General features: G+C 44.9%; 2 protein-coding genes across 3 annotated transcripts; one reads left to right on the plus strand and one right to left on the minus strand.

The window, feature by feature from the left end:
* Nucleotides 1-37522: 37522 nt before the first annotated feature.
* Nucleotides 37523-51582, plus strand: Degs2 (delta 4-desaturase, sphingolipid 2). The gene is made up of 3 exons (XM_038337654.1): nucleotides 37523-37655; nucleotides 49217-49959; nucleotides 51322-51582. The coding sequence occupies exons 1-3, from the start codon at nucleotides 37574-37576 to the stop codon at nucleotides 51466-51468; spliced, it is 972 nt and encodes a 323-aa protein (XP_038193582.1). The 5' UTR covers nucleotides 37523-37573; the 3' UTR covers nucleotides 51469-51582.
* Nucleotides 51583-53484: 1902 nt separating this feature from the next.
* Evl (Enah/Vasp-like) lies at nucleotides 53485-119337 on the minus strand. Of its 2 annotated transcripts, XM_038336699.1 has the most exons (14): nucleotides 119203-119337; nucleotides 104190-104358; nucleotides 89811-89988; nucleotides 65137-65200; nucleotides 64519-64580; nucleotides 62868-63097; nucleotides 62195-62316; nucleotides 60466-60526; nucleotides 59237-59300; nucleotides 57547-57613; nucleotides 57396-57458; nucleotides 55658-55724; nucleotides 55358-55415; nucleotides 53485-53970 (listed from the first exon to the last, which is right to left on the minus strand). In XM_038336699.1, exons 1-14 carry the CDS (start codon nucleotides 119211-119213, stop codon nucleotides 53933-53935), a joined length of 1254 nt encoding a protein of 417 aa, XP_038192627.1. In that variant the 5' UTR covers nucleotides 119214-119337; the 3' UTR covers nucleotides 53485-53932. The 2 variants fall into 2 exon arrangements, with proteins under 2 accessions (XP_038192627.1, XP_038192628.1); XM_038336700.1 differs by lacking the exon at nucleotides 57396-57458.
* Nucleotides 119338-143782: the final 24445 nt, after the last annotated feature.

The following is a 143782-nucleotide window of genomic DNA, read 5'->3' on the forward strand; positions in this document are numbered from 1 at the left end:
ACCCTCTCCACTATTGCTCAATTAGTTGGGGTCATCATTGTGGATTCCTGGGAATTTTCCTAGCACCAGATTTCTCCATAACCGTATAATGGCTCCCTCTATCAAGATAATTCTTTTATTGCTCTCCCACTGTACCCCTCCCACAACTCAACCATCCCATTCCCTCATTTTTTCATCCCCATCCCCTTTCCTTAACTGCCCCTCCCCCAGTTTACCCAGGAAATATCATTTATTTCCCCTTCCCAGGATAATCCATGTGTCCCTTTTAGGGTCCTGCTTGTTACCTACCTTCTTTGGAGCTTTGGATTGTAGTCTGGTTATTCTTTGCTTTAAATCTAGTATCCACTTATGAGCACATCCTTTGAGTTTATGCCCAGGAGTGGTAATGCTGTGTCTCAAGGTAGATTGATTACCAATTTTCTGAGAAACTGCCATACTCATTTCCAAAGTAACTGTGCGAGTTTGCACTCCCATAAGCAGTGTAGGAGTGTTCCCCTTACTCTATTTCCTCTCCAACATAAGCTGTCCTCAGTGTTTTTGATCTTAGCCATTCTGAGAGGTGCAAGAGGTATCTCAGAGTCATTTTGATTTGCATTTCCCTGGTGACTAAGGATGTTGAGCAATTCCTTAAATGTCTTTTTGCCATTTAAGATTCCTCTATTGAGAATTTTCTGTTTACATCTGCACCCTTTTTAATTGGATTATTTGGTTGGAAATAATTTATAATCAGCTTCCTCAATCTATAATTTACAATATATGAATGATATGTTACTAGCTTATTCAGATGCAGATATCTTAGAGAAAACGTTTAAAGAAGTAGTTTGTCTTATTGAACATTACAAATTGCTCCTGAAAAAAATACAAAGAGAAGATTCTATTAATTATCTTGGATATAAGATAGGTTTACAAAAAACTTTAGCCACAAACTACAAATCAGGAGAGATCAATTATGAGCTCTTAATGGTTTTCAAAAATTACAGGGAGATATTAACTGGCTACAACCCACAACTGGATTGCCAACTCACAAAATTAGTAATTTATCTCAAAACTTACAAGGTGACAATGGCTTAAAGAGTCCAAGAAGATTATCATTTGAGGCTGTGAGAAAATTGAGTTTGGTAGAAAAAGAAATCTCAGAATTCACACATGGATCATTTGGATCCAGATCTTGTTTATATTGTGGTTATTTTAACTTTTACATATTCTCCTAAAGGAATTCTTATGCAGAGAGAAGATAATATCTTAGAATAAATATTTTTACCACATAGGGTTAAAAAAATTTAAGACCCATGTAGAAGAGTTTTTTTGAATTGATTCTGAAAATTAAAAAGTTCATCAATTAGCAGGAATAGATTAAGGAGAAAATGTGGTACCATTTAATAATGTTGCAATTACCTCATTATGACCAGAAAATGAAAATTGGGAAAGAGCTTACAGTAATTTTTGTGGAAGAGACTAGCAACAATTATCCCCAAAGCAAGAGACTTCAGTTTGTAAAGAGAACTAATTGTATTTTTATTCACATTGTATGGGGAACACCAATTTCTGAAGTTCCTACATTCTATACTGATGCAAACAAATCAGGAAAGACTGGTTATAAGTCAGGAAAAATTTTTAAAGTATTTCAAAGTACTTATGATTCTGTTTAAAAGTCAGAATTATATGCTATTTTCATGATATTAGATTTTCCAGAATCACTTAATTTAGTGACTGACTCTCAATATGTAGAAAGAGTTGTTTTAAGTATTAAAACTTCTGAACTTGCTCCAGATGATTCACAATTAAGTATGTTATTCATTCAATCACAAGAAATAATCAGAAATAGAAATCATCCCTTGTACAAAACACATACAAGATCTGTTTTGGGTCTATTAAGCACTCTAGCACAAAGTAATGATGAAACTGATCTCCTATTGGTAGAAAATGTGGTAGAAGCCTCAGAATTTCATAAGAAACACCATGATAATAGCAAGGGTTTTTTTTTACTACTTGGCAACAAGCAAAAGAAATTATAAGAAAAGGTCCTCCTTATTCCCTGTATAACCAAACTGTATTAATTGCAGGAAGTAACCCAAAGGGTAATAAAGTAATGGAATTTGGCAGATGGATTTGTTTCATTTTGCACAGTTTAAAAAATTAAAATATGTACATCATGCCATAGATACATTGATGGAGGAGATTGTTTGTGATTTACACCATCACACCACTATAGACTGATTTCTATGGCAAACTACTGTGGTTTCTGAGACTAAAGGTGTATGTCACCACTGCCTGGTCTGTAAGGCTGACCAATGGGGCTGTTTTACTCTCTGATCTTCAGGCAAGCTTTTATTAAAATACAAATGAAATATCATTATAAGCAGCCTTTCAGAACTCAAAGCAGTTTCCCATTGACATCCTGAATATGTATTGTTGCGGGAGCTCCTTCTGCTCCTTTAGCCAATAGCCACTGAGATACCAGCCCATTGGGGCGTGGTCTCTCTTTTTAAAAATGCGACCACTTCCCTCCGCTGGCTCTCTGGCTTCCGGCTCCGCTTCTGACGACTAGGCTCCCTTCCTGATTGCGCAGAGGGCTGTTGTCTGGGACGGTGATCTGTAAGTTTTTTCCCCTTTAAATAAATAACCATTCTATTAATCATAATTCCAAACTGGTGTGGGATTGTTTGTGATTTACACCATCATTTGGCGCTCCAACGTGATGACTAAATCCACTTAAAAACCTTGCCCGCTTGGGATCGGAAAGAAAGTACTCTGAGACCATGCCAATGGCTCACTGCTCCCTTCCTGCACCTGGGCAGATGGCGGAATCAGGCTTAGGCGAGCGGGACAGCATTTGCGGATTCCTGCCGCCATAGAGAGAGAGGTGTTTTCAGACTTCGCGGTGCTCTGCGTGTCAGATTTGGCTGTAACTTGGATGAAAAGAGTTTCTGTGCTGCACGCTCAGTCTCAGAATTAAACTGCTGAGTGTGGCTCCAATGTCGACTGCTGTGTGCCTGGAACTGTGTGCGGCTCAGGGGCACCAAATGACTGAGGCAGGAGCGGCTTTGGCTCTGCTCCACCATGCTGAATTGTGCTGACCTCAGGCAGGAACTATCATAATTACCACAATAACTGCGCAGTTAAGGTTTAGACTTGTCCGGAAACAGGCGGTACCGTATTATTTTAAGAAGTGGTTAACCTTTTAAGAAATGCTCCTGGATAGTAAAAAATTACAGATTCACAATAGAAAAGATTCAGACATAGAAGGCCTTTAAATGGCTCACGTAGGCTTAAAAGAGAGAAAAAGAAAATATAAAAAATAAAGTTAATGCATTTAAAAAAGGGTAAAGTCTTTAAAGAGACAGAATAAAGTAAACTGATAGAGTGAAAATAAGCCATGTAAAAATGGAAAATTCACAGAGAGTCTGGATTGTGTATTTTATTGTGTTTTCTTTGAAATTTTTGACTGTAAAGGAGCTAAATACAGAGAGACATTTCATTATATGGGCTGCCAGGCTAGACCAGAATGGACATCTTAACGGTATGACTTCAGGATTTGGATCTAAGAACATGATGCTTTGGAAAAGAGTTTCTTCTTTTGTTTTCACAGAGGAAGAGACTCTGTGGATTGCTTCTATCCCAATATGGTATGATAGACCACGCCCTCCTGAAAGGTTGCTGTGAACATCTTCAAAAAATTACTTCACTCAACTGCCAACTGAGAGGAACCTAGCACACAGGTTATACCATGAAAGACCTAAATAACAGCGCCCCCACTCAGCAGGAAGCAGTTTGGAGAGAAATAACTGCGCCCACATTCCCAAATATTGTTTATAAATGTTCTTTTACATTTAAAGGGGGATATGATATAGAGATGAATAATTTGCAATGGTATGGATTTTAAGATCAATTTGTTATATGTATATGTATTTCTGATCTTGATTAAGCTATTTTGATTGTGTAGTTCATTTTAAAAACTGTAATGTATAATTAGGAAATATAGGTTGTTAATGGATAATCATTGATAATAGTCAAGCTTGTAGTCATGTTAGTTAGATTTTCTAGATATATAGAGATATACTTTAGTTAAATAGGCATTCTTCATATCTTTCAATAGTCAAACTTGTAGTCATGTTAGTTAGATTTTCTAGATGTGCATAGATATATTTCAGATAGGCATTCTTCATATCTTTCAAAGACTACAGAACATGGCATTTAATGTTTTAATAACTTAGGGTTTTTCATGACAATGAGACACGTCTGCTCCTGGCAGCACCAATCTACTTCGAGAGGAAGATGGGCATCGAAGAGGCTACTTATGGAGTTTGTTAGCCATTTGGGCAAGAAACTGCTCTTGCCTGGACTGTTGCATAAACTGGACACAAGGAACCCACAGAAAGAGGACTGCTAAACTTGCCTAAAGGTGAGATGGTCTCTCAGGGTTCCTGATTCGTGAAAGAGTCTGCGAGACGTTCTGCAGGACACAGCAGAAAGTGACTGAACTGTCTTTGGAATTTTTCTGCTTCATGGAGGTGTCTGCTGGATACTGTGGGCCTGAAGCCCGAAGATGGATGCCCCAACGGTACAGAGGAACTTTGGGTGACTGTCCAGGCAGCGAGTTGTCTCTGTCATTTCTAGAGTTTTATAAGTTACTTATTTCTTGTTTACTTAGGTAGCATTATATCCTTCTGGAGTCTTTGATGGAGTTGAAGAATAAATAGATAGTTATAGCTTTCCTTAGTTATGATAAAAGATAAAATAGATTTAAATATTGTAACTGTAATACTTGCTTGATAACTGTTTTGTTATATGTAATTTTGCTATGTTAAAGTTGAAGCCTTTCTTTTTTGTTTAAACAGAAAAAGGGGAAATGATGGAGGAGAGTTATCTGTCTATGTTTCTTTCATTGGTTAATTAATAAAGAAAACTGCCTTGGCCCTTTAAGAACAGAAAATTAGGTAGGTGGAGTAGACAGAACAGAATTGTGGGAACAAGGAAGTAGAGTTGGAGAGACGCTTCAGGCAGTCGCCATAGTGAGTCTCCATGCTTCTCCTCTCCGAGATGGACGCGGGTTAAGATCTCTCCTGGTAAGCCACACCTCGTGGTGCTACCCAGATTACTAAATATGGGTTAAAGCAAGATATGAGAATTAGCCAATAAGAGGCTGAAACTATGGGCCAGGCAGTGTTTTAAAAGAATACAGTTTCCGTGTAATTATTTCGGGTGTAAAGCTAGCCGGCGACTGGGCGGCGGGAACGCAGCCCGCGGCTTCACACTACAGTGGTGTATGCCTTTAACCCCAAGCTTAGAGAGGAATATAAGATGGGAGGAGACAGATCTCAGATGCAGTTTCATTCTGAGATTACTGGAGGCAGGATCACCATTTCAGACTGAGGCTGGATGTTTTGCTTTTCTGACCTTCAGGTTGAACCCCAATATCTGTCTCTGGGTTTTTATTAATCATGCCACATTTGATGTCCAATGTTTGGGGTTCAAATTCACCAAAAAAGCTATTTGCCTTTTAGCCACAGGCCCAGGCCAGAGCTAGACCCAAACCTAGCCACCTGGGATTGGGAAAAAAAATTAGTGCCACCACAGCTTAGCTTCCTCTCCTTGTCTGCCTATCCACCTGTGGCTTCTTATGACACCCACAACTTGTTGCCACCCACAGAGCACCCACACAACTTCCTGCAGATCCCCCACAGCTTCCTGTGGGTCTCCTTCATCCCCACAACATGACAGCAACCCAAGTATGGCTCCCCCATAGCTACCTTGACTCCCCATGCCCTCCACAGCTGGTTGTACACCTGCTGCACGGCTGTCCTGACTGGTGTCTCTTTAACAAAAATCCATTCAGTTTTGCTTTGAGTTCTGCTTAGAAAATCAACAGGTTAGCAACATTGGACCAAGTAAAACCAGAACTTCATTGTCTCCAGACTGATTTAGTGGTCTAACTGTGATGCCTGCTGACCCACATCATTATTACACCTTAAAATTTTCATCTGAACCAGGATTTTAACAGAGGTAAGTTATCTGATAATTGCAGACAATATCACCATCCAGGAATTTAAAAACCCTTTAGTTTTTACTATGGAGGAAATTCTTGAAGAGGTATATGACCTACCTGGGACATATACATTCTTAGCCATAGATGCTATTAATTTGATACTTAATATTATATTTATTTATTTATTATGTATACAATATTCTGTCTGTGTATATGCCTGCAGGACAGAAGAGGGCACCAGACCCCATTACAGATGGTAGTGAACCACCATGTGGTTGCTGGGAATTGAACTCAGGACCTTTGGAAGAATAGGCAATGCTCTTAACCTCTGAGCCATCTCTCCAGCCCCTTAATATTATATTCTTGAAGAAACAGTTTGATAACAGAGTCAAGAATGAAAAACTTTTAGAAATGATACAGACTTTACAGACTAGTGATGAGAAGTTGGATGAAAGGTTACCATTGAAAATGATAACCATAATTTGACAGGCAAAATTTAGTTCATGACAACAGGTTATGAAACCTTACAAAATGGTACTGAGAGATTATCTGAAAGGATTCATACTGTTGAAATTGACAATGAAAGTCTGTTTAAAAGTTATGACAAGCGAGCAGATAGAACATCCCTCCTGGAAGGCAATCAACATGCCATTCAAATAATCTCTAAGGATGAGAATATATCATTAATGGAAAAACTTAAAGACTTGGAATTACATGTACATTATGAGAACTAGAAATTGATTTGATGAAATTGTTAGAAATATTGACAGGCCAAGAAATTCAGACTCTACAAAAGACAATGTCACATAGATTTGAGACCATTGAAGAGCTTGTCAGAACTGATAAGCAAGGAGATGAGGAGATGAGGTACAGACAAAAAAGACAATAATAAAGATTTAACATTGACAGTACTTCTTAGAGTCAGAGGTGACTTATCAAGAGTTTTAGCTACTTATCCTGTTACTATTTCTGAAAATCTAGCAAAAAATAAATACCCAAAAGGACATACAGAATGTAAATAGGAACCTATATGTATGAAAGATCTAGAAGATATTAAACAAGTAGTAGTATCTTAAGACATGCATTCACTAAATGAGAGACATTTGGTAAAGATATGGGCTACAAGAAATAAGGTTACTTCACATGATTGCCTTCAGTTAGTCTCAGATGTATTAGATCATGGCCCATAGCTATAATGGAAAAGTTATTAGAAAGAGTAAGCTAAGGCCCCTGAACATCAATGTAGAGTCAGAGTTTTTGAGGCTTCCCAAGATCAAATTCTTGGTGTGGGCTATTATGCTGATCCAGATAGTCAAGCTATATACAGTGAACACATCTTGTCCCTATGCTGTACAGCAGACTTGAATGCTTGGGGCAATATTTAAGAACTGGGAAAAAGTATTGTATACTAAGGTTATCCAAGGCCCAAAAGAACCATTTAGCAACTTTTTGCAAAGATTAAGTAAACCTGTACAAACAGGGGTAGCATATAAAGAAGCTAGATGAGTGCTCATTGAATTTCTAGCTTTTGAAAATGCCAATTCAGAATGCAAAAAGATACATGGGTCCTTAAAAGTTAGTTCAACTCCTATGGATACATGGATCCTACACATAGCTAATACTGAGGGTTTTTTTTACTATAATTCTGAGACTTGGGTAAGAGAAACTATTTCCAAATGTATGAAGAGACATCAAAATACCAAATGCTTTAATTGTGGTAGAATAGGCCATCTGAGAAGGTATTGTAGACAGAGCATTCCTAGAAATTCTTCTGGGAATGAACCAAATAGTAGGCTCCAATATTCTGGAGTATGCAGAAGATGCAGCAAAGATGGACATTGAACCAATGATTGTAGATCAAAAAGAGATAAACATGGCAACCCATTACCAATGGGAAAGTTCTTGGGGAACCTCTCACAGGCCCCCAGGTCAAAAGTGGTCCAGTCATTCCTAGTCATTGTGGATGACATGCCTCCCCAGGAAAATTAGAAAATCCAATACCTGTTATAAAAAAACATCATACTGTTCTGAATGATAAAACAACCATGGAGGATGAATCAAAAATTTTAATAGAAAATGTACATTTTGGCAGACTTTTATAAATTATCAAAGACAAAAGTTGAGAGTACAAATAAACAACATTATATTTAAAAGATTATTAGGAACAGGAGCAGAAGTATTATTACACCAAAATCTTAGCATCCCAATTAGACTCTTCAGGAGGTTGAAGATAGAAATTGGAACTCTATCTTTGTTAAAACTAAGCAAGAGATAGGTTGAATGCATAGAGCCAGAAGGACAGAGAAAAGGGCTGAAGCCATATGTGGTTAATATAGCAGTGAATCTATGGGGTTGTGATCTGTTACAACAATGAAATACCCAGGTTAACATTCCTGCAGTTTCAGAAATGGTTCCTAAACTAACACATTTTTTTTCTAGGAAGGATATTATAATATAAGGTACTGCAAAAAAAACCAGTCACCAACCATTCAGGCTGTACAAAAACAAGAACACCAATTGGCAAACTCTCTGAGTACAAGTGGCCCTAAATTTAAAATGGTTAACTAATAAACCTGTAAGGAAAAAACAATAGCTTTTAACAAAAGAGAAACATTAGAACAGCTGGTACAGGACCATCTAGATTCTCAGCATATTAAAACGTCAACCAGCCTTTGGAATAGATCTAAGAGTTGTTAATAAGGTGATTTAGTCAATGGGTGCTCTACAATCTGGAATTTCTTTCCCTTACCTATAGGATGTCATCTTATAGTTATTGATTTAAAAGATTGTTTCTTTACTATACATTTACAAGAAAAAGACAGAGAAAAATTTGTCTACACAGTGCTCACTTACAATAATTTTCAGTCTGCTAAAAGACATCAATGGAAGGTTCTGCCAAAGCAAATATTAAATAGCCCCAAAATGTGCCAATATTTTGTAAGCCATTGGAAATGATACATGGGCAATTTCCTGAATCTATAGTTTACCTTTACATGGATAACATTTTACAATCATATTCAAATATATATATATTTGAAAAATGTTTGAAGAAGTAAAGAAAATTTTCCTTGTTGGGGATTACAAATTGCTCATGAAAAAATTAAACAAACAGGAATTTCTATTAATTATTTAGGCTACAAAATAAGTTTACAAAGAATTAGACATCAAAAGGTTCAAATTAGAAGAGATTTGTAAGTCTTAATGACTTACAAAGATTGCTAGGTGATATTTCCCATCTATGGCACACTACTGGGATAGGTCCTGATGACCTGATTTAAGTTGAACAAAATCTAGTTTTTGTTTAAAAATGGTAACAAGGATTTAAATAGTCCCAGGGAATTATCAGTTGAAGCTGAAAGGGAATTGACTTTGCTTGAAGAGAAATTACATGAAGGTACAAGTAGATCATGTGAATCTGAATTTTAACTGTATTCTTATCATATTACCCTGCAAACATTCCCCTACAGGAATTTTAATGTAGAGAAAAGATATTATCTTATGATGGATCTTTTTATCACATAAACCAAGTAAAACTTAAAAACTTAAGTGGGAAAGGTCTCTGAGTTAAAAAGAAAATTGAGACTTCATCAATTAAGTGGAGTAGACCTAGCAGAAATTGTAATATGACTCACTAATAAAATTAATAAATTACAGGAAGACAGTGAACCTTGACAAATAGCTTGTAGTAATTTTGGGGGGAAAGATTAACAACAACTATCTCAAAAGTGAGAGAATTTGACTTATAAAGAGAACTAATTTGATCTTTCCTCACATTGCACAGGACATACCAACAACTAGAGCCCTTACATTCTGTATTAATGTAAATAAATAAAAAAATCAGGCTACAAATAAAAAATTTCAAGTAAAGCAGAACAAATTCCTTATGATTCTGTCTAAAAGTCAGAATTATATGCTATTCTCATGGTACTAAGGGACTTCAAAGAACCCTCAACATAATTACTGATTTGCAATATGCAAAAGAGTTGTTTTGTGATGGAGGACTCTCATTGGTTAATAAACTGCCTTGGCTTTTTGATAGAGCAGGATTTGGATAGGTGGAGTAGACAGAACAGAATGCTGGGAAGAAGGGAAATTAGGCAATCGCCATGCCTCTCCTCTCTGGGAGAGACGTGATGGAGCCATCCGCCAGGTCAGACATGCTGAATCTTTCCCGGTAAGACACCACTCGTGGTGTTACACAGATTATTAGATATGGGTTAGTCAAGATGTGAGTAAGAGGCTGAAACTAATGGGCCAGGCAGTGTTTAAAAGAATACAGTTTCCATGTAATTCTTTTCGGGTATAAAGCTAGCCATGTGGAGCCGGGTGGTGGGACGCAGCCCTGCCATTCCTTCTACAGATTGGTGCCCAATGGGATGGACTAAATCCACTTAGAAACCTGAGAAAGCTTAAGAGAGAGAGAAAGACAGACAGACAGAGAGAGAGAGAGAGAGAGAGAGAGAGAGAGAGAGAGAGAGAGAGAGTTTAACACAGCTTTTTGCTGTTTGCTAGAGTGTGCTGCAGAGAAATTTTTTCTGAGGATGTGCCATAGAGAGATTTCCTGTTTCAGCAATAGCGGCAGAAAAAAAAGCTGCTCATTTTAAAATGTGGCTTCCTGGGGCTGTGCCGCCAGTGCAAACTCTGGCTTTAAAGCATTTCAATGGCTTTTATGGGACTGGATGTTTGTGTTCCCACTTGGGATCTGAAGGAGAATGCTCTGAGACCCGGCCAATGGCTCAGAGCTCCCCGCCTGCACCTGGGCAGATGGCAGAATCAGGCTTAGGCAGGCGGAAGAGCATGGCGGATTCCTGCCGCCATACAGAGAGATGTTTTCAGACTGTGCAGTGCTCTGCGTGTCAAAATTGGTTGTAACTTGGATGAAAAGAGTTTTTGTGCTGCACGCTCAGTCTCAGAGTTAAAGTGCTGAGTGCGGCTCCTACCTGGCAGCCCCAGAGCTAGCACAAAATGGTAAATCCTCCATTTTGAAATTGGAGAGGGGTGGAGCCAACATCCAGAACAGCTCTCTGCTCTGCAGCCCAGAGCAGCAACTGATTCAGTCACAAGCGGCTCCACCATGTTGGACTGGGCGTGGCAAGCACACAGTACCTGTTTTTTACCTAGGAATGTCACAGCTTAGAGTCTTAAATGCTTAGCGATGTAAAGGCACAAATCAAACATGTTTCTCAACAGTAAAAAAATTATAGATTCACAATAGGACAGATTCAGATATAAAAAACCTTTAAATGGGTCACAATGTTGGATGAATGTATGTAGGCTTGAGAGAGAATAAAGTTAATGCCTTTAAAAAAAGGGTAAAGTCTTTAAAGAGACATAATAAAGTAAAGTGATAGAGTAAAAATAAGCTACGTAAAAATGGAAAATTCACAGAGAGTCTGGATTCTTTGTATTATTGTGTTTTCTTTAAAATTTCTGACTGTAAAGGAGCTAAATACAGAGAGACATTTCATTGTATGGGCTGTCATGCTAGACAAGAATGGACATCTTAATGGTATGACTTCAGAATTTGGATCTAAGAACATGATGCTTTGGAAAAGAGGGTCTTCTTTTGTTTTCACAGAGGATGAGACCCTGTGGATTGTTTCTATACCAATATGGTATGATAGACCATGCCCTCCTGAAAGGTTGCTATGAACATCTTCAAAAAATTACTTCACTCACCTGCCAACTGAGATGAACCTAGCAGACAGGTTATACCATGAAAGACCTAAATAACAGCATCCCCATTCAGCGGGAAGCAGTTTGGAGAGAAAAAACTGTGCCCATATTCCCAAATATTGCTTATAAATGTTATTTTACATTTAAAGGGGGATATGATATAGAAATGAATAATTTGCATTGGTATGGATTTTAAGGTCAATTTTGTTATATGTATATGTATTTCTGATATTGATTAAGGTATTGTGATTGTGTAGTTCATTTAAGAATGTAATGTATAATTAGGAAATATAGGTTGTTAATAGATAATCATCAATAATAGTCAAGCTTGTAGTCATGTTAGATTTTCTAGATGTGCATAGATATATTTCAGATAGGCATTCTTCATATCTTTCAAAGACTGCAGAATATGGCATTTAATGTTTTAATAACTTAGGGTTTTTCATGACAATGAGACACGTCTGCTCCTGGCAGCATCAATCTACTTCAAGAGGAAGATGGGCATCGAAGAGGCTACTTATGGAGTTTGATAGCCATTTGGGCAAGAAACTGCTCTTGCCTGGACTGTTGCATAAACTGGACACAAAGAACCCACAGAGAGAGGACTGCTGAACTTGCCTAAAGGTGAGATGGTCTTTCAGAGTTCCTGACTCATGAAAGAGTCTGCGAGACATTCTGCAGGACACAGCAGAAAGTGACTAAACTGTCTTTGAAATTTCCTGCTTCATGGAAATATCTGCTGGATACTATAGGCCTAAAGGCTGAAGATGGATGCCCCAATGGTAAAGAGGAACTTTGGGTGACTGTCCAGGCATTGAGATGTCTCTGTGATTTCTAGAATTTTGAAAGTTGCTTATGTCTTGTTTACTTAGGTAATATTATATCCTTCTAGAGTCTTTGATGGAGTTGAAGAATAGATAATTATAGTTTTCCTTAGTTATAATAAAATAGATATAATTATTGTAACTGTAATTCTTGCTTGATAACTGTTTTGTTATATGTAATTTTACTATGTTAAAGTTAAAGCCTTCCTTTTTGTTTAAACAGAAAAAGGGGAAATGATGGAGGACTCTCATTGATTAATAAAGAAACTGCCTTGGCTTTTTTTTTCCAGTTTATTTATTTTTTATTAAAAATTGCCATCTCCTCCCCTCCTCCTTCCCCTTCCCTCTCCTCCCCTCCACCCATACCCCCACTCCCTCCCTCTCCAGGCCAAAGAGCCATCAGGGTTCTCTACACTATGTTGAGTCCAAGGTCCTCCCAACTCCCTCCAGGTCCAGGAAGGTGAGCAACCAAACTGACAAGGCTCACACAGAGCCTGTCCCTGTCGTAGAGACCAAGCCCATCACCAAAGTGGTTGCTCAACCTCCTTAGCTATCAGGGAAATGCAAATCAAAACAACTTTAAGATACCATCTTACACCTGTCAGACTGGCTAAAATCAAAAACACCAATGATAACCTTTGCTAGAGAGGTTGTGGGGTCAGGGGTACACTCATCCATTGCTGGTGGGAATGCACACTTGTGCAACCACTTTGGAAAACAGTGTGGCAATTTCTCAGGAAATTCGGGATCAACCTACCCCAGGACCCAGCAATTCCACTCTTGGGAATTTACCCAAGAGATGCCCAATCATACTGCCTTGGCTTTTTGATAGGGCAGGATTTAGATAGGTGGAGTAGACAGAACAGAATGCTGGGAAGAAGGGAAGTTAGGCAATCACCATGCCTCTCCTCTCTGGGAGAGACGCGATGGAGTCAGCCGCCAGGTTAGACATGCTGAATCTTTCCTGGTAAGACACCACTCGTGGTGTTACACAGATTATTAGATATGTGTTAGTCAAGATGTGAGTAAGAGGTTGAAACTAATGGGCCAGGCAGTATTTAAAAGAATACAGTTTCCGTGTAATTATTTCGGATGTAAAGCTAGCCGTGTGGAGCCGGGTGGCGGGACGCAGCTCTGCCATTCCTTCTACAGTTTTGCACATTGAAACCACTAAATTTATACCAGATGATACAGAATTTGCTTTATTATTTCTTCAGATACAATACATAATCAGGAATAGGCATCATCTCATATACATAACACACATCTAATTCCATGCTTGTCTGGCAGGTTCTCTAGCACAAAGTAATGCAGAAATATAACAATTATTGATTGGAACTGTGGTGAAGGCCTTATTATTTCATAAGAAAACATCATTTCAATTGCAAATGTTTAAAAAAGAACTCTTCCATCACATGGCAACAAGCCAAAGAAAGAATAAGGAGATATCCTACTTGTTCTTTATATAACCAAACACAACTACCTTTAGGAAGTAACCCAAAGTGTACTCAAAGGAATGAAATCTGGTAGAAGGATGTGGAACATTTTGTGGTATTTGTGAAATTAAAATATGTACACCACACCATTCACACCTATTCAGATTTTCAATGGGCAACTTCTTTGAATTCAGAAAAGGCTGACTCAGTAATCACACATTTATTAGAAGTTATAGCCATCATGCGTACACCTGCACAAATAAAGACATACAGTATTCCAGCATATGTATCTAAGAAAATGAAACATTTTTTTCTTATTATAGTATAACATATATTATAGGTATAACATTCCAAGCAATCCTATAGATCAGGCAGTTATGGAAAGATCAAAATGAACTATAAAAGATATGTTAAATAAACAGAAAGAGATAATATATATCCCCCAAAATAGATTGCAGAATGCTTTATTAACCTTGAATTTTCTTAAGACTAACAAGAAAGGAACAACAGCTGCAGATGGATATTGAACAATTGTAACCCCGCCGGCAGGGTCAGCTATTCATGGTCCTCTGAAGGGGCGCTACCTGAAAGACATGGGCTGAAAAGAGGAAGGAAACCAATCAAGATTCTATTGTCAAGGTCTCCGTTTATTGGGGTGAAGGTTACAGCTTATATAGCCTTGAATGGGGTGGAGATAGGGGCAGGCAGGAACTTTGCTGGGGTAATGGAAGGTCATCAGTCAGCACCTGGTGTAAGTCGAAATATGTGATCCATTAACATTGGAATAAGGCGCGGTTCCGTTAACAGATAGTTCTCAAGATAGTTGGGATGTGGGGCGGGTTCTCCGTAAACATCCTTAGGACAATGACCTCTGCTATCCTTTAGGACAATGGTCCCTGACAAACAATAGCAAAACTTCTGAATTAAATCATCTGGTGTACTTCAAGGATGTGTTGTGCTCACAATGAAAACCAGGAGATGTGCTATGTTGTAGAAGAGGTTTTGCTCTTATTTCTGCAGGAAAAAAAAAAGCTATGGATGCCATCAAAATTAATCAAGATTCAGTTTGAAAAGGAGAAACTTGATAAAGAGAAATGACAGCTTATCCACAAAGTTGACAATCCTACAAGTTGTAAGGAAACCTCAGAAGGGTTGGGTCAGGGTTCTGTTCTTGTTTTTGCAAAAAATATTACCCATCTTTGAGAAATCACAAGACCTTGGTCATCTATATGCCCAAATAAGAAAAGTTAGCTATCCATAAAAAAATCACCAAGCAATGAAAAATCTAACTTATTATACCAATATCCTCTACAGGATAAAATTTCACTACTTAAACATACATATCTCCTTTCTCAATATCATGGTAGTCCCAAATCACTTAAAAATCAAAGTTGATGTTCAGATTGGACTATGACTCTCTTTCTCTAAATCCAAACATGTTGTTAAAAGAAAAATTTGGAGTTTCTGCCTCATAACAGGAGAGTCACCTGGTGTACTGATGTGGGAGTCCCCTCTGTGTGCTGTGATTTCCATTAACGAATAAAGAGACTGTCTTGGCCTGTTGCTAGGAGACAGAACTTAGGCAGGCAAGGAAGATGGAATTGAATTCTGGGAGGAAGAAGGCAGGGTCAGAGAGATGCCATGGAGCCGCCAGAGATAGACATGGTGAAACTTTGCTGGTAGACCACGACCTCATTAATCCACAGATTAGTGGAGATGGGTTAAATTAAGATGTAAGAGTTAGCCAATAAGAAGCTAGAGGTAATGGGACAAGCACTGATTTAATTACTACAGTTTCTATGTGGGTATTTCAGGCCTAAGCTAGTTGGGCAGCTGAGCTGAACAAGTGGCCCCTCCTCCTACAATGTAGGACAGAAGGAAAATAAAAATCTAGGACCTAAAATTATTGAAAAATTCTACTCCTCCCCATATCTATTTTTGTCTCTATGTCACTTCTTCTGAATATGTGTCTATTGAAATTCAAACTTTCTGTTTTGATATAAATGTTTAATTTTTCCACAGTAAGCAATTCATTTTCCTACAGTACTCTTAAAGTTTCCAGGAAGAAGATGGGGCCCCACAATAATGATTCCACCTGGTTCATATGATGTTATTCAGCTGATAGCACCACGGACTAACTGCTCGGAACAATTTTGAGATGGCTAGCTGAGATGATCCACCCTAACAGACTCCTCAAGCCAGGACTTGAGACAAACTCTGCACTTTCCCATTATTCAGAGACTGGACAACAAATGACAAATCTACCTCTCTCAGGACTAGACAATTAACCCAACTTTTTCTTTTTAGGGTCCCTTAAAGGTGCCATCATCCCCAGACAGCAGCAAGTAAATTTAAGAACATGATACCCACATTCCCAACAGTTGAGGTGGCTGGTTTTTGGTCTTTCATTGGGTTATGGATATTTGTCATTGTTTAGGGAGATTGGTTATAAGTTGCTATTGCTAATGGTCAGGAAGTAAGTTAAACAAAGGAAATTAGATTCAGGGTTCTTGTTTTGAAAAGAAAAAAGAGGGATATAGATATGATGGGATAAAAAGGTAGATTATTGAATCTACTCTGTAAAGAAAAAAAGGAGGATATATATATATACATATATATATATATGCGTGTGTATATATATATATATATGATAAAAGGTAGATTATTGAACCTACTTTTAAGAACTATTAGTTTTAAATGTTTTACATTGGATTAGAATTTTCTATATTGTATACAAATTTTATATATTGATACAAATTTGAGATTAATTTTGTTAAAGCATACTGTATATACGTTTCTAATCTTGTTCAAGGTATTGTACCTATATAGCTTATTTAACAATGTAATGCAAATTTCTAGTCTTTGAAATTTATTATTACCAACTGCTTGGGATAATAAGGAAATGCGGGTTAGTAATTAGTCACCTATTACAATAAAACTTGTGGTCACATTAGGTGTCTTTTCAAGGTCAAACAAAGATATATTTTATATAGACAGGGCATCTTCAAACACTTCCAAGATCTACAGAATATGGCATTTAAGATGTGGTAATAACATAGGCTCTTTTTTTATGACAATGAGACATGTCTGCTCCTGGAAGTACCACTCTACTTCAGAAAAGATAATGGACATTGAGGAAACTTCACATGGAGTTTACTTTCTTTGTGGCAAAAGTAAACCACTGGGCAAGAAAATGTCTTTGCCTCGACAGCTAACAATATGCTGTCCTAATTGGACAAATAGGACTCAAATGTAAGTAAATGCCAAACATTTTCAAGACAAAGAGAGACAGCCCTTCAGAATACCCTGCTTCACAGAAAAGTCTATTTATGGTAGGCCTGTAGGCTGAGGATAGATGCCCTAACATTGCAGAGGAACTTTGTGTGACTATTCAGGCAGTCAGCTGTTTCTGTCATTTCTCACATTTTTTTGGAAGTCACTTGCTCACACTTCCTGCTTATTCAGTTAATGTTATTTCCTTCTTAAGTCTCTGAGGTAGTTGAAGACTATATATAGTTATAGTTTTCCTTGTTTACCTGATGCAGAAAGCAAATTATGGCAGAAAGTGAATTAGGTATAAGACTTTGGACTTACCAAGATAGGATAGATAAAAAATATTTTCTCTGAATTTATCAAATACTAATGGGCTAAACATTGTTGATATATTTATTGCCTGTACATATTGTATATAATCATTATACTTATTGTATACAGTTTTGCTTAAATTAGTTATAGTCTTCTTTTCTATTTTAGACAAAAAGGGAAATGTAGTGATATTTCATCTGTATTTTAATAAAAAAGCTTGCCTGAAGATCAGAGAGTAAAACAGCCCCACTAGTCACCCTTACAGACTAGGCAGTGGTGACACTCACCTTTAATCCCAGTAGCCACACTAGTTTATCATAGAAACCAGGTGGTACTGATGCATATCTTCAATCCCAGCCATAGAGAGGACTATAAGACAGGAGGGGACAGCTCTCAGACATAGTCTCATTCTTAGATTACTGGAGGCAGGATTGCCTGTCAGACTGAAACAGAGATAAGAGCCAGTGGATGGCTGTTTTGCTTTTCTGACCTTCAAGTTGAACCTCAATATCTGTCTCTGGGTTTTTAGTAATTATGCTAAAGTTGATTCTGTAATCATGCCCTTATTAGAAGTTATGGCTATCATGGGGAAACCTGTACAAATTAAGACTGACAATAATTCTGTATATGTCTCTAGTAAAATTAAACGGATTGTTTTTGCATATTACAACATAAAGCATATTACAAGTATACCACCAATCCTACAGGGCAAGCACTTATAGGAAGATCTAATCTTACCTTACAAGATATGCTTAATAAACAATAAGGGGTGATAAAAAAAAAACCAGAGATCAATTATATAATGCTTTGTTAACTTTTATATTTTTAAATGTTAAGTAAAAAGAAAGGTATGACAGCTGTGGAGAAACATTGGATAATAGAAAAAACTGCTGAATTAAATAATCCTGTATACTTTAAAGATTTGTGACCTCAGAATGGGAACCAGGACATGTTTTACATTGGGAAAGGTTTTACTTTTGTTTCCACAGGAGAAGAATAACTATGAATACCATCAAAATTAATAAAGATTATTTTGAACAGGAAAGACCTCTTGATTAAAAGAGGTGATAGTTCATCATACAACATGGCCATTCAATCTGAACTAATTTATAAGACTAACAAAAGCTTTTCATTTGATCAGCTATAACTGGACAAAATAAAATCCCCCAAAGTTATGGTTGGGGCAAGATTTTATTCTTGTCTTTCCAGGAGTTAGAAGTCTGCAACTATGGTCTCTAAAGACCACTGGACAAATGAGACATCTGAAGAAGAGAGAATCATCCAAAAAAAAGTCCAAAGAAAACGAGTAAATTAGCCCAATGGTATATCACATTTTCAATGGGATAAAATCTCATAAATATCTCCAGATGCTTGTTTCTGCAGTTCTCTACAGACATATAAAGCAAATGGTCTATTTGTAGTTCTGGTTTAATTAAAATTCAAAGTTGACTTTGGGTTGGAATGTGGCTCTCTCCTTCTCTAAACCCATGTGTGCCTGTTAAAGGAAAATCCAAAGCCTCTGTCTCCTGTCAGAAGAGCCATCTGGTATGGAACAAAGAAAAACCAAAACTGGGACTATTATATTGCCACTAATCTCATAATCCTTTGGTTTTATTTTGACTCTTTAAAACTTTTCTTAATGTATTAATATTATCTCCCAATTTATAAGATATATGCATATAAGATATATATACATATACATATATATATATATATATAAACTGTTTTTTTCTGATTTTAATGATAATATAGAGTACTAATTCTAGAAAAAGGTTTAATCTGGCTTTTTGTACATGATTTTGGGTTTGAGTTTCTATCACATAAGTAGGAATTAAGTTTGTGTTCCATTTACACTTAACAAATTGTGGTCCTTTAACCTCTCCACAATCTGCTGCATATTTGGTGTGGGAAGTCCTTCTGTCTATGTGTTGCTTTTATTGGTTAATGAATAAAGAAGTGGATTTCAGCCAGTGGCTTAACAGAACATAGCCAGGCTGGAAGAGATATAGAGAGAGAGTAGTTGAAGTCAGGAAGATACCATGGAGCCGTCAGAGGGGAAAGATACAAGCTACCAGCTGGAACCTTGCCGGTAAGCCACAGCCACATGGTTATACACAGATTAATAGAAATGTGTTAAATTAAGATGTAAGAGCTAGCCAATAAGAAGTTAGAACTAATAGGCCAAACAGTGATTTAATTAATACAGTTTCTGTGTAGTTATTTCAGGTATGAGCAGCCAGGACAAACAAGCATCCTCCTCCAACAGCATATGATATTTAGGATGTTTAAGTTTTCTGCAGTAAACCATGACCATTCCTAATGGCAATCTTTGACGTCTCTAAAAGGATGATGGGGCCCCACAACAATTATTCCACCTGGATTGTGGTAATGCCACTAAGCTGACAAACACCATCCAAAGATCATCTTTGGACTACAAAGTACTCAGCGAAATTTCAAGGCAGCTACTAAGAGTGTTTGGGCTCATGTACTACTCCAAGCCCTACACTTTTCCATTACACAGACTGGCAACAAATGATACAGCTAGCTCTCCCAGGACTTGACTATTATCTCAATTTTCTCAGGGTTCCACCCCCAGACAACAGGAAGTTATCTAGAGAACACAACATCCACATTCCCAAGAGGTGAGATGGGTAAGTTTTGGTCATTCTATGTGTTATGGATATTTGTCATCATTTGGAGGGGGTCAGTTACAAATTATTATTGATGTGTTCAAGAAAAAAAGCTGAACAAAGGAGATTAGATTCAGGGATCTCATTCTGAAAAGAAAAAGGGGAATACAGAAATTATGGGATAAATTACTGAATCTATTTTTAAGCTAAAAAGGAACTACTAGTCTCAAATACTTTATGTTGCTGAATTTTTGCATATAGATACAAATTTAAAGTTATTTTTAATATTTTTAATATATATATATATCTACTCTTGTTTAAGGCATTTTTACATATTGATACAAATTTAAGATTACTTTTGTTAAAACATACTGTGCATATGTTTCTACTCTTGTTTAAGGTAGTTTATTTAACAATGTAATGTAAAATTTCTAGTCTTTGAAACTTATTATTACATACTATTTAGAATAATAAGGAAATACAGGTTAGTAGTTAGCCACATATAACAATCAAACTGTTAGTCATGTTAGTAATGGGTATGTTTTCAAGGTCAAACAGATGTATTTTAGATAGAAAGGTAGTCTTCAATCACTTCAGAGATGTACAAAATATGGCATTTAAAAATGTTTTAGTAGCATAAGGCTTTTCATGACAATGAGACACATCTCCTGGCTGCACCAATCTACTTCAGATGAGATGACGGACATCAAAGAACCTCTATATGTAGTTTTCTTTTTTTTTTTTTTTTTGATTTTTCGAGACAGGGTTTCTCTGTGGCTTTGGAGCCTGTCCTGGAACTAGCTCTTGTAGACCAGGCTGGCCTCGAACTCACAGAGATCTGCCTGCCTCTGCCTCCCGAGTGCTGGGATTAAAGGCGTGCGCCACCACCGCCCGGCTTGTAGTTTGCTTTTTTTGTGGCAAAAGTTGGCCCTTGCCTTGACTGCTGACAGTATGCTGTCCAAATTGGACAAGCAGAACACAAAAGAAAACAACTGCTGAACTTTGCCAAGACAAGGTAGGACAGTCCTTCAAAGTTCCTGCAACAGCCTTGTATGAAACTTTTAAAAATTACTTTTTAAGACAAACATTACATGTACTCACTCATAAGTAGCTTTTAGACATAAAGCAAAGAAAAACCAGCCTACAATTCACAATCCCAGAGAACATAGACAACAATGAGGACCCTAAGAGAGTCATACATGGATCTAATCTACATGGGAAGTAGAAAAAGACAAGATCTCCTGAGTAAAGTGGAAGCATGGGGACCATGGGAGAGGGTTGAATGGGAGAGAAGGGGGAGGGAGGGGAGTGAAGAAAAAATATATAGCTCAATTTAAAACAATAAAAAATTAAAAATAAAGAGAAACAATGTATTGAAAAAAACCCTCACTTTCCTTCAGTCTGCCCCCAACACAGTAACTACAGTGATGTTTTCAAACAGGTGTATTGGATCATCAGTTCATTTATTTGTCAAAATTTCCACAAAGGTCTTCCATATTTAAGAATTATTATGATAGTTCAGTATACCACAACTAAGCTGTCCCTATGAACACAGTTAAAACCATATATATTACTTCCTCTCTAATACCACTATAGCCACACAACTTCTTTCCTCCTCCTTGAACACAGCAAGAGACAAGCCCTCGGTGGACGGGCTAGTCTGTGCCTAGAAAGCTCTGGACACAGCCAGCCTATGACTTGCTCCCTCAGCTGTTGGAGTTTGTTGAAATATGTTGCTTTCTCTTGAAGACTTCTTGTATAAGACAATTTTAAGTTGCTAAACACACAAATCTTATTATACTTTTCATAGTATGTATAACGGTACAACCTTATATTTTCTTATTGTAAATGCATACCGCTACAAAGTGTAACCAAGAAACCAAGGGTTTCTGCTTTATTCTAATGACAAGGACAGTATTTGTCAGGTAGTAAGCAATGGATATGTGTTAAGTACGTGTATAAGCAGGAATCAAGCGCTCCATGTGACCTAGAAACGTTTTATGTAATTGATAAATTATATAATCCCATCTTTCTGGAATTCTAATAAAAATCTGGAATAAAAATTATTTTTTAAAAAGATTATATATACATACATATATACATATGTATATATAGTGCTTTGTATGCATGTTTGCCTATACACTAGAAGAGGGCATCAGATCTTTCTCTCTCTCTCTCTCATCTATCTATGGACGCGCTGTCAATGCTCTTAACCTCTGAGCTATCTTTCCAGTCCTAAAACTACTTTATTTAATTGTGTATGTGTGTATGCGTTATGTGTGCAGGTGTTCATGGAATTTGGAGGGTTGGAATTACAGGTGATTGTGAGATGCCCCACAGGGGTGCTAGGAACCAAAGGTACTCCACAAAAGCGGTCTCACATACTCTTAACTGGAGCCATCTCTCCAGTCCCTCTGATAAGAAATGTTTTAAGTCTTAACTAGATAATATGAACCACAGAGAAAATATCTTCAGAAATTGGATTTTTTGCAAAAAAAAAAAGAAACAAGACAAAACAACCAACTTTTGCTTTTCTTTTACTAAAATGTCTCACATGGTTGCAAACTGTCATTTCTAGTCACCAGAGGCATTTCTTTTAAGAAACATGAGAAGAAAAAAGAAGGTGCTTCTTGTCGCCCTTAAAAAACAATTAAACTGCAGTTTAAAAAATCAAAATAGAGAGCCGGGCGGTGGTGGCGCACGCCTTTAATCCCAGCACTCGGGAGGCAGAGGCAGGTGGATCTCTGTGAGTTCGAGGCCAGCCTGGTCTACAAGAGCTAGTTCCAGGACAGGCTCTAAAAAAGCTGCAGAGAAACCCTGTCTCGAAAAACCAAAAAAAAAAAAAAAAAAAAAAATCAAAATAGAGAACCCAAGTCTATCATTTACTTTCCTATTACTGATAAAACCCCTGACAAGAGCAGGTTGAAAAAGAAGTTGTTTGCCGGCGGTGGTGGCACAGGCCTCTAATCCCAGCATTCGGGAGGGGGGCAGAGGCAGGAGCTCCCACAGAGGAGAAGCAGAGGGGTGAAGGACTGCTTGCAGTTCCTTTCCCATACTCACAGGTCCCAGGATCACAGTCAGGGAAGGGCAGGACACACTGTGGGGGTGTCTTCCCACCACAGTTAACAGGAGATAATTATACCCACAGGCATCCCTTGAGGGTGGGCTCCCAGGTGATACTTGACCCTGTCAGGTGACCACACAGCAGGAGCAGGTGTGGTTTCAAACACGTAAAACAACAGAGGCTAGAACAGAGTAGGCTGTGCACACTGAGAAAGGTAACCCCTTTGAACAGAGGGGAGAATGGATCAGCTCTGCCATCCAAAGAAGAAAAGAAATGTAACTAGAAGCTTTGGGCACAAACTTTATGGGGGAAGTTGGGAGAATCCTCTTCGGGTTCTTTGTTTCATTAATGGAAGAATTTGAAAATAGACAAGTAGGAAGCTTGAGGGCATGTTATTAGGGTTTGAGAGAGAGGGGTGTGGAGGGCATGTTGGCATTCAGGCATTTACACTGACCCGCCCTCGGGGACCTAGCAGGACAGGTCAGGAGCAGCAGCCAAAATGTGACACTGACTATTGCAGCCGCAGAGTAGAACACTCTCCCGATGCACATGCGCTATTTTCCCTTATAAAGAGCAAACCCTTCTCACTCCTCGCTCCTTCTTCCATTGCTGCTCAGAGGCCACCTCTGTACCCCACTCCCAATAAACCTCCCCCCACCCCGTGAGTTTTGTTGCATGGTGTGGCTTTGTGTTGCCTTGGCTCCACCCCCAACGTTACCTTCTGATGTCAAACTATAACGGGGAAGAGAGGAAGTGAAGCCCTTTGAGTTAGGCGGGCATGTTCAGCAATGAGGTCAACAAGCAGCCACGTGGCAAAAGGGGAGGGTGGCTTTAGAGAGTGAGTGAGAAAGTTCAAAACCTTTCTCAGAACGGACGGTATCAAAGTCGATGGAAAGGAGAAGGAAGCGAGCTGACTTAAAGGAGCCGGCGACAGAAATGATGAAGCTAAAGCCGTCCTGTCCTGACTCCACTTTGTGTTTGCTCAGACAGTTCTCTGCCCTCTACCCCCTTCTCCCAACTGTCATGACTGCTCAGCAACACATGTGAGATTTCCATGGCCTTGACCATGGTCCAGATGTATTAACCAGAATAACTGGCTTGTTATGTCTAAAATCATTACTGTGCTCTGCCAAAAGTTTCAAGGTTACTCTGACCCTCCTCTAACTTGGTTTTTGTCTTGAAAAACTCTATATCACCGAGTCTGGGCACCAAGATACTTTTAGAGGCACAAGTGTCTTTAGGTCTGGCCATCAATTAAAAAGAACTTAAAATTTTAATTATCTTAATTACCAAGGTTGTCATAACTATCTCACGTGGATCATTGCATGGTAGTGGCTGGGTAAGTGACTACACCAAGAACAGAGCTTTCATTAGCGGGATAATTATTCCTCCCACATACTTAGGCTTTAAGTTTTAATTACTGGGCTTGAGAGACCTATAAAACAAAAATACCTCTAACCTGTGAGCCCCACTTGCCCAAGGACAGATAACCCCTCTGGAATACTGGGAGCTGTTCATGTAAAATAACATGCCACCTGTTTTCCTTTCAGAAAAACAAGTTGGTTGTCCTACCTGCGCAAGAGGTGCCTGGTCACATAAAGGCGGGAGGTGTAGGCAGAAAGGTGTATGCTTGTCCCTGATGGAACCTTTGGGTGCTGCCTAACTAAGGTAATTCCTGCCCACTCTCTGGGGGCTCTGGATTTGGTAGAGGTCTTATTCTTGCCCAGTGGGATTAACACAAGCTTTCGACCACAGTCTCACATGCCACATGGGGAAAAGAGGAAAAGGGACCAGGAGCCGTAACTGTTTTCTGAGCTGCTGCTTGGGGGCCCTGTTATATTTAATCAGTCCCCATTCCCTGTTCTCAGTGTCTCTAGCACGCAGGTTCTGGGGATTGAACTCAGGGTTGGCAGTAAGTGTCCTTACCCACTGAGCCGTGTCGGAAGCCCCTTGCTTTCTTTTCTGAACTCTTTTACCCCTTTCCACTTCTACCTTTTCTTCAGATATTGACCCAGATCCCTGAGCCTGCCTGCTTTCTCCACTTCTGATTTCGAATGCCTTTCTCTTTCCATCTCCCTTCACAGCTGTCAAGATTTACAGTCTGCCTCTCTTCTAGTCCTTCAGCCTCCAATAAGTGATCTTTGAGCCTCTTCAGTCTGTCTTCAAGTTACTAAGAACATGTACAAGGGAAGCCTGATTCCCCAACAACATATACCATCCAGACACCTAATTCTACAGCACTGCTTACAACCAAACATATTAACGCTTAGCAATTTATTGTAAAACCAAAATCAGCCCATCTTAGCACTGATAAAAAAATAGTTGTTGTAATGATCTGTCCTGTCTCTTTAAGAGACAAGCCTTGCCCACTCCCTCCCCCATCCACTGCCAGGGCAGGAGCATCTTCCCTCTGCTTCCAGTCTGAGTCCCTTCCTTTCTGTCTCTCTCTCCTAAAGAGATAGCTGCTGCCGTGGATCCTCCATGCCCCTCTGGTTCTTTCTCTCTCTCTGGTGCTTGTGACTTGGCCAGGTTCTCCACGTTCCCTCCTGCCCATGGGCTGGCTGAGGACACGTGGAACCCTGGGCTCAGCCACCAGGTTTCTTTACAACAGCTCTGTGTTGTATCTGCCTGAACACTGACCTCTACGCACACCAGCAGCTTTGGTGGTGAGTTTTCCCGTTCCAGCTCCCAACCACAGCCTCCAGGGCTATGGTTGGGCCCTTTGCTAACATTCATCTCTGGTTGCTTCCCATAGCTAAAAAGGACAACCCAGGGTTGGTCCTCCCTTGCTAGCACTGCACACACTGTGTGGGGCATTCAATTTGGGGTCCCAGAGGGTCTCTCAAATTTTTCTTTCTCCTTTATCTTTTTTTCCTCTTCTTTTCGACCACTAGTAAGTGGCCCCCGCCATAAGAGACCACTTGGAGCAGCCTCTAGCCTGTCTGGCTTCCAAGTCACCTGGACAGGAGCCAGACAAGCTTTAACACCCTGCATGTAGAGAAAGGATGCTCTTCTGCAGGCCCTGTGGTATTTCATGGGTTTTCACATTTTCAGCTATGGTGTAAACCCTCAAACTATCAGTCACCCACCTGTAAATGCTCCGCTGGTGTACCGCCAGCTCTGCTTTTCCTCAAACTGTCCCTGCCAATGCTACCACTACTACAAGATTGGTCGGATCCACGAGGCAGCTGTTTCCAATTCCAGCCTTTGCTTCCTGCCGCAGCTTGTGGCATGGCAGCTTGGCAACAGGGTGGATCACGCCTCTAGGTCTCTCTTGTTAAAACTCCCCTGGCTAAAAACATGTGACTTTCCCATACAACATGTGAGTGCCACCATTTTGACTGAGGCCATGTGACCTTACCGTCGTCTTAACTGAGGTCAGGTGACTTCACCACCATCTTAACTCAGAGCTTTTGTACCCCACTGGTGCCTTCTAAACCATAGCAGGCTAGAATCTACAGCCAAGAGAACTGAACATGGATATCCATGGATAGACAAAAGCAACAGGAGGCAGAGCAGGTTGGGCTGAAGGAGCTAAAGCCTGAAGACATATAACTAACTGGCTTTGACAGAAGAGATGTTCGAAAGAGACACTTGGCTATCCAACCATTAAGACAGTGCTCCCCAGTAAAACAGTGAGCTCAAAAGAAATTGGAGTTGTCCTGGGAATCTCACCCTGAAGACAAACAGAGATGGAACCTGCTTGTCTCTGGGAGAGACTGAGAGTTTGCAGTCAGCCTGTGGGACTGGAGCTCAGGCCGTAGCAGACAGGCAACAGAGGATCTGCTGAGGTTTGTGCATCTCTTGTCTTCCAGTTACACCTTCCCTCACATGACTCCCAAGATGAAGTAGGGCAGTCACCGGATCCCTTTGCCCCTCTTTCCAGTGTGTCTTCATCAAATGAACCTCTTTTCTCTGTTTTTCACTATCAATTTGACTCTTTATCTGGTGTATTGAAGGACGAATGGTGAGCCCAGCGTTTGTTTTAGGGCTGCCAGGGCACGGGCTATGACCCTAACTCCTATAACAGTTTTGGCGAGTCACCCAGGAGCTGGTGAAGAGGGTGTCTGTCACTCACAGCGAGTTAAATTTGGAAGGAAAGATGAGATTGTCACAGCAGTTGCTGGGGTCATCTTATTTCAGAACATTTCCCTACCCCGCCCCACTTCAGCCAGCATTTTCTCCTCTGTTTGGTGAAAGAGAACAGGAGTATTTGGACTCTGAATTTTGGAGAACGTTTAATCGTTGGTATGTCTCTCCCCATCAGGGCACTTCCAGATTCACCTTCTGGTTTTATTTTTTGGGGGGGGGGCGGGGTGTGTGGGGCAGAGAGGTTCTTCTTAGCTGTCAGGGTTCTTTTTGAACCATTGTTGGCCACTACTGTTTGGTGACTGGCTTTGTTTTTGCAGGGGGGGGGTGGGATTCTGTTGAACTGTGTGGCTGTCTCTTCCTCTGCAGACAGGCCTTGTCAGTCTGGAAGTTCCTTTGAGCTCATCTGTAGCTCCTTTTAGCTCTCTTGGGCTCTGTTCAGCTATTAGATTCTGGACAACTATTTGAGGTTTAGAAACAAGATTACGGAGGTGTTACCTGCACCCAGTGGAAAAAATGTGAAGTCTTTCCTGTCTCAGAGCCATGGACTCTCGAGGGATGTGTGCAGCTGCACTGCACTGAAGAGGTGCCAAAGCGGGCCAAGTGAGTTATCCACGCTGCCGGCCACACCCGTGTCAGTCTAAGGACGCCCATCTCCCTCCACCTTAGTCATTTAACTCAAGCCACCTGCTCTTTTCTTAGTGAGCCATTATGACATATGAAAGAGCATCTCCCTAGCCAGGGCTTGTTTTATGGGGGAAAACCAGGGATGTTTCCTAGAGAGTAAGACACTAACCACACACCACGTAATGCCACGCTAGTCAAAGAAACACCACATCTATGACAGGAATCCTATCCAATTACAATGGTTGAGAAAGCTCTGAGTGACTCATCTGTCAGGTGCAGCAGGGGTTTGGGTGTGTGATGCGGGCAAACCTACCGCATGGCCTGTGGTAGTCAGTGTTCTGTTGCTGCAAAGAGACACCATTGTAACAGGAGGAGTGGGCTGCTTGTCGTCCTGGATAGCTTACACCCAAAGTAATCGCACAGAAATTGTATTAATTAAATCACTGCCTGGCCCATTATCTCTAGCCTCTTATTGGCTAACTCGCACATCTTGATTTAACCCATTTCTAATAATCTGTATGTCACCACAAGGTCGTGGCTTACCAGGAAATATTCAGCATGTCTGACCTGGCAGCTCCATAGTAGGAAAAGAGTATAGAGAGTCATAAAATAAAGTTAATGCTTTAAAAAATAAAGGGTAAGAGTCTTTAAAGAGACATATGGTACAAGGAGAGATGGCTCAGCGGTTAAGAGCGTTGACTGGCTTTCCAGAGGTTCTGAGTTCAATACCCAGCAACCACATGGTGGCTCTCCATCTGCCCTTCTTCCCAGCATTCAGTTCTGTCTACTCTGCCTACCTAAGTGCTGCCCTATCAAAAGGCCAAGGCAGTTTCTTTATTCAACCAATGAAAGCAACACATAGACGGAAGAACCTCCTACAACACACTATGACCACAAAACTCTTATTAAGGAAAGCATTTGATTGGGGCTTGCTTACAGTTTTAGAGGCTTAGTCCATTATCATTGTGGTGGGACATGGCTGCAGGCAGGCAGACTGCTGGAGAGGGAGCTGGAAGTTTTACACCTTGATCCATAGGCAGCAAAAGCAAACTGTGTTGCAGGATGTAGCTTGAGCATAGGAGAAGTCACAAAGCCCACCCTCACAGTGACACATATCCTCCAACAAGGCCACACCTACTTCAACAAGGCCACACCCACCCCAACAAGGCCACACCCACTCCAAAAGTCCACACCCACTCCAACAAGGCCACACCTTCTTCAACAAGGCCACACCCACCTCAGCAAGGCCACACCCACTCCAACAAGACCACACCCACCCCAATAAACCTACACCACTCCAAAAGGCCACATCCACTCCAACAAGGCCACACCTACTTCAACAAGGCCACACCCACTTCAACAAGGCCACACCCACCCCAGCAAGGCCACACCCACTCCAATAAGGCCACACCCACTCCAACAAGACCACAGCTCCTCATAGTGCCATTCTCTATGGGGCTATTTTTCTTTTAAACCACCACATAGCCCTGTGAATCTATCTACATGGTTAGTCCTACATTTAAGCAAAGGGTGAGAACACCGTTTAATATGTATCTCATGGTTCATTGTGTAAGACTAGACAAGGGTCTTTAGTGACTATTACCATTGTTCACTGTGTCCTCCAACTTAGTGAGGTTTTGTTAATCCCATCAATCGAGAATAAGATCACTAACACAGTATAAAACCAAATTTTAAGCAAGCTTTAACTGAACACCAGCCAGGTGAATGGGTTCTGGCCAGGTCCATACCCAGGTTCCAGGGAAATGGGCCAGAATCACAATGTGCAGTGGCTTAAGAAGGGTTAGGATTAGGGTTACAAACATCTTAATTCATTGCATTTCCCATCAGGTCCAATCAGGGGCAAGCATACATCCTGACGTACCTTAGCCTGTAAACCTCCCACCCACATGTGATCAAGCACAGCAGTTGTTGAGGGGAATGAAACACAGGTGACTCGTTATCTTCCATAAACAACAGCCTCCAGCCTTTCAGGATCTGTCTGTCCTCGGGCAAGGGACTTGCAGATCAGAGGCGTTTTTTTGATCATGGATCTCTTAGGCAACGTCTTTAAAACTTAAAGTACAACTTTGGCTCTCACACTTTCCTGTGAACAGTGGGCAGCAGCACTCCTCCCATGTGTCATGTCTAGGCTTCCCTTGCTTCTTCAACATGCCACAGGCAGTTTCCAAGTATGGAAAACTTCCCATAGTTTTCCAGCTTGCACGAGGACATTGCAGCAGGTCACCAGGAGCAAAGTGGCTATCAGTGAATCGCAGCTATGGCCCTGGTAGTGTATAATATAACATACTGCGGGACTAATGCAGACAAGGACTGTCATGATTATATAGAATTGCTTATAATTGAATGTCACTGAAATGGCTTCTTTGGAGAAAGCACTAAGGGTCCGTGTCTCTGCTCCAAGAGATCTGGTGAGAGCATGCTGGAGTTCACAGATTGCCTGAGGTCTCTCTCCTCTTCTATACTTTTTGCGGGGAGGTGTCAAGACTGGGTGTCACTGTGTAGTTTTGGCTGCCCTAGAACTCACTCTGTAGACCAGGCTGGCATTGAACTCAGGGAATCGCCTGCCTCTTTCTCATGAGTACTGGGATTAAAGGAGTGTGCCACTAGCACACAGCAGATTTACTTATATTTTACTTGGGGTTGAGAGGGTTGAGGTCAGGCTCACGTACACTGCTAAGAAAGAATTATTCCATTGATCTGACTAAAAGGTTTTTGCACCCTGATAAACCTAAACTTCTCAACCACATAAAGATATTACTAAGAAAGAGAATTACAGACCAATCTCACTTATGAACATCGATGCAAAAATACTCAATAAAATGCTGGCAAATAGAATCCATGAACACATCAGAAAAATTATCCACCATGATCAAGTCAGCTTCATCCCAGAGATGCAGGGATGGTTCAACATACAAAAACCTGTCAATGTAATTCACCATATAAACAAACTGAGAAAAATAAACTACATTATCATCTCATTAGATGCTTAAAAAGTTGTTGACAAAAGACAACACCCCTTCATGATAAAGGTCTTAGAGAGAGCAGGGATTCAAGGAACATGCCACAAATAGCATAAAATATCTCAAAGTAACTCTGACCAAACAAATGGAAGACCTGTATGACAAGAACTTTAAATCTTTGAAGAAAGAAATTGAAAATGACACCAGAAAAAGGAAAGATCTCCCATGCTCTTGGGTAGGTAGAATTAATGTAGTAAAAATGGCAATCTTACCAAAAGCAATCTACAGATTCAATGCAATGCCCATCAAAATCCTAGCAAAATTCTTCACAGACCTCAAAAGAATAATACTCAATTTCATATGGAAAAGCAAAAATCCCAGTGTAGCCAAAACAATCCTGTATAATAAAGGAACATCTGGCAGCATCACAATCCCTGACTTCAAACACTACTACAGAGCTACAGTACTGAAAACAGCCTGATACTGGCATAAGAACAGACAGGAGGACCAATGGAACCAAATCAAAGACCTAGATATCAATCCACACACCTACAAACACCTGATTTTTGACAAAGAAGAAAAGTTTTTAAAATGGAAAAAAAAAAAGCATATTCAACAAACGGTGCTGCCATAACTGGATATCAACATATAGAAGAAAGAAAATAGATCCATATCTATCGCCATGCACAAAACTCAAGTCCAAATGGATCAAAGACCTCAACATAAAGCTAGCCACACTGAACCTGATAGAAGAGAGGTGGGAAGTACACTTGAACACATTGGCACAGGATATCACTTCCTAAATATAACCCCAGCAGCACAGACACTGAAACAATTAATAAACGGGACCTCCTGAAACTGAGAAGCTTCTGTAAAGCAAAGGACATAGTCAACAAGACAAAACGACAGCCTACAGAATGGGAAAAGATCTTCACTAACCCCACATCAGACAGAGGTCTGATCTCCAAAATATACAAAGAACTCAAGAAAAAGGTCATCAAAAGAACAATTAATCCAATAAAAAAAATGGAGTAGAAACCTACACAGAGAACTCTCAACAGAGGAATTCAAAATGTCTGAAAGACACTTAAGGAAATGCTCAACATCCTTAGCCATCAGAGAAATGCAAATCAAAAACAACTCTGAGATTCCATCTTACACCTGTAAGAATGGCCAAGGTCAAAAACACTGATAACAACTTATGCTGGAGAGGATGTGGGGTAAAGGGGACACTCCTCCATTGCTCACCAGTACAAACTGGTACAGCCACTTTGGATATCAGTATGGTGATTTCCCAGAAAATTAAGAAACAACCTACCTCAAGACCCAGTAATACCACTTTTGGGTGTATACCCAAATGATGCTGAATTGTAACATAAGGACATGTGCTCAACTATGTTCATAGCAGCATTGTTTATCATAGCCAGAACCTGGAAACAACCTAAATGCCCCTCCACCAAAGAATGGATAAGGAAAATGTGATACATTTACACAATGGAGTACTACACAGCAGAAAAAAATAATGACATCTTGAAATTTTCAGGCAAATGGATGGATCTAGAAAACATCATATTGAATGAGGTAACCCAGACCCAGAAAGACAAATATCATATGTACTCACTCATAAGTGACTTTTAGACATAAAACAAAGAAAAACCAGCCTACAATTCACAATCCCAGAGAACCTAGACAACAATAAGGACCCTAAGAGAGACATACATGGATCTAATCTCCATGGGAAGTAGAAGTAGACAAGATCTCGTGAGTAAATTGGGAGCATGGATACCATGGGAAAGGGTAGAAGAGGAGGGGAGAAGAAAGGAGGGGAACGGAGAAAAATATATAGCTTAATAAAAGCAATTAAACATTAAAAAAAGAAAGGGTACAGGTTTAATGGATACAAATACTCCAGGATTGGCTTTCCAGCACCCCAAAGAGGAGCTGGGGATGGAGGACTGGAAAACCACATGTTTGTTCTCTGTCCTATAATTTAAACACCCCGTGGGAGTGCTCTGGAATGTTCAGTTGGAGGTGTCACTCCAGTCCCTGGCATACATATAACCAACTAGTATGGAATGTTTGGGTTAAGGCCACACTACAGCCCCTGGCATCCATATATCCAACGAGTCTGGAATATTCAGGTGAAGTTCCATCCCAATCACCCTCCCCTGGGAGTTGTCTCAGTCCAGACTCCACCAAGGAGAAAGCCCACCAAACGATGCTCCCTCCCCAGAGATGTTCAAGACCACTCCCACATGGTATTTAAATTGTACCCCAGAGAACAAATACGTGGTTTTCTGGTCTGGTCTTCCTTCCTCAGCTCCTCTCTAGGAACTCGAGAGCCACCGGGAGTGTTGGTATCCATCAAACCTGTGCTTTTTCTAATTCAGTTTGATTTGGTCTGATTCGGATTACTGTGTAGGGAGAGAGGCTTGTTCAGACACTGAAACTTTTTACTGACCTCTAGCCCTAAAGGGTTCCTTTCCAAAAATCTTCACACGTACACTTTAAAGACAGTCTAATAGTATCAGTATTTGGAAGGTGGAAGGAGGATCAGGAGTTCAAAGCCTCCCTTGGCTACACAGAGAGACTGAGGCTAGCCTGCATTACCAAAAACCCTGTATTAGCAACCAAAGCAAATAGCAGAAGGTGTGGAGAGGGCTCAGTGCTTAAAGCCCTTGCCACACAAGCCTGAGGTCTAAGTTCCATCTCTAGAACCCGTGAAGAAGAGGGAGAAGAGAACCTGCTCGCCCTAGTTACTTTCTGTGCTGTGAGAAACACCACGACCAAGGAAATGCTTGGAAGGAAGGGTTTATTTAGACCATGTGTCAGAAGAGCAATGGTCCAGCCTGGCAGGGAGGCCAGCAGCAAGAGGAAGGCAGGGCTGCAGCAGCAGGAAGCCCCAAGCAGAGAGCAAACAAAAGCGGGGAGATGCTGTGAACTCTCAAAGCCCACCCCTCTCCAAGTCACATCTTCCAAACCTCTCCAGACAGCACCACTGACTGGGACCAAATACTGGCGTCTAGGGGGAACATTTCTCATTCAGAGCACCACACCATATTACATATTACAGTTTTCCTTTATCCCCTGCATGCCTATGGGGCATGCGCCCCCCACCTCCATCACGTACACACTAGTAATCGTAGTAGTAGTAGTAGTAGTAGTAGTAGTAGTAGTAGTAATAGATTTTGGGTTCTAGCTTGGCATGGTGGTCCCCCTGCAGTGCCAGCACTTGGGGCGAGGAGACAGAAGCTCCCCAGATTAAGCTGCCAGCTTGGACTGCCAAGTCAGCAAGCTGGAGGGTCGGCAAGACAGCCTGTCTCAAAGAGCAAAGGAGCAATGACCTTCCTCTGAGCACATACATAGTGCCCATCATTATCTAGATATAAAACTTCTTTAGCTCAAATTCCATTGATCACCTCACTCACCCAGCCAATAATTATTTTTCAATACTGTCGGGCTAAGTGCACCCGAGTTAATAAGTAGCTGAGGAGCCTTCCTGGGAGACACTGCCTGGTTGTTTTTCACAGAGTCCTGACCAAATACCTGAAAGCCACTATAGGAGGAAGGATCTGTTTTGATTCATTTTGGGGGTGCTGTCCGTCATGATGGGACACGGGTGCTGGCGTTCAGGGTGTAGGACCCTCTTGCAGGGCTCCACCCATCTGGATGACCAAGAATCAGAGAGCAGGGAATGCTGGCTTGCCAGAGTGATGTTCTAAAATCATGTTTAGCTGATGTATATTATTAATTGATTGCTTGATTTTTAGTATTTATTTTGTACGGAGATGGAACTAGGCCTTGTCACCGAGACGCACTCCCAACCTTGGTTTTTGTTTTCAAACACGACACACCTTGGGAAGTGTTATCAATTTTTTTTGAGACTTACTACATAGCTGCTCTTGAATTTGTCTCCTGGCTCTAACTCCTGAGTCCTGAGATTCCAGCACTGTGTCACGCCAGGCTCTCGGAAGGCTGTGTTGTTCCCTACCCTCCATACAATTCTACTGTTTCTCTTCCCCCCTCAAACCCATTCCACCCCTTTCTGGAGGGCTGCCTTTATTTGTTTCAGCGGCTTCCCTTGGAGGCCACCGACTCTGGGTCCTGGCCGTGAGCCAGGTTATTGGCACTGAGGGCAGGGGGGTTGATAACAATGCATTCTGGCCTGGCTTTTGTCACCAAAGGACAGTCCCTGAGTCCTCAGACAGCTTCTGATACCAGAACCAGATATAAAAGACCATAACCAGGTCCCAAGAGGAAACCAGCAGGCAGCAACCACAGGCTGCTCCCAAGCCTAGGGACGTGATGGATGTCAAGGGCTCTCTGAAGTAACTGACATTCAAGCTTCCTCCTACTGCCAGGCCATGAGAGTCTCTGCTTACCAACTTGCCAGGGACTCAATAGCTTGTCTAATATAGAGATACACATAATTGCATGATCATATATATGATTATGCATATAGTATATGTTATGACTATGAATATTATGCATATATATATATATATATATACATATATATATATATATATATATATATATATATATATATATATATATATATATATAGTGTGTGTGTGTGTGTGTGTGTCTTGACAGTGAGGAAATGTTTCATAATACGCGTGGTTAGGGAATTTGGCCATTGCGCTAACAGGATAATGTAATAACATATTTACACAACCCTATGGCTCCTGGCCTCTAACCTCTATAAATTGTTGCCTGTTGCTTCTGATGCCACCATGCATAGAACACAATTAAACGGTGCACTAGAGACAATGCAGTGAGATACAGGGCACAGCAGACGTACACTACCTTACCGTGTTTACAGTGGGGTGAATGGAACTGGCACCTCGTGATGCTAGGTGACAGTTCTAGCCCGAGGCACGCTGACGGCCTTGGTGATCTGTTGTTTAAGAAGCTCAGGAAACACCCCGGGAAATGACGCCGTGAAGCACAGTGAATGCACAGCCTGGTATTGCTACTGTGGAGTGTGACTCACGGCACATGAATGTGTGCTGTGGAGTTACATGTCTGCTCACACCAGCATCCCTTCAGACTCCGCGAGTGTGCACGTGCTACTGTGGGGTTTGGCCATAGCAATGCTTCGACTCCGTTGCAATCCTACAGAACTCCTGCTCTGTGTGTGACAAGAGTTGCTCACGGAGACATCAGAGATACCACATCCTTGCAAGTCTCCTGCCTCAGCCTCCTGAGGGCAGGGGTTGCAGGTGTGTCCGGCTATGCCTGGATATCCCAGTCCTCTTTGAACTCAGTTGTCTCCTCTGTGAACCGAGGACTCCTGCTTACTTTTCCCTGGGCAGGTGGTGTCTCGAGCGAAGAGTATGTTTTCTAACCCCTAGCCTGGGCCTGAGGAAGTCGGCAGGAGGTGACCAGAAGGGCAGGAACCCAGGTGCAAGCGTCAAGATGGAAGATTAGTGACCAACACGGAGGTCAACACGTGACAAGTGCTTTGACTTTGGTGGCTTTCCAGGCCAGACCAGAGGTTGGGGGTTGGGTCTGTATTCCTGCCCCCCTGAGGTAAGGCCTTCCCACCTGCCTGGTTCTGGCAGCTGGTGGGACAGCAGCTGACGGTTCTTCTTGATGTGGCTGCGATCACTCTGGCTCTGTGGCACAGGTCCCGACCGACACAGCAGTGGGGACAGCGTCTGAGTGTCTTTCCTACTGGACTGTGGAACCGTCCTTGGTGCCCTTCTCCACCCAGATATCGCCAAAGTCCTCCTTAACTGCAGCCAGAGCTGAGAGTGGTCCATGCGCCTGGTCCTCAGGAAGGAGAGGACACTCTCCATCCACCCCATGCCTGCCTGTGGTGGCCTTGGCTGCTGTGCCAGACAGGGCCACAGGGAGGCCAGGTTCTGAAGCCCTGGAACAGCAGAAGCAGGTGGAGAGCAGATGAGACCTCTGTCACCCCACAGACCCAAGTCTGAGTCTGCTCATTTCTTCTCAGACTTTGCAGCTGCTGTTCCCTTAACCGTCAATGCTGTTCCCTTTTCTCTTGCTGTCGTCGCACAAGGTCCAGTGCAAAACTGCTCCAAAGCCAACCTGTGCCATGGCACAGCTCACCCGGAATCATCTCTGTACCTGTATTCCTCATGTTTGACTCACCGCCATACTTTTGTTGTGTCTTTCATGTCCCTCTGCCGTGAGTGCGTGCGTGCCTGCATGAAAGGAACAAGCAGGGGAAGACATTGCTGGGGCCTGCCTGTCCCAAGGTCCTTGCTTTGGGGTACCTCTTACCAGTTCCATGTCCCCCAACATTCGTTCCCACTTACTCCTCCGTGATGCCGGGATCAGAAGACCCAAACGCCCTAGAGTCTAGAACACAGAGTGTACTGCGCTCCGGGGTGAGACCAGCCAGGCGTGGGGACAGGTGCGCACTGGAGCACACAGCCTGAAAGTGGCAGTGGCCGTCGCCAAGCGGTCAGGGATTCAAGGACTCCAGGCGTCCTGCGTGACTCCTGCATCTCCCAACCCAGACCTCTTGGGTTTCGGGGAACCACCGCGACCGGCCTAGGTCCGCCCACGAGGCGCCTAAGTCTCGGCCCCGCCCCCCACCCCGCCTCCTCCCGGGTACTTAGGTCCCCGCCCGGAGCAGGCACCCTGCGACAGGTGAGCAGAACTCAGCGGAGCGGAGCGCGCTCGGGCCCCAGTGTCGCCACCATGGGCAACAGCGCGGGCCGCAGCGACTTCGAGTGGGTCTACAGCGACCAGCCGCATACGCAGCGGCGCAAGGAGATGCTCGGTGAGCGCGTGCGACCATAACTGGGAACTTCTGCGGGATGGGCGGACAGTGGGAGAGCTGCTTAGTACGCGCTGCACCTTGGGTTCTTCAGCAGCAACCAGTAGGCACCTTGCGTAGCAGCCAAGCCCACCCACCGGGAATGTGCGGAATACGCGAGCTCCAAGGACATCCTCTCAGGAAGCGGAGGATGGCGGCTCTCCCGCAGCAGACATCTGCGAGGTCATTTCCCGGGGTGGGCCCCGTCTTGCGGATTCCACGAGAAGGGCAGGAGTCTCGGGCTCCACAGGTGGAGGGTGCATGACAAGAGCTCCTTCCTCCGATGTCCCAAACCTCCTAGTGCCCAGAACGCTCCTTGCAGCGCTCACTTTTCCCCTACCTCACTTTGGCGCCCTAGCATCTGTTAACCCTTCTGCCTCATCGGATTGGCTGTGGGTTTAACTCGCGGTTACTCAACGGTCGGCTTCCGTTTTCCTTGCCGGTGGTATCCGGGCAGGGGTCCAGGTCTTTAGGTTGTCTTCAGCCAGATCTCGATCTGATGGGTCTTTTTCTTAGAGTTTTTGTTTTTGGCATCTTCCTGATCTGCCCCTAATTGTGGAAGCTTCTGTCTTACTTTTACATCTTTCAGACTCAGGGTGCACTTGACCGGCTGTCGCAGCAGTTAGGGGCTCAGGGCCTGGAAACTGTCCTGTGTGTTTGTGTCTTGTGGTTGTCTCCTATGTCTGGGTAAGCTATGCTCTCTACTTGTGTGAACTTAGCAGGCACTCCCGCCACCAGAGGAGGGCAGGTGCGTTGGCCTAGGTGTTCCATTGTGCTGAGGCAGGGGAGGAGGGGGGGCAGTATGGGCCTCCTCAGCCCTTCCCCTGGCCCCCCAGCTTCTCTTCCTGAATTCTCTGGGCACCTGGCCTTAGGTAGAGAAGACCTTGAGCAGAGACACATATAGGGTGTGTCTCTGTGTGTCCCTGCCCACAGGTGCTCATCGAGTCCAGGCAGACTGCACCTGTAACAACCTACCCCCACGTCCCTGCCCCCAGGGGTTGCTCTCCCTGGTAGAGTGGTGGAGGATGAGGCAGGCTTCCTGAGGGACCAGCGCCAATAAGGTACATGACAAGGACCTCCCTCCCTCCCATATGCACGAGTGGGCTTCAAATTTGTGCTCCTCTGTTCTCAGCCTTCTTAGGGCTGGGATTAAAGATGTGTCCCACTGAAACCAGCACACTCTCATTTTTTTTTTAGCTCCATTTGCCTCAACTTGCCCTAGATGAAAGGTCATCTCTGGATCCTCTGCCTTCCTAGGACTGGGGTTAGAGGAACTCATCACCACACCCAGCATTTATGGGGTGCTGGGGAATCAACCGAGGGCTTTGCACACACTAAACAACAAACACCACCAGCCAAGCCGCAGCCCAGCCCTAAATGTCTCTAACCAGAGAAACCATGGGCCCTAGGACACATCCAGATTTCCTAGAAAGATTGGTGGAGAAATGAGGACAGCGCAGGAGCTGTGGGGAGTGGATGGGGACACTCTGGTCCAGGCATAGCAAGAGAACTGTCATCTTCAGGGAGCTGCATTCATGCCCCTGCTGTAGGGACTATGACTTCCTGTTCCCTGCCCAGTTTTTGCCGGTGACTTGGGATGTGTGTTCTTCAATCTGCTTGGGCTCTGGATTTCCTGCATTGATCAGTATGGTTCAGTGTTTCCCTCATCAAGGAAGTTCCCCACCCCACCCCACCCTACCCCACCAGCTGCTCTGATGGTCCTGGCCAATCAGGTGAAGGCTCTCTCTAGGCTCTGCCTCCCCAGCTCCATTGCCCAAGCTCTGGGCTCTGTAGCAGCAATTTAGTGACTGGTAGAAAGGCTGATCCCATGGCCAGGATTCCAAGAGTCACTTGTGACTTAGGGTGAGTCAGTATTCAGACGAGGAAGCTGCAGCTTAGCCGAGGGGGAAGGCTGAAGGGAAAGCCTTTCTTACTAAGTTGCTGTTCAGACTTGGGAGGTGATGTGTGAAGGATTCATGAAGGCCAGGATCCCCAAAGACATCCGTGGCAACCTCCTCCAGAAAGGGCTGGGGACTCACTGAGGACCTAGTACAAGAAGCCCCACCCATTTCTCCTTCCCTCCCGGCCTCTGGGTGGATCCTGAACACAACTCTTTTCCCAGTGCCAGTTAGAGAGGAGGAGCAATTTGCCCTGTGCCAAACAGTGCAGAGGCTGCCGAGGCCTGGGTTGCTCATGTCCAGTTGTAATTCACATGACTGCCTGGTGGCTACGTCAAGCGCGGAGCCTGTAGGTGTTGGCTAAGATCGGAATCTCCCAGTCAGGTCTCAGGAAGTCATTGCTAAAGGTTGGCTTTGGGTGTTCTGCGATAAGACCAAAGTCCAACTCTTGCTCCTGCCCAGGATGAGAACATGCCTTCCTGGCACGGAGTCCTAAGAAAATAGGATTCATGGCAGCATCCAAGAACGTGCCTCTCAGGCCAGGGCAGGCAGGAAGCTAACCCATTACACACTGAGCTATGGCCACACAAAGGGTTTGGTTTTTTTTTGAAGATAAATAGCTTTGTAATTTTGTTTGCTTTTTTTAAAAAAAAATATGAAAGCAAGGTACACACACACATACACACGAGGGAAACCAGGAAATAAAAGTCAGTTGTTGGATTGTTTGCTTAGGAAAGGCTTGGCTGAAACTTCTCTCACTGGCGATGGCCTTTGGGAAGATCAGAAGACTTAAATGCCGCCCGAGAGTCTAGGGCACAGAGCGAGCTGCTAGGGGAAGATGAGGCCCTGGTCACCCAGCCAGGGACATGCAGACTCCAGGGTGGCTGGTTGGAAGCCTGCCTCTTGCTAGGCTCTTCAGGGATCTGGTTGAGTCTGTAACTTTCTCTGCCAGACAGGGTCTGAAATTATAGGAGAGGGGTCTGGTTGCCTTCCTGCCCGGCTCTGTGGCTGCCTTTAGTGCCAGGGTCTCCTTGGGGGCTTGGTTTTTATTTACCCCCAGTTATAGGACCATGGTTTTGTGGTCAGGGGCAGTGTGCTGCAGGGCAGGCATTTATAATGTTGCACCAAGCAGAAATGGGAAAATGGGATGTGGGGAGCCGGTCCCCAGCAGTGCAGGAGTTAGCGGTCGTGTTGTTCCCTGTTACACCTTCTGCTGCTAAACTCTGGCCTAGCAGGGATACCCAGACACTGACCCTGCTACTTGTCTCTGTATTTTGCCTCCTCCCCAATCTGGGAGGTTCAGGCAACTTCCCGGCCTCTGTAAGGATTGTTCTGTGCTGGTTCTGGTTGTTTATTTTTGTGGCGCTAAGGGTGGAGCTCAGGACCTGGCACATGCTGGGCTGACACCAGGACCCTCCTGCCGTCCCCTCTAGACATCTAGATGATGATTTCTTCTTCTTCTTCTTCTTCTTCTTCTTCTTCTTCTTCTTCTTCTTCTTCTTCTTCTTCTTCTTCTTCTTCTTCTTCTTCTTCCTCCTCCTCCTCCTCCTCCTCCTCCTCCTCCTCCTCCTCCTCCTCCTCCTCCTTCTGCTCCTCCTTCCTTTCCTTCTCCTCCTTCTTTTTTGGCTTTTCAAGACAGGGTTCCTCTGTGTAGTCCCAGCTTTTCTGGAACCCTGTAGACCAGGCTGGCATCAAACTCAGAGATCTGCTGAGTACCAGATAGACTTCTTTTTCTTCCCTTTTCACCAACTGACTTCATGTGCTTTCTTCGTGTCTTAGCTTCAAGTATTCTAAAGAAATAACCTGGCAGCACATGCCCGGGTGTGTACACGAATGCACAGTCATACACATGCACATGTGCACGCAGCGTATGCTAAATGTGAAGCCACTGGCTCTCTGGAAGGAACTAAAAGCCCCGAGCTGAGGCATTTACCAATTTCTGTAATGATTTTCACTGTGGCTGGCACCCACTTTCCTGGGTGCATCCCTGAGGTAGAGCTGGGGAAAAGATTTCCACTCTGCTTCCTGTGCCCGTGAACCCTGAGTCGGCCCACATGCTCCTCCCCTGCCAACTTCCTTTCCTTGCTGTCGTCTGGGATGCCACACCCTCTACCTTTGTCCCCAGGTGTAACTCTGCACCAGACTTTCCCACTAAGTGCTCTGTGTCTGGTGCCCAGTGGCTCTAGGGAGTTAGGGAAAGCAGAAGCAGTCAACCCTCTACACCATAGCCACCCCGAGCCAAAGGCCACCAGGATCAGCCTGGATGTCAATGATGGTGAAGGTCGGTTCCTTGTACTTATGTCCTCGTGCAGCTGAGAGGCAAGGGAGCACTCTGGTCTACTGTCCCATTATAAGGGACCCATCTTGTGATTTAATCACCCCCAAGGCCTCCCTTCCTAACCAGTCATTTGGGGATCTGAGTTTGGGCTGCCTGGGTTCTGCTCAGAGAGAGCACTGTCTCTATGTCCCCAACACAACTTGCCAGCCTGGCTCACATGTTCTGGGACGCTGCACTTAGTCTGTCCTCATGCCGTGTTCCTGCTTTAGTTTTTAGCAACCTTATAGAGGTATATTAGCATGTCATGCAAGGGCTTCATTTTAAGGCCACACTGCAGGTGTCTTTAGTTTGCAACGTGACCCAATCTGACACCTACTTCTATCACCTCAAGCACTTCTTAGGGTCTGAGGCCATTCCCACCAGCATCTTCAGTAGGTAAATTTCAGTTCAAGTGTCCATCCCACCGTTTGGCCTGTCACAGCACCGTAGCCAGGGCACACTATGTGCCCTGTATGAGCTCACATGCCTGTCCCTAATTCAAAGTCCCTAATTCATCAGCTGGGGATCCCTGCAGACCCAGGTCTAACAAGTGGGTGAGTGAGGGAGCAGATGTGAGACTCAGGAAAGTACTCCGGACCATTGTTAATACTGTCCAGTTCTCCCAGGGGACTCCAACATGCTAGGGCAGGGCCCGGCTTGCCCGTGACTCAGAACTGGGCTAGGACAGATCAAAGTAGTGGGGAGACATCCTTGCAGTCTGAGGTGGAGCTGGGAGGAAGTTCTAGAAAGCTTTGGGTGCTTGGAAGAGAGGCTGGTCAGCTATGGAGAGATGGTGGTACTGCTCATTTGAGCACGTATGCCTATGGTCACTAGGGGGCATCATCATCACTAAGTGGTTTGGTGGCAGGAGGAAAGAGGCTGAACAACTGAAGGACCCCATGACCCAGGAGACAAGATCGCTCCCCTGTAGCCAGACTAGTAGTCTTGTGCCTTCATTAGCCTCCCTGGAAAGGGGTGGGGGAATCCTTTCCTGGGTGGGAGGGACATGATGGTTACAGAACAGAAGTGATGATAGGTCTTACTGGTGGGACCCCATTGCAGATCAAAGAGAGCGGGGAGTCGCCACCTCCATGGGTCAATAGGGAGGGGGTGCTGGAGTGGCCTACAGCCAACAGGCCCTCTCTGCTGCTCTCCTGCCCAGCTCTTGACTCTGTCCCTGATGACACAGTTGACTAACAAGGAGAGTTTCCAGAAAAACCAAGGCTTCCTCAGAGGTACAGGTTAAGAGTGTCTTGTGGCCAGGCAGTGGTGGCACTCACCTTTAATCCTAGAGGCAGAGGCAGGCGGATCTCTGTGAGTTCAAGGCCAGCCTGCACTACAGAGCAATTTCCAGGACAGCCAAGGCTACACAAAGAAATCCTGTTTCTAAAAACAAGAGAGAGAAAGAGAGAGGGAGAGAGAGAGAGAGAGGGAGAGAGAGAGAGAGAGAGAGAGAGCGAGAGAGAGAGAGAGAGAGAGAGAAAAAGAGGAGTCTTATCCATCTTCGTATGCTCTTCCTCACCTCTTCCTCCTCTGCATCTCTTTCCCTTCTTCCTCTCCGTCTTCTCTTCTCTTCTTCTTCCCCTTCCGCCTGCTTCTCTTCCCCTTCCTCGTCTTGCGTCTCCTCTTCTTCGTCCTCTTCTCCTCCTCCTCCTCCTCCTCCTCCTCCTCCTCCCCTCCTCCTCCTCCTCCTCTCCTCGCCTCCTCCCCTCCTCCTCCCTCCTCCCCCCTCCTCCCCTCTCCTCCCCTTTCTTTCTTGTGGTTGGGTTGTTACCATAGGCTCTAGGTCCTTAAGAACAAGTGACTAACACATCTGGGGCATTTAGGTCAGGCCTCCTTAGACCCAGTGACCATGTGTCCCTAGGGCAAATGCCACCTCCATGTGCTCCTAGTTTAGTAGGCTGTCATGGAAAGCATACCAGAAGTGGAGTGGAGAAGGCAGCCCAAGGGGGGGGGCACTTGAGTCCCCCCTGGCTTGACTCTTAGGATGCTTGACTGTGGAGTTCTAGCTGGCTTCCAGGGTTGGGCTCCAGGCCATGTGGCAGGCAGAGTTGAGAACTCTTGAGACATGCATAGGGCATCTAGGCTAGAGGCTCAGTGGGCTAGAGACTGGATACCACCCATGTCCACCAAGAGAGGACTTACATGGCATGCCCATTGGACGGAGGGGCTCAGCAGCAGTGTGGGCCGCTCGGGGTCTGTCAAGAGGCAGCTTAGGGAGTTCAGGATGGGGTGGGGAGGGGGCGCACTGTCCCTCCATGTGTTATGTTTCTCCTTTATGGGAGGCCAGTGGAGGACCTGAGGCAGAGGGACAGCTAGGACTCCAGGGTGCAGCTGAGTTATTCATTGGGAGCTGTTGGCGGTGGGGGTAAGGGCACAGAGTTTCTTGCAGAGGGAAGGGGTCATTGAGCAAGCACCCCTGTCTTAGGGTTTCCATTGCTGCGATGAACACCATGACCAAAGAGCAAGTTAGGGAGGACAGGGTTTATTAGGCTTAATTCCATGTCACTGTCCATCACTGAAGGGAGTTAGGACAGGAGCTCACACAGGGCAGGAGCCTGGAGGCAGGAGCTGATGCAGAGGCCATGAAGGGGTGCTGCTTACTGGCTTGCTTCCCCTGGCTTGCTCAGCCTGATTTCTTACAGAACTCAGGACCACCAGCCCAGGGAAAGCACCACCCACCATGGGCTGCCCCCCTCATTGATCATTAAGTGAGAAAACACCTTACACCTGGATCTCATGGAAGCATTCCTCAACCGAGACTCCTTTCTCTGGTGACTCTAACTTGTATCAAGTTGACACGCGAAACCAGCCAGTCCAGCGGGCCCCTTCTCAACCTGACACACAGACATGCCTACTAGTAAGCCGCATCTCTTCCTTTCTTACTCATCCCCAAGATCTCACACTAAAATCATAAATAATTTTGGAAGTCCCACAGTCTTTACAATTTTAGCCTTTAAAATTTCAGTTCAGTTTCTTTGAAAAGTTCAAGTCTTTCATCTGGGGGCTCCCTTAAAAATCAAAATTAAGTACCATCTTCAAGAGGGATGGACCAATGATCTGGGACCCACTCACTATCTTCTGGACTCCCACAGACGGCTTGGGTCGCTTCTCCAGCTCCGCACTACAGAGCGCACACAGCTTGGCATCCAGGCTCCCGCTGGTCCCACTCCACTGCTGCTGCTCTACTTGGTGGTCATCCTACGGTGCTGGCATCTCCAAAACGCTGGGGTCTTAGGCTGCAACTGGGATGTACTTTCCCCAATTGCCTCCCACAGGCTCTCAGATGCCAAGCCTCAGCTTCTCTGCATGACCCCTTCCATCCTGGGCCTTCCATTGCCACTGAGGCTGCACCTTCACCAACGGCCTCTCCTGACCTCTCACAGTGCCGAGCCTCAGCTGCTCTCCATGACCCCTTCATGCCTTCAAAACCAATATCACCTGGGTGGCTCTTACACATGACCAAGTCTGGCGGCCAGCATGAGGCACAACATTGGCCACCTGTGAAACTTCACTGTGATCTCAGGAAACACTTCCCAGAAGATTTCACCGCAGTGATGCTGGTCTCTTTGTTTGTTTGTTTGTTTTTATTTATTTATTTATTTATTTTTGGTCTCTTCTTTACCACTGCGAATTTCCTAGTTCCAGCCGATGAGCATCGAGTATCCCAGCAAAGTTCTGCTTCAGCAGTTCTGGTATCTTGTTGAACGGAGCTGATTCTTCAGCCCCGGCTAACAGAGCCACAGCATCTTAATTCAGAATAGCAAATGGCCCTGATAGAGTCTTTAATCTCCCCTTTGATTTCTCAAGCCAGGCCTCCGTCCTCTGCACCTGTTCTCAATGTTCTCATCTTCCAAGTTCCACAGAACTCCCCAGAGAGCTCTTAACTCCCAATGGCTCTTCTAGACCTGAATTCCAGTCTTTCTACAATCCTCCCCCAAAACACGGTCAGGACTGTCATAGCAATACCCCACTTCCGGTACCAATTTGTCTTAGTTAGGGTTTCTATTGATGCAATGAAACATTGTGACCAAAAGGCAAGCTGGGAGGAAGGGGTTTATTAGGTCTATACTTCAGCATTGCTGTTCATCACCGAAGGATTCAGGGCAGGATTCTGGAGGCAGAAGCTGATGGGGAGGCCATGGAGGGGTGCTCTTTACAGGCTTGCTTCCCCTGCCTTGCTCAGTCCACCTTCTTCTAGAAGCCAGGACCATGGGCTGGGCCCTTCCCCATTGATCGTGAAATGAGAAAATGCCTTATACCTGGATCTCAGGGAGCCATTTCCTTAACGGAGGCTCCTTCTTCAGATGACTCTAGCTTGTTTCAAGTTGACACACAGAACCAGCCAGTGCAGGCCCACAGTCACCTCTGCTAGGCTGTGTGCTCAGGTGTGTCCTGCATGTGCAGGCTTCTATCTAAGCTAGGGCCTGGGCCCTGCTGCCTTGGCGTTCACCTGGCTGGGGCTCACCTGACACAGGTGTGGCTGGACCCACCCTCTTGCGCTGATGCTTGGCTTTCTTCCAAGGGGAAGCAAGGGCAGCTGCCTTTCGGAAATCCTAAGCTTGAGCTAGTGGGTTGCTGAGCAGGAGAGAGGGAGGCTGGCTGCTGCCTGAGGGAGGCCGAGTGGGTGAGGCAGGTACACAGAAGCCACTCGCGGGGGACTGGGAGGCTGGTGGCATGCTTAGATGCAGACACTTTGCATGTGATTTTCCTGGTGTCATCTTGCAGATGTCCCTATTCTGTCATCAAGACATGTTGCCTTTCCGCATGGTCTTAGGGTCCTCACTGTTTTTCTGCAGCACTGAGGCCCTCCCTGGTGGTGTCCTTCGGACCCTGGCTCTGCATCTGTCCCCCCAACCCTCCAACTCCCCAGGTAGCAGCAGGCACATCAGTCCCTCCACGGGGAGGCCAGAGTATGGCTCACATACTGTGTGCCCAGAGCCACACCCCTGCTGAGTCCAGAGGGATGAGCCATCCTGCCAGGACTGGTGAGGAGCAGGGCCCTCAGAGGCCAGGCCACACTTGGCTGGCCTCTGTCCCAAGGCTGGGAGGAGGAGGCCCTGAATGGAGTCACCTGTGTTGGGTATGTGCCACTTCACAGTATCCTTTGCTCTGGACATTAGCATTCTGGCCTAGTTTTACTGGGCAGAAACCCACATCCGCAGAGTTGTATTCCTCCTGGAAGTTCCATGGGGGAGCAGGTTCCATGGTCTTTCCTGGCTTCTGGAGTCACCCACCTTCCTCACCGGGCCTCCTGTGTTCCAAGACAGGCAGCCTCTCCTCGTGCTTCATTTAGCCCTTGACTCCCAGCTTGGCTCTTGCATTACCTGGGGAGCCTTGCCATGGCTTTAATCATATGTGCGTCACTTCTTGACCTTTTACCCAAGGTGGTCACAGGTTGTGGTGTTAGCATGTGGGCATTTTGGGGGGTGTATTGTTCTGCTTACCACTGGTACTAAATGGCCTCCCCCGTAACTGTGGGCAGGGTTGAAATGGAAACATTTAACGCCCTGATGGGACATGCTCACGTCATCACACCACATGCCACCATGAATCTTGACAAGTGGCCTCTCTCAGCCTGCCTTAGCTTGCCCTGAAATCCTTCAGGGAGCTAGTAAGGCCTTATCTCAGGGCCATGCCAGATTGCTCAGGTGAGGTATTTGGGAGCTGGAATTCTTAAACAGTGGGATTTCAGTTCTGCTTTGTCTAATGATCTGGAACTCCTGAGTTCCAGCCACCCTTCTTCCTCAGCCCCTGTGTGCCTGGGACCATAGGTGTGATTCTGTGTGTCTCCCAGCATAATGTTCTTTCTCCCTTTCTTTTCTTTTTTTGGGGGGTTTTTTAAAACAGGGTTTCTCTGTTTCCCTGGCTATCCTAAAACATGCTCTGTAGACCAGTCTCAGAAATCTTTCCTGTCTCTGCCTCCTGAGTGCTGACATAAAAGGCGTGAGCCAACACTGTCCAGCCGAACATTCTTTTCTTGTGGTAAAACATATATACAATTTGCCTATTTGTTTATTTATACATGGTCTCATGCAGTCCAGGCTACCTTAAACTCATGTAGCTGAGGGAAACCTTGAACTCTGATCCTCCTGCCTCCAACCCCATGTGTTAGGATTATAGGTGTGTGTAACTCTGATCCTCCTGCCTCCACCCCCACGTGGTAGGATTATAGCTGTGTATGTTGGTACACTTTGCTCATGCAGTGCTGGGAATGAACCCAAGGCCTGGCAACTGAACTGCTCCCCCGATCCTGCCCCTTTGGGTGTGCAAGCTGGAGGCATTATATAGCATCACTGCTGTTGACATGGTCTTGCCCATTCCAGTCAAGGCTGCAGCCCCTACTATGACCCTACAGGCCAGCCCTAGGCAAGGCAAGCTGAGGCCACTGTCTTCTCAGAGTGGTGCTGATGCTGAGGACCGGTGCTGTTTAACTGAGGTGCCCTAGAATAAGATCCTGCCTGGCTGGTGGAGTTTCCCCATCTGTAGGACAGTGCTGGCCCCATCTCTGGGATGTCTGCCCTTGTCCAGGAAGCCAAGGGACAGAGCAGACCTGGGGGTATCTGTCACCCTGAGCTTTTGATGACCCTCTGTTCCTGGATGCAGTGCTTGATGTTTGACCAGATCCTGCTGTCTCCTTCTGGTCTTGCCCAACCCTTAGTCTCTAGGTGCCAGCACCTAAATGTGTCACCACTCTGCCTGCCCTTCCCTCCTGGCCCTTCCTGACCTGGGTAACTTCCACATGTACCATTTGCCCCTTTTCTAGAAAACAAAACACAAAAAAGCACAACCTATGCAAGGATGGACGCTTGCTGTCCCGAAGAGACAGGTGGCATTTTGTTAGCTTCTCTACGGTGCTTGTTTATTTTAGGGACTGCCTCCAAGCCACGCCTCGCAACATCATCCCTCTTTGACCATGCCCAAGTACCAAGTCATACATGACACGGACACGTGTTTACTGCAACACAGGGGGCCAGGAGGCTTGTGGTTCTGATGCTACTTTGGTTTATGTGACCTGTTGTGACACCTGCACTTTATTTAGGCTGGTGACAAATTCCTGCACCCTGAGAAGTCTGCCAGCCTCCTCCCAAAGGTGGTCAGAGGTAGGAGATCCTTTGTATCCCACAGTCTAGGCTGCAACTCTTCCAAGACACCAAGTATAGGGATGGCATGTCTCTCTAAGACCCTTGAGGGTATGGGGAATCTTGAATGCTTTCAGGCACTGCCAGGGGCTGAGATGGGAGATGGACAGGAAGAGGATGAGGGTTCAGCGAATGCCAAGTCACTCATCACTCTTGTCTTCCCTGTAGCCAAGTACCCAGCCATCAAGGCCCTGATGCGGCCAGACCCCCACCTCAAATGGACGGTGCTGGGCCTGGTGCTTGTGCAGTTCCTGGCCTGCTGGCTGGTGAAGGGGCTCTCCTGGCGATGGCTGCTCTTCTGGGCTTACGCCTTCGGTGGCTGCATCAACCACTCACTGACACTAGCCATCCATGACATCTCGCACAATACTGCCTTTGGCACGAACTTTGCCTCCCGCAACCGCTGGTTCGCCATCTTCGCTAATCTACCCATTGGCGTACCCTATGCCACATCCTTCAAAAAGTACCATGTGGACCACCATCGTTACCTGGGCGGCGACGGGCTGGACGTGGACATTCCCACGAACTTTGAAGGCTGGTTCTTCTCTACGCCGGCCCGCAAGCTGCTCTGGCTGGCCCTACAGCCCTTCTTCTACGCGCTGCGGCCGCTCTATGTGAACCCCAAGGCGGTGACTCGTATGGAGATACTCAATACCCTGGTGCAGCTGGCTGTTGACATGACCATTTTTGCCCTCTGGGGGATCAAACCCATCATCTACCTTCTGGCTGGCTCCTTCCTGGGCCTGGGCCTACACCCCATCTCTGGCCACTTTGTGGCTGAGCACTATATGTTCATGAAGGGCCATGAGACTTACTCCTACTACGGGCCCCTCAACTGGATCACCTTCAATGTGGGCTACCATATGGAGCACCATGACTTTCCCAGCATCCCCGGCTGCTACCTGCCACTGGTAAGTGCTCAGCCTGGGCTGAGCAGGAACAGGGTGCAGGGGGAGAGTGAGAATAAGGGGAAGGGCTCTGCCATTCCCAGATTGATTTCTCCTCTGTGTGTTGGTAAGGGGATGGCCATTCATTTCTGGGGTGCTGAACTGGAGATGGAAGAGGCAGATCCAGATAAGACAGAGTTTCTCAAGGCAGGTGCAGGCTGGCAGCGTAGGCTAATGCACAGCGGCTGGAACCCTGCTCATGGGACCTGCTGATGGTGTGTCCCTGCTCAAGTACTAGCCCCGTTTCAGCTTCCTTTTCTGTATCGGTGGACACCACGTGAAGCACTCCGCTTTGTCTCCCGCCTGTGGCTGCTCATTTCCTGTCAGTCTTGTGAGAGCTTGGGCGTACTTCTCCAGCCTGGAGCTGGCCAGGGAGCACAGCTGTGGTTTTGTCCTCATAACCAATGGAGACCAGTTACAGCTACAGGAAGGGGAGGCTGAGGTGCAGGGGGTGAAGGTTGAGACGGACAGGAAGCCTTGAATGCCAGCGGCTGTTAGACAGGTGTGGCAAGGAGCAGCAGTGGGGGAGGGTTCTCAGGAAATTCCCGAGTATGTTTGTGTATATTCTTCTTGGGTGCCCAGGTGTGTGTGTGTGTGTGTGTGTGTGTGTGTTTGTCTGTTGTGCTCACACGGTGGGCTGGGTGACTTTGGATGGTCCCAGTGCTGTACTCATGCAGCCTATGAAGCCGCACCTGCCACGACTGTCACACTCAAAAGGACATCTGAGAAGGAGGCAGAGGTTAAAAGGGATAGCTCATCTCAGAAGTCATGCTTGCGTCTCTCAGGAAGCTGCCTCTGACAGGAACAGTTTTCACAGCGCACCTGCAGTGGGCTGCAGAGAAGGCTGCCTGGTGGGCCCACCTCAGGTGTGGAGCACTGCCTTCCCTGGAATCTCCACAGCACCGTGGTGGCTTGGTTGCAGGTGCTGTGGCTGGAACACTCCCAGGGGGAGGCAGACATGGCATATCAGGTCAGGGTAAAGGCAGGGAGTGGAGTCATGTGTTTGGTGAGGAAGCAGTGAAAGCTGAGCCTGCCAGAGCATAGGATGCTGGGGTGAGGAATGAGGGTGTTATTCAAGACCTCAGGGTACAGGCCTCAGTACTCTGCAGGACCATAATGGACCCACCTTGACTTTTGGGATCAGAAAGTTGGTGGGTGTTGAGGTGGGGCACTCGGGCTGTGGTGCCCTCCCTGCTGGGGCCTCCTTCACCTGCAGCTGGTGTGTGTGTGTGTGTGTGTGTGTGTGTGTGTGTGTGTGTGCTCTCATTGCATGTGTGGTAGAGTACCAGCCAAGGTGCAGCCTTGAACCCCCACCCCTTTCTACAGGTGCGGAAGATTGCACCCGAATACTACGACCACCTGCCGCAGCACCACTCCTGGGTGAAGGTGCTCTGGGACTTTGTATTTGAGGACTCTATGGGACCCTACGCCAGGGTTAAGCGCACGTGTAAGCTGGCAGAGGACCGCCTGTGAACCCTGCCAGCCAGCGGTCCTGAGGGGTGCAGCCCCGTGCCTCTTGCCTCCACTTCTGTGGGCCAGGGCCACAGAACTGGTCTAGCTAAATCAGCTCCTGCAGTCTAGGCTGCTTCTGGCCCTGCTGGACCCAGCAACAGGAGATGCAGCTGTGGTTGGGGCAACCAAGCTTACCTAATCTCTCTGGCCTTCCCCCTGACTGACCAGGATACTCTGTGCCTGTGGTCCCATGGAGTTGCCTTCTCTGTTCTTATGCCCTAGATTAAACCTAATATTTGTCTTTATAGTCAATGTGTTGTCCTTCTTTTGGGCAGGATGGAGTGTTGGCCTGAACCTGGGCCCCCAGAGTATGTGCCTGAATCCAGGTGGGTGAAGGCCGGCTCCATGCCTGTCTCTCATTCCCTCAGGTTCTAGAAGCGTGTGTCCTTGAGGCCTCCGCCACTGTGGACAAGCTTCGAGGTATAGGCTTCAGAAGGTCCCTCCAAGCCATGGAACAGTTCCACTTTAGGCCCTCTGACCTGTGAAACCATCCCGAGCTTGGATAGGGCTGGGCAGGCAGCACAGGATCCACAGCCATGGACAGGGTCAGGTCGGGCAGGCAGCACAGGGTGCACAGCCCTGGACAGGGTTCCCAAGTCAGATGGCTGGCTGGGCAGTTTCTGTGTGTGTGTGTGTGTGTAATAGTTGGGGGTGGGGCATAAATACTGATGTGATGGCATAGCTGTGACTAGAGAGGAAGCCTTGGTTAGTGACCTGGTCCTAAGGGGCCGGACCATGGTGGGTCCTGGTGTCCACAGCAGGTATCAGCAGTGTGTTGGGAGAGGATCCCTTGGCAGAGAGGGACGAGAATGGGCCCAGCCTTATAGCTCCCACTACAGCCTGGGGTTTGAGGAGCTAGGCTTGGCCAAGGACATTACCACAGAGGCAGCCAGGGAAAGAGGACGTGCTATAGCCCATGCCCCACGCCTGGGAGTGGCCCTGCGGCTCTAGGAACAGGTATCTCTGAAGAGTGTGACAGTTGAGATGACGTCTGGTCTAAGACCTTCTGAGACAGGAGGACTTTGAGCCAGGGCAGGTGGCTTCTTCCTGTGTGCACACAGTTACTCCAGGGGTTGAGGGAAATCCCAGTGTGGGCAGCTGCCACTCACTGCCCTGACTGAGCCTAGACCTCACCTCCTGTCAGAGGCTGGTCCGAGGCTAAGGGAACATCTGAAGGTGTTGTGGCTAGGCTGTGCTGAGGACATTTGGGAGAGGCGGGAGGCCTGGGTAGGGAGGGCTGAAAGCACCTCTCAAGGACGTGGAGTGTGCGGCCGTGGCCAGGCCTCTAAGGTTGTTCAGTTTCTGATTTCCTCATAGGCCCCAAAATCATTCCTGGCTTTTAGGATCACTGGAACCCAATGAGATGCAATGCGCCAAGGATCTTCCTACCCAGATCTTCCTACCTCACCCTCAGCACTGAGCACACCAGTAGGCATTCTGCTCTACGGTCCTGGGAGCCATGGGAGCTCACATGGGGATGGTCGCAAGGCTCTCATTGCTATCTACTGGCAGTATGGGTCAGAGATCTCCGTAGCCACAGTGAAGATTAAGAGCTGGGATTTCCCTAGGCTGCTATGGATTGTTCCCAGTAATGCCACAGGGAGCAGGAAGTCTCTGGGGGCAAAGCTTCCTCTCACCTCTCTGAGCCCCAGGCCCACTTCCAGCACCGGAAAGGCAGATTGCACATGGAATCCTTGAGTTCAGGGAGTGTGCTGCACTCTGAACAACCCACCTTGTGACCCTAGGGCTGTGTGGCTCCCCACAGGCATGGCCTGAGCTCAGCTCCACACGTAGGAGGTACCTGGTGGCCTGGCCACGTTCTTGGGTCCCAGGAACATTTTGACAGAGCCCAGCTCCTCTCTGAGGTCCCTCTTGATCTCTTTAGTCCTGCATGCTCTGGCCTGGGCACTCCCTGTAAAGAGGCACCCCCCACCCAGGGCAGCCAAGAGCCAGCGCAAGAGAGAGCGAGCCAGAGCCTGAGTGTGGACAGTGAACGGTTTATTATCGAGTGGACATAACACGCACTGCGTGGACAGACTGGAAACACCATGGCTGCTGGGGCTGAGCTGCATCCTGACAGCTCTGTGGCGTGGAAAGGCCACACTACCCAGCTGCTCACTGCTGGCCGTGGAGCTAACAGTGTCACCTAGGAGAAAACTTGGAAGCCATCTAATAAAGCAGGTGATTTTGGGGTGTTCTCTCTATAAACCAAAGAAATGTACACTTAAATAAGCAAATATAAAATACAAAAAAGAATAGACCCGGTGTTCTGTGTCAGATACGCTAAAAATCCAGGAGTTGAAGTTTGTTTCCTCATTTTAATATTGTATCACAGGTTGAGACTTAAGTACATCCACGCTTCTGCAGGCTCGCTGTGTGCTGGGGCCAGCACGGCTCCTCGCGATCCTCCAAGGCTGGCGCCATCTTACGTGGTGCTGATCCCACTTAGCTCCTGCCTGATAGCTAAGGGCAGGACAGGAGAGGGAAGCTCAGTGTAGCACGAAAGCACCCTGCTCAGGCTGCCGGAGACCACACACGGGCTAAATGTCCACCAGCATGGCAGCTTTGACAGACCTCATGGGCTTCAACCCCTAATGATACGGACTTGAAAAAGACAAAGACTATGCCTTGCTTCCTCAGGCTGCTGTGGAGGGGGGGACCCAGGTCTTCCTAGAGTCTGGCAGGTGGGTACCCACATTGCTCGGAGGCCCTTGAGTCCCTCCCGACACAGGATGGAGCCATGGTTTGTGCTGGTGCCACGGCCTGGCCTTTGTCCTCCAGAGCTGACTCTGTTCTGTCTGCTTGAGACCCCATTAAGCCTTCCCGAATTTCTCTTCCTTCTTCTGCCCGCCTCACCCGTTTCTTCCCCAGATCTGGACTCCCTTCTCTTAGCTCCCCACACTTTCCCTCTTCCTTCACAGGCATCTGGCACCCTCACAGTGGACAGACCTGTCCGTAGTCAACAGCAAGAGAGGGGCAACCATTAAGTAATAGGATCTTTGCCAGGACGCTCACTTCTTTCCTGAGCGTTCTGAGCATGGGCCTACGTGACGATGGCAGGCAGTGACTGAGCTAGGCTCTCACCACGGTCTGCCTCTTCCCAGGCAACTTCTAGAAGACAGCTGGACTATGCTTGGGGTTTCTAACCCAGCTATTTCCAAGTGCCAGAAAGGGAGCCCCCAAGACTGGAACTGTGGGGCAGCAGTAAGGCAGTGAACTGCTCCACAGCTGTGGTGTCTCCTTCCCTGCATTCATGAACATTCTCCCACACCTGTCCTCTGGTGGGATGGGATAGACAGAATCGTGGTCTCTGTGGCCAAGGAGTGTAGCTATTATAGCTAGTGGCTGCCAGGTCTCAGCATATCTTCCCTTGGGAGCCTGCTATTAGCTGTCCCTCTGACTTCATAGGTCTCTCTAGCTCAGGTCACTGCTGGGCACCAGCGATAGTTAGGGAAACAGGTGGGGGATGGGTGCAGGCTGTGCTTTGCTGCTCTGTTCCAGCCTGGGCCAGCTCCTTACAGGCCCTGGTGGGGACATCACAGTCCTACTTTCTGGAGCCAGGGGCTCCCTAGGCAGAGTCATGCAGGCTGTGCGGGAGTTTGGGCATTCTAGAAGCAGCAGTGACAGGAAGACTGGACAGGAAAGGACAGAAACTTGGAGGGCATCTCCAGGCCCATCCTTTCCTCCACAGGGTGACTTTCAGACACAGAAGCCACACCCCAGGGAGATGTGCATTACAGTAATCCACTTCACTTTTCTGGGCCTCAGTTTCCACAGCTACACATGGGGGTGAGTGTAGGATGCTGGGAGGACAATGAGCTCATCTCTGGCTGGAGCGGCCCCCACTCACCATCAATGATCTCCTCCTTTACCTTGTGGAGCTCTCGAACCACCTCCTCCAGGATTTCCTGCTGGGCAGAATCTCAGAGTGAAGGGACAGGCGCTGACTCTAAGGGATGCAGGGGCCTCTCCCTCAGCCAGGCCCCGGGCAAGCCCTGCTCGCAAACCCCTCAAACCATAATGGTGGAAGCCCAGGGTGCCCAGGGACTCCCTTTTTCTCCATTGGTCAGCTTCTTGCCTTTGTTGCAGTCAAGCGGAGGACCCACTGGCTAGAGACAGTCCCAGCCTGCTGACTGCTACTTGCTCTCACCTGTTTCATCCGGTCCAAATCTAAGGCATCCAGGCCTACATCATTTACACTCCCGGCAGGCTTCACCCTGGAAGAAGAATGGCAGGTGTGGGAGGGTGGGTGCCAGGGTCTATAGGGACTCGTGCTGGGGAAGCCTGAGGCATCGGAGGCCTCTGCTCAGGGTCCGAATGCCACCTGCTCCCCAGCCCTTCTGCTGCAGGGCTGCTGGGAAAAGACATGAATGTCCTGCCCCTTAAAGGTCTCCTCAGTCCCTTAACCACATTTCCCAGTCTGAGTCAGGACATGGGGCCACACAGGAGCAGTCTTCTGGCTTCAAAGGCCTTAGGCAAACTGTGTTAGTGCTTCCTGTCTCCAGAGAGAAAGTACTGATGACGTCTTCCTCCATGTGGAGCTTGTGTTCCAGCTGAACTCTGGTTGGTAGCAGTGGAGTCAGTTAGCTCCATGCTGGGATACCACCTCCTTCATGCTAGACTCTCTAGGTGGAAGGGTGCTCTATTGCTTTCTCCTCTCAGAAACATCCTAGGCCGCCTCCCAAATGTCTATGCAGCAGATTCTCTCTCACGGAGGCTTGGCCGGGCCTTCTCTAAAGCTCTACCCCTGCCCTCAGCCTTCTCCAGAGCCTCTCCAGGAGCCTAAGTTCTCTCTGGCGCACAGCCTGGCTGCCCAGGAGCATGTCTGTCAGGGCTGCTGGAGCTCTGCTCTCCTCACGACCTTGTCACACTCTGCAGCCGGGCTTCTGGTGTCACCTGCTTTGTGACAAGACACGCTTGCTTCCATTTGGGGTGGCCGTGAGGATATTTCCTGGTGTGGGTTTAGGGGCCTTCAAATACAGTTTTTTTGGGGACCAACATAGCTCTTAAGAGTCTACCCTGTGCTCACACTGCACAACTCTCAAGATTCTACCCTGCGGTCACACTGCATGGTTCAAGAGTCTACCCTGCGGTCACACTGCATGGTTCAAGAGTCTACCCAGCGGTCACACTGCATGGTTCAAGAGTCTACCCTGCGGTCACACTGCATGGTTCAAGAGTCTACCCAGCGGTCACACTGCATGGTTCAAGAGTCTACCCAGCGGTCACACTGCATGGTTCAAGATTCTACCCTGTGGTCACACTGCATGGCTCTCAAGAGTCTACCCTGCGGTCACACTGCATGGCTCTCAAGAGTCTACCCTGCGGTCACACTGCATGGCTCTCAAGAGTCTACCCTGTGGTCACACTGCATGGCTCTCAAGAGTCTACCCTGTGGTCACACTGCATGGTTCAAGATTCTACCCTGTGGTCACACTGCATGGCTCTCAAGAGTCTACTCTGTGGTCACATGGCATTTGGTTGGGGAAACATGGTCAGTTGATTTGTGAGGAGACTGGCTACCTTTTTTGAATGCAAAGGAAGGAAACCAAGAATGATCTGAAGGGGCAGGGTGCTAGGCTGGGGTGCAGCAGTCCCCACAGTTGTCCTGGGTGGCAGGGATTGATGGCTCTCTGCTTGCTTCCCTTTCCATCTGGAAGGTATACCTCTCCAGGGCTTTGGTTCTCAGGAGAGGACGGAGCCAGCCTACACCACTGTAAGGGTCTCTAGCTTTTCCTCTCCCCAGGTATGAAAGAGGGGACCACCCTTCCCAGAGCAAGTTGTTAATACCAAGACACGAGACAGGGCTGAGAGGTGTTAGTTATGGGCAAGGGGGAAGAGAGGCCCCCGAGCCCAGGTAACACATGGGCAGGAGGGGTTGTCGGTACCTAGAGTGAGGCTGCGACTGAAGGGGACTCTTAGCTTCGGGGCTCTTAGCCACAGACGGGGTTCTACGGCAATGGAATGAAACAGACATGTAAACTAGCACCAAAGCTCACCCATGAGATTTGTCTGTTGGCCCTTCCCAGAACAGCTCACCTGGACAGCAATGAGGACACAGGTTTCTCCACTGAATTGCTCCGTTCCCAGGGTTTTCGACCAGCCTCTGCCAATTCAGTTCATGAAGGGTCAGAATCGAGAGGGCTTAGTGGCACCCCTCTCCTGAACATCCCTTTAGAAGCCTGCCCAGGCGGTGGTGCAGAGCGACCGTGGGAAGGCTGGCTCCTGATCTCAGGCCCACTTTTAGCCAGGGTACCCCTGGAACTGCAGGCAGCCCTACTGTCACCCCGTTTCCCAACTCCAGGGTTCCTGTTCCCTTCAAACTTGAGTCTTCTCCATGGAGGTTGGCCCAGCTGACAGGGAAAGAGACCCCAGCTACAGGAAGGACGGGACCCTCCCAACGCTCTCATCTGTCTTGTCCCCTCCATGCTCCTCTGGCCAGGCTCCCTGCGATCTGACCGCACCTCAGCTCACTAGTCTCCTCACACTGAGTCTGGCCTGCTCCCTTCTTCAGCATGGAAACCACTTTCCCTTTTCTGAGTTTAGTGCAACAGGCTGAGGGCGTCTCATCTAAGATACTGGGACCAGACATGTGCAGATTCAGAGTTCACCTGAAGCTTGCTGGAAAAGCTTCAGAATTCGGAGCATTTTGGGTTTTTGGACTGGGAATGCCCAAGCTTTGTTGTACTAGATTACAACTCATGCCCCATTCACAGGAAATACACTGCATTGAGCAGAACACACTGCCCAGAGGTTGAGCAAAGGGGCGGTGAGGCTGTCCTGCCCTAACCTGAGCCTTGTCTGCAGACCTCAGGTCTGAGGCAGGTTACCTCACAGAGCCACCTGGCAGGTCACTGGGCTTATAGGAACAATACCTGGGACAGGGTGTGTGGCCTCAAGCAGAACTTTACCACAGGGAGCCAAAAACTGCTAAACATGGGAAACCCTTCCTACTGCCATCTGTACAGCATGAAAATAAGGACAGTAACACTGACTAAAGAATCTGCAACACAGAGAGCTCAGGAAGTCCCAGAAGGATGGTAGACATCAGCCCTGATATAGACATAAGCTCGGAAAAACATCTACCCGTCAGGTGGGACAAACAGACTCTTCTGCTTCTCCTCACCATGTGTGTGAGCTTAGTGTAAGGCCGACACTGAGTGTGCTGTGAGTGGAAGCCTGAAGGACCAGAGGTAAGCCTCACGACACTCTCCTACTCACGTTCCCTCAGCCATAGCTGACAGTGGTGACCGGGTAGAAGGAGGCTGTGTCTCTGATAGAGCGGGGTCACTGCAGTGACCTAACTGTAGCACCACTCTAGCTGGCATTACACAGAAGACACAAAAAATGACATTTAATAGTTCCCTGGCCAGGGGTGTGGCTAAGTGGTAACTTGTAGAAGCTCTGAACTGTAAAAAAAAAAAAAAAAAAAAAAAACCAAACCTTACTGCCACAAATCTCCTGGCAGCCTAGCCCCTATCCAGGTCCTACATGACATCTCCACTGTGGATGGCACTCTTAGTGCCTTCATTTAGTTGGACCAGGGTCAAGGTCCCCTTGTCACACCGACCCAGCCGACTGCTTGGTCTCCTTGGGAAGCTCTGAGGATCTGGAATGTCTGGAATGCAGTAGACTTGACCCTCTCTGCTTGCCCACAGAGGGAAGTGGCCAGATTAGCTGACCACTTGCTCTAAGACCTCAAGATTTGTTGGGCTAGGTACCCTCTTACCTGAGGAATTAGGTGGCTGGCTGGTGGCTCGGGTCCCTGGGGATGGGGAGGTGCTAGGATCTTCCTAAAATGGAAGAGAAGGCCCTTTCGTTAGTCTGTTTGGAAAGCTGCTTAGGGACAAGGCAGGACACCTCTGCACCAGCTTGCTTTCCAAATGGACTCCGGAATATGATTAGTAAATGTCTACCTTTAGAGAACAAACCCCTCACTTCACCGCAGGGTCAGACTGTGGACAGTGAGGAGGAAGGAGCCTCAGGACGACAGCTTCCTGGCCCCTAGCATCCTACCCAAACTTGATTTACACAGGAAGATTTGCCTTTACCAAAAAATGTGGAAAAAAAGAGGCATGAGAAGGGCTTCAACAGTGCCTCAATAGTGGAATCCACGCCTCAAGGTTCTGTGGCCCGAGGGTACTAATTAGCTGGGCTGAGGAGTACTAGCTACCACCTAAGAAAAACAGTGTTGGCTCAAGCAAATGTGGCCACTAGGTCCTAACACACCTAGTGTGTAAATATCCTGTCTGTGGTTCCTAGCCACACAGGCCTTTGTATTTCCATCATGTGTGGTCCTGAGAAGAGCAGACTGGAGTCCAGGGGCACCAGGCCCACCTCACTGGCTGAGTTGGAATATACACTGGTCCTAGATAGCTATATTCTCTCTAGTTCTGCTAGTGAGGTGCAGCCTTTATGCTGTTTGTATTTGAGGTAGACTCAGTAGTCCCAGTAGAATTCTGTTTATTTGTTTTAAGAAAGCTTATCACATACATAAGACCACAAACAGAAGTTGAGGCTGGGAGCTCTGGGCTGCCAGATCAGGCTCCAAATGCCTGCCAAGGACAGAGCCCAGGTTTCTAGGATCCTCTGCCAGGGTTGGAGACCTCAGCTCCCATTGGGCTTAACAGACTCAAGTATTTAGAATTTTAAGTAATTTGAAATAAAACTGCTCTGACTTCCATAAGACTTCAGCAGATGTATCCAAACCCCTTGATGCAGCCCTGATATGTTGGAGTATAGTGGCCCTATGGCTCCCTGGGGTTCTCGACCTGAGTGATGGCTCGAAGGGTCTGGTCAGGAGAATGCTCTGGAGATGCAAGCCTGGCTGGATCCCTGTCCCTCCCTCATAGCTACCTCCAAACCAGGCCCCCCAGTTCCCAGCAATCTTTCTGGGAGATTTGCTTAAACTGGAGGCAAGCCTGAGGGTGTGGGCGGGCTGGGTAGAACGCTGCCTACCGTTTGGCTCTCATCTTCCTTTCTGTCAGCGGGCTTGTCTGTCTGGGAGGCTGCTTTTCTCCTAGATGTTGGAGAGAAAAAAAAATACAAATCAGCTTCCCAAGGTTTCACAGTGACCTAGAACCAGATCTGGGCTGCCTCCATGCCCACAACTGGCTCCCCAGTGGGCTGTGTGTAGATTAGGAGGATGTATGCTTATGTGAACGGGCCACTTGGTCAGGCACCCTTCTTCACATGAGCCAAGGCCAGGGGGATAAGACTTTCTGTGCTCACCCATGAGCTAGACTCAAAACTATTACAGGAAGGAAGTCCTTGGGGTGTTTCTTTGTTCAGCTCAGCTGGTGGTGGCCATAGCTTCTGAGGGAGAAAGAAGCTGGCTGTACCCTGACTAGGTCCCCAGGCACAGGGTTTAGCTGAGAGGCTATACTCCCAGGGCACTCAGGGCCCGTGTATAGACTGGTACCCTGGCCCTGTCTGTCTCTTTGGGTCAGAGCTGAGAGAATTGCAGCTGACTGGCTGGGGAACCTCAACTTCAGCATCAAGTCACAGGGAAGAAGATTTCCTCTTGCTGCTCTTCTGTCTGTGACCTCAGCTAACCTAGTCACACCCTTCCCAGTTCAGGACAACACCAAGGAGCTAAAGGTGCTCCAAGAGTGCAAAACACATGCATTTTCCTCACATGCATGAAAACCTCTTTTGCGGGACTCTAATTCACAGTGTTTCTGGTCTCAATGGTTACCTGCACCTGGGCTCCCTCCCAGGCCGATGTAGGCCTCCCATACTTCCCAACAATGTGCTTTGGTTGATTTTCAACCCTGTCAGGCCCTCAAAGGATTAGCCTCTTATAACCTGAGGCAATTGGCCCACCAGGAGTGAAATGGGCCTGGTGTGTGGTGAGGAGCTGCCTCTGGCTTCAGTGGCAGGGCTCACACAGCTGTCTCATCTCAGGACAGGTCTACAAACCAGGAATAGTAAGTTTCGTCAATTCTGTCTCTAGATCTCTTCCCACTCTGACCTGTCCTCACTGCCAACCACTTTATGTCAGTCACCATCACCTCTCCCTGGACTACGATGGTTTCCTCGCTGGTCTACCCAGCCACTTTACCCCATTTCAACCATTGATGCCCACAAGTCCATGTTTTATCTCTTAAAAACAGGGTAGCCTGGCCCAGAGTGCCTCAGTGGTTGTGCACGTGCGGCCATGAGTTCCATCCCAACACTGTAAAAACTGTCAGACAGACCACTGGAGACCAAGTCACTCTGCTCTACACTGGTGAGATTTAGAGGGAAGTGCGGGTGACAGGGCTGACCACACAGCAGCCCAGGCGCTCACATCCCATTCTCCAGTGCCCGTTTGCTTCTGTAGGACCTGGAGCTGCCTCCATCCACACCTGCCGTCTCCATGGCTGCTGGCGACCCTGGCCTTTTCCTGTTTTTAGACAGTGGGAGTACTCCCTCTCAGTTTGGACGATACGCACTGGGAAGGTGTAAACATTCTTTTCTACTCTGACCTGAAGCCTTTTTCACTTCTGAGTGCTCTGAAACACAATCCACTTGGGTACATTCTCTAGAGTGCTCTCTAAAACTCTTGGGAGTGTGCTTTATGTTTGTTGGGCTTGCAAGTGAAGGGGGTGCTCTTCTTACCCCCGAATGTGTCTTCGCAATGACCATCAGCTGAGGATGGTAGCTTCCCAGGAGGCACACAAACTCTGGAAGACATTAGACTTACCTCTTGGCCAGCAGTTTGTTCATCTCTTCCATGAGGCCTCCTCCACCTCCCCCGCTGCTTGCCCGGTTGGCATCGGACTTTGAAGTCCCACTAGGACTGGAGCCTCCAGATGCATCTTCTGGCTGAGGGTAAGGAAGCGTATGTGTATCATACTCTGATACAGTGAGGGGAAGAGTAGCCCCAGTGGATGCTAGATGTAGAAAAACCTTAGGAGTGAGGCTGCTAGTCCAACACTCCCAACTCCACAGGTCAGAAAATGAGAATCTAGAGAGGGCCAGGCGTTGGCAAGGTAGGCTCACAGGCTTGAGTCCTTGCCAAAGTCAGAAGGTCACAAGAGACAGGGAAGCAAATTTCTAGCCAGAGATATGCATCAGAGCCACTCTTTTATGACCACATACATGCTACTCATTCCAGAGTACACGCCCCAGGGGTGGGGAGCAAATTGAATGAGCTAGAAGTGAGTTCCATGGGAAAAGCAAAGGCAGATATGTACTTATTAACTAAGACAGCTTGTAGCTGACAAAGCGCTGTCCCTGTTTACTTATTTAATACCTGGCAGAGGGCTGGCTGGGCCTGGGGATAGCCCTTTGCCCGGTGTTTCACTGATGACAGGTGAGGGCAGGGTGAGTTGCTCTGCTCATGTGTGAGGGTGATGCCATGCCCACCCTCTTACCCGCTGCACTCTCCTCAGCTTGGCTCCTGCCAGAGCAGCAGCTAGTCCTGATGCAGAGCTCTCATCATGGTTGGCCCCCTGGGCTCCTCCAGCTGGCAGAGGAGGTGGGGGCGGGGGTGTAGCCCCTGTGGGTGGAGGTGGAACTGGGGGCGGAGGTGGGGGTGGAGGTCCACTACAGGAGAGGGTGGCGCTGGCTGCCGATGAAGGATGCCCAGGTGGGAGGATGGGCCCTGAAATGCAATGGAGAGGAGTCAGTTTCCAGCACCTAGCTGGTGTCCAGTCTACTGTTTTATTTCAGGTTCCTGGAGAAGAATGAAGAGCAGTTTGCTCATCAGAGAGATGAGGAACCGAAGACTTTACATCTCAGGAAGGCCCTGCAGAACCTGGCTCTGTTACAGTCATTCTCTATTTCAGTTTCTTCAGCACCTGGGGCCTGGTTAGCCTGGCATACGGGGGTTTAACACCACTTAAGTGCAGCAAACTTCTTGCTTCACTAATGCTTTTCTAGTGGGAGAGGAGCTCTCGGCAGTGCCTTTTTCCATTCTAAGTACTTGGCTCTATCTTAGGCATTGATTGAAGTTACATCCAAGATGTAACTGGTACTAACCCTAGGTCCCTGGGGATTGTAAGCGATAACAGTGGGTCCTGAAGCTGACCGGGGCTTTGGACATGGAACCATTAATGCTGAGTGTTGCTGGCATTCCCTGTGCATCTATCCAGGCACCCTCTACCGAATACTGCCTGAGCTTCCACTGGGTGTCCGGTGCTGTGTCGTGTGTGGAGGAAAACAGCTCAGGGTGCTAGTGAAGAGAGAACAAACCACAGAGGCGAACACAGGCAAGTGCTGCAAGGCAAGCTCTACCAAGAGTAGATATAGGAGAGGAAGTGTCCGGCTAAGTGAAGGGAAGCAGGGGTAAACAAAGAAAATGGGATGCCTGGAAGGAAAAGAAAGGAGAAGCTAGTGCTGGAGCAACGTGGTAAAAGGAGTGCAGGGTAGGCTGCACTTCAGTGTGTGCCAGGGTGATGGGAGGGGCTGACATGATGCCAGAACTAGACTTGCTCAAGGACTGTGCACAGGGGCACGGGGAACACAGAGCAGGTGAGAGGGCAGTATCACCCAAGTGCAGGGTGCTTGGAAAGCAGCTGGGGCTGTTTTCCCATGAGCAAGATAGAACTTGAGAATGCATTGAGCAGGTTAGGTAAGATGAGGCTACAAAAGCACAAGGCAAATGAAAAAGTCCTGTCCCATCAATGCACCTGACACCCCCTCCTGTGGTGCGCTAAGTCCCACTTGGCTCCCGAGAACCTGCTCTGGCACTCCTCTCGAGCCTTGGCCCTGTCTCTTGAGTGTCTCTAGCACCCATGGCACAAGGACAAGCATGACTTCCTGGGGGCAGAAACTGTTGTCTGCCTTGCTGATAGCATGTCCCTGCTCTCAGTTTCCTGACACAGGGGTGCCCCTACATGTCTACTGGAGGAACTGAACAATGGGAGGGCCAGGGGGCTTCCTAATCCTATGCTCAGCCCTACTTCATTTGAAGTGACGACCACACTTTGAGCCTAGGCAGTCAGAAGTAGGGAAAGGTCTATCTGAGTTGGGGTCACTTGGGGCAGTGTGGGTGGCAGCTGGAGGAAGGAGACTCTCACTCACCTGTGGCAGAGATTCTTCTCTCCAGAGACTCCTGGCGGTGCTGCTGCTGCTCCATCACTTGTCTGAAAAGCAACCATAGCAGAAGCCTTGACTTCTCTGTGTCTGAGAGTCCAGGTGAGCCACAACACTAGGGTGTGTGTGTGTGTGTGTGTGTGTGTGTGTGTGTATGTGTGTGTCTCAAAGAGGGGGTGAGGGATGTGTTAGGTTCAGGTACCTAGATGGAAGAGGACTGGCAAGTTGGGACACACTGAGCAGGAAGCATCTCGAAGAAGCCTGTGTGACCCTCTGGCTGATCTGATTGCCTCACTAGAGTAGGCTTTGGGGGCCTATGGCTTCTATAGATGTGGCCTCAGGAGAAATGGTCAGAAGACCACATGCCTCTTTCTAGTCCCCCATCAGAGGGGCACCTGGCACTACAGGGTTACTAGGCACACTTCAGAAGGGGTTTAGGGAAGTATGGGTCTACATGCTAGCGACATGTAGCCTTAATCTCTGACATTAAGTAGGTGTTCCCTTTGCCCCAAGTGCTGGCCTGAGCTGTATGTCTCAGCTAGCTAAAGGGTGCTCCTGCCACTCCTGGGAAGCTTTCAGACAGAAAGCTGTGGAACACTGGGTTACCTTCTCTGGATGTCCATCTCCTCAGGAGAGGGGCCATTCTGCACCTGACGCTGTGTGGAGGGGCCTGTGGGGAAGAGATGCAGAGTGGAGTGGTCAGTAGAGGGAAGAAAGGCCCGACAGATAACTGTAATAGCACGCTCTCCACCCCTCCTGGCCTTCCTTTAAAAGAGAGCCCTACCACCTGTGCAGCACCTGCATACCTTCATCTCCCACTTACCCTTCCTCTTTGTGCCCTGTGGCTCCTCCCTCTGAAGCACAGGTGGGACCCCCAAGTCATAACTGTTGACATCCACCCACTTTTTAAAAAAGATATTTATTTATTTATTTATTATGTATACAGTGTTCTGTCTGCATGTATCCCTGCAGGCTAGAAGAGGGCATCGGATCTCATTACAGATGATTGTGAACCACTATTTGTGGCTGCTGGGAATTGAACTCAGGACCTCTGGAACAGCAGGCAGTGCTCTTAACCGCTGAGCCATCTCTCCGGCCCCCATCCACTTTTCAACACTTGCTGTGTCTGCTTCCTCACTTGCCACTGTCTCCTAAGCCCCATCACAGTGGCAGGGCCAGACTGAACCCAGGAGTGTCCCCTCCTGTACCTACTGCTCACACTGGGAGTCTGAAGCTGTGAGTAGCACAATGAGGCCCTGCCACTGCTCCCTTTGTTCTGTGCCACCTGAAACACTGGCCATATCCACTTTAGACCCAAAAGGATAGGACCCCAATGCTGAGCCTTATGTTCACAGGAGGGCTGGTGCCTCAGCAAGCTTTGTGCCACATTTAAAGAGAAATCCAAGCTGGGCAGTGGTAGCACACACCTTTAATCCCAGCACTCAGGAGGCAGAGGCAGGAGGATCTCTGTGAGTTCAAGGCCAGACTGGTCTACAAGAGCTGGTTCCAGGACAGGCTCCAAAGCTACAGAGAAACCCTCTCTCAAAAAAACCAAGAGAGGGAGAGAGGGGGGGGAAGGAGAGAGAGAGAGAGAGATGGAGAGAGACAGAGAGAGGGAGAGAAACAGAGAGACAGAGACAGAGACAGAGAGAAATTCAGGCTGCAGCTCCAACTTAAGAAAGAGCTGATTGTTTCCTGAGGGTCAGGTGTCCCTTGCAAAGTGCACAATCAGTGGCTGGTGGAAGGGATGTGCAAGCAGCTTTGATCCTACCTCTGGGTGAAGTGAGCGCAATTTTACAACCTCAGACAGCTGAGAGACTCTTTAGCCTCCTACTCCCTGAAGCCCAGTCTTTGCTCTAATAACTTCATGAGCAGAAAATGCTATCGTACTAAGGAAACCTGATCAGAGCAAGGCACTGACGCTTTCTTTACTTAATCTATATTTCAATTGTAATTCCCACACAGCTAGGGGTGTCCATGAGGACTTGGGACCACTAAGGAAACTAGGCCCAGGAAGGTTAGATGACTTGTTCAAAGGTTGTGCAAGACACAGAGCAAGACAAAATACTTGCCAAATGTCACATTCTTTCTCAAGTTCAGTCTCACCATCTCAGACTGAAACTGGCTTGAAGAATGGGGTAGACTCACATGACACTCGGAGAACCACGAGCTGCCCTGCCCCTAGACACTGCTCTCAGGTTTCACCTGTGTGTGCACAGCGGGGAGGGGCTCCTTGGCCCCTGCCTCACTCATTCTGGCGAAGACAGGTTTCACCGCACCTCAGCTCTACATTCTGGGACTCCACTGTTAGCCTGGCCAAGGCTGTGATGGTTTAAATGAAAACCATCCTCCACAGCCTTGGCTATGTGAACCCCTGGTCACCAGCTAGTGATGCTGTTGGGGGACGGCTGTCACAGCTTTGTGCTACTTTCAGCTTGTGCTCTGTTTCCTGCTCCTGCGATCACTCCTCCTCACCATAATGGACTGGGAAGCAGAGGCAGGCAGATCTCTGAGTTTGAGGTCAGCCTGGTCTACAAAGCTCTAGGACAGCCAGGATCATACAGAGAAACCCTATTTAGTAAAAACAAAAACAAACAACAAGAAAAATACTGAATAATCTTTTTCTTGAAACCGAGGCAAAACTGAAAAAAAATGTAACTTGTCATGTTTTCAGCTGACTTAAAAAAAAATCACTACTTTGGGAGGAAATGCACCTGTGCAATATATTATTAGTCTTCTACTACTTTTGCTGATGTGTGGGTCATAATGGTCATCTGGATTTTTTTCCAAGTATTTGAAACCTACTTTTTTTTGTTTTTGAAATTACTGACCCTTTGGTGATCCTGTAACAACAGAAGGCCCCAAATTCCACTTTGAGATCATGGTAATGTCCTCATACTTCCACCTATCCCATTTTTTTAGGAAGGATGACCTTGAACTCCTAATCTTCCTGCCTCTATCTCCTAAGTTGGGGTTACAGGCATGTATACATACCTTTTCCCTTTCCTTTCATTCTTTGTCTTTTTAAGCAACTTAGGCTGGCTTCCTGAATTTGGGGAATCTCAGGCCATTGCCACCACTCCTATGTGTGCTATGATTTCTTAAATGACTCTATGATGGTTTGTGAAGATAAGTATGCACATGCAAATCATGGGTTAGTCTACTCCCACCACCTTTCCACACCTCCAAACACCCTGTCCAGCTCATGAATATACATCCTCACCCCCTGTCCCTGGGGAGGCCATCTCTACACCTGATCACCTTGGGAATAAACTTGCTTTTGAAAAAACTTCTTTTGGTTTCAGTGGCTGGCATACTATAAGGAACAAAACAGTTCTGCTTTAGGAACAAAACAGTTCTGCTTTAGGAACATACTCCTTAAACTGCAGTGCTCCCTCATGTGTATGTACACACACATGCATTTGTTCATGTGTTCAAGTGCACATGTATCTGGGGGTATGTGTGTACATGTGTACGGGTGCACGTGTAGGTCAGAGGACAATCGCAGGGTATCATTTCTCAGGTGCCGTTCAACTTTGGGGGGGTTCTCACCAGCTAAGCTGGCTGGCCAGTGAACCCCAGGGATCTGCCTGTCTCTGCCTTCTCAGCCCAGGATTATAAGTACACATCATCACTCCTTTTATATGTGGGTTCTGGGGTTCACACTCAGGTCCTCAAGCACTTTATTGACTGAGCTATCCCTCTAGGCAGTGTTATGTTCCTTTACAGACGACTCCCATAATACCTGTCTTTGATTTAGGATTTGCTAAGGATTCCATCATCTTCAGGAATGCAGCCCTTGTGCAGGGGGAGGGATGAGGAGAGAGCAGAGGAAAGAAGAATCAGGGTTCAGATTCGGAGAGAATGAACCCGATGTAGACAGCTCCCATCTCCTGCCATTACCTTCACACCTGGCCAGGATGCTGAGACATGGACGAGCCAGGTCATGAGTGCCTAGGTGCAAAAAGTGCTCTGTGCCTGGCCTCTCACGGTGAGTGAGCTTTTGTGATCACTAGGGCACATTATGCATGTTTGTCAGGCTCAGGAGACAGGAAGAACACAGGCACAGAACAGTCTAACCATGGCTCCACTGTTGACACCTCCAGATTTCCAACACTCACATAATTCTTGGCACCCAGTCGACATGCAGTGAATACTTGGTAATTAAGATGGCTGACAAACTCTCTGACGATTCTTCAAGCAATGGCTGAGAGCATTGGTGACAAAATATTCTTAGAAAACAGCAAAGGTCTATGGTTCAAAGACTCTAAAAAAGTGGCTAAGCCAGAGCCCATACCCAATAAACTTTAAGACAATAGAGCAGGTGAGGTATTCTGGGTCACCCAAAGTGGCTGGGGTAAAGAGGACTAGAATTTACTGGGTATCAAGTGAGCTATGCACTGGGTCCTGTGCAGAATCCTCTTCACATGTGGAAACTGGCCAGAGCAGTCCCCAGAAGTCTGATGGGACTAGAAGGGATCCTTCTGGTCTTCTGAGGAGAACCAGGCTCTGCTCTCCTTCAGTCCTCCCATTAGGCCTCAGTCTCACCTTTCAGCTGCTTCCCATTCCTGGCTGCGCTCTTCTAGCAGGCTTACATGCTAAGTAAGGACAGGTAAGTAAGTGGCTACAAGTCCTCTAGTCCCTCACCTGGGTGTCTTGTCTAACTTTACATTGAGGCAGGCAGATGAGGTGAAGCTGCCAGTTGTTCCTAATGGAGGTCTCTTACTCCCTCCCTATCACCCATGAGACTCAGCACAGCAGCCTCAGCTCCTCTGGGACAGAGCGCAGGCTAAGTTTCCAGCTATCCTCTATAGGAAAGGCATCTCCTGCCTTTTGAAAAGATGGAACCTGAGATCCCGGGACTGCCAGAGACAAAGGACCTACACCTCTCAGTAACACCTGATGTAATTTCTGGCCAGCAGACGACAACCACCTGGTCTGAGTTGGGCAGTGTCCCAAGCCCTCTTGAGTCACTCTCTGCTTCCCTTGCTACCATCTCTCTAGCTGCCTATTTTTCCTTTCCCTTTTGGCTAGAGACTAGGCCCTTCCTTCTGTATGGGTATCATTCTTGCTGCTATGCAGGCAAGTGTCCATGTAAGAGTTGAATCTGTGATCCAGGATCTGGCCACTATAGCATTACTAGGTCTAAGCTACACACGGATGGGTAGGAAGACTGGAGCAAACTCCCAGGACAAATGTCCCCATATTATGTTGAATCTTGGCCATACAAACACCTCCACATCCGTACTCATAAGGCAAAGGCAGCTCCTGTGTCAAGTTCACCAGTGGACAAATGCTTGACTGCCACTACCTTCCACCTTTTTGTTTTTTGAGACAGCATCTCACTGCCTTGAAACTGCTATGTAGACCAGGCTGGTCTGGAACTCACAAAGATTCACCTGCCTCTGCCTCCTGAATGTTGGGATTAAAGACATGTGCTACCATGCCTGGCCACCTCCACATTTTAATGCTGGTTTAGCGGCTTGCTTAAAGGAATGCTACATGAATTTTCCAGTCTTTTCTGCCTGATCTCTGGCACAGCAATTTAGGCTTAGCTGCTGTGCTCAGATCTTATATGTCGGCTGATCTGCCACTCCTGATAACTCCAGCAACAGTCCCTCACCCCTGAGTGCTGGCCCTGGGCTAGACAGTTATAACTCAACTCCTTGTAACCAGCAGACACTGCCTGGCCCAAGAGTTCAGGATGTGAAAGCCCTGCTAAAGCCCTGCTAAACACAAGGACCTCTCTTACAGACAGGGAGACTGCTTCCAAGATGGGAGAAGCCCAGGTCATACAGGGAAAAGAACTGACCAACCCTAGACATTGATCTTCAGAAATAACATGGCAGAGGAGAGGACCTCTTCTAATTTTGACAGATGACAGCTAGAGATTTGTTGCCAGTGAATACCCCCTTCTTTTGTCTCCCCCACTGTCTCCTTTCATGGAAGGGTCTTGAGGTCCAGGGATAGGGCGTTGGCTTGTCCAAGGTCATGTCCACATCAGAGACAACACACGGCCAGAACCCAGACTCCAGTTCCCAAGTCGAGCACCCCATCTGCAGGCTTGGCCTGCTCAGGTAGTCTGCTTAGGCAAGCAGTTTTCCTAGTAACATTTTTTCTCCTCCTTCCTAAAAATTTATTAAAGGAAAGAAAATTGATCTTAAAACGAACCTCAAACAGAGTAAATTACAGTAACCATCTCATACCTTTATGGTTTACAAAGCATTTTCACATCACTTTGGGGGATTAAATTGCCTAATTCTCCAGTAGGATATATTAGTTTTCCTTTATAGGTATGGAAACTAAGTCTCAACTTGAGAAAGGTAGACATCTTGCATGGGGTGAACATCTTGTAGACCTCTACTGGGCACTACAGCTGGAACAGGAGCCCAGGCCTCCCAATGCCAGTTTATCCTGCCACTTCTGCAAGGACGCTGGATGCAGTAAGAGATGCTCTCCCCAAGATGCAGCACTCAGCCCCCCTACCCCAGTTCCAGCAGTTGGGAATAGAGAAGAATCCCAGGAGGAGCAGGAAGGAGAGGGAGGGGCTCCATCACCTACAGGTCACTCTGCAAAGCACGGTGCAGTCACAGTGGCAGAAGCAGAAGCAGTGAAAGGTCCACTCCCTGCTGACCATTACGGGCAGGGTTCGTCGGCACAGTCTGCTAGGTGCCTTTCGCATCCTGGCCACTTACCTCCTCTTCCTCAGCCGTCTGGCTGGTGCAGTGGTAACCGATATGCTGTCCTGTGGGCAAGTGGGCTTCACTTTGTCAATCTTTAATGAAGCTTCCCAGGTAACCTATCAGAACCCTCCTGGCTACCTGATTCCAGTATGCTTATGGGCCCTGAGGGACTGCAGACCCCTTGTAGCAGCTCTGCTCATAGGCCTCAAGGATACCAGGTGTCTGACTGAAGGAACCTCCCATCCCAGCTCTCCTCTTTCCCTGATGGAAGTGGGGTATGTATGCAGGGAGGGAGGGCCGGTGAGCAGACAGAAGAATTCCTGGGTGCCGTGTAGCTTTGTCACTGGATCTTGCCTAGTCCTCCTTAGGCCTCTTGGTTCTTTGTCACCTTTTTGTCACCAATATATCTGCCTTTCCCCCTAAGATGCTCCTGTCATTCCTGAGTTTTTTCTAGCATTCCCAGTTCCAAGGTGTGTGTAGGAATGACTAAACCTGGTAGCAAACATTCACCTCCCACACTATACTGCCACTCTTGCTGTCTCTGGGCAGTGCCATGCCTCAGTGCTGCCATGCCTGTTCCTTGTTCCTGCTGCACCCTGCTGGGTTCACAAAAGCTGGCTGTGCAGCTGCTGTAGTTGTTTCTTCAGGTGTGACATGAATTTCCTTCCAGAGCGGAGCTGCTATGATGGCTAAGAACACCTGCTGGCAGCTCTGGCACAAGACAGGTAAACCAGTGACAGCGAGGTCCCTGGGAATCGTAATGGGAAGTATATACCAGGCCCTGAGGTGCCACACATCATTGTTCCTTCCTACCCTCTAGCTGCTCCTGCTCCCTAGGGGTTGTGTGGGGTAGTTTTAACCGTCAACTTGACAGCCTAGAATCACCTGGAAAAACAGTCTGGTGGGGTCCAGAAAGTTAGTAAGAGCAAGCAAGGATGCATTTATTTGCTCTTCATTCTCGAATGTGGCTGTGACTAGCTGCTTAGGTTCCTGCTTTGATGTCCCTGAAGGGATGGTATGTGACTTTGTAAGCCAAACAAAACCCTTTCTCCCCCAGGTTGTTTCTGGCCAGGATGTTTTATATTAGCAAAAATGAAACTAGAGCAAGGGTGTCAAAGCATATAAAGAGGTAGAAGGCTGGCTGGGTGGATTGCACTTTTTGGAGATGGCAGCTGTAAACATACTGGTCTATGCTAGACCTGGCTGGAGCCAGTTGGTACCCTCTATCTGCTTGTTTTATGACTCCTGGGGAGAAGTAACACAATAGCAGCTCTCTACACTTATTGCCTTCCCTTACTACTCAGGTGGCTGAGGCAGTTGCTTCCTTCTCTGTCCTCCTTCACGTGGGCTTCTCTGAGTGGCCTAAGTCAGTACTTGCTACCAGTAGTGCAGAATGTGGTCAACCAATCTTCCCTGTACCCCAGCACCCCAGGGTAGGGCCTGGCATAACAGACAGGGTACCACACTTTATATGGGATACTGAAGTTAGCACTGTTTACAAGAGATGTCTCTTTCCCCAAATCAACTGTGGTTTCTCCTGCTTTTTTTTTTTTTCTCTGTCATTTCTCCTGAAAACTGTTAGGTGCACGTTCTCTGGTTTGTCTCATCTAAGCCTTTTGTGCTATCACTTGGGGGACTTCCCATCGCCTCCCACTGGCCTCTTCTCAGGTTTGCCTCCTTAAGCCTGTGTCCACAGGTTGAAGATCAGAGGTATAGTCCTTCCTCAGCATTCCTTGGGCGGGGAACTGTAGATTCCACAGTGCTTCCCATGGGAAACACCCGTTCTAGGATCTGAGGCCTCTTAAACTTCTGACCTAGCTTCTCCCTACCTCTTCTCACCAGTGACCCTACTTAGATCAGTCAGCTAAGCCCATGACCTCCTCCCTTCTCTAATGTATGAATTCCCTGGAGCTGCTCCTCATTGTGATACCTGTTCCCTTTGTGCTTTTCTGGAGCAGCATGCAGACATGCCAAGTACACATATATTACTTCTAAAGACTAGGTATTGCATTGTAGCTGGGGCTGGTCTTGAATTCATGATCTCCTTGCTTTGGCCTCATGAGTCCTGAGCTCCTGAGTCAAGTGGTAGGATTGCAGGTGTGTACTACCACATTCAGCAAACATATATATGGCTTTTTTTCAAAGTTTTATTTTTATTTTATGTATATGAATGTTTTCCTGCATTTATGTCTGTGTACCAAGTATCAGGAAGGCCTCGGGACTAGAGTTACAGATGGGTTTGAGTCCCCATGTGGGTGCTGGAAATCAAACCTGGGTCCTCTGGAAGAGCAGCCAGTGATTCTTAACCACTGATCCATCTCTCCAGTCCCCTTGGACAACTTTTCAACTGTCAATCTTCTATCAAGCCACAGCAGGAATGATGTTATGGTATAGGTATGAAGTTCATGTGTTGAAGGTATGGCAGTGCTATTTGAGGCGTAGTAGGTTAAGGAAAGTGCAAAACTCATTAACAGGTAAATCAATTGACAAGGTCAGAGCAATGGGCTATTAGGATGTGTGTCAGTGGTGTGGCTCTGCAGGGTTCATCTTGTCTCTGGAACTCTGTCCTACCTCTTCCTGCTTCCTGGCCTCCAAAAGGTGAGTACCTCTTCTCTATGCCATCCTACCATAATTTGCTCTATTACAGAACTGAGACTTCTGAAACCAACCTGAGTCCAACATTCATTCCTCTTTAAGCTCCTTGAAGACTTTATCACTGTAACAGAAAAACTTACACCTGCCTGCCTGACCAAGGAGCCTGCTCCATCTCCTTTGCCTGCATCCCAGCCCTTTGCTCTAGAATCCCATAAACCCCTAGTTTCCTTCCATCATGGCACATGACATACATCCACGAGTCTCCCTTCTTTGCCTGGCTGTAAGCCTGGTGAGTGCGGGACCATGTCTAATCCATCTTGTTGTGGAAAGCTACAAATCCCAGAATAGAAGTTCAGTAATTCACAGACTACTCATTCATTCAAACAAATGACAGTTGTTAGATGCTAGCAAACCAGGCATAGACACAAACTGCTGCACAAACTTTTGCCTAGCTTATAATCAAGAGACGAGGCAGGCAATAAGACATATGAAGAAAAATATAGCAGAATGAGAGAACCGTGGTAACGTGTTATAATAGGCTAACATCTGGCTGGGCAATGTTTAGGTAGAGTCTCCAGTGAAGTGAGGGAGCAACTGTGACCTTAATGATGCACTCAGTGTGTAGTCCTGAATGGAGCCCTTGCATTTCGGGGGAATGGTAGAAGACCATTTACATAAACACAATGTAGAGTAAGGAGAGAGAATTCAGAGAGGCAGTCAAGACCAGAACATGCAAACCCTGTAAAGTCTTGGACTTCTGAGTTAGGACTGATGGCCCTGAGAGCTCTGAATGAAAAAGAAGTGACCAGGTTATACCTAGAACTGAGGAGATCTGCTTGCTGTGTGGAAAAGATACTCAAGTGGGCTACATGCAGAAGTAGTCAAATTGACTGGGTGGGTGTTAAAAAAAAACATTTGTTTTGAATGAATGGGTAGATGAATGAAAGCAGGCAGCAGACAAGCAGGTGGGCACAGGGCCTCATAATCACATACCTTACCTACTCTAGAAAGCAAAGGTTGCATCTCAACTTCAGGACCTGACTTTCCAAGCCCTAAGGATGTCTATTTACTACAGTGTTTGTGTTGGCTCTTTTCATACAAGAATTGAAGCGGCAAAAAGCTACTTGTGAAATTATTATTGTTGTGTTTTTTGTTTGAGACAAGGATTCATTATGTAGTCCAAGCTGGTGTTAAATTTGAGGCAGTCTGCCTGCTCGGCCTCCCAGGTGCTAGGATTACAGGTGTGTATTACCACACCAGGTTTGGAGTTGTTCTGCAGGAAAGAGATTATACATGCTATGAGAGAAAAAGAAAGCAGATATAAATGAATTCTCCGCTTACTCTAGAATCTCTGCCTACAAAATGGGCCAAGGAAAGTGTTCACAATTAGCCCCCAATGAGGGTGTGTTATCATAGACAGTGTGCTAGCTACCAGGTAAGCAGAGTCTCTTTGGGAGGCAGTCTGATGGCAGAAACCTCTACTGAAAACTGAAGTCTCTCTCACTAGTGTAGCATTCAGCAAATTAGGAAACGCTGTGACCCTTTGCCTCCTCATTCTTAAAGGAGAGGCAATAGTTCCTAACATCTCTTTATAGGATGCAGGAGATACTATGAAGACAGGGAAGCTAGGAGACTGTACAATGGCAGTGTGGAAAGAGAGGCTTTTTCCTTTCTGTAAGGAGCTTATGACAGTCCCAGAGGTGTCACACCAACAATGTAAGATCCAAAGGGGCCAGGGCTCCAAGAGCAACACAGGTTGAATGTGTACAGTGCTTCATGCCTTACAAGTCACACTCCTGTCTCTCTTACCACCATAACTCAAGCCTCAGAAAGGCAATGGTATCTACTTTATATCTATCTATCTATCTATCTATCTATCTATCTATCTATCTATCTATCTTCTATCTATCACTTATTTCTGTGTGTGCATATATGGAAGTCAGAGCACAACTTTCAGGAGTTAGTTCTTTTATTCCACCATTGTGGATTCTGGGGACTGAACTCTGGTTCTCAGGATTGGCAGTAAGTACCTTCATCTAAAGCCATCTCATTAGCCCTTATATCCACTTTAAAGATAAGGAAGCTGACTTGGCATGGGGGTGTGGGGAATGGATTGTTTTAGGCCCACGGTTGCTAAGGATAACAGTGTGTGGAGCAGATGCAGCTAGGGTCTCCTGCCTCCAGTCTATGCCCCTCCTGCCAACTGCCTGTGTTGACTATATGTACCTCACCTTAACTGGCTGCTCTCTGAGTCCCGGAAGGACAGGAGTGCATCAGATGGGTATGCTCTGGTTCAGTCTCTCACAAATTCTCTCTGTGTATGTAGTGTGTTAGGAGCATGAAGCCCCAAAGGAACATTGCCATCAGTGTTAAGGAAGTGACTCTGGTGCTGAAGAAGGAGACAGTCTTTCTCTTCTGGGATGTAAAATGCAGGTGAGCCAGCAGCTCTTTAAAGGACAAGGCCACAGCAGGAGGATGGTGATGCTCAGAGAGTAAAGGTCCCCATGAAGGATACCCTAAAGGCCAGGCTCAGTCTTTCCTCAGATCTTTTTTGTTTGTTTGTTTGTTTGTTTCCCCAAGACAGGGTTTCTCTGTAGCTTTGGAGCCTGTTCTAGAACTAGCTCTTGTAGACCAGGCTGGCCTCAAACTCACAGAGAACCACCTGCCTCTGCCTCCCGAGTACTGGGATTAAAGAAATGCGCCACCACCGCCCAGCTCTCCTTATACCTTGATGTAAACTCCCAAGCCACCTACCCACTTCCCTCAGAGACCATGTCCATCATCCTGTGTGCCCCAGGGCATTCTCAGCACTGTCACACGAGTGGCTGCTAATGAGAACTCCTGCCTTGTAAGGAGAGGGATTTCAAGCTGCTGTGGTGACTTTCAGGTGACAAAAAAGTTGTACAATGTCTCATGCTGCCCTCACAACACCCCTGTGAGGTAGGTGTGACAACCCATTTCACAGATGGAGAAACAGTCTTGGAAAGGGTGACTTGCACAAGGGCTGAAGAACAGATCTCTATGGGAGATCTGGAAGTTTTTTGTGCTCACAGATCAGCACTAGGGGAAATAGGAATGCTAAACTCACAGGGATGTCCCTTCAAAGCGAGGGATGCATAGCTGGTTATCCAGCCAGAAGTCTGGGAGCAGATGTGGTTAACAGCCTGATAACCTTTGCAGTATCTGTATAGGAGACCACACTGGATCTTCCCCCAGACCTTTCTCGTGAGCTTGTTAATCTATAGAACCTAGCACGGAAGGTGTGACATGTCGTCAATCTATAGAACCCATCATTTTTTTTTTAATTTTTGGTTTTTCAAGACTGGGTTTCTCTGTGTAACAGCTCTGGCTGTCCTGGATTTATGGGTCAGGCTGGCCTTGAATTCACAAAGATCTGCCTGCCTCTGCCTTCTGAATGTTGGGATTAAAGGCGTGCACCACCACACCCGACTAGAACCCATCTTTATGTAAGGTGTCACAGGTACTTTACAAAGTGTTTTGGTTTAGTCACACCTTAAACTTTATTGTGTATATAGGACTGAGTTAGTTATCATCAGGAAAGTTTACATCAAGTTGTGCTATGCTTAAATATGCCTAGACTAAACTATTCAGGGTCAGACTCCTGAAGTTTGAACCAACACCAGCTACTCATGCTATTTCCCACAGATTGTTACTCTGCTGGCCATGGTGGTCACAGAGACTCACACATTGTTCAGGTCTGCATCCAAAGCTCCTTTTGCAGTACACACACCTCATGGCCACAGTCACAGGTCCTTCACCAGGGCCGCCGGTGGGATGGTGTGCTTCTTGGTTTTGATGGTGCTCAGCAGGCCAAGGTGACGGGTGCGATTTCTGTGTGAGACAATTCCATTGACCATGTCCCTCAATCACAGATAGCACCCCTCACCTTGAGCCCAATTTCACAGGTGGCAAATGGTGCTGGTGATTCAGGAGCTTCATCGTGGTCTTCAGAAGAGGACACAGAGCCAGGGAATGTGGAGTATGTGTGCAAGGTGCACAGAATGACACAGGAACACATGGTGAACTTGCTCACTCACTCACTCATTCATGAAAGCATAAATCACAAAAACATGTTAATCTCTTTAGGATGCAAGTAAATACAGATATTGAAGGCAAGGCACTTTGTCCAAAGGAGCTCATAGCCTAACCCAGCCAACCAAGAGTTCTGGCCAATGGGATGGCACTAGTGTGTTCACAGCTAGGGAAAGGATCCAAGATTCTTTGAGCATCTGGGATGACTTCACAGATAGAGCAATGCAAAAGACAGGCCACTAGCAGGAGAGCACTGGGCCAAGGCATGAAGTAAATTAAAGGTGGGGAGCATTGTGGAGGGCTGCAGAGGTCAGCAACTTAGAAGCACTGACAGGCCAGAAGTTTGACCCTCTTCTGGAAGGTGAAATGAAGGCTAACTTGTTAGGTTTGTCCTCACACTTCAGGAGAGGGGCGATAAATGTATGGGGCCAAGGGATCTGATAGGAGACCATGTTAGCAGTTTTCCTGGAACATAGCCCATTACACATTGTTCCCCAAACATGGTCTAAGGCACCTGAAGCTGAGTTAAGGACTAGGTGTTTGTAAATGAATCCAGATCTGCTACATCCCCTGATCCTGGCTTGCTCCTCAAGTCTGGTCAGGGTGTATTGAGGGCTCCTACGCCAGATGTCATACTAGATTTGTTTTTTGTTTTGTTTTTTGAAACAGGATTTCTCTGTGTAGCCTTGGCTGGTTTCAAACTCAGAGATCCATCTGTGGCAGCTGCCCAAGCGCTGGATTAAAGCTGTGCACCACCACTACTGGTAAGTTACCGCATCATGCTGGATTTTGAGATTCTAGGGATAAAAAGCCCAAACCACCTGAATCCATGTGCTGTGCCAAGTGATCCTGTCAAGATAGAAGCAAAAAAAAAAATACAGCACTATTGGAATACATTGGGGAGAGTGAGGAACTCTGGGATTTTTGACTGTGTCAGGCAAGTAAGGAGGGAGAAGGTGTCAGAGGTGGGAAAAGCACAGCGGGAGCAAAGTGTGGCAAGTGACGGGTATATTCTTGGCATGGAGGATGATACAAAGACCCTGCTTCATCTGGCAGCCTTATCTTTAGTGACATAGGTGGACAAGCATAAAGGTCCAACTTTTACAGCGCGGCCACTAGGGGGCAGGGCAGACAGGACGAGGCAGAAGCTGGGAACAAAGCCCGAGTAAGAGTGTGATCTTGGTTCCACCAAGCCCAAAAGGAAACCATACCAACAGCCAACAACCACACAAACAGTTCAGGAATTCTATTTCTTTGGAGGGAGGGTAACTTTGATTTAAAAAAAAAAAAAGATTTGTGGGAAGCAAAACTGGGGCCGACTTCAAGAAGCTCTGAGATTCAAGATTCCTCCCAGCTTTTCAGAGAGGAAACAGATTATACCCATTCACAGGTCTGAATGGTGCCATTCACAAGATGTTTGGTTAGACATTCCTTTGGCAGACTCCTTCCCCTGGCCCCAAGCACGTTCAGTCAGTGGGCCACTAGACATTGAATGAGGACCTTGCATAGGGGTGGGGATGGTATGACTGGAAAATCTGGGAAAACATTTGTTATCAGCCCTAGGATGGTCAGATATTAAGAGACATGATATTATTACATCAAGCCACATATGAAAAGGACATATCATTATATTCTGAAAGACCACTTTACATTGCTTCGAGTGGTCCAATGTAGATTTCCACTAAGCTGAGAGATTTAGCTTTTCTTTCTTAAGCGTCCCACTCCGTAACATCAGTAAAACAGAACAATTTTGGTTATTTCAAGGTGAGATCCTGGAGTAGTTTGCTGGCCCCTGGTACTCCTCAGACAACCAGTCTGAAATCAGTCAAATCCAACCCCAGTATGCTGAAAGGGAGAGTTCTAAATTCTGGATATGGTAGTCAGCCTCTCAGAAGAGTCTGTGGTCCCTGCACTATACCTACTGGGAAAGTCTAGATGGTCTTCATTAGCCAAGAGCCAAAAGGGAAAAGATGGTGTGCACTTAGCAAATTTCCAAAGCCCCACTCTGACTCCAGACTCCAGAAAGAAAGGGCATTTTGGACCCAAACTGTCAGGGATAATGTGAGAACCCTTTGGTGTGGACCTAGCTTTATTCTACGGTGTGAGCCTTACCCCAGATTGGATGCTAGTCTGTCACCTACAAAATGTAAACTTGAGGCAGGTAAACACAGAATAGTTTAGTGGGCTGTGACCCTATTTGATCTGTTGTATGCACACCTACCTCTTTTGTAACAATGCAGTTAAGCCTAGCTTATTCACCTGCATGTACAATACACACATCCCTTCTCTGAACACTCTCCTAAAACCTCAGAACCTCCTCAGATCCCTACCTGCATGATATCAGACTACATGTACCCCCCTCTCTAAACAGTAGTATAAATTTCTCTGCCTTGTGCGGTTATCAAATTTAGAGTTTCTATACAAGTGTATTCCTAATGTACCCAGGTAGGTAGGAAGAACATAAGAGCTGATCTGGCCTAAACTGGTTTTGACTGCATATAACAAATTTGTCCAAGAAATCTTTTAAGAAGAACCACCTATTTACTACCTTATGGCAATGTATATTGGATATGCATATCATACCATTAAAATCTGATGCATTATGAGACATGCACAGTAGAAAAATTATATGACCTTATCTATCAATCAAAACAGAACCACCCAAACTATACCCCTTAGTAACCAGTTCCTCCTTTGCTTGAACCCCACAGGAGGAAGCCTCAAACAGTAACTGGGGCCCCCGAGTGTCCTTCATACTCATATGGTCTGCTGTCAGTCTTGACAGTGTTATTCCTCTTTAAACTGTACTATGGCTTTGCTCCAGATAAGTTATCTTGCTATTTTCGGCAAATCTGTGTGAGCCCTGTTTTCAGTTAGATAAGAGGTCAAGAACCTGGAAACACCTGGCCCATACCCTGTCTACTGGTAACAAACCTGGCTTTATTTCTAAATAAATAAATGTCTGGGGCTTGACATCTGCCTTTGGAAATGTCAGGTGAAGCTTTGAGGGGGAAGGAGGCAAAGTCCCATCATTTAGGTGTCCTGCTCTCCTGGAATAACATTACTACAAGATATTTGTGAGTTTTGAGAGAACTTAAGTCATCTGAGAGAATGCTGGATGTGGCGACAGAGAGTGGCTTAGGGTGGGGGAACAGCCCTTAAGGGCACAAGGCATCTTATACAACAGTCAGGTCACATAACCACCCCTGGTGCATGGCATTCTGACCATCTACAGATGCAGTGACATGCTCAGGGCCCAAGCAGAAATAAAAATTGAGTCAAGGTAGCCTGGTTCTTCCCTCCATGCTGCTCTAGTCTGATACCCCCTGTCTTATTAGCGTTTCTATTGCTGTGAAGAGACACCATGACCACAGCAATTCTTATAAAGGAAAACATTTAATTGAGGTAGCAGCTTAACAATTTCAGAGGTTTAGCCCATTATCATCATGGTGTCTGGGAGTATGGCAACATGCAGGCAGACATGGTGCTGGCTATATCTTTATCAGAAGGCAACAGGAAGTGGTCTGAGACACTGGGCATGGCTTGAGCATATATGAGACCTCAAAGCCTGCCTCAGTGGTGACATACTTCCTCCAACAAGACTACACCTATTCCAACAAGGCCACATCTAATAGTACTACTTCCTTTGGAAGCCATTTTGTTTCAAACCACACCTGCTGTCTCAGGATTAATGGAAAAGCAATGTTCTTTCTCAACCTGTTTGTTTTCTTTACAAGTCAGCAAGTGGTTGGGACCAAGTGCTTGCCACACTTCCTCCCCTTGAGACTCAGTTTTCCTCACTGTGGGATGGGGCACTGCTAAGTAACAAGGAAATGGAACTACAGTATGGAACAAGGAGGGAGTCGGATTTCATGTAGCTTCCTGGTCAAGCAGTTCTCCAGCCTCTCAGAATCAAAACTCTTCTCTATAACCAACATTTTGAACTGTATTATTACCCTGAAATGCAACTCAGGGATTATACAATTGCTCTACATAGATGAAAAAAATCTGGGAAGTACCTTAAGTGTTCTGTAAAGGGAGGCAGAGAAGTGGTCTTAATAAAGCGTCTACTGCATATGTAAAAGGTCAGACACACCTACAGCAGGAGACAGAATCAGAGAGCTGCTTGCACCTGCCCACAGACTCTGAGGAAATGTGGCTGCCAGAGAGACATTTGTCACAGGAAAGTCATCTGGATGACAAAAACACCACAACCACAGTGCTAGATAGGGTTTTCCAAAACAGAAAACAATTCCCAGTTAAGTTACAAACAGGATCAAACATAATTTCCTTCACTATATGCCATAGTTATAGTCCTAGAATATTTAGTACATTCTAGAACTGTTCAAAAATAGTCACTTTTTTCTCATTAAACTTGTTTTAATGGGTCTCAAAATTCTGTGACAGATTTTTGGTCAAGTTGTTTCCATTAAAAAGTACTGATTTTGAAAACTAATAACTTAAAACTGCCACACACAAAAAAAATGGTCCACAAAACATTCTCCTTTCCTTCTGAAGGTTTTACGATGCATTGTTATCATTAACCAGTCTTTTACTATTAAACTTAAATGGCCAATTGAGACAAACAGTTCTGAGACCGCTGTTCGTGACATGAGGCAGACAGTTGCTGTGGGTGTCATCAAAGCTGTGGACAAGAAGGCTGCTGGAGCTGGCAAGGTCACCAAGTCTGCCCAGAAAGCTCAGAAGGCTAAATGAATATTATCCCTAACACCTGCCACCCCAGTCTTAATCAGTGGTGGAAAAATAGTCCTTTTTGTTTCTTAAAACGAAGTTCTGGCTCAAGAAATTAAAAATCTGGAGAGGGAGGGGCAAAAATTTAAAAATCTGTTTTCTATCTTCATGACTTTGTTGGTACAGGTGAAGCAATTCTCCCCTCCACCTTATCCCCGCCCCAAGACAGGGCTTCTCTGTGTAGCCTTGGCTATCTTAGAAGCTCACTCTGTAGACCAGGCTGGCCTCTAACTCACAGAGATATGCCTGCCTCTGCCTCCTGAGTGGGGTATTAAAAGCATGCACTACCACCACCCTGGTTTAAAGCAGTTTTTCATGTGTAGGCTTGACCTGTATGCTGCAATATGCTTAGCGGGCATGACCTGTAACACTATATCACCTTTCTGTTCCCACGCTTTCCCTGTGTTATAACCTATATCTACACCAACCCTGCCATTTCAGAGCCTATCAGTGAAGATAAAGAAACAAAGCTCTGAGCTCTGCAGTACAGTGGTCGAGCAAGGTTAGAACCCTGAGCTCTGCGGCACAGCAGTGGAGCAGGTTTAGAATCCTGCCTCCTGACTCAAAGGACTATGGATGCTAGACTCTTCCTACTGGCTCAAGTGAATTAACTGACTTCCATAAGCTAACTGGAAGTGGCACTATTAGGAAGCGTGCCTTTGCTGGAGTAGATATGGCCTTGTTGGGGGAAGTGTGTCACTGTGGGGGCAGGCTTTGAGATCTCCTATGCTTAAGATATGTCCAGTGTCTTAGTTCACTTCCTGTTGCCTTCAGATCAAGATCTAAGAATGCCATGTTTGCCTGCATGCCACCATGTAGCACCATGGTAATAATGGACTAAACCTTTTGAAAATGTAAGTCAATTAAATGTTTTTACTTTGTATGAATTGCTGTGGACATGGTGTCTCTTTACAGCAAAAGAAACCCTAACAAAAAATAGAAGTCGGTACTAGGAGTGTGATATTGCTGTGATAGGCCTGCCCATTCATTCTTTTGTTGGAAGGAATATGGACTTTGGAACTGTGGATTAGAAAAGCAGTTGAACAGTTTTAAGTGCTGTTTAATGGGTCATCCTTGTAGGAATATGGAAGACAGTGATGCTCAGTGTGATATGAATTGTGGTTGTCTGTATCTAGAAGTTTCAGAAGAGAAGAATGCTAGTATGTAGTTTAGAGACTGGTCTTGTGGTATTTTGGTGAAAAATGTGGCCACTCTTGCCCTTATTCAAAGGGTCTGTCTGAGGCTAAAGTGAAGAGATCTGGATTAATTCCATTGGCAGAAGAAATCACAAAACTTCCTAGTATAGACTCTGTCATATGGTTACTACTGTTCATGCTTGTAAAGATTTATAATGAAACAGAGCAAGCTGAGCAAGGAAAAATACCAAATGTAAAATTTGAGGAGAAAAAGAGCACCAGGACATAGAATGGAACTAAGCACTGTGTTCAAGGAAATAGATTAAGAAATGGAATAAAGGGAGTGGCAACCTCAGGGCGAGATCCCATCCAACTAAGTTTCCAGCTTGTGAAAAGGAGCTAAAGAAAAGCTTAGGGCCAGATGTGGTGGTACACAGCTTTAATCCCAACAGCGGAAAGGCAGAGGCTGGCTCTGAGTTTGAAGCCTGGTCTACAAACCCAGTTTCAGGACAGCTAAGTGTAGGCAGTGAAGGAAACTAATCAAAGTTGATGAAGATGTAATTGAACAAGGGGACCATGTTCCAGCCCCTCTAAGCAGCAGAACATGGAAACTTCAGTGACATGGTTCTGGCTTTAGAGGTAGAGAGTGACTAAGGAAACACTGAGGCCAGGCATTTATCAACGGTGTGTCTGCATAAAGGCTTAAAGAGGCCATTTCAAGAAGCTTGTGAAGGTGAATCCTGGATTCCCTTGGAGACCCTAAGATGTTGGAGATGCCAGAGTTATGGGATACCTGTCAAGGAAAGCTATTAACAGAAAGTGGAACCAACCCAACAATGCTGAAAGAAGTTGGAGATCTGAAGAGTACTTTGACACCAGACATGAAAATGCAGAGTTTAAGAGTTTGCCCAGCTAGTTTTCAGTCTTGCTTTGATCCAGTATTTCCTCTCTGTGCTCCTTTCCCCATGTTTTGGAACAGTATTGAATATTTTGTGCTATTATATGTTGGAAGTATGTGATCTCTTCTTTGATTTTGATTTTATAAGGGGATTATAGTTAAGAGATTGCATGAATCTCAGAAGAGACTTTGAACTTTGGACTTTTAAATACTGTTGAGACTGTGGTAGACTATGGGGACTTTTGAAGTTGTATTTTGCACTATGATATTGTTACAAGCTTATGGGGGTCAGGGAATAGAATGTGGTAACTTGAATGTAATTGGCCATTATAATCTCATACAGAATGGTATGATTAGAAGGTGTGCCTTTGTTGGAGTAGATGTGGCCTTGTTGAAGAAAGTGTGTCACTGTGGGGGCAGGTTTTGAGGTCTCCTATGCTCAAGATATACTCAGTGTCTGAGTTCATTTCCTGTTGCCTTCGAATAAAGATTTAAGAACTTTTAGCTCCTTCTCCAGCACCATGTCACACCGTGATGATTATGGATTATACCTCTGAAAATGGAAGCCACCCCAGTTAAGTGTTTTTCCTTTATAAGAGTTTCTGTGGTCATGGTGTCTTCTCACAGCAATAGAAACCCTAAGACAGTCTCCCTGCTGCTGGAGGATGTCTGAGGTAGAGAGGGAAACTGAGCAGGACTGAGTGTAGAACAGTGGTCAACATCTCTCCTTGCTAGGGGGCTAGGCAGACCAACAGTGCAGGCAGAGGCGGTCTGAATGCTTTCTGGAAGCAGTATCAGCAGTTCAAGAGTCAGCAATAAGACAGACACTGACCCTAAAGTCCACCTCATTCTCCTGCAAGGGACTGGAATGATAGCATGAACCAGCCTTGCTGGGCTACCTGAGATCTGATCTTAAATATGAGAAGCCCACCAATGGCTGCAGCATAGGCACAGCTCAACAACCTGGACTTGTACCTTCCCTGACCCCTGGAAGCACAGCTGTAGAAGCACTGGATTCTAAACCAGAAGACCTAACCTTAACTCTCAACTCCAAACAAGATTTGGCCTCACATACCTCTGTTTTGGATCTCAGAACCCTTTCTAAAAAAATATTTATCACAGCAGGTTGTCCTAAGGGCTTTAGAGTTTAAGGACAAAAACCTCTATATACCAATTAGTCTTCTTGGGGGTTCTTGGCCCCTCGCCTTAACTAGGCTTCTTGGTAGTTGAGAACCATTTCTCAGGAAGAGCAGGAAAAGGCTACCTAAATAAGTGGCCTGGAGAAAAATAAAAAGTGTAGGCTTTGAAGAGAAAGTCTAAGTATTAACTATTTCCATAATTACATGTACATAGGCCAGAGAAGTTTCTCTCTCCAAGTCCCACCTGAGCCTAAGTACCATCTGTGGCCACCACACCATGCCTTGTCATGTGGTACCCAGGAAAGCTGGGTCACATGGTCTGTAGGGCATGCTCCATAGTTAGCAGCAGACACAGATGGAAGCCACCAAAGTTAGGCTGCAGCACTGTTTCCACTAGTGGGAGCTTCCAGAGCAACCCACACAGGGATCTTGACTTCCTTAACACTGAAGGGAATGGCATTAGAGCCAAATAGCCCTTTCCACTTCAGGTAACTTCTAGATATCAACATCTATAGAAAAAGCCTCAGTAAGCCCCCACCTCCCCAGGACAATCCCTGAACTCAGAGTTGTGTTCTCCAGAACTGTGAGAGCTTCTGCTAGCTCTAAGATACCTTACCTCTTCATAAGCAATGGGAAACACTCTGTAAATGTTACTTTAACTATTTTGTACCTGCTAAATTGACTTTAGTTTCCCTGGGTTAGGCCTGAAGTTGAAGACTGGGTATCCAAAAATCACTGAAACAAGAAGCTAGATCCAGTAGGTACCTGGTAAAAAAAAAAACATCAGCAAAGTAGCTTTGTCAAGGGTCAAACATCTGAGAATCTCTTCCATGGAGAATTCAGACAGTAAAAAAAAAAATACTATTCTACTATACTTTAACCTCTTCCAGAATAATGGGAAGAATCATGAGTTAATAGTGGTTTTCAGGTCAGACACTGAGATACATGCCTGCAGTCCTACCACTCAGGAAAATGAGATAGGGAGATTGCATGTCAAGCCTAGGCTACACAGGAAACCTTGTCTTTAAAACAGAACAAAACACTAAAACAAAGCTGGACAAGACAGCGCTCACTTGTAATTCCAGTTTTCCAGAAGCTAAGGCAAGAGGATCAGAGGTTAAGGTCATCCTTGGCTTTAGAGGACCCTGTCTCAGAAAAAAAAAAAAAAAATAACCCACAAAACTAAACAAGATAAAACAAAAACAAGCTAGTACATCTCACTGTGGAGAGAAAGAATCAAATAAAAGAAATCATTTGAGGCACAAATGTTTGCTTTTCAGCACCCAGAAAACAGAACTATGCAAACAACTCGGTTCCAGCGTTGAGTTTCAACAGTTATGGGATTTCTGAGCAGTTACTTCCTCTCTGAGCTTTGGCTTTCTGCTCCAGAAAGCAGGGAAGGCATCTGAGATAACATCTCCCAGGGATATGGTGAGAGTTAACCAAGAGCCTGAAGACACAAAGACATGCTTTGATTTTGGGGGTGGGCAAATATTGCTTACTTTAAGTGGGACAGCTAAATGGCCTGCACCTGCAGGCCTGAGAAGACCTCAAGTCCATACCAGTGTCTATCCACATACTGAGGGGTAGGAAAAGCTGATCAAGACTCACCTGTGGTGACGGAGGTCTACAGGAGACCTCAGTAGGTCACAGGAACCAGACACCTTAGAAGAAAAGATTCCCAAGGGGGAACGAAAGGGGTATGTCTGTTTATGGGGTGCTAGATGCCACCCTAAGCCTGGGATCCTGCACAACTTTGGGACTCAAGATGTCATGCTACAAGCAACTATACAATCCATATGATTTGGGAAATCAGTTGTACACAGAACAAACAACAGCATAATCAGAAGTTTAAAATCTGTCAAAACAACTCTGCAGTATTGAAGGCTATGTGGCTGCTGAAGCCTTTGGGTCAAGGGTATCTTTCTTTCAGGTTTGGTAAGTACTGGGAGTTGCATGTAAGAACACCGTAGATACATTCTTCACATTTGTGCACGACACATCAGCTGCTGAGAAAGCTCAGTCAGCAGCAGCCACTACCAATGCTAACCAGGCACACTAACTCTGTATCTATACACCCAAATTGGCAGGCTCCATTCTAGCATCAACAAGACCATTTGTTCAGTCCACTGGGGATGAAGGCCTGTGTTAGAACTGACACCATGTAACCCTAATAAGCTATTCCCTCATGATAGTTCACCACTACAATACCTGGAAACAAGGCAGAGGCAGGTGAATCTCTTTGAGTTCGAGGCCAGCCTAGTCTACAGAGATAGTTCCAGGATAGCCAGGGCTGTTACACAGAAAAACCCAGTCTCAAAAAACCAAAAAAAAAAAAAAAAAAAAAAAAAAAAAAAAGCTGGGCAGTTGTGGCTTACGCCTTTAATCCCAGCACTCAGGAGGCAGAAACAGGGGGATCTCTGTGAGTACAAGGCCAGCCTGGTCTACAAGAGCTAGTTCTAGGACAGGCTCCAAAGCTACAGAGAAATCCTGTCTCGAAAAAGATTTTAAAAAATTAAGAAACCAAAACAAACAAACAAACAAGGCCAATGCCATTCCTAGTAAGCTTTCCAGCTGCCCTGTGCCTATTCTCCAATGCCATGCCATGCCTGCCTGCCTACTGCATGTTCCCAAGCCCCCATCACAATGGTCATGGACTCTAACCCATTGAAACTGTAAGGCTATAAACTCCTTCTATAAGCTGCCTTTGTCTTAGCACAGCAAGAGAAGACTCGCACATGACTCACAGAACCTCACTCCATATAGTCACAAAATCTCTTGAAGTGTTTAGGCTGGGCCCAAAGCGCCAATATGTCAGGCTCAGTATATGTTTAAATGTCATCTCCCTTTAGCAGCATGTCTCCTTACTTCTGAGTTTTGGTAGTGGGGGTAGCAGCAGTGGTGGTGGTTGAAGGCAGTAGCAACAGCAGCGACATAATACACATGCTGAATCAAGAGATGACAACCATCTAGCTCATTTAAATATAAAAGCAACTCTCCTTGTCTGCATTTGTAGACAGGGATGCTGAGGCCCAGGAACCTTCAGTGAGTTGCTCAATGGTTTCTTGACTGGGAATGCAGCAAACAAGAGCTCAAACCAAGTGGCTCTAAGCCTGGTTCATAACCACAGTGCACTGCCACCACTGTGCTTCGCCACCACTGTGCTCCACCAAAGTTAAGATGCCTGCCAACTGTAGGACCAACTGAGGCCAGAAATACATCCTCACTGGGAAAGCTCAGGTCCTTCCTCAAAGTTGTCAAAAGTCACCAACAGTTTGGTACTCTGCTGTAACTGCCTGATTCCGGGACTTTTGCTAGTCCCACTCCCAAGCCTTACAGGGTCCAACTTGCCAACTTGTCACGCTTCCGGTTTCACCTAGCTGCTCTGCACCTGTATGCAGGCCCCAGACACACTGCACTGTGGGTTTTTTTTTTTTTTTTGACACATGCAAGCTCTCCCACCTCTACCTCTGCAGCAGTAGCTCCCTCCTCAGCACACCCTGCTGAGTGTAATCCTTGTTCCTTTGAGCTTCAGCTCACATGTCACCACTGCTGTCATGGCCTCTCTTACAGCCCAGATGGGCAGTTATTGGTTTTTTTTGTAGTCCCCAAGTACTTTGCACACATTTTATTCCAGCACTCACTGTAGAACATTAAAGTTAGCTATTTCTGAATCTGTGAACTCTAAATTCTAAAGTGGATAGGACTCTATTCACTTCTTATCTATTCTGCCATGTCAGGTATGTGTTCTGGAATATAGCAGTAGGATGGCTAACATACAACACATCTCACAGAGGGCTTCAGGAGCACATTAGTACAAACCTTCATTTCACAAATAGCACATTAATCCCTCTTCCTTATTCTTAGTCATTACTGTGAACCTCAAGACCAGTAACAGGTTTTTAAGGGTCTACATCATGTCAATACATGAAGTAGCAATACCAGGATGCTAGACAACCAGAGCTGGGACACAGACAGAACAAGAGAGTGCCTCAGCATCCAGTAAAGACAAAGTCCTGCTTACCTCCTTCTTGGGAATTCATGATGTTCAGGGCAAAGAGCATCGCATTGGAGAAAGTGGTTGCCTCTTCCTTACTTGCAAAGTTTAAGCCATAGACCTGACGGGCATCTCGCCACTGATGGAAGGTGGGTGTTGCCTGATTGTACTTCAGCCCTTTCACGATTGAATAATTGATCACAACCTGGAGGAGAAAAGAGAGAAATACGTGTAAATAAATTAAATGTAAGTGAGCTGAGGGGAGCTGCCATGGGGCAAAGATACTGTATCCTTTCAACCATGGGTAGTGTGGGGGATGAGGTTCACAGAAGGGAAAAGGTGAACAGGCATTTCAGGCTATAATTGAACAGCTGGAAAACTTATTTCACTTAACTAGGTCTGAAATGGGAGTAAAATTCCCCGGTTGGGTTCTAGTCCAGACCCTGTCTCTTGGCTGTTCCACTTAGGGAATCAATGCTGTTTTCTAAGGTTCAATTTCTCCAACAATAAGATGAAGGTACTCATGCTGCCTTATTGACCTTGTGGGGATTCTGAAAAGATCTTCTGGTGCCAGCTATATTTTAGCTACATTTAATCCATATCTTCTAGATATGAAGCTCCTTAAGGGTAACAGTCTTCTGCAGTTTGATTTCAATTTCCCACAGCCCTTATCAGTGTTCAGAATTCATAATAAACAAGTTCTATTTTCAATGATGACTTGTAGAAATATATTACACACACATACACCCTCACAGCTATTTTTGTTATTAATCACCAACAGACATAACTGGTGTAGGAGGTTCTTCTTGTATGTTGCTTTCATTGGCTGAATAAAGAGACTGCCTTGGCCTTTTGATAGGGCAGACTTAGATAGGTGAAGTAGACAGAACAGAATGCTGGGAAGAAGGGAAGTGTGGCAGACGCCATGAATCTCCGGCCTGAGACGGATGTAGATTAGAATCTTGCCAGTAAGCCACAGTCACATGGTGACATACAGATTATTAGAAATGGCTGAATCAAGATGTGAGAGTTAGCCAATAAGAGGCGAGAGCTAATGGGCCAGGCAGTAATTTAATTAATACAGTTTTCTGTGTGGTTATTTCGGGGGTTAAGCTAGCCAGACGGTGGGACATGACCCTCTCCCCCTCTCACTACAGGTTGGTGCCTCAATGTGGTTGACTAATTCCACGTAAAACCTGAGATGGTTTTAAAAGGAATTCTAGACACAAATATAGAGTTTAACACAGCCTTTTGCTGTTTGTTGGTGGGGTGCCACAGAGAAATTTTCCTGACTCAGCAATAGCAGCAGGAAAAAAGCTGTGCCATTTTAAAATGCGGCTTCCTGGCCTGTGCTGCCAGCGCAAACTCCGGCTATGAAGCATTTAAGTGGCATTTGTGGGCCCAGATGTTTGTGTGCCCACTCGGGGTTGGGAACAAAGTACTGAGACCATGCCTGTGGCTTGGTGCTCCCTGCCTGGGCAGGCGGCAGGATCAGGTCTACTAGGCATGTACAGACAGGAGGGCATGGCAGATTCCTGCTGCCATACACAGAGATGTTTCCAGGCTGTGCAGTGCTCTGTGTGGCAGATTTGGCTATTACTCAGAAAGAAAGAGTTTATGTGCCTCATGCTCAGTTTCAGAGTTAAAATGCTGAGTGCAGCTCCTATCTGGCAGCCCAGAGCTAGCAGAATTGGTACGTCCACCATTTTGAAATTAGAGAGGGGTGGAGCTAACATCCGGAGAAGCCCCAACCAATTTAAAGCATTTTAAAAGCTCAAGACAGTAGAGAATTCAAGACAATGCAATTGGACAGATTCAGACATAAAAGACCTCTCAATGGGTCATAGTGTTAGTTAAAGTACGTAGGCTTGGGAGAGAAGAAAAAAAGTCATAAAATAAAGTTAATGCTTTTTTTAAAAAAAAGGGTAAAGTCTTTAAAGAGACAGAGTACAGATAGTCATAGATTAAAAGAAGTAAATAAAAATAAGCCACGTAAAAATGGAAAATTCACAGAGTGTCTGGATTATATGTATTATTGTGTTTTCTTTGAATTTTTTGACTGTAAAGGAATGAAATGCAGAGAGACAATTCATTATATGGTTTGCCAAGCTAAACCAGCATGGATATTATAAAGGTATCTTGACTTCAGAATTTGGGTCTAAGGATATGACGCTTTGGAAAAGAGGTTCTTCTTTTGTTTTCACAGAGGATGAGACCCTGTGGATTGCTTCTAGACCAACATGGTATGACAGACCATGACCTCCTGAAAGGTTGCCGTAAATACCCTCAAAAAAATTACTTTGCTCAACAGCTGACTGAGAAGAACCTAGCAAACAGGATACACCACGTAAGATCTGATTAACAGCGCCCCCATAAGCACGAAGCAGTTTGGAGAGAAAAAAACTGCACCCATATTCCCAAATATTGTTCATAAATGTTCTTTTACATTTAAAGGGGGATATGATATAGATATGGGTAATTTGCATTGGTATAAATTTTGCTTTGTTGATATAAATTTAAGGTCCATTTTGTTATATGTATATGCATTTCTGATCTTAAGGTATTGTGATTGTGTAGTTCATTTAAAGATGTAATGTTTAATTAGGAAATATAGGTTGTTAATGGATAATCATCGATAATAGTCAAGCTTGTAGTCATGTTAGTTAGATTTTCTAGATATATAGAAATATATTTCAGTTAAATAGGCATTCTTCATATCTTTAAAAGACTACAGACTATGGCATTTAAAATATTTTAATAACTTAGGACTTTTCATGACAATGAGACACATATGCTCCTGGCAGCACCAATCTACTTCAAGAGGAAGATGGGCATCGAAGAGGCTCCTTATGGAGTTGGCTAGCCATTTGGGTAAGAAACTGCTCATGCCCGGACTGCTTGCTTCACTGGACATGCAGAACCCGCAGAGAGAGGATTGCTGAACTTGCCTAAAGGTGAGATGATCCTTTGGGTTCCTGTTTCATGAAAGAGTCTGTGAGACATTCTGCAAGATATAAAAGAAAGTGACTGAACTGTCTTTGAAATTTCCTGCTTCATGAAAAAGTCTGCTGGACACTATGGGCCTGAAGGCCGAAGATGGATGCCCCAACGGTACAGAAAAACCTTTGGGTGACTGTCCAGGCAGCGAGATGTCTCTGTTAATTCTAGAGTTTTGGAAGTTGATTACTTCTTGTTTACTTAGGTAATATTATATCCTTCTGGAGTCTTTGATGGAATTGAAGAATGAATAGTTATGATTATAGTTTTCCTTAGTTATAATAAAAGATAAAATAAATATAAATAGATGTAACTGTAATTCTTGCCTGATAACTGTTTTGTTATATGTAATTTTACTATGTTAAAGTGAAAGCCTTTCTTTTTTGTTTAAACAGAAAAAGGGGAAATGGCATAGGAGATTCTTCTGTTTGTGTGTTGCTTTCATTGGTTGAATAAAGAGACTGCCTTGGCCTTTTGATAGGGCAGACTTAAAGACAGGTAGAGCAGACAGAACAGAATGCTGGGAAGAAGGAAAGTGTGGCACATGCCATGAATCTCTGGCCTGAGACGGACATAGGTTAGAATCTTGCTGGTAAGCTACAGTCACGTGGTGACATACAGATTATTAGAAATGAGTTGAATCAAGATGTGAGAGTTAGCCAATAAGAGGCGAGAGCTAGCCGGGCGGTGGTGGCGCACGCCTTTAATCCCAGCACTTGGGAGGCAGAGGCAGGCGGATCTCTGTGAATTCAAGACCAGCCTGGTCTACAAGAGCTAGCTCCAGGACAGGCTCTAAAGCTGCAGAGAAACCCTGTCTCGAAAAAACAAAAAAACAAAAACAAACAAACAAAAAAAAAGAGGCGAGAGCTAATGGGCCAGGCAGTAATTTAATTAATACAGTTTTCTGTGTGGTTATTTCGGGGGTTAAGCTAGCTGGGCAGCGGGACGTGGCCCGCTCCCCCTCTTACTATACAAACAGCTGTCAGCCAGGCAGGGCAAAAGACAGAGAAGGCAGACATTCAGAGAGCCATGGCTGGCAGAGACTCAACAGCAGGTCTGCGGGCCCCTTGATGTTTGCTCTTCTAGACACTGAAAGAGAATGATTTCAGGCTATTTAGAAAGTGGTGCTTGTGAAGTCAGTGGTGGTCTGACAACACTCCAGGTGCAGCCATCACCCGGCTGTGTGATCCTCCAGCTAAGAGTCCTCTTGCCTGTAAAGTAGGAAGAATATGGTAATGGCTTGTTGCTCTCCATAACTGTTCATATTGCTGTGCTACAGGATCAGGAAAAGCTGGAGAATAGTAACTACAGACAATATCTAGAACAGCATCATCCTAGATTTCCCTCACATACAAGTTGAACTTAGGTCCACGTATAATGAAATGAACAAGTAAGATGAGTCATTGGACACATGTACTAAATCAGGAGAAGAGATGGAATCATGTTACAACTTACTTGCTACACAGCAACAGGTGAGTATTTTGGCTGGTATCTATATACAAGTTCCTGAGTAGGAGCAGACATACACATGTGTACTGATAAGCAGAAGACCCAAGCTGGGGGTTGACTGGTTTAATTTTACACTGCTGAAAAAAGGCTCAAGTTCTTGTGGAGTGTATGTATGAGATGAACTGCCAAGTTAGCATGATTAAAATGGCTGTTAAGGTTAGAGCAATGGCTTTCCACCTGTGGGTCATGACCCCTTATGGGGGTTGTCAAAACAACCCTTTTGCAGGGGTCACATAAGACTATCAGAAAACACAGATATTTGCATTATGATTCATAATAGTAGCGAAATTACAGTTATGAAGTAACAATAAAAAAATTTTATGTTAGGGGGTTACCACATTATGAGGAACTGTATTAAAGGATCACAGCATTTGGAAAGTTAGGAACCACTGGGTTAGTGACTGGAGTCATGCACAGAATCAGGGAGCTAAGAACCCTTTCCATTCTGTACCAGTCAACTCATAGCAGATGTTCTGTGAGGAAGTTGTGCAGAAGAGGTCTGGAAGTAACATATTAAGGTTGGTTGAGAAAGAACAAAGCAAGACTGGCTGGGGAGAAGCTCTAAGGAAGTGAGACTTCTAAGACTATGAGTTGAGATGGCTGGCTACAATCTCAGAGGTTGACTCAGTCGTGCAAGCATCAGGAGAAAAATACCCATCCCAGGTACAGAAAAAGTGTGGCTAGCACAATCACTGAAAAGAATTCATAGGGATCTAGGGAATTCTCTTTGTAGTTGGGAAATCAGGGCCAGGAAAAACAAGGGACTTGTATAAAGTTACACAGTAAACTAATGGGAGGGCTGGAACAGTCTGTACAGGGGACACCATGCTGCAGTTCACTGCCAGCAAAATGAGCTAACATTGTTCTCTAATTTCCTGTGGCCTGGCTTTGATTTCTGGAGCCTCTTGGGTTGGTTCTGGCTGTACAGGTCTTAAGACCTTATACTGGGGAGGTGGTATGACACATGCCTTTAATCTCAGCACTCAGAGATAGAGTAAATCTCAGTGAGTTTGAGGCCAACCTGGTCTACTGAGCAAGTCCCAGAAGAGACAGAACTGTTAAAGAGATAAACCCCGTGTCAATAAATAAATAAATAGATAAATAAATAGATAAATAAATAGATAAATAAATAAATAAATAAATGGCCTTATACTGGTAGGGTGCAGTTGCACTTTCCTTGAGGGTATATCACTATTATGGAAATTCTCTGGGTTCTGTATCTCCTGCAGCTCTTGGGCCTAGTATTCTGTTGTTGCTACCCCTGGAGCCTAAAGACTGCCAGCTGCTATCCACAAATACCCCAACAGGCTACAACTGCTTTGAAGACATGGTGGTTCTTGGTATAAGAAATGAGCAGAGGATTGAGTTAAAGCACTGTACATTGAATCCTGTTTATTCCTTTTCAGCTGAGCAACTGTTGATAGATCCATCAAATGCAAAGGGACGACAACAGTGTGAATAATATATTACCAAATAGGCCTGTGAAGATAAAACACTCCTATAAACTGAACCACCAGAGAGACACCACCATTTTAAAATTTATTTTCACAACTTCTAAACCATCCTCTTATAAAGGAGAGTTCCACAAAGTGTGCCTTGAATGTATGTGCAGGTGGTGCATAGCTAATAAGCCACTTGATCAAAGACAGAGGGAAGCCTGATATTCACCAACTCCCAGATAGGTTTTATTGGTGGAAGCTAAAATCTTAGTGCCTACCTGATATTTGCTTGTTCTACTTAGAGCAAGTTAGAGAAGACAGTTGGGCATTCGTAACACTGTGTGGCCACTTTGGGATGGGACAGCTTTCTTCTGATGTCCCTTTTCTCAACAGTACTCCTAAGAGATAACTATGCTCTAACTTTTCTCACCATCAGTAACTCTTACCAATTCTTTTTTTGTTTCTTTGGTTTTGTTTTGTCTTGTTTTGTTTTTCCAAGACAAGGTTTTTCTGTAACTTTGGAGCCTGTCCTGGAACTAGCTCTTGTAGACCACACTGGCCTCAAACTCACAAACATCTGCCTGCCTCTGCCTCCTGAGTGCTGCGATTAAAGGCATGCACCACCACCACACGGACAACCAATTCTTAAACTGGAAATGGATTAATAAGGCATATAGTGCTATTTCTGACTCTTTCAATTTAACATAATATCTGTGAAATTCATCCATTTCTCTCCCTGCCTTCATGCCTAGACAGGGTCTTACTACATAGCCCAGGCTGGCCTGGAACTCACTATGTAGCATGGGGTTTGAACTTATGAATCCTCTGCCCTTTCCTTTCTATTGGTAGAATTACAGGGATACAGCATCACTGTGGGCTAAACATGACATTCTAACAGCAAATAACTTCTCCATGCTCTTATTGATGAGTGTCTGAGTTGGTTTCTAGCCCTTGGCTATTTTGCTCTGTGAATATTTTTATTTTTAGTAGATACAAATTCTTGTTTCTTTGGGCATCTACACAGAATGGAGGGGTATGGTTTGTGTGCATTTAGCTTTAGTAGTTTTGGTTAGAAGATTTCTCAGGAAGATGGTACCAATTTCTACTCTCTTGAGCTACATATGAGAGAGCCACTTGGCCAGAAATACTCAGAATTGTTTGGCTTCTGAATGGCACCCTTGAGTTGGGCAGAGTATAGCACTATCCCAGGGTGGTTTCCATCAGAACTTTCTGACTTCTGAAGGGCACCCTTGGGTTGTGTGGAGTATAGTGCTATCCCAGGTGGTTTGCATGGTGTCTCCCCAAACACAATGGCTGAACACCTTTCTCGTATTTGCCACCATTGTTAGCTTGTCACTTCTGTCCACTGCTCTTTTGGGAAGTTCTTGTTCAAGCTATTTGGCTTTTTTAAAGTTAATTTCAGTTTTGTATAAATTCTTCCTGATTGAATTGGCCTATTACATACTTCGGGAGGAGTAGTCTCTCCCAGGGTGTAGCTTGCCTTTCCATTCTCGTGCATTGTAAGGAAACTTCTCAGTGTTAATGAAGTTCATCCATAATCTGTCCCCGATAGCTAATCCTTTTTTTCAATTTCTTTAGATTTATTTATTTTATATATTTTCCTTGAATGGGTATCTTGTACCATGTGAATGTTCAGTGCCAGTGGAGGTCAGAAGAGGGCATCATATGCCCTACTACTGGACAGATTGTGAGTCACCATGTGGGTGCTGGGACTAAACCTGGGTCCTCTGCAACAACAAGTATTCTTAACCACTGAGCCATCTCTCTAGCCTCTAGCTACTGCTTCTTAATGCCAGGTCAAGAATATCTGTTTTCTCTAAAGTCATGAGAAAAATTTCCTGTACTTTCTTCTCAATGTTTTACTGGTTTCTGAACACCTCTCTCATGCTTCTTTCAAGATGGGGTCTTGCTGCATTGCCAAGGGTAGCCCTGGATTCTTGGTCTGAAGCAGTCTTCCCACTTCATCTTCCTAAGAGCCCCGCTACTGTTGGCCTTTAGTGTTTAGGCTGAAATAATTTGAGGTATGGCGTAACCATTTAAAAAAAATACAGACTGAACTAGGGTTGTTTATTGAAAATAACATCTTTTCCTTGCTGAACATAAGATGCCTTGTCATAAACCAAGGGACCACATATTATGGCTTTATCTAGCCATTCCTAAATTCCTGAGTCTGTTAGTTGATCTTAATGCCAGTATCTCCCTGCCACAATTATTGCAGCTTTATAGTAAGACTGGAAATATGACAGTGCAAGCCCCCATCTTGGTTCTTTAAGATGACCTCAGCTCTTTTAGATCCTATACATTTTCATATGAATCTTAGAAGCAAATGACTAGTTTCTACAAACACCTGCTGGAATCTTAAGTGGGTGAGATTTTGAAGAGGTGACATCTAATGACACCAGGGCCTCAGTTCATGAACGTGGTCAGTTTCTGAGCAGCTTGGCTGCTTGAGTCCTCTCAGCCATCTTAACAGTTTCCAGTGTACAGAAGGTTGCAGCTACAGTGAGAGTTGTTCCAAAGCCTTTGAAATTTTCTGGTGAACTTCCAAATATCACATGAAACAGTTTCATTTTATAGTTATTTACTGCTAACATATTAAAAAAAAATACAGGTGTTTGTCAAACTCATTTAGCATAACAATATATTTGTAGTGCGGAGCTGCGGGCAGGCCTGCTTTTCATTCCGCCTGGCTCCCGCAAAGCTAGCTTAGCTCCGGAAATAACAACACACAAATTGTATTCTTTTAAACACTGCTTGGCCCATTAGCTTCAGCCTCTTACTGGCTAACTCTCACATTTTGATTAACCCATATTTAGTAATATGTATAGCACCACGAGGGGTGGCTTACTGGGAAGATTCTAGCCTACGGCCATCTTGGGTCGAAGCTTCATTGCATCTGACTCACTTCCCTTCTTCCCAGCATTCTGTTCTGTCTACTCCACCCACCTATGTTCTGACCTATCAGGCCAAGCAGTTTTCTTTATTAATTAACCAATGAAATCAACAGATTGATAGAAGACCCTCCTCTATCATATGTTAATATATTTTATAGTAGTTATAGCACCATAATAGTTTGTAGGTAGTTCAGACACTCTTAATTATTTAAAAAGGTTTATTGCATTTATTTGTATGCATATGTGTGTATGCATGTATGTGCCATGGCATAAGCATTGAGGTGAGAGGACTTAGTGGGAGTCAGTTCCTGCCTCTTTCCATGGGGATTCTGGGGACTGAACTCAGGTCACCAGGCTTACCAGCAAGCACCTTTACCTGCTGAGCCATCTTGTTGACACTTCTCTATATTATTAAAACATCTGAGATAAAAGATAAGTTTATTCTCTCTTTTCCATGTTTTGTTCTCCTGGAATATAGGGCAAATTTAATGACTAGAGCTTTTGTTGTCTATAGATACTATTTGCCAAATTATCTTTCCCAGTTTCCTCTTAATTTTTATGATGAAGGGACACTAAATTTTACTAAGTGCCTTTTCTAATTTATACAGTTCCCCCTTGTTCTGTTAAGTTAATTTTGTATTCCTGTAATAAATCATATCACTTATCAGGGGTTTAAAAATATTTATTTGGTTCAGGTCATTAATTATTTAGCTTGTGGTTTTCTGCTTTGTAATGATCTCATCGTGGTGATAAGGCCGTGTAGGATCCGTCTTCTTGTTTCTGGGCGCTGTGTAATACTAGCACTGTTCTTCATCAAATGCATGGAAGAGCTCACTGGGCTGGCTACCTGTGCCTGAAATTTCTTTTGTGGGAAGGTTACACTTGGAATCACAGATTAAATTACTTTAGTACATAAAACTATTTAGTCTTTCTATTACTCTCATGTCAACTTTGGCAGCTTTTGAGGCATCTATCTACTTCATCTAAGCTGCCTAATTTCCAAGCATATTGATTTTTAATGTTTATAGGGTGGTAGTAATAATACCCCTTTGGTTTCTGATATTCACGATTTGTATTTTTCTTTTTAAAAAGTCCCTTGACTGTTCTTATTATGGGTTTATTAATTTTATTTTTAAAGAACCAACATTTTTGCATCAAAGAACTAAGATATTTTACTTTCTTCTATCATTCATTCACTTTATATTATTAGGGTTTTTAAATTTTCATTTAAAATATTTTTATGTATTTACTTGTGTATGGGTAAATGCCACATGTGCATAAGAGGTCAGAGGAGGGTGTTGGGTTCCTTGGAGCTGGTTTGTGAGCCACCTGATATGGGTATTGGGAACAGAACTCAGGTTCTCTGGAAGGGCAGCAAACACTGAATGTCTGAGCCACCTCTCCAGATCTAGTTAAAATTTTTTATGGTTTTCTTCCTCCTACTTTTGTTGGGTTTAACTATTTTCCTTGCTTCCTGAGATAAAAAGCATTGACCACCAATATTAATCATTCTTCGTTTGCAATATATACATTTATAAAACAAAATTACTCCTGTGAGCAGTTTTAGCAACACCTCATAAACTTTGCTGTTCTTCACTACTGAACAGCACAAAATATTCCCTATCTTACATTTCCATTTCTTGTTTGCCCCATGATTCAGTTAGTAATGTCCCTCTTTCCATAACTACTGCACACTAGTTGAATGCACAACAAAAACAAATGCAGACAGAGAAGACAGATTTTATTAGCTGTCTTCCTGTCACTGACTCTGGTTTGATTCCTCTGTGGTCAAATAATATACTCTAGGGGCTGGTGAATGGCTCAGCAGGCAAAGGCACTCGTTGTGCAAGTCTTGCAGTGCTCTGCTCAGCATTTATATAAAGGGCCAAAGTAGTCAATCAAATCCATAAAGCTATCCTCTGACTTTCACACATGAGTGGTGATATGCACCAACCCAGAGTCTCACACTAGTATACCACACACCAAATATAGACAAAGTAATAATAGATATTTTAAAAGAATATACTCTGTATGATTTTGATCCTTTTTAATTCTGGTGTGCTCCATGGTCTAGCATAAGACTCTGTTGGTACATATCTTGTGGTTTGAATGAAAATGACTCCCATAGGCTCATAGGGAGTGGTATTATTGGAGGTGTGGCCTTGTTGGAGAAGTGAGTCATTGGAGGTATGTATGCTTTGAGGTTTCAGAAACTCAAGCCAGGCCCAGCGTCACTCTCTCTTCCTGGTGCCTGCTGATCCAAACGTAGAATTCTCAGCTCCTTCTCCAGCACCATGTCTGCCTGTGTGCTGTCATGCTTCCCATCATCAGAATAATGGGCTAAACCTCTGAACTGTAAGCCTGCCCCAATTAAATGCTTTCCTTATTAAGAGTTCGCTGTAGTCATCTTGTCTTTTAACAGCAACAGAAAACACCAACTATGACACTTGTAATACCATACAGCTGTTGGCCGCAGTCCCCACAACATAATCCGGCCAAGCCAGTCAACAATGCTGACAGAAATCCTCTGTTTCCACTCACCTCTGCCTGCTTCTTCAGTGTGCTACTTGGAGCCATGATTAGAGTCTGCAAGTAGGCTTCACAATTAGTCTATTTCCTGAGACCTCTAGATTGGTCCATTTCTGCTTATATATTTAGAACATACATTATTAGATGCATTCAAATTTAGGGCTGCTGTGACTTCTCCTTTGATGGGGCATCTTACTAAAAAGGTCAGTCTTTCTTTGGAATAGTTGTTGCCTGTCATATCTGACATACATAGCAGCTACCAGCTTATTATGGTAGTGTTTATAAGGTTTACAGTTTTCTAATCCTTCACTTTCAGCCTTTCCTAGTCAAATTTATTTTAAAGATAATTCCCTAAGACTCAGCAGGCCTGCTTTAGGTACTTTCGAAGGATAAGCTTATTTTTAAATGTTGCACTTTCCACACAGGAGCTCATAATCACCCTGTGTGCATGTTTTATTTTGGGGAATGTAGGAGTACATGGGAGTGCTTTTCCTGTGTGTGTGTGTGTGTGTGTTTTTTTTTTTTTTTTTTTTTTTTAGAGGAAGCCCTTAAAACACCAAAAGTCTAACATGGTTTTGAGACTTCTGAGCAAAAATAATCTAAAGGTCTTTTACAAAGAAAGAAGCTTAATAGTAGAGAACAGTCTCCCTGGCCACTGTGCTGCTGGCTAGGATCTAAAAAACAATATAGAATCTACAGGCTGGTAAAGACTCTGAGACACAAGTCTCCACCTTTTGATGGAATAACCTTCTCAGAACCTTTCCGCAAACCCCGTTCACAGGGGTAACACACAGCATCTTCTAACAGTATACTTGCTGCTGGTCTGTTTTCATTACTACAAAGAAGCATCAGAAGCAGGCTCACGTTATAAAGAAATCTATTCGGTTCACAGTACTAGGGGTTCAGGAGCAACCAAATGGCGTGATGGGCATGGAAAAGGCTACAGCTGTGGCTCAGTTGTAGATAGAGTGCCTGCCTGGCATGCATGAAGCCTTTGCTTAGCTTACCATGCATGGGGCGCTGAGTAAGATTCCCAGCCTCAGTTCCAGATTTTTTTTTTTTTTTTTTTTTTTTTTTTTTGGTTTTTCGAGACAGGGTTTCCCTGTAGCTTTGGAGCCTGTCCTGGAACTAGCTCTTGTAGACCAGGCTGGCCTCGAACTCAGAGATCTGCCTGCCTCTGCCTCCCGAGTGCTGGGATTAAAGGCATGCGCCACCGCTGCCCGGCTCAGTTCCATTTTTTTTTTTAAAAAAAATAAAGCAATCGCTTAGGGATACCCACTATGATGCAGGAACAGCACAGGCAATGGACTTCATGTCAAGGAGACGCCTAGAGAGAACTCAACAAGGGAAGGAAAGGCAGCATAAACTGAGTATAAGCTCAGGGTCAGGTAGGCTACCTTAGAGCAGGAATCCAGAAACATGTTTGTCTTCTGCCTGAAGGGACACAGACTCTGAAACTTGCTAGGGCTGTGTTGACCAGTGTAGAAACCTGCCCAGAATTTCAGATTTCTCTTCACATTGCTAACTTCCTGCCTGCAGGGCCAGCAGGGAACCAGCCTGAGCATAAAGCCTCCAGAAAACATTAAGGAGAGGAATTTATTTTAAGTCCTCTTTAATAATAACAATTAGTATTATTGCTTTATGTGTATGCCTCCATGTATATCTAAGTACCATGGATATCTGTAAGCACTTGGTGTCCAAGGAAATCATAAGATAACATTGGATGCCCTGGAACTGGATTTATAGACAGTTGTAAGTTGTTATGTGGGTGCTGGAAACTGAACTCAGGTCCTCTGAAAGGAGCACCCCTTAACCGCTGAGTGATCTCAGCTGTTGTTTCAATAAACAAAACCACAGATCTTCTAGCCTCACTGCTCAAAATGCCTTGTCAGTCTTCCCAGAGGCAACAGGGTGGGGAGCATTGAGTTGAGCACTGTGGGTAAGCTTGTGACATTAGACTACTTTGCCTTGATTGTGTGTGACATGAATGGACAGGAAATTACTTGTACCTGAACAGGTATTTCCCAGAAACACTACTCACCACCTCAGCTGTCTAGGCTGTTTGCCAGGGAGAGATGATACCATCCTCCTATCATCTTGGTATTTTTGCCAAAGTTAACTTTGGGGGTTATAACCCAAAATCTCAATAGCAAATGATAAATGGACAGGTAAGTACAGAATGGGACTAAAATATCTACATATTATATTTTTTCTTTCTTTTTTGAATGTTTGGTGTGCATGTATGTATGCTTATTTGCATATAAGTGTTGGGCCGAGGTTGATGTCAAGTATCTTCCTTACTTGCGTTCTACTTAAAATTTTATTTTAGACGGGGTTTCACTATGTAACTTGGGCTGGTCTAGCACTCACTGTGTAGGCCTGGATGATCTCAAACTCATACAGATTAGCCTGCCTTTGCCTCCTGAGTGCTGGAATTAAAGGTGTATTCCACCACACCTGGATGGTCATTCTCTGCCTTACTGAGACAAGGTCTCTGGTTGGATCTGGAGCTTGCAGGTTCTAGTGAGACTGGCTAGATAGCTTGCCCTGAGGATCCCCATCGCTGTCTCCTGGTGTTGGGGCTGCAGATGGCAACCACACTTGTCCAGCTTTTGAATGAGTTCTGGGGACCTAAATTCTAGCTCTCACACTTGTGCACTATCATACACAGAGCCATCTCCCTAGACCAAGTGTACTGTATTTTCCAAAGACTTCTCACAGTTGTTATTTTAGTCTGCTCTGACAGAATCTTTTATTTGATTTTCTATTTTATCTCTCATTGTATTCTGATCTGACACAATGGAGCAGAAAGATGTAGCTTATTATTTACATATGACATGGAAAGTGGCTCTCAGAAAAGATAATTTGCTTTTGGTCTTATACTTTGGCTATAAGGCTGCAGAATCAGAGCTGAACCCAGATCTCTCTCCGATGGTGAAGTGCCTGGGCCTTCTTTTCACCAAGCATGTACTGGTAGGCTTGTTGCTCAGGGGTGTGATGCTGACTCCAGCACTTACCTGCTGATCTTGTAGCTTGACCCCAACAACTCTGAAGGTGTTGCTGGCAGTGTTGTGGTAAATGTTGATCCGGCTGAATCCCTGCTGGCCAGGCTTGATTGGTACCCATTTCTTACTGGTGTCATCATAGACCATCACGGAAGCCCGTGCTTGGCAGATACTCTGTTCACTGCAGAAAGAAAAGAAAGTCTGCAGTGTCATACCTGACTATGGTAATAGATGCTGGCCCTGTGCATTTCTGGAACAGAGGTCAAAGGCAACAAGATATAAACATGCTGCTAGAACTTCTAACTGCCCACAGTAATGCTGTTTTGTGAAGTGATGAGTTTGTCACCCAAAAAAGACAATGCCAAAAATGAGTAGAGGAGAATCTGCCAAAATCCCACAGCTTGGGAGGCTCACAGCTTTGCTTTGCAAGAAGTGCTTGAAGGAAAGAGGAATTATTATTAGTTGATTATTATAAACCCTGTGTTAAATAATACAGTGAACCTAAGCACTGCTACCTCACAGCTTATGAAGTAGCCACTAACTATTTCCCATCTAAAGAAGAGGAAAGAGTGGCTGGGATGCTGGAGAGGATTCACATGAGTTTACCCAGGTACCCAGGGATGGAATTTCAAATATTCAGCCAGTTCTGTTCAACTTCAGAGTACACCACACAGAGGATTTCTTTCTGGCATTCAACAAAATGTTCAATTTATATCTAGCATCAAGACGAGACATTAGAAATGCTGTGTAGATAATGAGGTTAGGTGACCTAAAGAACTGAGCAACAGTTATCCACACACACTGGCTCTGGGCTGAAGACACCTGGCAAAGCACCGTCACCTGTTCAGAATATGTTAGAAAAACCAGGGAATCAGCAGAAACAATCTCTGGAGAGGTAAACTGTCACCATTAAAATGAACACATGAAGACACCTGCCAGCAATTTAGTTTTCAGAGTACAAGATTCTTGAACACAGTCTTAGTAGTGTGTAAGGATCTCTGAATTGAAAAGGTAAGATGTGGCTGACAACTGGAGAATGACAGAGCTTAGAAAGGAGACCATGCAGGACAACAGTAGACTGGAAATAAAGTCCACACCATGCAGAGTAGCAACCAAGAAGCAGAGAAAACAGTCATTCACTGTTGAGTGATCATAAGGAACAGACTAAGTAGGCAAGAAAAATATCATAATGTGTTCACTTTATCATAGTAAGGGCAGGGAAACAAAGTATTTGGAAAAAGAGCCTTGTACCCAGCACAAAAAAAATAGTGCTTTTAAGAATCAGTTCTCTGTGATTTGTAAATGTTTAACACATCCTGAGTGTAGAGGGTTGAGCTCAGGATCTCATCTGTGACTCAGATCCTGTGGCTCAGGATATGGACTATTACCTTTCGTAGAGTGTAAACAACAAGTGTCTAATGAGTGCTCACTGGAGCCTCTCAGAGCTGAAAAGAGCTCTAGATATAATCCAATTCTCCATTACATTCAATAAGGCAGTTCTGACAACACACAGCAAGCCTTTGAATAACTGGCATTGACTCTTCTCTCAAGAGGCCTGTTGGTTGAATGACTGATTTAGATAGCCCTCTTGGTCTCAGTACACTCTACCCCTACCTTTCCAGTCACAGAGTGTTTTCTAGATAGCCCACAGCAGCCCAACAGACCACTGAAGGAATATCTTGGTTTTTCTACCCATTATCATGGCAAAGCTACCTACCAACCCCTTTGTCATTCCAGTAACTCTCTTCAACTGAATCCCTTATTTATTTTATTACCTTTTCTTCTAGTACATGAGTGATCAAATTGGGCCCGTGTTAACCTTAGCACAGATGCCAGGGAGCTTACAGATGGGAATCCAAGAACTACAAACCTTGCTCAGCCAAGAGAACTTGAGGGAACCAGGGGAGACTTATGAAAAAAGTGGTTTGGGGTTAAAGATGACGGTGTTCAGCTCCTAGAGAAAGTGGATGTGCTGGTATAGGCGGAGGTGACATGCAGCCCAGACAGAGGCAGAGCCAAGAACCATGCAGTATGCAGAGAGCTGCAGGCCCCCTAGAGTGGGTGCAATGTATCTGGGTTATCACACACTATTCAGGGATCTTAGGAAGAGAGACAAAAGAAATAAAGCACTTGCATGGACTGTCATGTGCTAGATACTTTAGCACCAATGGCAATTTTAGTTACTGTAATAATATATAGTCACAGGTCCCTATTTTCTTTCCTTTCCTTTTTTTTTCTGTTGTTTTTAACACACTGGGTTCAAATTAAACTTGTGGTTAACCAAAAACCCGGTTGTTGTTTTCTTTTTCCCCTCTCATTTGAATGGTACTTTTCTGACTTTCATTTTATTGCTGCTAGTAAGTCTAAATGAAAGGAAGTGCACATTCTTCTTGCCATTTATATTGCTAATGTGGGCTTATTATGCCTTGGAGTTGGGAGGGGGTAAAATCTTGACTGCTATGCAGCTGTCATTGCTGCTGAATTCTAGCTGTTCAACTGCCTTCTCAGCTCATTCACTTGGATGAATACAAACGGCAGAATACACACACTCCATGGACGTGTCTAAGTCAGCTATCATTTGAAGAAGTTTGATAATTTTATTTTCTATTAAGAGACATTATTTACTAAATACATGGATTTTTAAAATATAGACTATAAAATGATCTTCTATAAATAAAAAAGGCTTCCTATTTCCTTTTCAACAGGCCCCTGGTAACTCAGGCCAGCATCCATATGGCCTCAGAGCTCCATGGCGCTGATGAAATTCAACCCCACAAAGCTGCAGAGGAAAGAAAAGGGTTGTTCTCATGAGGTCCCAATATCTTACAGGCTTTTTATATAATCATTCTATATTGTGTCTGCATGTGTGTGTTTGAGGGGATGATTCAAAATACATATTGTGAGCCGGGCGGTGGTGGCGCACACCTTTAATCCCAGCACTCGGGAGGCAGAGGCAGGCGGATCTCTGAGTTTGAGGCCAGCCTGGTCTACAAGAGCTAGTTCCAGGACAGGCTCTAGAAACTACAGGGAAACCCTGTCTCGAAAAACCAAAAAAAAAAAAAAAAAAAAAAAAAAAATACATACTGTGATTTGTTCTGAATTGACACTAAACTACCAAGTTCAGAGCTTTTCCTCCTGGGACATCACAGATCCCCTTGTGTGGTTCTGGCTCAGTGTGAGCTTCAGGTGGTTCCTGGGTTTCTACATAATTGCAGATTCTAGTGCCAAAAATCCTGGATGGAGTCTCCTCATGGCTCTTACCCATGGCTAGGGTTCACAGTGATCACCAGTATGTCGAGAGATCCTAAGTTAATGAAGCTCTGATCCTGACCCTATACTTTGGACTACTGGCTATCCCTTAAGTACCTCAAAACTCAATAAGTTCAAACAGGAAACCTTCACAGTGTTTCCTAATATGCGAAATGCCAGCAACCCCACCTCAAGGCCACGCCTGACACCTGAGAGTCACTTCTCATACTTACCCTTTCGCTCCTCGCCCTTTGTGGCCAACAGGCCAGCTGTTGGATTTCCTAAACATATCTCAATTCTGTTGCTTTCTGTCCCTCCTTGCTGCCGGTAAGCCCTTTCTCATCTACACTATCACAAAATCTTTCTGGCTACGTTCCTATCTCTGGGTTCCAGTCTCCTGAGTCCCAATATACCTCTCATGAGGTCACAGAAAGAACTTCAAAGGCAGATCGACCTACCTCTTCAAGCCTCACTGGAAGCCTTGCCACTTACAGCTATTATGACCTCAGACAAACTGCTTGTCTGTAGCTCATCTTCCTTCAACTATCTGCTCTCCTTCCTCTTTCCTCATTTCCCTGAAGGTTTCCTCAATTCCCTGGCGGAATTAAAAAACACACTGTGTCAGTATGTAAGTCACAGCCTGCGAGAATGTGTGTTACTACCCAGCTCTTGGCAGTTCCTTAGAACCCTTCACATTCTATTCTATCCTCCCAACTGGTCCCCAGTTGAGCCCCTCCCCCATCTAGTCTTGTAGAAACACTCATGGCTTCTAACAGATACTGCTTCTGTGGCTTCTCTAGCCCAGCTCATTCTGTTCTGCCTAGGACACTCTTTCCAGCTGAGCTGACACAAGTAATTCCCATTAATCTGTAAAGAATTCGGACACATTACCTTTCTTTTGAGACAGGGTCTTGACCTGGTCTGGAATGCACCATGTACACCAGGATGGCCTCTGCCTGCTGAGAGCTGGAATTAAAGGTGTGTGCTACCACATGTGGAGTGTGTTACCTCTTTGCAAAAGCTGAGCTCTACTATCATGTCTCAAGCCGACCACCTACACGTTATCCTAAAAGCTATCCCAGCAGTTGTCTCTTTTAGGTCCCTCTGTTGGACAATGCCTCCTGACAAGTTCCACTAAGCACTGGTCTAAAAGATGTGCACCACAGTTCGATTCCCACCTTGGGAAGACCAGGACAACAGGGTGATTCCTGAGCTTGGCCCATGGAATTTCCTTTCTCAATGTCCTGGAACTCATGTAGCCCTGCCTAGAACACTTCAGTGAAGAAAGCTAGGCTGGTGGTAAAACAGTTCTTGCAGAAAAAGCATCCCCAAAACATTTGGGCCTTTAAAATGACTTCACTGTAACTCAGGTAATTAGGAAAACTATTTCCTAGGATGTGTTCTCCTTCCTACATCCAGAGGTCTGACTCAAAGCTTAGATGAAGGGCTACTGCCTTGAGAAAACTGTCCATTCATTCCTACTCACTTGACAACTAACTAAGAGTAAGGCATGCTGCCTTGAACATGTGTCTGTCCTGAGGACTATGATCCAGGAAAAGAAGAGTTCTCACCTATAAACCTGTACTGTAGTGACTAACAGACACACTCTTGTCACTCATGACTGCAGGAGGTATCTCTGCATCCGGCCCCACTGCAGGTACTATGTGTATCTGATTACTTTGGAGATTTTATAAAAGCTATTTAGAGCTGTGTGGTGGTGGTACATGCCTTTAATCCCAGCACTCGGGAGGCAGAGGCAACCAGCTGGATCTCTGTGAGTTTGAGGCCACCCTGGTCTACAGACTGAGTTCCAGGACGGCCAGAGCTATTACAGAGAAACCATGTCTTGAAAAAATAAAAAACAAAATCTATTTTGAGCTTATGTGCCCAAGACTGTAAGTTTCTGGAGGCCAGGGCACGTTTGAACTGCCTGACTCCATATTCACTTGATAAGCCAGCACCCTTGACTTGGCAGTCTGGAATTAGATAGTGTTGGAGAGTGTGGTGACACATGTCCCAAGTCAAGAAATTGGACCAAACTCTGAGGCAATGCATAATGCCCTGGCTTTTTTGCTTTCAACATACAACACCAAAAGTGATCCCTAAAAGTGACTGAGACCATCATTAAAGAAGCCCTTGCCCCACAACAGCTGGGAGCAAGAGAGTCCCTCCTAAGAGCCTATTTGGTGGCTCTAGGATGAAGCAGGGCTCCTGCTGATCTACTGAATTTCAGATAAGAGGCTGTGGGTGAAGCAAACAGGGGTCTTAATTCCAAGCTCTCTGAGAAGCTAATCACTTCCTAATATGGTAGAACATTGCATGGCAAAGCCTACAATAATATGGTGATCACTCAAAACCACCAATATGAAGTTGTCATTCCATTTACTCCCACTTCACACTGAGTGGCATAAAGTTTATGGAGAAATGTCACTGGATGGGAGCCCATCTGGAGGCTTCTTTCAGCCTCCCTCACTGTCCTCAGCACTCGCACATGCTCCACCTGCCCTGCCCCACCCATTCTACTCTAACTGCCTCCTCCAGGGTCAAAGCCACCATGGGTTGAGACACAGCCCTAGCTTGGTGCCCTCCACACGGCTTTTTCTTCTTTTATGATCAGAAAACATGGATATGAATGAATGTTGGAGAAAGTCAGAAAGCAAGCTATCTCACCATTCTGCCACACATAGTGGAGGTACATGAGTGCACATAACCAAGAGTACTCAGGGTAATGATCGTGCAGGACTATCTTTTGAGTTTGCTAGAGATGAAAGTGAGGCTAAGGAGGCAGGAGAGATGTGAACCAAATGTGATTAGCACCCAGCTAAGAGCATCCTGAACAAGGAAAACATCGGTTCAGAGAAGCAGTAGCTATGCTTCCAGGTGGACTTGGTATGCAGCTTCCTTCCATGTGCCTTGTGTAGCTACTATTGCCTCTTATTCTTTCAACCCCCAAAGAGACATGTAGTGGGGCAGATTCTTCAACAGGGCTTGGAGAGGGACTGTTGGGTCCTGTCTTTGTGGAGCATCCCAGGTGTACCAGAGAGTATCTTGGAGGTCCAATGCAAGGATTCCCACCCTCAGGCCTCACTGGGAATTTCTGTGCTGGGTCTTGGAACCCATGAGCCACTGGGTCTGGTGCGCAGATTGTTGTCTCTGACTAGAACCTAAGGTCCTTAATTAAGACAGGGTGTCTGGGGCTGGAGAGATGGCTCAGAGGTTAAGAGCATTGCCTGCTCTTCCAAAGGTCCTGAGTTCAATTCCCAGCAACCACATGGTGGCTCTCAACCATCTGCAATGGGGTCTGGTGCCCTCTTCTGGCCTTCGGGTATACATACAGACAGAATATTGTATACATAATAAATAAACAAATATTAAAAAAAACAGGGTGTCTGCTTGATATTTACAGTGCCATTCATCTTTATGGCTCCAGCCACTGGACCAAATGATTGCTCAGCAAATGCATGCTGGCTTCTAAGTGTATAGAGTTCTATTGAGTGTCCTATTTCTTGGTGTTCAAAGAGATTTTGTAGGGAATGGGGAAGATAATGTACCCGAGCTCTGGATATCTCTACTTTCTCTCTCACTACACTCATTTAAAAAGTAAACCAAGCAAACACTCCATTTACTGAGTGCATATCAAATCCATTTCCCTGCTTAGGTCTTAAAAGACAATGAGCTTCTGGGTGGTAGTGGCGCACACCTTTAATCCCAGTACTCAGGAAGCAGAGGCAGGCAGATCTCCATGAGTTTGAGGCCAGTCTGGTCTACAAGAGCTAGTTCTAGGACAGCTAGACAGCTAAGACTATGGTGTAGGAGGTTCTTCTGTTCATGTGTTGCTTTCATTGGTTAATTAATAAAGAAACTGCTTTGGGTCTGATAGGGCAGAACTTAGGTAGGTGGAGAAGACAGAACTGGATGCTGGGAAGAAGGGCAGAGTGAGAGACGCCATGGATCTTCTGTCTGAGATGGACGCCAGTTAGAATCTTGCTGGTAAACCACAGTCATGTGGCAATACACAGATTAATAGTAATGGGTTAAATTAAGATGTAAGAATTAGCCAATAGGAAACTAGAGCTAGGCTGGGCGGTGGTGGTGCACACCTTTAATCCCAGCACTTGGAAGGCAGAGGCAGGTAGATCTCTGTGAGTTCGAGGCTAGCCTGGTCTACAAGAGCTAGTTCCAGGACAGGCTCCAAAGCTACAGAGAAACCCTGTCTCGAAAAACCAAAAAAAAGGAGGAGGAGGAGGAGGAGAAGGAGGAGAAGAAGGAGGAGGAGGAGAAGAAGGAGAAGAAGAAGAAGAAGAAGAAGAAGAAGAAGAAGAAGAAGAAGAAGAAGAAGAAGAAGAAGAAGAAGAAGAAGAAGAAGAAGAAGAAGAAGAAAACTAGAGCTAATGGGCCAAGAAGTGTTTTAATGAATACAGTTTCTGTGTGGTTATTTCAGGTGTAAGCTAGCCAGGTGGCAGGGACAAATAAGTAGCCCTCTCCTTGTAACAAGACTGTTACACAGAGAAACCCTGTCTCAAAACAACAACAAAGGCAATCAGCTATGTTAGATAAAAGCTGTAGTCCCTCTCCCCAGTATATATCACCTCATCACTACAACGGAGTGCATATACTGGGTCGGTGATGTCCTTTGTCCTAGTACAAGATGCCACCAGTGTAACTGTCTTGGTAGGATGGAAGATATTCTAAAGAAGCACTTGTGCCCCTCTCCTTGGCTTTCAGATGGCTTAACAGCAGACCTTAAAGAATTAAAATTTCCTGAGGAATCTCATATCAGGGAAAAAGGATTGTGCTAGCCAGCGAAGGAACTGGACTCCTATTAGAGATTTTACAGTTCTAACAAATTATCAGGATAGACTTGAGTAAAACAATGATAAGTCATTGATTGGCCTTGACCAGGATGGCTGAATTATGCATACCTCTTGCCCTTATTTAAACCTAATCCTGAAGATAGTTCCCTCAGAATTAACTTGAGGGTCATTGATCCTCTTCATTTGTTCCTTTTCCCAATGTGGCCACAATGAACAAATTGTCTTTCTTTGCTTTTCACTACTGTCTCTTTAACTGGCATACTCAGGTGAACCTAGCTATTAGAGGACACAAACACTAAGGTCTCTGGTAACACCAGGGTAAGAAGAGAGCCCATTTAATGCTGCCCAAGGGATCACCAGAGCTGCTGTGAGAAAGAAGCAAACCTCCCCTCCCCAAAAAGAGGAGACAGTGAGCCAACTGAGGAGTGAAGAGAGTCAGCTAGTGACAGGGCAATACTGGACACAGAACCTCCTTACTGCTCCCCAACACCTTGACAGGGAGATAAGGAAATTTACATCACATTACCATGTCCCAGTTCAGTAACAGAGAAACACCTGGAATCAGAGTTACTGACAAACATTCTGTTATAATAGTTTGCTTTTCATGGGGGTGACGAGCTTGCTGCAGTCAGTGCCTTGCCCAAACCTATGCTGATGTACAAAAGTGCCTAAACTTCTGTTTACTCCCCACTTTTGCCATGTGATGGGCTTTTCTACTCTAGTTAGTTAGCAAAGGAGAAAATCCCCAAATCCAACTTTTCCTTGTTATTCCAAAGCTGCTTTGAAAATGCCAAACCTGCAGAGATGCAGACCCTTTTCCCTCTCATCTAAACTGTCCAGCTAACAGTCTGGCACATATGATTTGTTTTGTGTGCATGTATGTTTTCTTTCTTTTAGATTTATTATTTTATATGTATGATTATTTTGCCTGCATGCATCTATATGTACCAAGTATGTGCCTGGTGCCCACAAGGCCAGAAGAGGGCATCAGATCCCCTGGAACTGGGGTTACAGATAATTGTAAGCTGTCATGTGGGTGCTGGGAATCGAACCCTGGTCCTTCACAAGAGCAACAGTGCCCTTAACTGCTGAGCCAACTCTCCCACCCATGTGTGTATTTTCTTGAACTATATGAAATTTCAGACATGGCATTTCAAACCTAAGTTCCTAAGCATACATTTCTTTAAAATAAAGACATACTAGTTAGGATGTAGCTCAATGGAAATGGACTCACCTACAATCTGTAAGGCCCTAGGTTCCATGCCCAGCACAATAAAACAGACATTCTAACATATAATTGAAACATCATTATTATACTAAAGAAAACAATTTTTTCTTTAAATCTAATACAGAGTCTATACTTTTCCAATTAGGTTTTGGGAAACTTTGGACCCAGAATCTACTCGGGCCTTCACATACAGCTGTGCTATTTCCTTACTCAAAGCTAAGCTGCTAGGCTATTTTTGTTTTCATTGATACTAATGATTTTTGGGAACAACGTGGGCCCCATTGTTTAGGCTGCCCTCCTACCATTTCTGTATGGTATTATGTTAGGAGGATGATGGCATCTATCCCAGCACCCAAGTGGTACAAACGTCAGGCTACCTTCTGTTTGAGGAAAGGGATTTAGGGTGATCACCAGATTGTCCGTTGAATTTACAACCATCTACAAGGTGACTCTGTCATCCCTTAATGGGAAAAGTTCTTAAACAGGTTTAGCATTGAACTTAAATGGTTATTTTATGGTGTGGTGTAGGATCCCTGCAGTCCAGCAGTTCAGGATGGGAAATGTGAGGCCACATCACAAAGCTGCTGGTTCAAGGTGAGATCTGTCTTCCCAGACCCTTGCGCCCCTCCTCCCTGCACTGGAAACGACCACCCCAAATTTGGTTGATTATCAATTCTACATGGACTACTCATAGGATAAGTAAATGGCTAGCTTCCAGATGAGGCTCTCAAATGATCACAAGCTCCCGCTCATGCACCCTACCTTTGCGTATTATCTACCACTGCTTTGGTTTGGATAAGTGTTCTCAGCTCTGAGGGTAAATTAGGAACCTGGGAATGAATATGGGGTCTCGACCAACACCTCCAATCCTCAACATAGCCCTTCGACTCAGCTCAACCAACAGCTGAGTAACTTCACTATTTATTAGGCATAGGGACAGACAGAAATGAGTAACATATATCCTGTTCCCAAACAGGCTGGTGGGCAGATCTGAGATAATAGACCCTTGTCAGAGAAGAGCAAACTTGCTACTGGAAGACAGAGTTAGTGACAGCGTGGAATGACCGAGGTTAAGAACACTCAGAATAAGAGTCTAACCTTGAGTATAGTTTGAGGCAAGTTCCCTTGAGGAGCTACAATTGAGAGGACAGATGAGGTACAAAAGATCTAGCTGTAATCAGAGCTGTAGAAAGGACACTGGTGTGACCTGGAACAAGCACCTTAACAGTGCTGTCTCACTTGGGAGAAAGCAAGACAAAATCCCAGAAGATGGGGATGACATGCAACATACACAGCTCAACTGGTAGAATGCTTGTCACCCAGAACTTACACAAGGGCAGCTGTAGGACTTCTCTCCCCAGTGACCCAATTACCAGAGTAGCCACTGGGCTTGACTAGTTCTCCCACATTTTCTACTTGGTGCCTGAGGAACTTGGTCACTCTGGCCACTGGACCACTGGGGATGAAAGAGGGCAAACATTTTAGAAGTTCTCCTGGGTAATGTGGTTTCAGGGCCCAGGGAAACGAGTAACTTTGTTATCTTTGAGGCTTTCTTGGTCACAAGCTTCTGGGATAGATGACCTTGAAGGAAATCCCAGGGTCTCTCTGAGGCTGTTGGTGAGTTAGACCGTGAAAGACTTCATACATCTTCACATAAAGGAGATCTGTAAGCTCTGAGAGCAGTGTGTCAAGAGCCAGTACCAACTTCACAGGGGGCCACTATTCCTTCCCCACTCGGAGCAACCACAATGTCTGACACTGGAGGAAGTTTCACTGAGCAGCTGCTATGGTAGCCAAGTATCTCCAAGTATAGAGGATCAAAACAGAACTCAACCTGGAGATTCAGTACGTGTGAGTTCCCCAGACATTATCTGAGGCTTTGGAGAAATCCTAGGGAACTAAAATGACCAAAAAGTTCCTGCTGTCTCAAAAATGGAATTCTAGCTGGGGTGGAGAGGGAAAACAAACAGTAAACAAAGCCTGAATGAGTCATGCAGTATTTTAGGAGGTGATGAGTGCTTGAGAAGAAAATCCTAAATATGATAAAGATCACTGAGAGACTAGGGATGGGACTGAATCAAACTGGCTCACACTGAAAGTGGCAATCAACTACTTATTCACATTGTATTTCCCCTGAGGCTACACTTTGATAGTGGCTAATTCCTGCTTGTCAATCTTGTGCAAGAAACATTTTAGGGGATATATGTTATACGAAGTCCAAAGCCCACAGCTTCTTCCTGGCTGCCTGAATTAAGCCCTATTCCCCAGGAACCACCACCCACCCGAGTCACACCAAATCCCTGTGCTTCCTTCACACCCACATGGGTATACTAGGAAGTCCTTTAGGCTATCCCTCCCACGTCCCTACTGCATCTGGCTACCTCTCCACTGCCAGTCCACTGCCTCTGACCTAGATGACTGAGGCAGCTTCCCACGAAGACTTCCTACCTCCTCCACAGTGCCATCTAGTACCCACAGTGGCCAGTGCGGATGCACCCCTGCTTCAGTCAGCTGTCCTTCCCTCCAAAGCTTCTCATAACTTGGGAAGTAAAATCAAACTTTTTGTGTGTACTGACAGGTTTCGTGTGCTACATCCTTGACCCTTATTTCCTTCCATTTTCCCATAGTCACATGACTTGGTCCTCCCCATTCTTTTCCCAGTCCACCAAATTGCTCTCACCTCATCTGCTTTCCCTCTCTGCTACACCAGTGTTCATTTCTAAATTTTATGTCTGTCTCATGTAACCATGGCAAGGTTAAAGAACATGTTCCCACTGAGGACAGCTAAGGTGGTGGCCCGAGATTCTTTCCACATTGCTCCAGCTGCTCTTTTTCTGGCTCTCTGATGATTTCTTAACTGTTGTGTGCCCTTCCTCTGCTGGTGGTAAAACTGTCTAACAGCTGTAGTAGTCCCAGGCTGACTGATACCTGCTGTGGCCCGTCTGAAATCCTTCCCATGCTTCAGCATTCAGCATTCTTTAAGAGGCCACTTTCTCCCAACAGCCCCAGATGCTCATGCTACCTACATTTTGTTGTTGGGGTTTTTTGTTTGTTTGTTTTTTTGAGACTGGATTTCAGTAAATTGCTCACTCTGTGAACCAGGTTAGCCTCAAACTCACAGCACTTCTTGCCTCAGCCTTTCAAGCACTGGGATTATGAGAATGCAGCATTAAATTTGTCTACACATTGTCTGTGCTGCACTGTCCTGTACAGAGTATCTCCTCACTCCTTCGTAGCTCCTGTCCCTCTGAGAGGTCTGAGGCTGGAGGTGAGCTCTTCCTCCAAGACAGCACAGCACTCAGGAGACTCATTCCAGACTTGGACCTACCACTCACTAGTTACATTTCTGCTCCAGTCCTTTCTCCTCCTCTTGGTTTGTTTCTCAATGAAACAGAAATCTAATTGTGAATAATGGTTGTGAAGAAGTCCAAGAATGTTGTCCCCTAGTTTATGACCCTGATGTGTGGACAACTTCTAGCTTCAGGGAATAACAAATGTGTAAGAGGAGCTTTTCCTGACTCCTTTATTCACTGAAAGTGGATCCCTTAGAAAGAATCCAATTGTCATGACAGCCCTCTCTGGAATTCCTGCAGGGACATGTACTGTGTCACAGGAGGAAGATAACAGAAGCTACACACATCCAGGCAGTATGTCACTCACTCAGCTGAGGGCCCACTCCTCTTTCTAGATGAGCTGTCTACATGGAAAAGACATAGGCTCTTTGGAGTTCTCCAGGTACTGGGGGTATCTGCTTTGCCTTCATGCCTTTTTCATATCACTCCGTCACTGATCTACTTCAGAGTCTCAGCTGCTGAGGCTTGGGGGGGTCCTTCCCCCTATTTGTCTTCATCAGGACTGCTGTGAGACAGTGTTCTGTGTCCTGACAAGTGTGCAAGAAAATTCAGCTCCTGTCTCTGACTAGGTGCTCAGAAAAGGGTTCCTGGTCCAGAAGTGGCCTTGGTGACAGGAAGCCCTCTGCAGCCCTATTATGGATGCCAGGGTAAGTGGCAAATCTAGATGCTATCATATCTCACATGGACAGTCCCAGTGTCAACTCGTGAGCCTATCTGCATAGACAAGCACACACAATCTTGAAGAAGGGAGACACAAGAAAACCCGGCTTTTGTCTTACTTTTGGCTACTAACTCACAAGTTAGTCTTGGCCAACTCTAGGTCTCCAGAGCTAGAAATGAGACCACAAACTCATCGTCACTCACAACAATACGATACAAAGGACTTTTCTTCAGCATAAGGCAAGGAGTGATTAAGGAGTACACAGCAGTTATTCTGACTGGAGTGGAAAGTTCAAGTCCTGAAGCTCTGCTGCCCTGGACCTGCAGTTTCTGTCTCCAGGGTGTTTTCCAGCTGCAACTTCTCCAATGTCTAAGGAGTAAAAGGCCTTTAAAAATTCTTGGTGCCTCCTCCCTATTTCCTCCTGGTACTATTTTCTACTACCAGTAAGCTTCCTCAGCTGTTTACAATGCAATTTACGACTGAAAATATCATACCTCTGAATAGAAAGCATTCTGTTTTTCCCAGCTCCGTGCAAAAACAACAAAAATACCAAAAAAAGAAACCCCAAAAAACAAAACAAAAACACCTTGAAGCTACAGAAAAACTACTAAAATGACAGAAAACTGGCTGCAAAGGAGGAGAAATAAAGACACCAAAACTCAAGCAACAAATCAGTGTTTCCCTGGCCTAGCTGGGCTGCAGCTCCTCAGCAGAGGCTGCCCAGGGGCAACTGGCAGACTGTACTCATTGTCTCGTTCACTCTAGGAGCTCACTGCAGAACACGTTTCAGGAGCCTGCATGAGGCTCTCTGGGTAAGCTCCAAGCCTGGTCCCGCCTCAACCAGGTGGGCCTTGAGGAAGTCCGCAGCCTTTAGAGCCGCAGCATAAGGCACAGGCAGTGACACCTTCCTCACCTGTCCAAGATGGGTGAAAGAGAACAAGTGGTGAAGCAGCAGTTTTGCTTGTGTCTTCAAGACAGAGTTTCTCAGTGTAGTCCTGGCTGTCCTAGAACCACAGACCACGCTGGCCTCAAGCTCAAGAGATTTCCTGCCTTTAATCCAAGGTGTGCACTAGCAAACAAATACTTTTTAAAGTGGGGTATCATTATTTTATGTGAAGACACATGGCTATAATGATTTAAACAAAAGTCTCAGATTTTGGAGGCTAAAACTTTGTCCTATCATAACCTTGCATGTAGTTACAGAAAGGGGCACTCATGTCCATCCACATTATAACATAGTTTGCAGATGATTGATACTCAACTATGTTCACCATTGTCTATGGGACCAGAAGCCAAAGGGGGACAAATCTCTCCACAGGTCATAGCAATACAATTTCTAGGTCTTTCATCTTGGTCCAGAGTCAGAGCATACAAGCTGCCTCAGGACATTCTGCAAAGACCCTATGAGTCAAAAACACTCCTCTCAGAGTTCAGAATCCCCTCCACTCTCCAAGGCAGGTTGTCAAGTGATTTGACTCAAGTGATTTAAGGTCATTGGCATCAACAAGCACAGACTAGGAACTGGAAAGAGCAGAGGGGACTGAAGTCATTAACTTGCTTTAGGATTTTGGTTTTAAGGCCCTTACCCTCTGGTTCTAGATGTTCCCATCACTAACTGGTATCCAAGAGGACCAGAGATGACCTCCACAGAACCTTCCACATCCAGAGTTTAGGTTTCCTCTTCACACCCCTCTAATCCATTCTGGGTCCCCGTACTTACCCTGGGGCCATGGCTGAATGAAGGTGGCACAGGGAACCCTGAGGAGGTGAGTCCTGTGCTCCACCAGGTTAGGGTATGTGGATCAGAGGAGCACAGACCCTATGAAGACAGCTACGATTTTAGACTCTAGCTAAAACCAAACAGGAAAAGGAAGCTGAACCAGAGACAAAGGGGAAACAAACCCAAGTGAAAAACTGAAACCTATGTAGAAAACAGCGAAACAAGAAGCTAACAGCACAGGGCCCCAACAGTGTAGGCGGCTGAGATCTGTTGCCTAGGCCTGAGAATGACAACCTCAAGCTCATGAGTTTCCTGTTGAATGACAAAAAGAAATAAAAAGAGGGCCACACTATTCCTAAGGAGCTGAGGTTTTATTATAGAAATAAGAGAAGGCACAGGCAGAGGTAGCGGCATGGGAGAGTCCAGAGTCAGGAGTGGATGTGACTAGCAAACTGAATTGGGTGATGTCAGAAGGGGGAAAGGAGAGCCAGGAGCTAAGAGGCCAGGAGCGAGACAGGAGACAAGGAGACCCAGAGACAAAGAGGCCAAGAGGACTGGTTAGCTGAGGTTACACGGATGACCAGCTGGGGGAAGGGTAGCCCAGCCCTAAGCTGGAGATGTAGGGTCAGGGTGGGGCATACCAGTCAAGATGACTCTGTAACAGGAACTGGTAATACTGAGAGAGGCTGGTGGACAGTGTCCACTTTCAAATGTTAATCAGCATCTTAGTTAGCCCTTTGTCCAGGGTTGGAGACCTAACAAAGCTGGTCAGGAGCTGGGGACCAGGCTGTGGTGCTGGCCCCACCAGTGACTATTGGCTCCATTGTCTGGACCCCAGTTTCCACTTGACATAGGGTAGGGTCATGGCAGATGACTTCCTACAGAAAGGTTGCTAGACTCAGAAAAGCCTGGCAGGTTCTGAGAGGAAGGGCCTGTACAGTGTGCACAGCTATACCAGACTCTCCATTTGACTCTACGGTAGAATTTGCATTATGATTGTGAGACACAGTTCTCTAACAGGATACTGCAGTCCGCAATTTACAGCTGAAAGAACTGGAAGGAGGGGTAGGTCTTGTATTTAGACAGCTTTTAGAGTCCTACAGCTTGGTGTGATGGCATACCTGCAATGCCAGCACTCAGGAGGTTCATGGGCTTGAGGCCAGTCCAGGATACACATGAGATCTATGAAATAGGAAAGAAGGGCTGGAGGCACAGTGGATAAATGGCCCTGTGGGCAAATAGATACATTGAAATATCATTGCAACAATGGGAGATAGCTATGTGAAAGACAGCATAAAGGGCTTGTTCTAACTGGAGACATGAACACCCTTTGAACGTTGAAAATGCATTTTTTTCAAAGGCATTAAAGATCTACATTTCCTGTTAAGCACATGTCAGCTGCAAACCATGTTTTTGACTTGTGGTTTTGCTTTTTGCTGGTTGAAGTATTTACTATTTTCCCTTGTGAATTTTTCTTTTTATCTGTGGATTATTTGGAAGTGTACTATTTAATTTTGTTTTGTTTCAAAATCTTTGGTGTTTTCTTGCTTTGTTGCTATTTACTTAGTTCTACTGTGGTCAGAGCATGTCCTTAATCTGACTTCTTTTGTATTTCTAGGTATGAATTCCATTGTTTTAACCTGTATAGAGACTTTTAGTGTCCAGTATATAGCCCAGTTTGGTGAACATATAATGGTTACAAGAGAAAAGTAACTAACAATGTTAGTTAGGTCAAGGTGGTTAATAAGTGCTGAACTCCTACGTTCTTACTATTTGCTTTAAACATTTTATCAACTGTTGAGAGAAAGGTCTTAAAATTTCTAAGTGGCTTAAGGGTGAACATGTCTCTCTCCATCTTCAGTTCTGTTAATACTTATTTTATACATTTTGGAGCTTTTATTAAGAACACTTTCTACTCTGTATTCTTTATTATTACTACTGTAACAACCACAAGCTTAATTAGTGGCTTACAGCTGGTCCTGGACAGGGAGCCACGCAGTGGGTGACAGACAAAGACATGAATAGGCACACCATGCAGAGTGAGGTTGGATATTTATTTAGTGGGTTATGGAAGGGAAACCGGGAAGGGAAGAAGGGAGAAGCGAAAAGAGCAGAGAGGCAGAGAGAGAAGAGGGGAAGAATGGGGAGAGGAGAGGAGCCACTGCAGCAGTTACCTCTTTGGGAGAGAAACCGAAAGGAAAAGACTCAGGCTGGAAGCTGAAGATCAGCTTGCCTCAGCCTCGGATGGAGGAGTGGGCATGGCTTGTCTTTTAAAGGGACAGGACAGACCATTGCAACTGCCACAAGCTGAGTGGCTCTGCTACCTTGAAATGTCCTTTGCTAAACAAATGAGTTCATCGCTTCCCCCCCCCCCCCTTAAAGACAGGGTTTCATTAGGCAGCCCTGAATGGCTTGGAACTTAATATGTAGACCAGGCTAGTCTCAAACTCACAGAGATCCATTTGCCTCTTCTCCTGAATTCTGAGATTAAAGGTGTAAGGCAGCAGGCCTGGTAAATCCACTGCATTTGAATTTAGTCTTACTTAAATTCTCAGGACACAGGCAAAATACAGGCATATATTTTCCCCAGAATACCACATGGATGGACTTTAACCCAGGCTCTGACAAAGTCCTTGTTCCACTCTGAAACCTTATGAGCCAGGCTTCTACTGTCTGCATTTCTTTGTTGTTGTTGTTGTTGTTGTGTGTGTTGTACATATGTGTTCACACATGTGTATATATGTGCACACATGTGAACGACTACACACTTGTGCATGGTAAGAAGTATCAATACTGGGTGTCATCTACTTCTTACCATTTTCTATCTTTGTCCTTCACTAAGACAAGGTCTTTCACTGAACCTGGAACTCAACACTTGGCCAATGAGCTACAAGGATCTATCTTGCTCCTTTTCAACCACTGTGATGAGGTTGCAGATGCATGCCACCATGCCTGTCCTTTACATGGGTGCCAGAGAGCTGAACTCAACTTAGGTCCTTGTGTTTGCATGACAGGCACTTTCTGAGTGCCAGCTTCCTGTTTTGGCTATTTGTCTTGTTGTTGTGACAAAAACCCAAGGAAAGGTTTGTTTGGGCTAATGGTTTAAGAAGGGATCCAGCCAGGTGTGGTGGCACACACTTTTAATCCAGTTTTTGGAGGCAGTAGTAGGTGGATCTCTGTGAGTTCAAGGTCAGCCTGGTGTATATAGTAAGCCACTGTCAAAAAATGAATAATCAAAGGGAGAAAGTCTTTTAGGGTAGGAAAAGCCAGAGTATTAGGTTTCTGGCCATATTGTGTCAGCGTCAAGAAGCAGAAAACAGACAGAAAATGGGGTTGGGGGATAAAACCTCAAACCCCACCTCCAATGACCTGCTTCCCCAGTGAGGCTCCATCTCCTTAAATGTTCCACAACCCTCCAAACAGTGCTATCAGATGGGACTACAGGTTCAAACATACTAGACTAAAGAAGACAATTTACATTCAAACCACAATGGGTCTCATCACTCAGGTTGAGGTGACTGTCACACATCCTGCAGCATTACATGGCCTCTAGCATCACCCTTTGGTGCTTATCTCTGCAAAGGGCATTCTGAGCTGGGCTTAGAGAGCATCACACATGCACAGGCAGCCCCTAAGTAACAGCTCAAGTGGAGCCTTACACACAACTCAGCTGTCTCTGTTCAGACCACAGAGCTTCCTCCTCTAGTTTTTACCAAATCTTACTACAGGTAACCCAGAATTCCAGGACTGGCTTCCTGTGATCTCTTTAACTTGGACCATTTTCCCTAAGACAGAAAAGCAGACAGAGGCAGATGGCTCTGGCTACTGTGGAGCTTATCATGTATTTCTCCTCAAAAATTAGAGTCCGAGGCTGTTCATTTAACAACTAAAAAGAGCAAAGATTTGGTATTCTATGAGCATCAGTACCCTGTGTAGATTCTGCTCATTTTAGCAGTTTTTAAGGTAAACCATCACCATCATTTCATCAAGAACAGAAGCAGAATTAGTTATGGTTATCACACCAGCAAAGGCATTTTTTTTTCATTTCCTGAAGATGATGGCCTATGTGTAACACTCTCTGTGAGAAAGTGCCTTTCAGTTTCCTTCCACACCTCCTCTGTCCTTCACACGGTGCTACTATCTTTTCTGCTTCCAGCAGCAGGTGGCTAGAGTGAACCTTTCGGGAGGTCTTTTAACTCAACCCTAGAATGAGGATAGCTATGTAAAATGAGAAAAGACTGTATTTTAAAAGCTACTTAAAGCATTAAGTGGGAATAAGAAAAGCAACAAGAAACAAACAAGAACCAACCGACTTTTAGCCTTCACAGAGTTCAAGAGGCCCAGCAATCTAGGCAGTGGTTAGAAAAATAACAAAACAAAACACCCAGATAGGTTCACAGAACTGACAAAGACAGGTAAGAAAAAGAGCCTAGAGAGAGCAGGATCAAATATATTGAATTCTCTATAAAAAGCAATCTTGGAGGGAAAGAAAAATAGAGATAAAATATGTGGACAGAGCCGGGCGGTGGTGGCACACGCCTTTAATCCCAGCACTCGGGAGGCAGAGGCAGGCGGATCTCTGAGTTCGAGGCCAGCCTGGTCTACAAGAGCTAGTTCCAGGACAGGACAGGCTCTAGACACTACAGGGAAACCCTGTCTTGAAAAACCAAAAAAAAAAAAAAAATATATGTGGACAGTTAATGACAGAATTATGCAGAATTCCAGAGCAATATGAAAGCTCAGATCAGAGCACAAATACAATTAAGAAAAGAGATAAGTGCACGCATGTATCCACATAAACACAGAGTACGTTAAAGGACATTAAAGATAAAGAGGACATTAAAAAAATCTGTCCATGGAAAACCAAACCACAGGCAGAAGAAGAAAACCCAAAGTAACTTCTGTGTCCAGAGGCAGGGAGACAGTGAGAGAATGAACATTCAGAGTTGGAGGAAAAAGCTTACACACTTCATAGTTAGTCAGCCTATTGTTTACTTTATTGTTATGCATGTGTTGTTTGTTAATATATTTATTATTTTAAAACATGTGTATGGGTGTTTTGCCTGCACCACATGCATCTGTGTATCACATGCATACTTGGTGCCTGGGGAGGTTAGAAGAGGGCTTTGGAAATGGAGTTAGAGATGGCTGTGAGCGACCATGTAGGTGCCAGGAGTTGAACTTGGGTCCTCTGGAAAAGCAGTCACTAAGCCATCTCTCCTGCCTCAATGTATCTATTTATATTTTTAACTCAAGGTCTCTGTAGGTAGCTTAGGCTGACCTCAAACTCATGATCTTCCTGCTTCTGCCTCCCAAGTGCTGAGTTTTAGAGTAGACCATTGTATCTGCTTAGTGAAGTTTCTTATTACCTAAGGGCTGAGTTTGAATATGCAATGATAATTAATAACCACTTTTAAAGAAAGCATAGTTGCAACTTAAGAACAAAATTTAAGTGACAGTATATTTTGTGTATGTATGGGGTGTTTTGTCTGCAAGGAACAGAAGGCAGCAAGAGTACATTCAAGAGTGAGGGTATTGTCACAGACACTGGGGACCTTTGAACCAATGGGAAAGAAAAACTGAAGCAAAAGCTACCACACTAATGATCAATTACCATCTTGAGTAATAAAAATGTTCCATGACTGGTTGCAGTCTGCTGAAACTCACCCCATTATACACTTCTAATGGGTGGATTTATAATATGTAAATTATATCTCAATAAAGCTATGGTTAAAAATGGCCCCAAATGCAGAATGAAAATATAAACATTTTGAGTGGGTTATAAAGAGGCACAAAATATGGTTGCCAAGTTAAGGCTAGCCTAGGCTTCACAGTGAGTTCCACATCAGTTGGAGTTGGCTAATTTGAAATCAAATAAAACCAAAGGAGAATAATGACAAAGAACCACTTCTCATCATCTTCAGGTGCTAGGACTGTTTGTTTCTCTGAGTTTGGAGTTGAATTTGCTTTCTATAAATTTAACATTTGTATAGCTCTATGTAAACTCCACTGTAGAAATCCCCATAGTAGAGGGGGAGGGGGAGGGAAATGGGAGGACGTGGAAATTTTTTATTAAAAATAAATAAATTAAAAAATAGAACTAAAAAAAAAAAGAAATCCCCATAGTTCAACTCTTACCACACCCTCTGGCTTGCCCATGGGAGTCACACATACACACCTCTTTCTGGTAACCACTAATGCATCCTCCATTTTTGAATGTTGTCTACTGAAGAATGCCACACTATGGGACCCTCTCCTGTAGCATGAATTTTAATTGTTCTTAATAAAAACCCAGAGTCAGATATTAGGGGGTAAAAGCTGAGAGATCAGAGAAGCAGTGCAGCCAGCCACTAGAGAGACCTTTTACCTCTACTGAATCCTCAGACCAAAAGGGCAATCCTGTCCTCAGACTGCCTCCTCAGACTGTGTCCTCTGACCTCATCCTCGGACTGCACTTCAGACTGCATCCTCAGACTGCAATGAGTTCCTGTTTCCTCCCACCCTATATTCCTCTCCCTATCCAGCCATATCACTCCTGTCTCCACCTCCCTAGTGCTGGGATTAAAGTTGTGGGATCCCAAGTACTGTGATTACCTTTGTGTGAGCTCTGTTCCTCTTAAAGACTGGATCAATTTCATATAGCTCAGGGTGGCCTTGAACTAGAAGAGATTGGTCTGCTTCTGTCTCCTGAGATTAAAGATGTGTACCACCACTGCCTGGCCTCTAGAGGCTGAGCTCTGCACTCTGATCTTCAGGCATAAACAAAAACACAAAATATCACTACACTTTCCTATGCAGCTTTTCACGCAGGCTTTCTTCACTTAGCATGTAATATCCAAGAATGTGGAACTGAACTTTTTGGTGTCTTCCTTTTGTTTGGAGACTCTCTGGAGTTTGGAGAGAGAGGGAGGAGGGTGAGGGAAAGAAGTGGGGCTTTCCAGACCATGCAGGGGCAATCCAGAGGCGCTAACCAAACAAGTCATTCTAATAAATCTCTTTTCTACGTAATATAAAGAGAGATTGGAGATTGATTTATTCTATACATTCTGTTACTCTAGAGAACTCTGACTACTATACTTGCCTAGCAGATACCCAGGTACCTATTCAACGATGCCTTGAAAGATAAACTCCATGGATATCAAGTTAAGTACAATGTAGTCTGGTCCCTTAATAAAGACAACTAGATAAAACCCATGGGGTCAGAACAGTGAAGGAGGTGACTGTGAGTAGAAGCAGGGCCCTTTCCTCAGTTTGGACTCAATGAGAAAGATGAATGCAAACAGGCAAAGCAGGAAAGAATAAGGACACAGGAGGACTTATGGACCAGGTTCTAGAAAATATCTTACTCCATAAATATTCTAAATAATTTCATCAAATGGGCCTTCTTTTTATTATTACCCCTACAGTCTATAAAGCATGGCTCTCATCTAGATTGAAGAGAAAGGTGGTTCTCCCTCATGGAGGTATTTGGTAATACAAAGACATTTCTGTTTGTTGCAACAGGAGAGGGGACTGCACCTTAGTGAATGAGAAAGAGCAGGGGAGCTGAGGGACTGGGCAGGGGCTGCCTCAGGCAGCCTTAAACACCGTCTGCAGCTTAGAACAGAGAGAGTGAGAGAAGGAGGGAGAAAGAGGAAAGAGTCAAGGAAAGAAGCAGGCAGCTGCCAGTGCATTTCTGAATTAGATGTAATACCTTAAGTATTCTGGTGATGATTTACATTTAAGATAGCCTGCTTCACATGCTTTGTTTAATTCCATCACCACCACATGGCAGCAAAGCCAGACAAGCAAAGACCAGTCTTCTGGATTTCTGAAGCCTACCAAAATGAAGAGTGATCACCAAGGTCCCAGCCCTTGTGCCAACAAGGGCAGGACTCCAGGATAAACTCCACAGCACAAAGCCTCATAGCAGCTCTAAGCAATCAGTTCCTTGGGTCCTCGGCAGCTCATGGCAGCAGGACTGCAGTCTCTCTAGAAGGGGTTCATGAGATCCTGGGTAAACCAGAGTCAGGACCAAGCACTCAAAGGAGCCATGAACCACAGTGTGACAAGGGGTTGAAGGCATGGGGGTGGGGGTGGGGTGGGAACTTGACACTTGTGTTTGCACCAGCACTTGAGTAACTTCAGGCCAGTTACCTGGCCTCAGGGCATCCCTGTCCCTCCTGAGAGGGATGCTGCTCTGAAAAACAGGAGTCTGTTCTATTTTTAAAATTTTTTTTTAAAATGCTCTTTTCCTAGAGCCAATGGTACTGCTTCAAATGTGGCCAACAAAAACTGTTACTAGGGAGGCAGCTGGTAGACCACAGTTTCCTAGCTTGGTTGAGAGGAAATACACTCACTATGTTAAAGAATTAATTTTCTAAAACACTGAAACCTTTTTAAAAATTTGTTCAAATTTGTGTTTTCAAACAAAATTGTTAATTTAATGTAGCTTTGTAGATTATAATCTGAGGTGGGCTGGTGTGCTGAGCTGGCTATGGGGAGCTACAGCCATTGGCAATGATGTGGCATCTGGAGACAGGGGCCAACTTAACTTGTCTGCTCTGTTTGGAAACCTTGCTTTCCTCATCTTGAGAATGAGGGGTCAGGCAGGAGATTCAGCACTTACTGTGGCTTCTCTAAATTCGGTCTTCCTACCTCAGTCTCCTGTCTTATTCCTAACTGGAATAAGGCTATAGGAAGCAGTGACTGGACTGGAAAAGACTCTCAAACAGTAGAGCATATCACCAATCAGAGATGCTTCCTTGAAAGGACAGTGCTCAGTTAAAACTCTTAATAATGCTAATGACCATCTATACTGACGACAATTTGTTCATGTACAGGGCTTTTTAAAAAGCAGTTCTCAGAGGACTCAACAGTGTTGGAAGCAACTGCAGAGAACACTGCAGAGCACACAGCTGCCATCAGTACCAAGGTTTGTAACAAGTACATTTTCTCTATCATAAAACTAGTCCCTGGGATCCCTCTAATCTGCTCACTGGTTTATACTGATCCAGCAGTGAGGGGTGGAGCCACATTCCACATGCCCTCTAGCATCTTAGAAACATTCTACCACCTGACAGTTATTTCCCTATTCAGAGAACTTAACTTCACTGAATTCCACTTCAGAGTATAATTAGTATGGTCTAGCTAACAAGGGGCCATTGTTCTACTGAGTTTATTGTTTAAAAAAAAAAAGTTACTCCTATCATCTAGATCTAGAACCCAGGGTTAGTATATTCGTTTTTGACAGAGATGTCAGTCAAATTTTCTTGTATTAGTATACATGTGAAGTTTCTGAGCCTTGCTCCCGGGGACAGCCACTCATCTGCACTTCTGTAAGCTCTTCTCAAAGCCACTAGCCTTGAGGTTGCCTTTAGATGGCACTTAGACCAGCATTTTCCATTTCCCAGGTCCTTGGTGTCCTCAAGATCTGGGTCTTCACCTGGCCATTAGCTCTCATTACTCAATCTCTTTCCCTTTTATTAATTTTTTTATAAACATATCCTTGACCCCAAATATATATAGGTCGGGTCTTTTTTTAATATTTATTTATTTATTTATTTATTATGTATACAATATTCTGTCCGTGTGTATGCCTGCAGATGGTTGTGAGCCACCATGTGGTTGCTGGGAATTGAAATCAGGACCTTTGGAAGAGCAGGCAATGCTCTTAACCTCTGAGCCATCTCTCCAGCCCTTTTCATTTTCCCACAAGACGGTGTAGGAAACCTCACACACACTGACACACGCAACACACACAGGACACAGAACCGCTCTGTGACAGAATCACACGGACCCAGGGTTTGAACTTGGGACCTCGCATGCGCCAGCACCGCGCACTTAACAGGCTGAGCTATCACCCAGCTCCCTTTCATTAAATTTTTAAAAATTATTTTATTGGGCTGGAGAGATGGCTCAGTGGTTAAGAGCATTGCCTACTCTTCCAAAGGCCCTGAGTTCAATTCTCGGCAACCACATGGTGGCTCACAACCATCTGTAATGAGATCCGGTGCCCTCTTCTGGTCTGCAGACATACAGACAGAATATTGTATACATAATAAATAAATATTTTTTAAAAATTATTTTATTGTTAGCCGTGTGTATTTGTGTACCACCTGACGGGGATGCTGGGAATGAACTCCAGTTCCCTGCAAGAGCTGTAAGCCTTCTTAACTGCTGAACCATCTCCTCAGTACTCCCTTTTTAAAAAGAGACTTAAAAAAAAGAAAAAGAATTTTAGACACATAGCAAAATGGAGAAGAAGGCAGAGATTTCCCATGTATTACTGTGCCCATAACAGGCATAGCCTATTCATTTTATAATGATGAATAGATATCACTGTATCTTTGTCCAAATCCACAGACACTTGGGTATACAATATCAAAAATAAATGATAGAATCGGGTGGGTAGAAAGTATATATGCGCGTTCACTGATCACTGGGTGATGTTTAGACTGGAGGATATGCATATGTGGGGGTGGGGAGTATGGGAAATATCTACCGCCCTCTCAATACTGCTATGAATTTAATTTTTTTTTAAAAGACTGCATTCTCAGGACTTGTTCCTTCTACCCATTTCTTGACAGCTATGTTTCTGTACAGCTTAATTTCTGTAGTTTTCCAGAATGCTAAATTTAAGTCCTAGTCTCCGGCCTCCATCTTTGGAGGCCCCATCCCCTGTGCCCGCCAAGCCTTGACCCCTCCCCGGAGGAGGGTCAAGACAGCCTGCCAAAATCTTGACCACTCCCCCAGTCTATTAAAACTGCTATTCCCTCCACTCCCTACCCCAGCCCCCTAAAAGTTCCCTGGTGGTTGTCCCATCCTGTCCTCCCTGCTCCCCACCCCGTAGCATTAGTGGCCTCCCAGTTCCCCCTCGGGGCCACCTGAGAGAGCAGGAATCCCATTAAAGCTGGATATTTTTTAATTTGGCTTGTTGTAATTTGGCTTGATTGGGATTTTTGCATTGGCAGAGAGCTCGTGTTAGGAAAATTTCTAACACTAAACAGTGTGTGCAGTCTTTCAGACTGACTTCTTTCACCAACTTCACATCTGAGATTCTGTGCCTATTTGTCTTTCTTCTTAACACTAACTACCAGAAAACCTTGTCAACCATACTCCTGCCAAACTGACTCAGAGAAACTTCTCTGAGACCCCTACAATCAGGAGAACACATAGAGAACTCCCATTGCTCCCCAGCACTCAGGTTGTCTGTGAAACCCTTCCTGCCATCCCTGGGTGATTCCCTGCTTCCCTACTCTGGATCACCACACCCAAGGAGAAGTTTCTGTGAGCACAGCCTGATGTGATATGCTTCATTAAACCACCAGCAAATTGAGCAACAAAGGTCTTGGGGTGCTCGTAGAGGAAGCTGTCTGGAAGCATGGTGTGAAAAGCCTAGATATTGAAGCCAGAGGACTTGGCTGCAGGCCCATGCCCTGTGGGACTCTTGGTAATCCTCTTCACCTTGCTGCCCTGGGCCTATTTCATCACCTGTCCTTATTCTTCCATATGACAGAGCCAGAAGCCAATGTTATACCACAAAGCAAATGTAACTGGGAAGGGCTCTTTTAACTCATTTAATAGTTGGGGTGGTGACTGCCAATTAAAACATTACTGCTGGGTGCTCTCACTCTACAACCAGAAACATGCCAGGCCAATCACTCACACTAATGTTTCCTGTAAACATCACAAACTGAGATGATGCCTAGGGTACATATTCTACACACTTGCTTTACCCTGTTAAAGAACAGGAGCTTCAGGACCATAAAATCCAGAGTTAATGCAATGTTTCAGCTTAAGAATGTGACTTTTTTTTTCAGGGGCCAACATTAATCTGTCAGTGACTCCTGACCTTCCAAAGAAGTCCTTCCTATCAGAAGGAGCAAACTTTGGAGCTAGTGTATGCATGCATGTATAATAATAATAAAGAAAAAAAGCCATGAATGTGGGGAAGGGGACAAGAGGAGCTGAAGGGAGAAAAGGGAAGAGAGAAATGATGTAATTATATTTGAATTAAAATTAAAAATATTTTGAAAGAACGGAAATGAGAGTGAGCATGTGAACTTGAAGCTCTGCTGCAGCCTTCTCACCCTGGCCAGAGAGGGTAAACCTACAGTGTTCCCATCGCTGTAGTACACGCTGGCACAGCAAGCATCTGGTGAACCTAACACACAGCAAGGTTTGCCACAAAAACTAGACATGGCTTGTCCAGCACTTCTAAACCCCTTTGCTGTGTGCATCAATGTACTAGGGAATCTCTGTCTTAGTTACTCTCTAAGTCTCAGCTTATCAGGGATCAATCTCAAGTCACAGGTGAGCATGAGCCCTTGAAATGTGGCCACTTTGAATTGAAAAGTGACACAGGTACAAATACATACCAAACTGCATGAAAGTAATACAGTATAGCTTACCAATAATTTTCATGCTGGTCACATGTTCAAATCATAATATTTTGGGCACAAAGCTTAAATACACACTATTACAATTAACTTGATATTTTAATTTTTGTTAATGATGCTATTAGTTATTTCCATTCTGCACATGGTCTCATCTGTGGCTTGTGTGTTCTAAGGAAGACACTGACTACTCACTAGTCTGTTTTCCACCAGTGACTTACAGATGAATCCCCATCTTGAAATTTTTTATTCTGTAAATCAAAGGCACAGCTTTCAAATAGGAGTTCTAAGTTTGGCATACACATAAAACAGTTGGCCAAAAATACATTTACAAATGTCTATTGCAAAACCCATTTGGGAACTACCCAGAACCCAAACCTAAACCTAATAGTGTGATATCCATGATAAACGCCTGATGAGAACCTCTTCGCTAAAGCACCTTCTACATGTCAGCATCTTTACAATTTTCATCAGTGTTTTATTTCTATTGGTAGAAAAGCTGAAGCTCAGAGTTGTTCCCACCATTCAGGCAGCTAGTAGAGGACACCAAACCATTGTTTATAACACTGACCTGCCCCTACAACTTCTGCCCTCTGTTATATTTGCACCACCCTCTAGTTCACAAAATTTCTCCAGACACATTATGTTGTTCATTTCCAAACTCTTCTCTGAAGTATACAGGAACATTCAAATCCTCTATTAAAGGGAAGCATCCAATCTGCATGGAAGCTCAGTCTCAAGACTGCTAATGGGAAAGCATAACCTTGTACCGAGGAGTTGGGACAGAAGTAAAAGTATCCTCCCCAACCTCCAAATGGACCTTAAGGGCTGAACTTTTGTTGACAAAAGTCTTAATCTGGTGAGCCATCCCACTAGCTCCAAAACTTCGTCTTTTAATGCTGATTTTCTCTTAGGCATGGAGGTAAAGGGACACCAGAAGAGGCCTTTTTATTAATGACAATCAGGCACACCGACCACAATGTAATTATTTCTACATGTATGTTCTGCTGTACTGGAGAGAAATAAAATGCTGCCAAAGCACCATGGATTTATGGTGCTACACATGATGGATTATTATGCCCACTATTTCATCTGTTCTTTCACGCCTACAGCATTATTTGCATTGAACGCTCTTGAGGTTATTTGTGGTCCAAAGAGACTGAACGCACATGCAGTGAAGCAATGAAGTGCTGAACAAGAATGAGAAAGGGCCGGGAGGCCTATGGAAGGTCTTATGTTCTTCCCAGATAACAGCTTTCTAAGGAGCAGAGTAGTAGGAGCCATTTCTTGGTTCCAAAGCTTTTTTAAGAAAAACAGAGAAAACCATGACAAATAGAACAAGCTCTAACACAGACCAAAGCAGGATGAATGTAGAGCACTGGAGGCTGCTGTGAGCCCACAGGAAGAAGACCCAAGTCAGAAGAGGAACCAAACACAGATCTGAAGGAGAAGGAAGAGCTCAAAAGAGATGATAATTGAAGTTCACAATAGAGAAGAAAAAAAGAGAAGGAGCTGTTAAGAATTTGTAGTAAGCAGCAGAGCACTAGTAACACATTGTGCACTGAGCAGTTTGTGAAGGTTGTCCAGGGGCCAAGACCCATGAAGACCAGCAGCAGTTCGAGGGCATGGTTGCACGGCAGAGAGGACAGGCAGTGCAGAGCAGCAAGCTCCTTAGCACTCGTCACTGAAGGGGCAGGGCCTCACTAGGCAGTTTACTCAGACATTCAACAGAGCTTTTTTTTTTTTTTTTTTTTTTTTTTTTTTTTTTTTTTTGCCTGTGGTTTACACATCATTTCAGGAAACCTAGCTCCTGTATCCATTTGATTTAAAGTTCTATTTTAAGGAAATAACGAAACTCTACCATACCAGAAAAGCTGGAGGATCTGAAACTGAGGAAGTATATGAGGAACCATGTTTAATTCCTACCTAGAGTAGCCAGTCCCATGGCTAAACTTTTAAAAGCTCTAATGTTCTTCCTAATGTTGTCCTCTTTTCCTTTTGAGTCTCATGCTTATTTGGTGGCCTGAATAATGTCTCTATTTTCTTTCCAACATTTTGCTCTGCAGAAATTGGTTCCATGCCCTGAGAACTTCCGAAGAGTCCATCTGCATTGGGAGAGGTAGAGTACATTCAGGAGTATACCCAGAAAACAATTCTTAAGAAACCAATAACCCAGGCCTGCCACCTAACTTCTAATGAAGTCAAAATATCTTCTCTTTAGAGCAAAACACCTCCCCACCCCCACCCCTAACACACAGGGTGGGGGAGGGATTCCTAGGACATACAGGGTCCTGAGATGCACCTTAGACTATTACAGACAATTTCCTGCCTAACCTTGGCCTCTGTTGAGAGTGTAAGGGTGTCTGAAGACTTAATGTTATTCTATTTGAGTTTTAATATTGTTAGCAGTTTATCATTTTGCATTTAACAAAACCATCTTAGGGGTGGTGAGATGATTCCACCAGTAAAGACACTTGCCACCAAGCTTGATGACCCAAGTTTGATCTTTGGGAACCATATGGTGAAAGGAAAGAACTGGCTTCACTACAATGTCCTCTAACTTGCACATATGCCATAGCTTACTCCCCCACCAAATAAATAGGAGAAATAAACTAGTTAATTATAAAGAAAATTGGTCAGATCTTGTGATGGTTAATGTTATCAACTTGATAAATCTAGACTCACCTAGAAGACAAGCCTCTGGCCATGCCCGGGTGATTACCTTGATGAAGTTAACTATGGTGGGAAGACATTCTGGATGTGGGCAGCACCATTCCCTGGGCTGAGTTCCTAGACTTTGAATAAGAAAAAGAAACTAGCTGAGTAATAACATTCTCATTCTCTGCTTCCTGACTGGATACAATGTGACCAGCAGCTCTTAGCACCTATTGCCATGACTTCCTCACTGGGATGGACTATATCCCAAGGTATTATCAGCTGAAATAAGCGCTTCCTCTCTTTGTTTGTGGTCACAGCATGGTGGTACTTGCCATTTCAGCGCTGAGGAGGCTGAAGCAGTGGATTTGGAGCTCTAGGCCAGCCTGGGCAACATAGTGAGATCCTGCCAGCAGGCAGGTTTGGGCAGATCCCCCAAATTAATTAGCCAGGGAACAAACACAGTGGAAACAGGGTCAGTCTTGCTTATCAGGTTATGACAGCAATATTGTTTGGGACTAAGAGCCCGGGCAGCAAAGATTCTACGATACAAAGAATGAGCTCAGGCCATGGCTTCTGCTCTTTGGCTGCAAGTCCAACAGAGCTGCACGTTCTGCCCACATGGAACAGGAACAGGTAGCCTCAAATCTGGTGCATTTGGTTTGTCCGAGCTTAGCAGTTATGGTAACTTTTTAAGATTTTAAGTTTTTCTTTTTACCTCAAATCTACTGTGTGGCCAGGATAGAGGTTTGTTTTGTTTTTTTAAGAAAAAAAATGACAGAACAGATTACTGATGCTTCTTCTCGCTGTCATGTCTGCTAGGATGGAGGCCAAAGGAAGAACCTACCACCACAGTGGAACCAAAAGAAAGTTCTAGTCCTGGTCTACTACTAGCCTACCAACCGTGGTCAAGTTATGGCCCTTCAAAGGTTTGTTTTCTCAACTGCCATCAATTTCTAACTTACTAGGCATACTGTTAATTAAATAGTATTTTTTTTTAAATACAGATCTTGGCTGAATCAACAGAAGGTATATTCTTCTATATCACTAACATCTAACTCTGAATACCATGCCTGGGAAACTGTACACAGTACTTCCCCCACTCACTGGAAGTCCCTCAGGAAACCTTGACATTCTACTTCAAGGAAGTGAAAACTCAGTGCTGTTCTCAAAACATAATCTGTAGAGCACTGTTCTTGCTCATTCACCCTGCCAGTGCTTCCCAGGAAACCACCCCTCGGGAGCTGACACACATGCTGCACTCATTCCAGGCCAGGACTCATGACAAGCTCCTAAAAGCAGCTGACAGAAGGCATGGTGACCACAGAAACAGGTTGGGGCAGAGTGGTCTTGAGTATTAGAGAAGGAGACTTACCTCTGCTTGGAGGAGCAGGACAGGAAGCCAGGCCTCAAGCAGAGTGAGGGCCACTGCTAGCAAAGTCTTTCCTGGCCTGAGTGACAATCTCTGTTCTGGAGCTATTGATACTGTGGCTGCGTGTGGGAGCAGCCTCACATCACCACAAGGCAACTTTCTCTGGACTCCACTCTTCCAGGCAGACAGGCAGTCGCCTTCCCTCTGGATCCTCTGTTCATGAGTGTTCTGCTGCCCTCCTCCTTTCGCAGGGACTCTAGTCATATTGGACTAGGGCTCCATCCCTACTACAATTAACCTTATTTTTTTTAAGGTGCATTGGTATTTTGCTTACATGATGTCTATATGAGGGTGTCAGATCCTCTAGAACTGGAGTTACAGACAGCTGTGAGCTGCCATGTGGATACTGAGAATTGAACCTGGGGTCTTCTGAGAGAGCAGCCAGTGCTCTTAACTGCTGAGTCATCTTTCCAGCCTCTAACCTTATCTTCTTAAAGGCCTAAATACAGTAAGTTCAACTGGGACCAGGGCTCCAACTTGTTAATTTGAAGGAACACAATTTAGTCCATACTAATGCCACAGTGTGGGGTTAAAGCCTCAGGTTCCCAGGAGCTAGAGGACAAGCCTGGATCACAAGGGACAGAGGACACCAGGTCCTTACCACCAAGTTTCTCCTCTCCAAACCAGCTGCTGGACAAACACAGCAGCTATATAGAAAAAAAAAAAAACACTATCCTAACAGACAAATAGATGAGGCAAAGCTTATTTCAGTACCTTTTTTTAAAAGAATCTTTTGTGCAATACTTTATGTATTGGAATGGCCTTAAACTCACATCATTGGTCATGTGCAGGATAAAGGGTTTAGTAACCAAGAGTAAAAACACTCCCACCTCCCTCTCTGTCAGTAGAAACTGCTCTGGCATGCAAAGGAGCAGCAGGTTTTCCATCTTTGATAGTCCTTCATATGAGCCAGACTTTATCATAGAGACATTTAAAGTGATTACATCAACAGGACAACATACTAGAAATTCCTTTAAAAATAGCAAAAAACAAAACAAAACAAAAAACAGATGGCCACATTTGAGGGAGTGAGCAGAATAAAAAAAATGAAGATTTTAAAAAAAAGTCCAATACACTAGTGAATGAAATTTAACATTCTGGAGCCAGGTGATAGCAGCACATGCCTTTAATCCCAGCACTCAGGAGGCAGAGGCAGGTGGATCTCCGCAAGCTCAAGGCCAGCTTGGTCTACAAGAGCTAGTTACAGGACAGTCACACAAGCTACACAGAGAAACCCTATCTCAGCAAAACAAAACAAACAAACAAACATACATACATACATACATACATAAGTGAATAAATAAATTAGCATTTTGGAATTATCCAAAGAAACACTTTCTGCCAGGGATGTGTCAGAAAAACAAAAAGTGAACTCACTTAGAAATCCAAAGGGGAGTGTAATAAAGTGAAGGAGAAAAACATGATCTCTGGATGAACTTCATTAAACTCCCCCAAAACAAAACAAAATAAAACACAAGCTAGAAACTAATTCAAACTGGGTATGGTGACAAGCACCTTTAATCCCTGTGTTTGGGAGGCAGAGGCAAGTAGATAGATTTCTTTGAGTTCAAGGCCAGCTTGGTCTATGCAATCTACACACATAGCAAGTTCAACAGCCACATTCAGGGCTGCTTAACAGAGATGAAGGAAAGAAAGAAAGAAAGAAAGAAAGAAAGAAAGAAAGAAAGAAAGAAAGAAAGAAAGAAAGAAAGAAAGAAAGAAAGGAAAGAGAGAGAGAGAGAGAGAGAGAGAGAGAGAGGGGGGGGAGGGAGGGAGGGAGGGAGGGAGGAAATAAATTCACAAGAAAGTTTTATTTAAAAAATTTCAGCTTTCTGTTTAAATCACAATCCCAGAGAATCTAGACAACAATGAGGACCCTGAGAGAGACATACATAGATCTAATCTACATGGGAAGTAAAAAAGACAAGATCTCCTGAGTAAATTGGGAGCATGGGGACCTTGGGAGAGGGTTGAAGGGGAGGGGAGAGATAGGGAAGGGAGCAGAGAAAAATGTAGCGTTCAATAAAAATAAAAATTAAAAAAAAATTCAGCTCTAACATGCCAGATAGAGAACCTAGAGAGGCAGAAAGAAGAATTCACTATCTTTCCATTCAATAGCCCCCCAGGGGCTCACTGTTAGACAAGTGCTCTCCTACTAAACTGTATCCCAAGTCTCAAACTCTAAGCTCTTCTAAGAGCTGGAGGTTCTGTCCTAGCTATTATGACAATGCGAGCTTGGAAAATGACAATTTTGAAAAAGATCTTGAGCTTTTCTGTTTACAAAGCATTTTTAGATATATAATCTAAATGATGCATACACCTCAGTAAAAGAATAAGTGATTTGCCCCAAATTATATAAACTACAACTCTGAACCCACATTCTGATGGGATATTTGATATTACACACTTTGGACTCCTTCCAGTTAGGCATTTTGACTTAAGTATTTTTTTTCTCTCTCCTAAACACTCTTTTATGTTCCATGCCAGGATTTTCTTTTTACTACAGCAGTACTTGAGCATAAATTCCAAATTGTTAAGCAAGAGAGTCCTTCCGAGGACACATGTGGGAAATTCAGGAAGCAAAGTGTCTACCCTTAGTAGATCTTCTCAGAGCCTTCCTGATACTGCATATTCTTTTTCCAGTGGACTGGGATTTACAATTCCTTTCAACATGACCACCAGAACTCTTTCCCCAAAAGCCTCCAGAAAGGCCAGAGTACAGCAGCCAAAGCACAGACCCCAGAATCAAGTGTTCCTGTGTTCAAACAGCAGCTATCTGATGCAGGATGAGCCATCTAACCAGAGTATGCCTCAGTTCTTTCATAAAATGAGTATGACAGTAACAGCAGCTTCCTCACAAGGTTCTTTTGAAGACAAAGTACATGTATTTATAAAGATTCAAATTCTAGTGAGGGTCTGAAATGTAACCTAAGGTAAAATGGTCACAATGTACCCAAACACTGGAATCCTTGCTTTCTACTCATAGACTACAGTGAAAAGCAGACACAATAACTAGCGTGAAATACAGAGGGCACACCTGCACTGTTATCCTGTTTGAATATAGAAGAATCAGGAACTATGTTCAAATGTATAAGGACTTTCAGTTGAGAGTGGTGTGCACACCTGTAATCCCAGCCAGCACTCAGGAGTGCAGGCAGGAAGATCAGGATTTCAAGGCTAGCCTTGGCCACATAGAGAGGTCAAGATCAGTCTGGGCTACTGGGACCCTGTCTCAAAAAGTCAAAATAAACAAATAAGGACTTTTAAAGGCCACATGAATTTTTATAACTCAAACACTTTGCTGATTCCTAGAACTGTGAAAACCTATCACACACTTCCTGCTCTTGTTACTTGGATAAATTCTGCTCAACTACAACAAACAGATCTTGCTTTTATTAAGTTCAATAGCTTTATCAAACTCCTCAAAGACTTTCATGTTTAAAAATGAGACATCCAAATGGCAGTACCTGTCCCCTTTCCTGTCATTTTTCATTCTGGTCTGCAACAATGATTCAAATGTGGCAGGAAATTAAAGAAGAAAAACAGGAACACAGCAAGTACTGGAAGCCAAGATTACCCAGCTCGTTAAGTGTGCTGGGATGCAAGCATAAGAAGTGCTGTTCCCATCTTCTGGTCTCCGTCTGCCTAGTTAAGAAACATTAAATAGTAGATTATGGATTAGATCTCTTAAGTGTTATATAGGAATTCAGAAAAGAAGAGAACATGCGGCACAGAGGTTGAAAAAGCATCCGAGGAAGAGGATTTAGAGGGATGTCATCAATAGAAAAACAAGGGTTTCGACAGGGAGCAAGGCAGCACACACAGACCAACAGCCAAAGCAGATCTCCTACCCCCAGCCTCCAAGGTGGCCCTGCCTGTGTAGTCCGGTAGGCCAGGCTGGCCTCAAGCTTGTTATCCTGCCTCAGTCTCCCCAGGGATGGAACTCTAAGTGTACATTATCAAGCCTGCTGCTCAAGCAGTTTTCTGGAGCACAGAGGCTAAGCTTCTGCAAGCTGAGCTTCAAGAGAAAGGGCAGAAAGACCACAAAGGGCTTTATGTGCAGAAAATGAGAAGCTGTACCAGCAATGAACAGAGTTCTGCATTATATGTTGGGAAGGACTGTCCCCAAAACAGGAGGACCCATTCACTCCATTCTTGCCTGTCTTTGACGGAAGCTGCCTTTAACTTTTCAGTCATGGGTAAGAATAAGCTGACCCACACATTGTTCACACCAGGAATCTGATCCTCACAGCTGTCCCAGCCCAGAAGTTTGGTACGGTTGACAAGAATTTAATCCACTGCAGCCATTGTACCCACATTTGAAGACAAAGGGGAACAAAATGTAAAGATACTGAGTCCTTATCTCCCGTTGCTGAGACTGTTCTGAGGTGTATTTGTCTGCGAATGTGTCCTCTCTCCAGGGAAAGGCATTCCACTGAGTACAATGCTGTTGTGTTTTGAGATGGAGTTTTACTAAGTGTCTATTATTGGCTCAGAACTTGCTATAGACCAGGTTGGCCTCAAACTTGCAGTAATTTTCCTGTCTCTTAAGAAGTTTGAGGAGTGGCCATATTTGATTGTAATCTTTCCCACTTACCCCACCCCATTTAAGAACCTATACAAAGATTCTCGAGTTAAAGTCACTCTTTAAAGTTCTTCTACAGCTCCTTTTAAGACCCATATACACCTTATTAAAGGTATAACAACCCATTTTGCTGGCACGTTCTCATCAATGAATTCTTATTTTGGCTTGCTCTCCTTTCAGTGGAACAGAATGCACATATTACTGTCTGGTGCATTTGTTTATTATCAAGCTCTGGAGACAATAAGAGACGATGCAGGGGCTCAGGGAAGGTTGACACCTGGTGCTGGTTTCTGGTCAAATTACCTTAGCCAGAAAACACTACAACTCATTTGTCAACAGCAATGACAAGGGAGTCTATATGCTAGCCAAGCAAAGATCCCAGCTCTTCCCTGATTAATCATACCATGTTTATTTCATTTTGTCATAAATGCTTCAGTTGCAAACAGGATCATCTTCCAGGGACTGATTTTTAGCATTTTAAGTCTCAACTCTCAGTGGGTAGGAAGAGATGGGAAATACTGTCTGTACAATATGTTGGCCTTTTCCCTCTCTCCAGTAAAATTCAAATCCAAGAAAAGGATCTGAAGAAATGCCCTGCTTTCAGTAAATGCAGATTTATTCATTTATTAAAGTGTCTTCTAAATTCCAGGCACCTTGGTAGATGCTTTCTGTGAGAAGTCTCATTTAAGCACAATAAGTCTTGCAGCAGGTAACAGTCACATTTAAAGACAGGGAAATTTGAGCACAAAGAACTTACATCACTTCCTTGGGGTAAAGGTTGCCCTCTGCAGGACACAGAGAAATCACCACACACATCAAAATATAAGTCTGCCTTGGGTTTTCTTGGCCAAAACATGGCGGGGGCGGGGGGGGGGGCACACACTGCACCCAGCTCCTTCCTCTGCTTCCCACAGTAAGCTCCTACACTCTACCAACAGTCCTCAGAATTCCTACCCACCAACCCCACAACTCATGCTACTGGTCAGGGGTTCACTCCAGGAGATACCTCCTCCTCGAGGGCTGCCATTCTCCTCCAGTTCAGATTTCCAAGATGGTATTCTCACCCTTGGCTTCCTCATCCCAAGCTTTTGGCATGTTGTGTTCAGCAGCTCTTGAGGACAGTAAGTTCTGGAAGACATGTTCATATTTTCCATTTTCAACTATGGCTTCTATTTGGTAGCTTTTCAGGAAATGTCAGGTGAATGAATGTTAACTGTAAGAGCAGAAAGACCCCCCTAACTTCCCACCTCCAAAAAGCTACTCCCAGAGTTTGTAGATCCTATGTAACAGGATCAACTTCTACACTTTCCTAAGTCACTGCCAAGAGCCACAAGGCTCCACCGTGGTGTTTTAGAATGTGCTGGGACTCAGGTCGCATCACCTCATTTCTTCAGGTAATGGGTTTTGTTCTGTCCCCTCAGTTATTTTGCTTTTAACATAAGAGACTACTACACCTTAAGCAAAGAGTGGGCCACTACCAGGGTTGTTTTAAGCAGCATCTGAGCCAGCTAAGCACTGATTAAGTACATCATTAAGATCCCAAATATGGAATGCAAGCATAGCAACGCTTCATCACACGCACAAGTCCTTCTACACATGACCCCTAAAGCTTGACTTAAAAAGACAGGTAGCAAGGTAAGAATGACTTCTCACAGCCACAACATCTGTTTCTCCTGAAAGCACTGGATGTCAGTCTCTGGGTAGCAAACCCACAGCATTGCCTCTGGTTGAGTAGATTCACCATTAACTGTAATGTGGAGGCAGAATGGCATGTTCTGCTTTGGCATCCTGGCAGCTAACTTGTTTGTTTTGCTTGTGGCTTGTCAGACACTAACAAAACTGTGGCAACAGTGAAGATCATCTGTGTTTCTTGTTCCCAGTCCATTTCTTCACTCTTAACTTCCCATTCTGTGGTGATTTCCTGCAACCAGGTGCTCCTACTGTCTCCTCTAAAGACCCACATGGTTATGAACCAGAAAAGGCTCTAGGAAATCAAAGAGTAAGCCTCACAGGACCTGTGGCCTAATTCAAATCCTGCCAGCAGATAAGGAATATCTCCAGAGGAGTGGTGGTGACAAGTGTTGAGATAACCCCTTGACTTGAAGTACTCATGCTTCTGTATAGACAAGTCTACAAAAAAATCAATCATGGCACGATCACTTTGCCCCAGTCACTGTGCAGAGATGGAGGCATAAAAGCCTGTCGGAAGCAGAATGAGTCAATCACTCTATCCTAGGGGATCCTCTGTTCTTCCTCTGCCCTATCCCTTTTTACAACTATGGAATATGTGACAGGCACCATGACATATCCTGGGATCCCAGAAGAGTCTCTGAGGGTTTTGTTGACTGCTAAGACATAGATGGATTCACAAGATGTTACTGTAGACAGACAAAACATGAAACTGACCAGACATCCCTCTAGCTGTTGGGTGACTTCATGCAAATTACCTAACCTTTCACAAATTCTATTCTCATTTCCTTCATTCATTTAACACACTAGAAACTATAACATACAAAAGCACTATGGAAACAGCAGTGGGTAAATAGCTGACCTATAAAATCAACATCTGTATATACAGATGTTGTTACAGGACAATAAAGTGAAGGAGAAAGAAGGGGAGGGCCCAGAGTGGAGGCTTTTAAAAGAGACTCCAGGCAACACTTGAGTGCAAGCCTAGAGAGAAGACAGAGTGTAAGCAGCATCTTCAGGGAGGAGAGGGGCAAAATAAACACCACAAGGCTGGTATGGCTGGTGTGGCTGGAGAGGCAAAGGCTGTTGGAATGTTGTTGGCGGTGAAATGTGGACACTATCGAGACAGGCTGACCAAAACATGCAGGGCATCATGGGGGTCCGGGCTCTCCCATTCAGCGAGGTTAGAGTACCACAGTGACATGACTTGAGTTTAAACTTCAAAAGGAAAAATGGGTATGACTACAGGAACAAGGCAGGAAGCCTGAAAGACAAGGCTGCAATGCAGTCTAGACTAGCAATAGGAGTGGCTGGGTACATTCTGAGAGAGAGCTGACAAGATGAGATAGAAGAATAAGGAAAAGGAGTGGGCACTGGCTGGACTGTGGGGAACTCTAGAAAGAACAGGTTTGAGAAAGAGTAGAAGAGTTGTTAGCAGTGCTAAATGTGAAGCACTTATCAAGCAAGCCGATGTGTCCAGACTTTTGAGGCAAGGTCTGGGTCATACTCTTGTCTTCGATGATAAGGTCCTATATGGATTGAGATTATCATGTAAGAGGTGACTGGCAGCATTGGTTGAGTTTTTTTTTTCTCCTTCCTTTCCCTACCCAGCTTTCTTCTCCCTTAACCTCACCTGAGATGTATTTCCTCAGCACTGTGCAGCCAACCACTTAAGTACTGGTCCATTCACCACATTACAGCAGTCCTGAAACGGAAAGGACCAAACTCTGGCTCTTGACATTTGCATGGGTGCTTCAGGCTTACAAACTTCATGTCTTTTCTGAGACTACTCGTTTCAGCCCATGTCAACATTCCAATACAAGGCCAGGAAAAAAAATATAA

Source organism: Arvicola amphibius, chromosome 7, assembly GCF_903992535.2.
Source record: "Arvicola amphibius chromosome 7, mArvAmp1.2, whole genome shotgun sequence".
NCBI classification, from domain to species: Eukaryota; Metazoa; Chordata; class Mammalia; order Rodentia; family Cricetidae; genus Arvicola; species Arvicola amphibius.

Excerpts from the sequence above, each read along its gene's own strand:
- Evl (XM_038336699.1), bottom strand. Across the intron at positions 60,527-62,194 it reads AACAAACTGCTGGCCAAGAG|GAGAAAAGCAGCCTCCCAGA; the intron begins GTAAGTCTAATG and ends TCCAACATCTAG. Across the intron at positions 57,614-59,236 it reads CCAGCCACCTAATTCCTCAG|AGGCTGGTCGAAAACCCTGG; the intron begins GTAAGAGGGTAC and ends CTGAATTGGCAG.
- Degs2 (XM_038337654.1), top strand. The coding sequence starts at position 37,574 with ATGGGCAACAGCGCGGGCCGCAGCGACTTCGAGTGGGTCTACAGCGAC. Across the intron at positions 37,656-49,216 it reads GCGGCGCAAGGAGATGCTCG|CCAAGTACCCAGCCATCAAG; the intron begins GTGAGCGCGTGC and ends TCTTCCCTGTAG. Across the intron at positions 49,960-51,321 it reads CCGGCTGCTACCTGCCACTG|GTGCGGAAGATTGCACCCGA; the intron begins GTAAGTGCTCAG and ends CCCTTTCTACAG.